Below are 144,179 nucleotides of genomic sequence, written 5' to 3' on the forward strand. Positions count from 1 at the left end.
TTTAAATTGCTATTGAAGGTATGAACACGTGTAAAGTCAGTTTGCAGTGCATGCACTAGAAGAGCAACTGAGTGACAAGTCCCTCAGGAAACCGAAACAGAAATACAAACCAATAGAGAGTGAAGGTGTTAATTTAATTGCAAGTATACAGTGAATGAAAATAGCTTAAAAAAATTAAAGGAGATTTGAGCATTTTCTTACATATGGGGGAAAGGACTAGAAAGAAGAAGTCACCAGAGAAAGGTTTACAGTGTGAAGGCCATTCAAGGAGACAGTGGTGGAGAGCTTGGAATCCAGAGCTGGGTTAAGAACAAACACCATTTCCATTTAAATTGGAAAAGGAGAGAGATGAGTGTGAACATGAAAAATCTGGATGTTGGTTTATAATCTATGCTTGCTGTTTCATTCTGTGAAGAAGAATGGAATCTAAACATTATCTGTGGCTTTGCAGGATTACTTGAAGCTGGGGAGAGTAAACCTGATAACACCAAAACTCTGTGAGTGTGTGTCCTCTATGCAATTGCAGACAATGACACTGAAGTTATCCAAGGTCCCTCCCTTTTTTGTTTCAGGACAGTGAACTGGAAAAATAAATAAGGCATGAGAACTGAGGTTATTTTCTAGACAAGTGCATTTTAGATTAAGCTGTTTAAGGAGGCGAGCAAAAAAGCCTGGGGAGAAAGAGGAGTCAAGGGGCTGGTATTCTTAATAAAGTTGAACCACTGAGGCACATATAACAAGGCGAAAATCCTGAGTAACCACAAAATGTAATATTCAGGCAATTATCAAAGAGTGGGATTGTGGGCGCTGGTACACTTCAGAAGTGGAATGAATGAGAATACTATTAATTGTGTGACATCAGAATGGAAATCTGAAGTAGAAAAGTGATGATATCACTTGATCACAAATGCAAACATACTAAACAGAGCCTGCAGGGTCGTATTTACAACATTGAGAATGCTGGAGGGGCTAGGGAAGAACAGAGTTACTTTATATTAGGTAGAGGGGGGTGAAGGGAGGGACAGGGTAAAGAGGTAGGAAGGATAGTAGAATGAGTCAGACATTATTACCCTATGTACCTATATAACTATACGACCGGTGGGATCCTACATCACGTACAACCAGATGAATGAGAAATTGTACTTCATTATACATGATGAATCAAAGTGCATTCTACTGTCATGTATAACTAATTAAAACAAATTTGAAATTGCATGGAAATGGAGGGAGACCCTCATTGCTATACAAAATTACATATAAGAGGTTGTGAGGGAAAGGGGAAAATAAACAAGGAGAGAAATGAATTACAGTAGATGGGGTAGAGAGAGAAGATGGGAGGGCAGGGGAGGGGGGATAGTAGAGGATAGGAAAGGTAGCAGAATACAACAGTTACTAATAGGGCATTATGTAAAATTGTGGACGTGTAACTGATGTGATTCTGCAATCTGTATTTGGGGTAAAAATGGGAGTTCATAACCCACTTGAATCTAATGTATGAAATATATGTCAAGAGCTTTGTAATGTTTTGAACAACCAATAAAAAAATTAAAATTAAAAACAAAATGAAGGCTGGAGCACTTTTTTTAAAAAAAGGAAAAATAAACTGTAGAAAAGGTGCCAGAATATTCAATGAGTGAGCAAAGCTGATTATAGAATTCATAGATAAAAAATGGGGTGGAGAAAAGCAACTGCTGGTGTCAAAGCTCTGAAAGGCTTGGGTATTGCCTAGAGGATACAGTAGTGAAGGTCTTAAAGAGGCTCCTGGGAGTGAGCTGGGGGAGTTGAAGTACTGCCTCCCCTCAACCACGCAGGGAAGCAAGTTTCTCTCAAGAACGTCATGGCAAATATGTGTGAGGAGAGGCAGGATTGGGGCGAGGCAAGAAGGATATACTCTCCAGATAAACAGAATTGATTCCCAGGGGAAAAAGTGATTCCCAGTGGCCAGAAGAAAGAGGTTGGTGTAGAGTGCATCTGCTGGGACTTCAGCAGAGGTGAATGGAAAATGAAGTGAGAGGTAAGGAGATAGATCTCCTAGAGAAGACTTATTACCTTTGTGTGCAAACAACAAGAATCAAAGTAATGGGAGGCATCTTTATATTATTTCAGAAGAATCCTGCTGACACTGTGCAAGTAAGAGCAGTTGTGAGCTGGGATTTCACAGAAAACTAAATTGGATTAGATTAGGCCCTACTATATTCAACCATGACAGATACAGGGCCTGCATTCTCCTTCCACTCACAGCAGAATCCAGGGCAGGCATGATAATTGATTATGGTGTTCTTTCCTGCTAATACCAGCTTCAGCTCTGGAGACCTCAGTGTATCTGTCCGGGTAGGCATTCCCAGTTGGTCAAACAGAGCACAGTAATTAAATCTACTTTTAAAAATCCTTGTCATATTTTCTATAAATTTTCTTTCTGATTTAACCTTTCTTGAGGAAGACCCAAGCCTTACATTCCAGAGAGGAGGAAAATCATCCATTTATTCTTCAGTGTTCTTATTAGAAAGAAAGGAAGGAAGGAAGGAAGGAAGGAAGGAAGGAAGAAAGAAAGAAAGAAAGAAAGAAAGAAAGAAAGAAAGAAAGAAAGAAAGAAAGAAAGAAAGATGTTCTCTGTTTTCACTTACTTCTCTCACAAATATGGAACCTGTCAGATTTGAAGGTGGCTCTTCAAGTCCCTCCAGAATTCAAAGGGGAATATATTAAGCTTTAAAGAACTATAGGTACTTTGTTCCCAAAATTAATATTCTTGATTGTGTTATAGATAAAGAATAAATTTATATTATTTGTTAATCTCCATTCAACTGTTCAGAACAAAGAAAAGTGCTTTGCTTTGGTGAAAGCATGTCTGTAGTACAGTTTTAATTTAATTACAATCTTCAAGGAGCATTTATAAAATCCAGCCCATCTGCATTATTGCAGTGCCTCATTGTTCAGGGGATGGAGGCCAACTGCCAATTTTCACCTGGTCCTAGCTATGTAATTTAGGCCCAGTTCCTAAACACTCTTTGCTTTGTTTCCATGTCTAAAATACCACGTGAGGGAGATGACAAGGGCAGAGGTTTGTCAAGATCATTAAATGTGAGAATAAGGGCTTAGGGCAGTCACTGGGCTCAGTAGCAGTCACAGAAACCTCAGTGGAAAGAAAATGGAAATTTTTCTCCTTATAAGGGACAAAGAGGCTCTTGAGTGCAGAGAAGAGATGAATTGAGAGAAGGAGTGATTTAGTATTTGTATGAAATGTGGGCTGAATAAAGTTACACAGAGCTCTGCATTGCTCTCTTTGGGTAAAAATGGCAAATAATTAGAACTATCTAACATTGGATCCCTATCTCTGTATTGATGAGTTGCCTCTTGATGAACCATGAGAAGCAAAGGCTTCATCCACAACTATCATAAAAGCTGTGCATTGAGTTTCTGTCTCTCATAAGAGCTTCAACTGGAGGCTATGAGGGTCTTTATTACTCTAATTTTGTGTTTATTTTGCCAATAAGACTTTCTCTCTAATTGTTGAGCTGTAATGAGGCTACTTAGAAAGAAAAAGAACACAGAAGGATTACAGGGTTAATAGGTTATTTGGTTAGGACACAATTGAGGAGTCAAAATTTAAAGATTGTATTAAGTGGAAAGTATGGGTTTTTTTGTTTTTGTTTTTGTTTTTTGTTTTTTGTTTTTTTGTTTGTTTTTTTAACACAGTTTGTTTGTTTGTTTGTTTTTTAGCACAGTTATTTAAAGCACACACTGGAGATCTGAGAAATAGATGAACACTAACTTTTAAGCCTTCAATTTGTGATATGCATTTCATACAATTTGGAATCATCATGAAAATATTATGCAATTGGCATTTTAAATGGTGAAATTGAATTTAAAAAATGTATATTTAAGGATGACAAGAGATAAGTAGGAAACAGACCCAGATCTCTGTCAAAGATCGTGCTTCTTACTGCTATTCCATGCTCCTGTGCATGAACACACAAACCACCATTAATTTGTTATATGTAATATAATAATATAATATAATATATAATATATAAAATAATATATCGGAGAAGTAGTTTACAAAGACTATTATTCGCTCTTTCTGATTATTTAAAAAAAATCACTGACTGTTTGAAGGAGTTTCGTTTTATTTCATGTCTAAGAAAAGTAGAAATTTTGATAGCTGCATGAAAATTATTGAGAAAATATAACTGAAGACATCCACATCTTGGAAGTGAATTGGAAGAAATGTTTTAAAAATAAAACCATTTTTTTTGAACTCAAAGAATATTAATACTTTGTATATGAGAAAATACATAAATGCATAAATTCAATTTTATTTTCTATCACCCTTTTTACTCTCTTCCTGCCAAAACAAACATTTTCTTTAAATCTCTCTCAAATGGATTTGTAGAATGAGAAAAAAAGTGAGCTAGAGATTCAATAAGGAAATCTATTAAAATAGGAGTGAGACTGAAAACTAAGGTGAGGAGAACAACTTCTATATAATATTTTGTCAAATAGGAGCTAAAAAAATTCTAGCTAATTCACCCTTGAATACCTATTTTCTAAGCCATATTAAAAAAGGGTACACTCATACAGCATAATAAGTTCAGTATTTCTATAAATATTTAATCTATTCCTTATGAATTATATTTGAATATGAAATATGAAAAGAGTACAGCCATTTCTATATTTATAGGGTAATAATTTCCAGAAAACACAAATAGCATTGCCTTTGGACCAAAACTTGATAACTTTTAGTTAGAAATACAAATCACAATTTTGGTCATATGTAGCATAAGTTTTGGGCTTCTTTGTCTTTACACACAGCAATATGTAAGTAAGATGTCCCGCTGTCTAGCGATAGAAATATAAGGTGTGCATTTTAATATGTCCGCATATTAATATAATGTGTACATATACCTACATACATATATATTATCTATATTTAATTTAGTGTGACTATATGTGTATGTTTGTTATGTGCTTAATTGGTGTTTATGTATGTGCATATATATGTGGTTATATATTTATACATACCCATATATACATATATACACACACATAGTCATGACCTACATAATGGTGTTTTACTCAACTGATGAACATAAATGTACTGATCCTGTAAGTTTTTAAAGAAAGTAAGAAATTCTTATTGGTTGGCATTTTTACTGTATTTTTTTTATGTTGATATGTGTTCATACATGCAATTAGGACCATGTTACAATTGAATTCAGTACAGAAAGATGCTGTGCGTTTTTGTATCCTAGGAGCAAAAGGCTACATAATAATGCTTAGGTGTGTAGGAGGCTATACCATTAAGGTCTACATAAGCTCAGTCTGTGAGGTTTGCACAATGGTAAAATTGCCTAATGAAACATTTCTCAGTATGCATCCCCACTGGTAAGTGATGTGGGACCTGCACAGCACATAAGCATGAGCATGTGCAAACACACATGCACATGCACACACACACACACACACACACACACACACACACACACACACTAGTGGACAACCAATTTGAATTAAATTAGAAATCTTGAGGAGAAACTAAAAGGATTGTGAGCTTTATAGTCTTGGCTTGAGGATTTAATTTGATGATGGTTTTAGTCAGCTTGGCAAGAGCTTTATAATTGTTAATGGAAAGTCTGCCAATTCATTGAAGAATGAACAATAATTTTATCTTGTGTAGTTCCAACCTAAACATAATTTTTTTTTATCATTTCATGCAGGTATGACTCTGCAAAGCTCAAACTAAGTCTTTTTTCAAATGTATTCACCAAGGTTAACTTTCTGAACAACTTTCAAATAAATTGCCTTATGTGAGTTAACTACTCATCCTCCTACAGAATGCAACAGAAAAAGCCGTGTTTATTAATTCATCACTTCAATATGATCATGTGCAGATAGAACTTTCCTCTGAAGTATATGAAAACAACTAAATGGTTACAAAAGTTCAGAAACATAAAAAACTCTTAATTATCTTTAATTAGCTTATTTATTCTTAACACTGTCCTGGCTTGTTTCTGAGCTGTAGTGGCAGAGATTTCTATATTACACTGTGACTTCTTCATTTCTTGTATCCTTGACTGTCTACCTCACTGAAGATCTTCTTCTACTCTCATCAGGGTAATAATAATAAGGACAATGAGGACACATTTTTTCTTTTGGTGGCCCTTTATATGGTATTTTTTTAATAAATGTTCTCAAAATACAAGTCTTTCAATAGTAGCTGGCAGACATTTGAGAGAGAAGTTTTGTTTCATTTTATGATTCCATAAAATCACCTTTACATATAGAAAGGAGAATCTTGGGGGACTCAGAGTAAATCATTTAAACCTGGAGTCAGCAAATCTTTTTCTGTGACGATCAAATAGTAAACATTTTACCCTTTTCCAGTTACACTTCATCAGAAGCAATCAGTGACTGCTAGGTTTGTTAAAGAGCTACACATAATTCCTCAATGAAGGCATGTGACTGTGTTCCTGTAAAACTTCCATTAAGGACTCCCGAACCTTGAAATGTATATGCTTATTTTTCGTGAAAGTTTTTATTTTATCTTTCTGACCATCTTAAAATATATAAATCGATCTTAACTTGAGGACATTACAAAAATGGGCAGTGGCCGGATTTCACTCATGGACCAGAGTTTAGAGATTTATATTGTAAATCTTGAAGAAGAGAAGAAAAGCTTCTGGACTGTAGTCATCCACATTCTAGCCCTCTCAGAAAATTCAAAGTGCAAAGAGGTGGCAAAATTAATATAATAAAAGTCTCATAAATTTCAGAAGAATTGTGAGAGCAGAAGGGATTATACTTTAGGCTGCTCAGGACATAGAAAGGAAAACCCAAACCTTGGAGAAAACTCCATGTCTTAACTGTTGGTAAAAACTTTATACCACCACAAAAAGTGCACAGAAGTGATTGAGAGAAAGACAACAGACCCAGAATCTACAGGAAAAACAAGGCAAAAAGAACAGTGTACAGACCCTGGGATTGGGGGTCTCTCCATGAATGCCAACTTGCATTAGGGAGGGTCAAGGAGAAGTGAAATCCACCTCTGCAGAGGTTTGAAAAGCAAAAGACTCAGAAGGTTACCCACCCATTTCTAGCTTGAAGCTAGATGAAACAGTGGCCTTTAGAAGGGATAATAGGGAAGTCTGAAAAGATTTACTATGAGTCATCAGTTACCTAAGAGGGACTATGAATCAAAACATGGAAATGAAAGAAATGAATTTAGTGATAATAAAATGAACAAAGCTTCCCAAAATTACATATATGAGGAAGTGAGGGGAAAGGGAAAAAAACAAGAGAGAGAAATGAATTACCGTAGAGGGGGTAGAGAGAGAAGATGGGAAGGGAGGAGAGTGGAGGGGGGATAGTAGAGGATAGGAAAGGCAGCAGAATACAACAGACACTAGTATGGCAGTATGTAAAAACGTGGATGTGTAACTGATGTGATTCTGCAATATGTATACGGGGTAAAAATGCGAGTTCATAACCCACTGGAATCAAATGTATGAAATATGATATGTCAAGAGTTTTGTAATGTTTGAACAACTAATTAAAAATAAAGCTTCCTGTCTTTTTCCAACCATATTTGAGCTTAGCTGAGGCCTGTATAGGGTGAGGCCAAGAACTTTTAAGCTTGTGTTGATTAAGTAAGGCAATACACTGTAATATTTAATGCTGAATATGGGTAATCTTGATTATGCTAATCATTATGTGTATTGACTTAAATGTGAAGCATTAACTTCTCAAAAAACTTTCCTGAAAAGAATATGCCAAAGTTATACTGATAATTTGAACAAATCTAAAAATAGCTATGCTTTCTAAAATGTTGGCTGGAGCAGTTAAAACAGATAGGATCAAATCAACAGTTTCATATTGATGGCACCTGTGCTAGACTAAATTACATTCCCATCCAAACTCTGTCCTCACCCTCTCCCATGGAGTTGGTGAATGCTATTTCTTATTAAAGAAGAACTTTGTGGATGCCATTCATTAAGGATCTTGAGATGCTGATGCTTTTGTGGATTATTCACCCAGGCTCTAAATGCCACAGTAAATGTTTCTATTTGAGAGAGGCAGAAGGACACAGAATAACACCAAGAAAGCAATGAGACTCAGAGGCAGGACTGGAGCCATGTGTCCTTGACCCAGGGAAAGCCAGTAGCCACCACCAGTGTTTCTGGAGGGGCCATTTTAAAACCTCAACTTTAGCCCTGTGGAATTGTTTCCTGATATCTGCCTTCTAAAATTTTGTGAGAATACATATTCCTTCTAAGCCCCCAAGCATGTGGTTTTATGTTATTCAGGACAGTGCCTACAAACTTGAAGAATTCACAGTCTTATGTGAAGAAATGGTATTCTGCTAATTTTTGATATCTTTACTTTTTTTTTATTAGTCCATGTTAAATGAGAAAATAGATTTGGGGTGATTTATGACCCAGGATTAGGTTCTGCATTCAAGATATCCCATCTTTTTGTAATGTTTTAGCCACAAAACATGTTTTTTCATAGAGTAAACCACTGTAAATTTTTTATTCTGGTCTGTTTTGTCTTCATGTGCTCTCCTTCCAGTGGTCCTAGTTTTGCTCTCTTAAGCAGCCCCCAAAAGGTATATGTGTTGAAACATTCCTATTACAAAATAATTTTGTAAAAAGAATAAAAATAAAAAGTCATGTCTGTCTTAAAACTCATCCCTATTTCACAATATTCCACCTTATCCTAGAAATCATTTGTAAGCAAAATGTATCTTTCATGTGACAGTGATCTCTGTAAAACTCATTCTCTGAAATCCAAAAAATAAAAAGAAAGAAAGAAAAAGGAAACAAAGAAAACTATAAAATTGATGTCAATAAACACTTCTTGCCAATAAACACTTCTTGCCACTTCCTGCTCAGTAGGTGTGATGGTGGTATTCCCAATGTCTGTATTCTTATTATATAAAGGAGGAAACAGAGATAAAGACAATTTGTCTGATTATATTTAGTAAATAGTTGAACTCAATGTTGGCTTTCACATGCTTAAGTAATTAAAATTTTCACTGAGATCATGGTACAGGGCTGTGGGGATGGGGGAAGACCCTTACAAAAGAGGAATACTGAAATTCTTCATTTTTACAGAATTCCTTTTTACCTATTACATAACTATGATATATGACTACCTCATGTGGAATTAAGATTCATCTACTGTTGTTCTATGTTATTGGTTACTTTTCCTCTGGAGATGACCCATTGTATAACGATTACCATATATTTAGCTATTCTCCCATTACTGTTTATGTAAACTAAAGATGAGTTTACAATTTTTGTTGTGATTTTTAGGGTGCCTGAAGAACAAAACTTCTTGATTGTAATTAAACCTTCTTCTTTTAAAAACATTTTTCCTATTCAAGTTCCATATGATATTTATCTAATGTTCTCCGATGAGCTTGACCTGTTTTACATGCAATATTCTTGATGTATAGTGACTTCATTTTCTATGACATAGGGATTTGGTTTCCTCTTCTTCCACGTACACCAAATGGTGTTTCCTTTTTCCAGTAGGTAAGAGTTGCCATGGTGGGACATTGGATTTCCAATTTACAGAGAATTTGTTTGGATTCTTTATTCTATATCATTGGCCTATATGCCAATATCATATTATTTTAATTACTACTGCTTCAAAATATACAGTTGAAGATTCAAAGAAATCCCCAAACATAAGAAAACAGGGCGAAAAGTGGTAGATTGTAATGTGTCACATAGGAAATACTATAGATTAATAATAGGTAAGATTTGCACCCTGCACAGATGTTAAGGTATTTCTTTTATCTTTTTTTCTGTATACTAAATCATTTCTGCATACCAAAACATTTGTAAAATCTTTTGTAAAAACTAGAGACTTGAAGGTATATTTTTTGTACTGAAGATCTGGAAAGAATAAAGACAGTCAAACCTTGGGCTGTGCCATATAATAAAAAGAAAATGTGCATGAATGACTTAGTTTAAATGAATCTCTTAGCATCCAAATTGGGACAATGTATGTTTCCACTGTGTATTTTGGCTTTCCAGATTGAAACCTTATGGACTTATGAATAACTATGATGCTATCATTGACAAAATTCACTTTTGTGAGAAAACTATTCTAATTTCATAATAAGAAAAATATTTTGAATGAATTGAAACTTTTCTGCACTCCAGGATTTATGCTATAAAAATCCTGTTGCCATAATATTTGCCTACAGCTAGATATTTAAGTTACCATACTTAACACTGATTTAAATTGAGTATAATTATATGGCTAGACTCTAAAAAATTTTACCCTTACTTAACCCTTAATTTTCAAAAACATAATTATCCACAATAAATTTAGTTGGTGATCTGTATTATTGTCTATAAAAATAAAATTTATATTCTTATTAATCTGATTAAAAGAGAATCACTTGCACAATTATTAACATAGTGAACAATTTCGTGAATTTGAAATAGGATCTCTGAATTTTTAGAGCTGTTAAGGTGTGCTAGAATCACCTACTTTAAGATGTTGCCCGAGTTCTCATATTTACAGTAGCCTGGCACTTTAAAAAATATAAATGGGATTCTCCTTTTTACATATCAGAATGACAAAGGTGAAGTTTGAAAAATCTGAAAATAGAATGCTAGCAAATGTGTAAAAAAAAAAATCCGGTGCTTTCATACATATTGGGACAACAGTAAATGAGGCAATTTTAAGGGCTATTAAATAATACGTTTAAAATTTTTAAATCATCAAAGCATTGACTAGTAATTTCTTTTCCTGAAAATAATCTAACATATTTTCTTCTTTTAGTGTTCATAGGAATGTTCAAGATTTATTCTGGCAGTGTGTAAATAATAAATGTCCTTAAGGGCACAGCGAAATTACAGCGAATCTTACTCTTTAGTCATGGAGGAAAAGAGTCAGACACCCATATGGATTGATATACATGATCTCTACAAAAAATTTAAATAAGTAGGGTGCATAATCTGATTTGATCTGTGTATTTTGAAGAGTTGTTTTGTTATGCATAATATACACACATATTTATATGTTTTGCATATGTAGACCATGTCCAAATATCCAGAAATGATTTGTAACAGTAGTTGCCATTGGTAATGGAGATTCAGAATCCAGAGGAAAAGGACTTAACAGAAAAATTTTAACACTCTATGTGTTGTTTTTCATTTCAAACGTCTTTATGAAATCAAAATAAAAAGAAGGCACTTTTAGGTTTTAGAGCCTGCAGCACTAAAATACAACAATGAATATACAGATTGTCTTACATATTGTTCTGAGTGATACAAAGACCCTCTCCCCATCATACCAGTCCCATCTAGTTTTCAGTGATGTTCACCTACCTCAATTCTAGAATGACGATCAGAGCAAATTCTACTGAAGAAGAGTACCAGTTATCTAAATATAGTCATTTTTTATGGATATAATTTTCTAAGTTATTCTAGGCATCAAATTAATTTTATTTTTCCAAAAATTAGATTAATCTGTATACTTGAGAGATATTCACACCTCCCCCCTCTTCCCAGGTGTCTGATCTTCTATCTTTGATCCGCCATGTTTTATTCCTTTTTTATTCTGAAAAAATATTAAAGACTTTTGCCAAGCAATCTTACAGCCAGGAACCAATGCTGTGAGACTGGAAGCCTGCCCCATGCAGTAAAAATAAGATTGTATCATTAAATTGGGCTCTCAGGTATTTCCCAACCTGGGTAATGATGTCGCTCTGGGACACCTGCCCTTTTGGAAGCCTCCCACCCAGGCACGAGTCAGCAATCACAATTAGTGTGAAGTGGAATAAGAGTGCCAAGTCTGCAAAAGCAAATGCAGAAGAAATACAGGGAGGTCTGAAATACAACTCGGTGAGCAGTCACAATCCTCAAGGCAAAAACTGTTCCAGTCCTAAAAGGGAAAAAACCAATGGAAGATTGACTGCTAAGCTAGATTCTCTGTGTGGGTATGCTTGATGGCTCTGTCATTCTTTCAACCATTTCAGAGTGTGCCTGATGTCATTCTCTCCTCCTGAGAAGTGTCATGAGCCTTTCCCCAGGTGCTCATGGCAGGGAAAAGTGACACAGAGTTAAAGACTCCTGTTGAGGTTAACTAGAATAGGGTTCATCCTTTACTGAAAAGTATGAAGAAATAACATAACATAAAGGAGAAAATAAAATGGCTAAAGCTATTTGACTGAATGTATACCATGAAATTTTCAGGTAACAGATACCTGTAAGTGGAGTTGGAAGGTAGGTCTGCAAAATTTCAAATCAATATATCCCTTCGTTTAATCATACTAACCAAGCAGGCTAGGCATCTTGAAGTTATCTCTCTTGGGTTGCATCCCTTCTTATTCAACTTCCTGTTTGTCATGCTGCATAAGCTTTCCTGGGTCTCTTGTAGCTCCATCTCACTATAGCCTGGACTGTGATAGATGGAGGCTAAGATTTGGATGACCAAGTTTATCATTACTTATTGATAGGAGGACAGTATTTCTACTTAAGTGTTAGTTTAGACCCATTTGGAACTGTAAAAAGATATGGTTGTTTCATGATTTATATCTAGGAATTAGTTGGTCCACATTCCTATTTGGCAATGCCATCTAATCAATGTGTCTACTGCAAAGACAGACACCAAACTGTGGAGTGTCCACCTTGCCTCTTTTCATGGCTCTTTGATAACTTCAGATGGATCATATAGAAGCACCACAGATGCAACAGCCTTGTCTATTAACACTTTGGATTTAAACATTCTCTTCCTCCTTCCTGATTGAAACACATAGAATGCTGCTACCCCAATCATACAAGCTTTTAAGTTGTGGTTAAATTAGTTCCCAATTGAATGTTAACATCTTCTGGTTTTTTTACCACATAAGTGCCATTATTGAAACTCCTTAAAATATAGACACCAAAACTATCAATGAAAAAAAAAAAATCTTGTCAAAATGGGCTTACAGGTGGACATTCTACTTACTCTCTCATGCATTTAATTGAATTCTGTGCAATTTCACGTGCATTATAATAGACTTCTTTTACACCATCAGGAAACAAGTTTTAAAACATGTGCCATGCATTAAACATCACATAAATATTCAGCAAGGGAAAGAAAAACAGTTCTAAAGAAGTATAGTAATTTTACACTCTCTGGTTTTTAATAAAATTTTACAGCAATCCTAAACTGCATTAGCAAGTCCCGTTTATTGTCAGGTTTCTACAAAACATCCCTCAATGACATGTCAAATCTTTACCACAGCAGCTGAACCCTTAAAGCTATCCTCATTGGCATGAATCTTGTCAGATTAAATTGCCAGCTCTTGTCAAAGTAAAGATATAAGATCTGATCATACTCACCTGATGAGGGCATGTGCTGTCCTTACACTATGGCTGCACTGTAAATTCCTGGGACATCCCAGTAACCTCAGTCTTTGAGCATATAAAGGGAATTTATTGACCTTTCAAAAGCATGATCCTCCCCTGAATGAAATATCTAATCATCTTAACAATATGACCCTTATATCTGTGTTCTTATTGTATAACATTTATCAACACCTTTGCCAGGTAACTTAGAGGATTGCACATGCTTTGTTTTCTACCCCTGTGTAGAAAACAAATTAAATGTCATGAATGTGTGTCTCTCAATAAATTATTTTCTATTTCATCTATAGAGAATATTCTATGTATAGAATAATTTCTGTTTTCACTTTGGTGCTTACTATTTTTGTTTTGACAGTAATACACACACACACACACACACACACACACACACACACACACACATGCACAAGGCAAAATGACAACCTATTGTCAGGAATGGCACTCGGAGTGCCAAACTTCCAAAGACCCAACATAAAATGAATTGTGATTTTTCCTGAAGTATGTCGTTTCTTCACTTCAGGAAATATTGGATATGTCATAAGACAGGATGTGATATGGTACTATGCCTTTCCACTTAAATTCGGGGCATCCCATTTTTCTTTAAAACAAATAAATTGAACATTGCCCACAATTGTAATGAATAGCTCCACTCTTAAAAATCCAGGATTCCAACTAGCACATTTTACATGCCTCATTGAATGTTCGAAGATTGGTCCTATTTCAACAGCTGAAACAGTTTTTGCATTATGGCAGCAAACTTTAACTTCCACATTTACCAGTCATCTAGGATTGCACTGTCCATGGTAATTTGAACAGGCAGAAAGAGCATTGCTGTATTAAGAGAGAGTGAGGTTATGTTGGAAAGTACATATTATCTCTCTTAAAATTGTACTGAGTCAAAAATATTTCATTAATACAATGCATTCTGCTCAAATCAAGATAAATTGATGTCACCCATCAATTAAAGTTCAGCATAGTCTTAATTACTAAAATAGTGCCCAAATATTTTCTTCAAAATGAATATGGGAATATTTTGTGTCAATATTTTCCATATTATCAAATATTAAAGGTTTTAATTATAAGCATTCATTTTAAAACTATTTCTATGTAAATTTATTTTATAAGGGAGATTTTGCATGCATCATTAATGAGTCCAAAAGAGTAAAACTCACTTGTTGGAATTTGGATTTATCCATAAACTTAGGGAATTGGGGGCTTGTTTTCATTCTATTCCATTATAGTGTTAGCGTTTAACTCAAATATCTATCAATTTCCTATACAAATGTTATCATGTTTAGATGCCTAAAGGCTTATTGTACATTTGGAAACTGACTCTGTAGTGTATTAACTTTGCCACAATAGAGAATTTATATTCTTTTAGATCTGACATTGTCTTGATTGATCAAACCACAAAAGTAAAATAGCATATATTTCTGCTCCCTAGTTACATGAGTATAAATCTGACCTCTTAACAAAATATACTTTAAACATATTAAAAATCATTATTTTTACTATTTGTAAGTGGGAAAACACTAGAACCAATTTGCTTCCTAAGATTCTTTCTAATCCAGGTCACAAAACAACACAATTTTATTATGGTGGTGAGATATGGGTGATTTTATATTCTCAGTTAAATGTATTTCAAGATTAGATTATAAGATATATAAAATATAGTATAACATTTCAGTTAATCATATAATTTGAAACAAGGTTAAAACTTATTATGTGGATAATTTAATATTCAGTAATATTAATATGTTAAAAAATACCAAAATGGTATCAGCCCATATTCTGTCTCCTTCTATAATGTTAATATAATTCTGAGAAAACTAAAAACATGAATTTCTTCTATTACAGTTCATCTATTAACATGTTAGATATTGTTATTTCTATTCTCAAAAGCTTATTGCTTTGAACACTAAACTGGGACATATTTTTATATTCAGTGCCTAAAAAATAGATAAAATGTTAAAATATAATAATGTAAAATCTTTTTAATAAAAATAGTACTTAAATATTAACTTCTAAAAGTCAAAAAGGTATGTACATTCACTTGTAATAGCATTCTCAAGTTAAGTACAAAAATTGAGGAATTTTTCTCTGATTTTTTTAATCTATTCAATTCATAGCTATTTAACTGAAATTAAACTTAAGCTTTATTTCCTACACTGATATTATGCTATTTCTCATTTGTATTTATTTTTATTTTCCCAAGTTTGAGCAACAGAACAAGATTTAGATAAATCCTTATTTTCTGAGTGGAACTGATATTCTATTTGAACATATGTGTCAAAGATTTAAATAAGTCATTCTTCTTTATTCTTCTTAAAATGACTTTTGAGCAGTTAAAATTACCTATATTAATCTCATCTAAAAAGAGGGTAAAGTGATATATCAGTAAAACCCTTGCAACAACAGATTAATGTTACTGTATTAAAATCCTATTTACATAAAATTAACATAAATATGAGTTAGTGTGCCATATGCTACAGCATCTGCTCCTCACTGTATTAATAACAAGACTGTCCCCTATAGGGATTTTAAAATTAATACATATTTAAATGGTATTTATATATATATTTGAAATTTTGACAATAGGAGGTATATAAAATTTTGTCAATTACAACCAGTCTAGTTCCCACTGAAATAATATTGTCATCAGCAGGACAATGATCATGGCCTTTGAGTTATTTTACATTTCTCCTTGGAAGAGTAATTAATTTTAAGTTAAATAAAACCTTTGCTTCATATAATTACTTCTGCTTCCTGCTGACTTCCTACATCCTCTTCATTGGAGGTCCAGAACAAATCATTAAAGAAAAATAACTTATCACCTGAAAAGATGCATCAAAACAGTCTCATGCTTTCCTTTATGTTGCTGATTTTGTTTTGCTTTCTCAAAACACACATCTAAGTTCTTTTCATAGCTATTTCTCCTAGCTTCTAGGGCAACTAAATAACATAACTTTTTACAGAAAATTTTGTAGGAATATCAACCATATTGAAGTAGAAATGCTGTGTACTTTGTTCAGTACATGAAATTTGATATAGTTTGATTTCTTTTTATTTCCATTTTTATGACTAAATGCAATTTCTTAATGGTATTCTTCTATATTTTCATCATGTATTTTTTTTTCACAAAGGAAATTGAAATATAGTAATTATTGTAAAAAGTTAAATCATTTATACTTATTATGATTATAATTCAAGATCAATGTGAACAAGAGTGTAGACATAGATATTTCCTGTTTTAGATGCACTGAAATCAAGAAATAAATCATTTATTGTTCAAAATGAGCTCAACTACTATTTTACCTATTTCATTTAAAAAACAATAAATGATTTCCTTTAAGAATATCAGTTAACTATAAAATAGTATGTTTTGAATATATATCTATAGATTAATATATAGGTATCTACAAATATATGAAATCTCTGTGTGTAGGTATTTATATAGATAGATATAAAGATATGCAACTTCTTTCTTTCCTGAAGTTGATAACTAAGGAATCAAGATTCAGATTCTTTTCAGACTTCTTTTCTTAAAGCAATTGAAACCTAGAATCTGGAGCCCCCTCTTCTAAAATCACACGTGGTTTAAATGCATTTCTTCAAATATTGCTGAGGGGGTTATAAACACTTTGAAATAGAGTATATTCAGAAGCTAGATTAGCAACAAATCAAATCAAATGCAGATGTTCAATCCTTTACCTTTCAAACACTCTACAAACATTTGTATTCTGTCTTTATTCTATATAAATATTGACTTGCCATTCATGGCATATTGTGTAAGATTTACAGGAATAGCATTTTTTGTCTAGCATATTCTAAGTATTTTGATTCTGATAACAAAATTTGAGTTAAATTTATGAGATTACAAAAATAAAGAATTTTGCTCTCATGTTGTGCTCCAATCCCTTATTGCTCAAAGTGTTTTGAACAACACAGAATCAACAAGAGGTTGCTGGAATCTCAAGCTTCACCCCACACTGTGTTACTGTAACAAAATACCTGAGAAAATGCTCACAGTTTTAGCAGTTCCAGTCCACAATTAATTGATCCAGTTGCTTTTGGCCTGTGATAAGTCTGCACATCATGGAGGGAGCATTGAAACCACTTACCCCAACAGCCAAAAAGAAAAGGAAGTGAAGAGAAGGCTGGTTCTACAATCCCCTTTGAGGGCATGCTTCCATTGCAAAAGACCTCCTGGTAGGCACCACCTCCTAAAGATTTCACTATGTCTCAACACCACCACCCTAGGAACAGAGTCTTCAACATCTGGGTCTTTGGGGAATAATCAAGATCCAAACTACAGCATATATCAATTGAATAAGAATCTTCATCTTAACAAGATACCCAGGGAATTTGAATTTACATTAAATTTTTAAAAGTGCTGAATAAACAAATGCTTTAAAATGACAAATATTAAAATGTGAAAATAAGTGTTCTTGGCTTTATTCATGACTTCTATCTTTTTTATCATTATAATAATTTCCCTCTACATTACCTAATTATTTCCATTGAGTCATATTTTCAATTTCATTTTTGAGACACTTTTTAATAAATATCTACTCTCTTGTCTCACACAGTTTTGATACATTTGAACTAAAATAAAATCAACACTAGTAATGATTATAATTGTGTTTATTTCCCTCTACTGGAAAATGACAAATGTGTCAGAAAAAAGACAATAAATTTCAATTCATGCATTTAAGAGAGAAATCTTATTTGGGAGACAATTCCAATGGAATTTTTTACATGCATTTAAAATATGCATTCAAAAGAAAATATGGTGTGACTATATTCACTGCCAGGCTGTGGCCATATTCTGGCAGTTCATTTGGATATCATCACAAAGGTATATCCAAATTTCCAATGATACTACCGAATAGAATTGGTATTCATTGTTTTTTATACCCCCAAACTTTGACAATCAATGGTTTATATCCTTGCTTTAGATTTAATGCTTGTCTAGAAGATAATCTCGATATATTTGTAGATATATCTACATATATATTATATGTACTAGTGTAAGATACATCTATAACATTTATTTCTTATGACAGCACCATGGTCTAATAAAGAGAAACTATAAATATAGGTGTTAGAAGACACAGAAGCTATTAAAATATTTTAAAATGAAATGTAGAACTGATTGAAGGCTCTCAGTACCACTATATCTAATAACTGTACACACCACTTCTTATTCCAGTTAATAAGCAGATAATATGAAAATCTACATATTTTCAACTTATATTTTATGTTCATATTTTATAAGCAAGAGAGTCAAAATTTGTTTTCTATTTATTTAAACTCTATGATTAAAGATGGAAAAATAAGTACATTACAAAAGGAAAAAAATAATCACACAGAAATTCTTTATAACAGAAAAGAAAGGCTTTATACCTTGTTTGATTTGAGTCAAAATGTTGTCATTGAAATCTTGAAGGTAATTGAAAAAATTAGAGAGTTTCTCTAGGTTCTTCAGCCTCAGGGTAAACTCAGACCTGACCTGACAATGGCAAGAATATATCTGTGTTATCTCTATAACATTCAGGATGAATTTTTAAATGACCAATTGTATTTCCAAAATATTGCCAATATTTTTGTTTGCTATTTTTTTTTCTTTTTAGTAAGGATTATCTTTTACCTTAGGACTGAGGGGCTATAATCTGATTATATTTCTGAAAAAGATTTTCCAAAGGCAAGATCAGATAATATTAAAATTCTGTACTTACTAGCAATATTTGCATAGATAAACAGAATGCAAAAGATGATTTAAAACACATGTACAGATGATAAAATTATTGTTTTCATTTATTTGATTTTTTCCTTTGGAAATGTTGCTGAAAATCAATAAGGGAAATCTGCAATTGTTCCATCAAAAATAATAAAAGGCAAAACAGTATGCCATCTGGAATCCTCTGTCATCATGAATGTCAACATGAGCATCTACAAATTTGACTCTTCTTCATACATAAAGCTAGAGGAATTGCCATCATTTTGGTGAGCAAGTAAATGCCCTAATGACAACAATCCACTCACAATACTAAAAATTATTTTATTTAATTGCAACTTGTTGAATATTCATTATGTGCATAGGAGAAAAGTGTTACTCCGAATCACCATTTCAAACTCTCCTCCTCTACTTCTCCCTTTTCCAAGGGAAAATGTTTCTGAGACTGGGAGGATGTCAGGCCTTTGGGGCTGGCAGTATCTTTGACTTAGGAGGGATTGACAGAGGGTACCGAATAGAATAGAAAGAAGATGGGATAAATAGTAGAAGTGCTACAACATAAGAAGCTGGTATTTCCTAAGAAAATCATGCCATCATGCCTGCTACAAATACACTCTTTTTTTTTTCCTTGCAAAACTCCCCTTCTTATCAATGCCAGACACACATTCACTTTTCAAGGACAACCTACCTCCAAAGAAAACTAGATCTTAATTGATATCAACCATAAGTTCCTTAATTTTCTACCTGTTTATCTCATCAAGTCACCAGTAAACACCTGGCTACTCATGTCTTTCTTCCAAAGAGCTTCTACTATTTAATAGGACACCAAAAATTGCTTGAGTTCAAAGAACATAGATAGAGGTAACTAATTTACCATTCTTTTGGTCTAGCAGGATTTGTCATGAATGAAATTTGTATAAATGTTTCTATGTCTATTTCGGTAACACAGTCAATCCTACTGGAATTCAAAATCTGCAATAATCACACCTGTGGGATGTAGCATTGATGTCATGTTTCACTCAAAGGACCTCATTGAGCTTACCTGGCACAGAAATCTTAGACTCACATTTGTTTAGTCTAAATAGAGATTAATCTCACTCAATAGATGTTAGTTAGAACCCCACCCCCAGTCTCCACAGAGAAGCTGTAGTCTCCTATGCTGATGTCCAATTCCCTGGACAACCATCCCCACCACACTCCACCCCTCTCACCTTTGCCTGGGGGATTTTACTCTTCAGGAGAGATCTCTTTTCCCTTTTCATGCTATGATCCTTTTATGTGATAGTTATTTTTTTAATCTGGAATCTTTAGTAATCAATAAGTCATGTCAATTCATTCTTATTTTTCTGGTTTTATCATTTTTTAAAAAACTTTTATTGTTGCCTGGTTGCTGGCAAACCTTAAAATGATCACAGTTCTCAAAACTGAGCAGGTGCTTCTAATGTGGAATGTTGAAAAGCATATCAAATTCTCCTTATGCACCGACCTCAACTATCTTTATTAGTATTTTTAAAATTAAAGACTCACTTAATAACAAGGATTTATTTCCAGGTCCCAATTTCATATTGGGGATTCACTAGAACTGAAATAGACCAGAGAAACCCACATTTGGCAATTCTAAGAGAGAAGCCAGATTCACATGGTTGTGAACATGATGAATATATAAACTATTCTAAGTGTAGGCATAAGAGAAAGATTTTATAAGCCAAGGTAATTTTCCCCAATTATGCTTCATAAACTACTAGAATATAAGGACATGCTAATGCAGTGAAATAGAAAAAGCCTCTGTAGGCAAATACATTTGGGCTTAGACCACACACTACTTACAATATTACTTGAAGACTTTAACATGGTAATTTCTACTGTGATTCTTCAAGAAGAGCATTGAGTATAGATAATTTGCCAAACAAATTTTATGTAAATACATAACTTTAAAAATTCTAGACTATCTGTATACTTTGAGTACTATAAAATAGAATGAAATATTAAAGAACAACTTACAGCTGACATTAAATTGAACTTCTGAGGATATTTGACAAACTAATACTGATGTTATCATGTATGCTAAACATTGAAGGTAGATGATGATGATGATGATGATGATGATGATGATGATGATGATGATTACCACTAACTGCTGTGGCAGACACCTTAAGGAGAAACGAACCTGATAGGAAACATGGAATATATTTTTGTGGGTTTTTTAATATCTGGTTTTATAAATAGTTATATATTAGACAATAGCTTAAAGAACTTATCCGATTACTATATCTATCCAGAGGAATAAAAAATCCAGTGACAGCAATGTCATCTCACATTCCTCCTTAATATCTCAGAGTCTACAATAGAGAAAAACACACGTGGCCAATTCAGCATTTTTACAGTGCTATTGTGGGAATGATTTCCAATGGACTAATCCTAGAGGGGTCTGTATCCTAAAACTCTAAATGTGTTTTCATTCATTTATTAGGAAGCCAAAAACCATAACCTTTCCAGCCAGGGAAGGTATAAGAACATGTGTATTTTAACAATATCTGTTTTGGCTTAAATCTGCTCCATGTGGATGCTGCTTATGTCCTCTGCATGAAGAAGTAAATTCCTATCTGTGATGGACTTGTAGCAACTATGACCATCTGGTGAAGGTTTCATGGTAACACCAGCCATGCATGCAAAATGTGCTTCTTTCTCATGCAGCACTGTTTGAGCAATTTAATAATTGGATTTGTTTGTTTCATGGCACATGGCTTTGCTGCTTGCCTTGGTAATAATGCCTCTAACCTCTTATACTAAAATGTGTTAAATTAGGATTTCCAATTTATATGCCACTGACCCTTTATTTAAACGTGATCTGGATCCAATTATTATAAACATGGATTAACAAACCATATGCTCACTCATCTGTTTTTTATTGTATTAATGTGTCCCCTAAAGAACACACTAAAATTAATATATAGCAGACATGTGTGTCCTAATAGCTGGTAGATAACCAGTCTTCTTGACTTATTTTTGAGGTAAATACAAGAAAGTAAAAAAATAATAATAATAATGAAAATATAATGACCAAAACTAGTTTCATGATTTTAGCATGTTTAAGAAATAATTGCAAAAATAGACTATAAGCATCCAAGCCTCTTTGAATTGTATACACAATTCTGGTTACTTTTTTTAGCATGGGAAAAAAATATGAAGAACAAAGCAGCAAAAGCATCACCTACTCCAAGTCAGTGTGTAGAAATGGCTATAAAGTGCTGTATGTGCTCTTGAATAGGTTTGCAACTTGACAAGAATCCACCAGCTTGTGAAACACCACAGCAAAAGGCAAAGACTTTAAGTGATCCTTGCCAGAGCCAGATTCAATATAGACTTTGAAAAAAAAAGTGACTTTGAGATGACTGCAAAATGACTCTAAACCCAGAGCACTTTTGTGGAGACTAATTGTAACTTAATTTACTGTTATTATATCACTTAACTACCAGATGGCCTTGATATATTTTATGTATAGGTTTTACATATTTTTCTACTTACCCTTTTGTATTCAAGTCTTTTTATTTCTATTTGATCCATTGGTACTTTCTTTTAACGGTTCTTTCCTGAACTGAAATCCTTGCGTCTTAAGTCACATTTAAGGTACATGTGGGAATAAGACAGGGTCCTCATTAGTAGCTCGTTAAAAAATAAAATAAAACAAACATAATTCCACCTGACTACTGGAAAGTTTTCTGACAGTGATTGACTCAGAAAGAAGACTACATTAATTTGGATGTTTTTAAACAAGCATTTTTATCCAGAAGGTAATAAAAATTACAAAATCTCTGTACTTTTAAAATCTGTATTTTCTTTCATTCTTCAGTCTCAAGTTATTAACCTTAACATGATAGCAGGTGGCCAACATGAAAGAATGAACAAGATTCTTCAATTTCCAATATCCTAACACACTGCCTACTACAGTGGATTACACTTCTAGTAATGTACTGTATCATCCCATGGCTTTGTGATAACCTAATGATACGAAACAGACAAGGACAAAAATAGGAAGCTTTATGTGCTTAACCTCCGCCTGAACATTTTTGTTTGTTTTCAAAAATAATGGAATGAAAAATTTTCAATAGATTCCATTATAAAGAGGTAATTAATTCTATCATACTCCTAATACGATTTTATTCTATCATAATTTTCTTTGCTGTGCATATTCATATAGCACATATGGAGAACAATTTCAAGCCATTCCAAGAAAAAGCAAGGTGACAGCATTAGACAACAGTAGATTTCAGATCACCCAGATTTAATCCACTCAAATCCAACTGAAAACAAAATGTTCCATAGGACACATGAACAATAATCTGGAGAGAACACAGGCAGAACCACCAGTATCCTCGTTACCCAGAGGAATACCTGAAATCATCATGCATCTTGAGCAGCAAGTTAACAGATTTCTGCCTGGTATTGATTTAAGTTGAATCCTGCTCTACCATTTCTATTAGGATAATAATATATAGTGGGAAAAGCATGGTCAATTTTCCCATTAGATTTGTGCTCTATGGTAGATAGCAGAGATGTTAACGCTCAGAATTTACTATCACCTATTTTATATCTTGTCTTTTGCCACCAAGATATGACCTTAAACAATTTCAGCTTCTACTTTTCCTAGAAGTTAGGTGAAGGCATTTGACATGGTTCATAGTCAGTGACATTCAAACTATAATTACTGGGAAGATAGGCTCTTTCCTGAATAAAATGGTGAAGGTTGAACAGAAAAAAAATCCCTTTACAATTTCTCCTCTTGTTTCATTTAAAACATGGTGTCTACAGGTAAAGCAGCGATTTTATGGCCACGGGGCAGCAAGCAAAAGACTATTCGAGGGATGATAGGCCCCACAATATAATAAACCAGGATTCTCTGAGACCTGCACTGGGAAATGCCTGCATATTCCACTTAGATATGTGAGAAAAGCAAACCCCTTTTATTTAAGGCATTGGTAGTCAGATTTTCTGCTTTTTTGCTGCTGAATACATTTCTAGGGAGCATACAAAGACATTGAGGGATGGTTTTGTACTTCAGCTTCTGTTCATATCATTTCTCTTTTCTGACATGGGTAGTGTATACATATGTATTCATATTATGAGAATGTATTCATGTGTACCATGTATGCTTAGTCTTTCAGTGATCTCCTCTACTTCAGGTTGGATCATCTACATCTTATGCTTTTTTTTTCACCAACAGATTCCAAATTACACATAATTTCATCTAGATGTTTCCACAAAATGCACATTATGTATCAGACCATCTATTTTACATCTTCAGTTTGGTTTCCAATACATATCTCAAACTCGACACCTCCAAAACTGAGCTTCTGACTTCAACTCCACCAATATTATCCTTGAAATTAATACTACATCTATTCTTTCAGGCTTAAAATGTAATTGTTATCCTTAACTCTCTCTTTCTCACATATTACATACAATCTATTAAAAAGTACAATTCAAAGGATATGTAACCTATATGTTGAAGAGACACATTGCAGATATTATTTACAATAGCAAACAAATGGAATCTATCTAAGAATACATGAATGGATAAAGAAAGTGCAGTCTATGTGCCAGATGGAATATTATTCAGCCATATAAAAGAAAGCCATTTTATTTGGGATAGTGTGGATAAACGTGGAGGATGTTATGCTAAGGGAATTTAGACAGGCACAGAAAGACAAATACCATATGATCTCACCTACATCTGGAATCTTCAAAAGTTCTACTTGTAGAACTAGAGAGTAGAATGGTGGTTAACAAAGGCTATGGTGGTGGAAGTAGTGGGAGTCAAGAGAGTCAAAACTTAAGTTAGGAGAAATGATATTGAGCGATCTATTGCACAGCGTTGTGACTACAGTTATTAATAACATAGTGTAGTATTCAAACATGCTGAGATTTCACATCCCAGCATTAATCCTGTGAGGTAATAGGTATGTCAATTAGTTCACTTTAGCCATCCCACAAGATAAATACATTTTTGATAATTCTGTTTTCAGTACAATTTCATTTGTAAATTTAAAAAGTAAAATGTAACATCAAAGAAAATACATGTAGAGTAGGAGTGAAGGAGAAATGTGAAAAAATAAGTTGGTGTTTACTAAGTTTTAGTGAGATAGGAGAAATAAGTTCCAGTGTTCTGTTCTGTTGCTACCAGGGTGATTAGATAACAAAATGTATCATATATTAAAAAAAAAAAAACTAGAAGAAAGGCTTTTGACTATTTTAACCACAAGTGATATTTACTCTGATTTGATATATATGCAATGTACACATGTATTGAAACAGCTGATAATACCCCAGTCAGCATTTAACTTTTAATTGTCAATAAACTAACTACATAAGTGAAAGGTCTATTTGACCATTCCTTCTATATAACTTGACCTCTAATTACCACTCATTCCTCCTCTCTGCTGCCCAAGCCACCATGGTCTTTGCCTTAAGGTTTGCTGTAGCTTTCTGTAAATGGCTTTTCTTCTCTTCCCCTTGAACTTCCGTAGTATACACTTAACAGAACAGAGTGGTCCTAGTAAAATATCCATCTGCTGCTCCAGATGCTTTCAATCTCTAGGTGTCGCTTCCAAGACCCTCTCGTCCTCTTCTCTCCCTATTTCCCCTGTGAGTTCAGGTCCTTCTGTTTTTCCTCTAGTTTGTTATGTCCCAGTGACAGGAGGCTCAGTTCTGGTCCTTGACCTGGCATGCCTTCCCCAAGATGTTCCCAAAGCTAGCCCCTTTGGTTCCCTTAGAGGCTTACTCAGAAGTCACATCCCCAGGGTCTGCTCACTCTGCCTGGGTCCACTCATCTCCCATAGGAACACACACACAGTGACATTCTATATAACTCTCCATTACTTTACCTTTTTGTCTGAGCACTTTTTTCTATTTCATGTTAAAAACATCATGGTACAATAATAAATAAATAAATAAATAAATAAATAAATAAATAAATAAAGTAGAAAACAAATGCCAAAACATACGCACGCACACACACCAAAAAAACAAACAAACAAACAAAAAAACATAATGGTGTGTATTTTATTCATTGTCTCCATGCTAAAGAGAAAGTTCTGTGAGGACAGAGATGTTGTTCAGTCGGATCATTATTATTGTTCCAAGGCCTTGAATAATGACTTCCATGCATATCTGTTAAATGAAAGTTGAACAGGTTAAAAGAAAGGAGTTCATGCTATCTATACCTGTCAATATGTCAATGAGTGGCTCAAACAATGTGCATGTGTTAATTAAAGCAAAACAACCTAAATAACAACTATCTCAAAACATGTTTATCAGAATATTCCTTTAGTTCTTTTGTTAGACAATCTGATATGGTAAAGGCAAGTTATATTAAAAATAATGTATTTTGTAATTAACTAAGTCATGACTGGCTTTTATTTTAAGTAGCCCAGAGATTTAAAATATGGTATATAAACAGAAATTTTGACATGCTCTAAGGCTGACAGATCAGCAGACCATTATCATTGCAAAGTCAGCATTTTACTCATAATTCTTGAAAGGGGAGGGCATGGCACCCCTTTGGGGACACACGGGGAAGCAGCAAGGTTAAAAAATGAGGCACAGAGAAAGAGAAGAACTCTGGACCAGAAATTTAATTGAGATTCCTGTGGGAATGATGGAAAGTTTTGCGCGGTAGGCAGGATTAGCATCAGCTGGTTTGAATAATTTCAGCAAGTTCTGCAGCAAGAGGCTCAGGCACCAGTGAACCTACTTGCAGTGAGCAGAGCATGTTGGAACACTGGCCTGAGTGTGAGGGCTTATAAGTGGGGTTATTGGGATGTGAACACTGGACTGGTTGATTTTTATTTTAAAAATGCACATGGGGGGGAGCACATCTGGAAAAGACAAAGCAAAGCAGATAGGTGGCTGGTATAAGGTGACTGAGACATTGACTCTATGGTTTGACAAGAGAAGGTCTGCTACTACATGAAGGGCTGATGAAAACACATCATGTTTATAGAACTAAAAGTAAGGTAAGTATACCCAAGTGAATTACTCACTTAGTGTGATATTATAAATGAGTTACAAATTCTCTATGGTTTAGCCCAAACTGTCAACTAATTCCATTTCCTGGAATCATCCAGGTGGTTGACAAAATTTATATATGCTGATCATAAGATACTGATAAAAATGTTAGACACTAAATTAAGACTTTAGATCACTTCCATATACTGCATATCTTTTAACCAATTGTCTGGACCTGAAGCACAACTTTTTAAAAAAAATCTCCATTTTCATGAAAGAGTAAAGTAAGGCACAGAAAACTTTTCTGTTAGCTGAATGCACCAGAGCACACCTATAATCCCAGTGACTGGGAGGCTGAGACAGGAGGATTGCAAGCATGAGGCCAGCCTCAGAAACTTGGTAAGAACCTCAACAACTTAGTGGGAACCTATCTGAAAATTTTAAAAACATTAAAAAGTTAAAAAAAGTGGGTCTGGAATGTGGCTTAATACACGATCCCCAATATCGTAAAAACAAACAAAGAAAAAAAAGTTTTCTCTGTTGGACAGGTTTAAAGACTAAATATTGTCTTTGTGAGCTGTGTCATAGAACCCCTTTACTAGTAAATTCTCAGAAGTTTGTCCTTAAAAAGTAAAAATAAACATGGTACTGTTTCCTACTTGCAAACTTGGCTAAATTTGAATTAACTATTGATGTCATCAATTATCAAAAATCATGTTTCAGTCTTTCTTTTTCTTGCTACTTAAACATGAAAAGCTCCTAAGGAGCAGTTATAAGGATAGAGAATTTTCAATAATTAAAAGTTAGAAACTAACCCATGATCTCAATTTTCTGATATTTTTCAATGCAGAATCAGAGACATTATTTAAGCTCCCTGAAAATTTCCAAAAGAGAAGCTGATAGAAGCTTTGCCCATCCTTTTACATGACATCTTCTTGTGTGCTTATTTCCACAGTACAAATTCATTCATAATTGCCTGTACTTTGTTGTCATTCTTGTTAAAATTAACTGAACATTAAGAGGGACATGTCATTCTTATACCTCATTTTGTGAACTGCTACATAGTTCTCTGATCTGTTTTTTCTACACCATTTTCATGCTCATCAGTGGGAACAATATGGAAATTTGGGTTTGGGACTGTGCCAATGTAATTTTGGGATTAAAAAATGCCCATACACTATATCTGTGTTAAGTATTACCAAAAACATAATGTTCCCCTAATCAAATAATGCTGACTACCTGGTAAGTGTCATCTTAAGCATGAATTCAAGTTCCTTTTCTTTACCCATAACAAACGTTTTAAATTCCAAGAGAGACACACCAGAACTTAAATATTCTGATCTGTTGACTTCCAGCAAGTTAAATATCTGCACTAGGCTGAGCTCACTGATGGAAACGTCTTTTCTCTATTGCTGGTCCCTCTGTTATACTTCCTTCCAGATGACAGAAGGAAACTTCTCTTCCTGACAAGAGACAGAGCATTCCTGCCAGCTGAGGTGACATTGTATTCACTCAATAATGATACAAGGCCCTGAGGTCCTTCAGCACGGAAGATAACAAAGAAATCCTAATTAGCTAACTGAAGAATGAAGGTCATCCCACAGAGAGAATGTCATGCTTCCACGTCACCTAGAACATTTGTTCTTCATTAATTCTGCAAACCCAAGCTGGGTTATCATCGAGGAGCATTTTAATATTCTGTCCTCTGTCAGAAATAATGGTTAGGGTGTTTGTTTCCTCGATATTGTACTTAAGAGGACATTTTCTGATCATTTGCCTTCACATCAATGAATTCAAATAATGTATTAGGACATAATATGATTAGATTTAATATTGGTAATAACAGCTTAGATTTCTCAGATGAAATAAATGAGGACCATAGTCATGTATTCTAAAGAGCTCATTATACAAATTCATAATAACACTATCATTCTTAGTGATGAAATTGTGCAAAGCCCTAGTTTAGTTATGGTCTTGGATTTAAAAAGTGCTTATTTACAGGAAGAGACTTTGAAGTCATTTCATCTACAAAAGATTCCCTCATGGTGAAATTGAATGCAATCAGTGCATCAGTTATATGGAAAACATCTTTTCTACTTGCTACTACTTACATCTATAATTTTCTTATTATGGTCAGAAAACAGCAAAAGTAAACTTATAATCTAGAATGTTGCAAAAATAACCTTTGGAAAGACAGATGTTTTTGTTTCTTATGTCAGGGTTGTTTGGTAGTTTGATTATGCACCCATCATTTTATAAATTGATACAGTGTTGTCTTTCACAATGATAAAGCACCCTGAAGTCTTTAGTACAAAATAAAGGACCGTTTTTTAAATAAAAATTTTAAAAAATTTAATAGGTATTTCTCTTCATTGGAACTTATGCTTTCATCAATTTCAACATGATTTTGATTATTAAATATGCTAAATAGGCCTAGAGTATTGTCATGTTTCTGTGCAATTATATACTCTAAAGATTAATACTGTAAAAGTCACAAACAAGTGCAAAATAACTGTTATGATTTGGATATGAGAAGTCATACAAAAAGATCACGTTAAGCCATGACATAATATTTAGGAGTGAAATGATTAGATGATGAGAGCTTTAACCTCATCAGTGGATTAATCCATTTGATGAAATAATAAGAGTAATGGTCCACCAAATTGTACCTGTACGCTGGTGAAGCATGACTGGAAGAAGTAGGTCCCTGCAGGCGTACTGTTCACCGTTCAAGATTATACTTTTTATCTTGTTCTTCCCATTCTTTCTGGCTCTATGCTTCTGTGCTACCATGAGCTTTCCTCTCTCACACCCTTTCACCATGACATTCTGCCTCACCTCTTCCCCAGAGCAATGGAATCAGTCAACTATAAACCCAATCTTTGAAACGCTGAGCCCCCAATAAACTCTTCCTTTTATAAGTTGTTCTTGTCAGATATTTTAATCACAGGGATACAAAGCTGACTAAAATAATAACTATGGTAACATCATGTATGGTCAAACCGTGCATGACTATTCAAATAACATAAAATTTTAAAGCCATTCATCTAACTTTTAATGATACAAGATAGAAGATAAGCAACATTTCTAATAAAATTGTATATGCAAGGACAGTTTTGAGGTCAGTATTCTATGATCATCTCACATAAGCACTTCATTAACTTCTTTGAGAATCTCAAGAGGGTCAACAAATAGAAAAGAACATAGCTGAATCAGTTGAGGTATTGGATTAGGCAAAGATGTGGAAATAAAGTATTTAACAATATAATTTCCAACTGTGTTTTTAAAATTTCTGTGTGCATTAATTTGAATTATGTTAAACTAAAATCATGTAAAATAAAAATAAAATAGCATAATATAAAATTTATATGAAATAGATTTTAGGTATGAAATCTGAAATAATGTGAAGTATACAAGGAATTGAATCATTTCAAGTTGAAAATGATGTGGATATTAATAATGATAACCAGAGATCCACTGGCAAGTGTCTGTTGTCAATGTTTTTGGAGTTTTCTGGAAGATTTGAATTATAACAGTCCTCCAAGAACATATCTTCTAATAAAATATCAGTGTCCTGCCAGGCATGGTGGCACATGCCTGTAATCCCAGTGGCTGAGGAGGCCAAGACAGGAGGATTGTGAGTTTAAAGCCAGCCTCAGCAAAAGCAAGGTACTAAGCAAATCAGTGAGACCCTGTCTCTAAATAAAATACAAAACAGGGGTTTGGATGTGACTCAATGGCTGAGGGCCCTGAGTGCCCCTAAATTCAATCCCCAATTAAAAAAAAAGTCAGTGTCCAGAATTAAAAGGCAGATAATACATACTATAGAAAAATAACATATATATATATAGTATACATTTACGTGTGCACATGTATAGACATATGTGTGTATAGATATATACCTATTTTATATCTATGTGTACAAATATATATGCTAGTCATTTTCAAAAAGATTGCTTTGAAAAGTTTGTAATCTTCCCTTATTTATTCTACTCATTTTTGAAATGAGTCAGAAAAAATGTTAACCGGATTCACTTTTATGCATTCCACTTAGGTGAAACCACTCAATTCCCCTTTTTCTGCTGCAGAAAGTCAAGGTCAAACCCTGAGGCACAGTCCTTACTCATATATCAAGTTACATGTCTAATGAAAGTCAACAAAAATATCCACCTGCTGTAGTTTTCCATTCAATTTTGCTTGACTCTGATCCTATTTGCAAGTCAATGGCAAAGCCAGATTCATTTCCTTTTTCTATGTCAAATGCTGGAATATATTGGTTGATAGATGAGTAAAGACAAGATAAACCATATATGGTAAAACTGTTGCTTTGCATTTCCACACTTTTTCATGCCTGTTATTGTTATTTGAGAATTCACTTAAAAATTATAAGCCTCCTCAACTTATTATGCAATTGCCTAATCTTTTAATTTTGTGGAGAAAAAATATAGAAGTAATAAGAGAATCCAAAATCAAACCAAACTTTAGTCCACCATTATTATCATCCAGCTTATTATAGAGTATTTTAGACTAAGAAAAGTTTTAATCAAAATTACCATGTTTATATGTGTTTATATATTCCTAATTATTATTTTTTAAATTTTTATTACTTAAAAGTTGAACATAAACTTTCTAATAAAATTTCACTTTGCAATTTGGCTTCTGACCTACATCTCAGAAGAGATTTCATGCCAAAATCTTTGTAATATTGTTAGCAATATTTATCTTTTTTTTTTGCATTCTCTCTCTGAAAATTTAATTTGTATAGATTACAAAGTGTTCATGTCTGAATGTTTTTTTTAATCAAATTATATTTTTAGTCTTATTCTTTTCTCTATTTTGCGTATTTTTGTATTAGCAACCCTCTTCTTCAAAAAGCTTAAAGATAGTGACTCAAATGGCTTTAAGTATGAAAATATCCTTCTCTACTCCTTCTTTAGCCAACAAAGAAAAATCAAAAGTTTCTTCTTCCCCAAGACTGAATTTATATGCATAGTATTCATTTTTTCTCCCCACCTGCCCAACTCCCTTTCCATTTCTCTTCTTACACACACACACACACACACACACACACACACACACACACACACAAACACACACACAGGGTATACTAGTATAATCACACCAATTGTCACCTTGCCTTAGTAATACCTCCAGTCATAGGCCCAAGTAAGTTACATGGCTTGGCTTACCTACATTTTATCTAACTGGAATGTATATTGCCTTAACTAGAATGTTCTTTTTTCTCTGGGTGGGGATGGGAGGAAGCACAGAATGGGACATTTTTCATCCTTTAACAAGAGGTCAAATATCTTCTCTTTGTTACCCTTCCTATCAAAGTTACCAACCAGTTGATTAGATATTTCCTATTTTAATTCCAAAATTCCTGCTTCATAGGTCTTTTTCCAGGGGACAGGAGATTTAACTCAGGGACAATCGACCACTCAGTCACATCCCCACCCCTATTTGTATTTCATTTAGAGACAAGGTCTCACTGAGTTGCTTAGTGCCTCCCCTTAGCTTAGACTGGCTTTAAATTTGCAGTCCTCCTGCCTCAGCCTCCTGAGCCATTGGGAATAAAGGAGTGCAGTGGCGCACCCAGCTCATATGTCTTTTATAGTACAATTTATTGCAATTTTTCATTTACATGGAAGACCATCCAGAGAAAAATATACATTTAATGTATTAGTTAATACTAATATATTACTAAATTGTATTACTTAATGCCATATTCAACTTTGCCATGAACTTAGTAAAACATCTGCCATATCATAATTCCTTAATATAACTTAACAAGTGAATTTAGATATATGAATCCTTTACACATATTCTTTCCCTGATTTTCTTCTGTATATCATTTTACTAAAAAATATTTTTCTTGTTCTTTCAGAGTGCATCAATCTCTCTTATTTTATTATAATTTGGTAGCTTGGAATTACTTTTCTGAGAACCTGTTTTATCTTGCCAGCTTCCTCCACTTGTTTTTAATTATTCATTTCATTCCTACTATTTTGAAGTTTATCATTTGACACAGAGGTTTTCAATTGGATCCAGTGCTCTAAAAGCAGTGCTTCCTTAGATCATCTGGTCACTAAATTATCAATACTTATGAAAAACATTTGTTGGTCTGTGCCATAGAGTACATACTTTGGTAGTTTTGTTCTCAATCTTTTCCTCTTCTAGGTGCAACGATTCTACATAAATATGTCACCAAGCAAAGTTTGCTGCCTTTGCTGGCACGTAATTAGATGTCTCTTTTTCCTCTTCCTCCTCTTCCTTGTCTTCGTTGTTAGACATTTTTATATCTTTATCTTGAGGCAATAACTACAGATGTTAACACAGCAAATGACAGTTTTCTTTAAAATAATCCTCCTCAAAGTGTGGACCATGGAAAATCAGCATTGTAATGACTAGGAACTTGTTAGAGAATTTCAGGGTCCATCCCAAAGCTATAATATCAGTATCTTGAGTTTAAGAGTTTCCCTATCATATTTTCATGCCCATTAAAGGTTAAGTAACACCAAGATTAAATTCATTCATTTTAGAGTACCATATACTTACAATATTGGGAAAATATAATGCTATTTTTAAATGTGTCTATGTTTCAAAAAAACTGATGAACATAAATTTTTCTAAATGCCAAATGAAGGCATATATAGAATGGGTGTCTTTGTTCAGAAGAGATTAATGACATTGCAAAATAAAAAGTGTCAACCATGAAACAAGCATTATCCTAGGTACCAGGTAGAAATTTGCAGCATGTATAGTTTATCCTTGCTGAGCTATGAGCTTTAGTGAGGACAAATGCAATTGACCGACAGTATGGCATTGTACCAGTTGTCCCTGAGAGCAGGGGATAAGACATGATAGGAGGACAGAGGAATGAAAACACATCTGCATTTCCAGGTCCAGGGAAGGCTTCCTGGAGGAGGCGCTGACTAAGCAGAGACCTGAGAATGGAAGAGGAAGTGAGCCTAGTAAGGGGAAATGTTCCTGGCATAGGAAACAGCATATGCTCATAGGTTACAGAACGCATGTCTCAGCTTCCGTGATTGTAGCATGGGTACAGAAGAAAACTGAAACACCAAGTCAGATTAGTTTTACTGAATTAGAGCCAATCTACCTAGTCATACCCATATTTTGCAAATCTTTATATTTAAAACTATATCTCTAAACTTCCTCAAAGGTAGGCACAAGGATAGCATGGGTGCAATGACAAGTCAAAGACATTTGTGTCTGTGCAGGATGACAGATACATCTGGGGAGATTGTATCTCATTAGGGAGGTGGGTTAAGATGCACTATAGGAAGTAAGTTTTATGTAGGTTAAGTTTTAAACCCTTCTTTAAAAATCTCCCTTTTTCGCATAACGACAATGTTGATTATACAAAAAAGGAATGGTGTAGATAAAATTACATCTGTACCTGTAACATACAACAAGTTTGCTCTAAATCAAAGTTACATAATTTTTGGTTGAGAAATGGAGGCATTTCCTTAATCACTACTCTTCAACTCATTAAAATATGACATATACATTCATCGGTAAGTATTTTACAATAAAATAATTAAAAAGAAGCAATGTATTCTTAATCACTGATATATTAAATGTGAAAGATTTAACTCAGTAACAGCAGATTTTTACATGTGGCATATATAAGCATTTCATTATTTTTTTCCCTGAAATTAGCAGCATATTTTGGCACTGAGGAGAGAAAACATAAGGTTGCCAATTCTCTCAGTGTTTTTGTTTTGTTTTATTTTTCTCTATTTCCTTCCTAAAAATCATTGACCTGGCTTGCATTCTAATGCTGTATTTCTTTCCTCACCAGTTTCTTATTCCCTTGATTATACTTTTCTTTGTCAACATAACAGCCAAACAAAATTGATAAAATGGAGAAAGAAAGATTTCCCCTTAGGGATGTAGTTTTAAATTTATTTTCTCCAAAATTTAGAGTTTGTTTAATTCTTGAAGTTTAAACTGAAAAACTGATAAAAACTTTTCACATGAAATCACTTCTTGAAACTTTTTTGAAACTGGAAGACAATTTACATTGGCAGAGCTATTCAAGTTATCCCTTATTATGTGTTATCTTCCTCCATAAATATCTAGTTATTTTTAGTTAATGAATTAATGAGCTGCTCCTTGAAATATGATAATTAACCACCATTTTACTGATAGAAGAAACACATTCTGTGATGGGGAAATGAGAGGCTTTCAGGAATCCTAATCCCTTATGCAAAGCATATTTGAGTCAAATATTACTACCTTGCTGCTGGGAGCCATCAGCCAAGTAGGTATGACAATCTCCTTGCCAGCTTACTCCCATGCTGTCTAGTGGAAGGACTTCTGAAAGGTGACCTTGCTCAAGGACCAGGGCGGATCCGTGTTCCCCTTTACAATAGGGCGGTTTAGCATAATAGGAGAGTAGGGTGTTCCCCCTTTAGAATAGGGCGGTTTAGCATAATAGGAGATTAGGGTGTTCCCCCTTTAGAATAGGGCATATCCTGCTGCCGAGTTCCTCTTGAGTTCTTAGGGTCAGACAGTATATTTTGGGAGACAGAAGCCCAGAGAGTGGATTTTGGGCAGAGAATGTGGATTTCCCCAGAACGTGTTTGTAGATGGCCGGTGTGAGATCGGGAATAAAGAATTGCTGTTTGAATCTACAAGCTGTGTGGAGACTCGTGATTTGTGCCCAGCCAGAGACTGCGGCATTTGGTGGCTCATACGCGGAACGCCTGAAGCTTGGGGGTAAGTGAAATTGCTCGCCCCTGAAGGAAGGCGAGAGAATGGGTGACCATTTCAAAAAACAATGTGTTCTTCTTTTGATTTATTTTGTTTTTCTTTCAAGCTGCCTATCCCTAGAAATTTCTCAGGCAAACTGGAAAAAATGGTTGCCTAAAGGCTTGAAGTTTGTCGGCCCCGAGGAAGAGAAAATTGATACAACAATTTTTTATTCCGTTTTTGTTTCATTCAGTTTCGGTTTTGTTTTGTGTTACCTTATTGGGTTCCGTAATCTTTATAGTAGACTAAAACAAACTGAAAAGATGTTAAGTAAATTGTTAGAGGTTCAGAACATGGAGAAAGACATTTTAGATCAAGCAAAAGAGAAGGTCTCTCGAGCTAGTCAGACAGAGGAAGAAAATTTAAAGGAAAAGGGGTTGTTAGGAAAAAGGCCACAACAGGAGGCTGTTACTAACTCCGTTTTATCACAAGAGGGTGTAATTCAACCAACAGCCCCACCGATAGAGACAGCTCAGTGGCCCTCAAACCCTGTAGTTGATAATTGGGATCCTGAGACAGGACCTCAAAGATTAGCATGCCCTGTACTTGAGCAGGCAGGAGGGCAGCGAATTCACCGTGCTTTAGATTTTAAAACAGTGAAGAAGTTAAAGGAGGCTGTAACAACCTATGGTCCCCAAGCTCCCTTCACGATGAGCATGGTCGAGTCCATTACTAACTTGGACATGACGCCAGCAGATTGGGCTAGCATGTGTAAATCTGTGCTAAATGGAGGACAATATTTGTTATGGAAGGTTGCCAATGAGGAATTTTGTGCAGAGACAGCTAGGCGAAATGCAGCAGCCGGTTACCCTCAAAGAAATCTAGAAATGCTGCTAGGGAAAGGACCTTATGAGGGTCAATGGCAACAAATTGAATATGATCCTGCTATATATGCACAAATTGCTGAAGACGCAGTTAGGGCATGGAAGACTTTACAAGGACATGGAGATTTACAAGGTCAGCTATCTAAGGTAATACAGAGAGCTAATGAACCTTACGCTGACTTTGTAGATAGGCTAATTCAAACGGCTGCCAAAATATTTGGGGATACGGAACAAGCAATGCCATTAATAAAACAACTGGCTTATGACCAAGCAAATCGTTGCTGCAGAGAGGTTATTAGACCATGGAGACATGAAGATTTAAACACATATATTAAATTATGTAGAGATATTAATGAACAAGGGCAAGTCTTGGCAGCTGCAGTACAACAGGCTTTAGATGCCAGGCCAAAAACATGCTATGATTGTGAACAAACAGGACATTTTAAAAGGAGTTGCCCCATAGGAGGAGGATTTAACAAAACTAGGTATCAAAGAAATAGAATACCGGGTATTTGCCCACGATGCCGTAGAGGGAGACATTGGGCTAATGAATGCCGTTCTCAAACTACCATAGAGGGTACTCCCTTATCGAAAAACGGACAAGGACCAGGTATTTACCCACGATATCGTGGAGAAAGGCATCAGGCTCCATTGCCAAAAAATGGACAGCGGGGCCCAATGCTCCGGGGCCCACAACCACAAATATACGGGGCAGTGGAGGAACCCAGCAACACCATCAAGGTAGTGCCCAGGACACATTGTCCATTAAATCCCTCATCAGACAAACCCAAGGGAGCACAGGGTTGGACATCTGTGCCTCTGCCAGAGCAGTACTAACTCCAGAGATGGGAGTTCAAATCATTCCCACAGGAATAAAAGGACCTCTTCCCCAAGGGAAAGTAGGCTTATTATTGGGACGTAGTTCATCTACATTAAAAGGACTTGTGATAAGTCCTGGGGTAATTGATCCCGATTATGTAGGTGAAATACAAATTATAGCTAGTTCTCCAAGAGGTATATCAGTAATTTCACCTGGAGATAGAATAGCACAGTTGTTAATAATACCCAGCCTACATAATAAATTTCCTAGTCATAGTGTAAAAAGAGATTCCAGGGGATTAGGCTCCACAGGTGTAGATTGGGCTATGCTGTCTTTAAATTTAGATTCTTGCCCAATGTTAAAACTAAATATTCAAGGACACGACTTTAATGGGCTACTGGACACAGGTGCAGACCTTAGCATCATATCTAGTCAGGAATGGCCAAAACATTGGCCATTACAACAAGCCACTCAAACGCTTCGAGGCCTAGGAGTGGCTACTAATCCCCATAGAAGTTCAATGGTATTAGATTGGAAGGATCCTGAAGGATGTGAGGGAACTATACAGCCATATGTATTGGATCATCTTCCAATAAATTTATGGGGACGAGATGTCCTAGATCAATTAGGTTTGACGTTAACAAATAACATCAATCCTAATGCGCCCACTACTAGGGCTAGACAAGATTTTAGGAAAGAAAAAAGATTAGAAAAACAAGGACAAGGTATAGCAGCACCAATTCAAATAGATCAAGGAACAGACAGACATGGGTTGGATTTTCAGAAAGGGCCACTGAGACAATAAAAATTACTTGGAAATCAGAAAGACCAGTGTGGGTTCCTCAGTGGCCCCTGACTAAAGAAAAGATACAAGTAGCCCATGATCTGGTCAAACAACAATTAGCGGAAGGACATATACAACGTTCCATATCTCCCCATAATACTCCCATTTTTGTCATTAAAAAGAAATCTGGTAAATGGAGATTATTGCAAGATTTAAGGGCCATTAATAATGAGATGGTTATTATGGGACCTGCTCAATCAGGGATTCCTCAATTGTCTGCTTTGCCAAAAACCTGGCATGTTTTAGCCATAGATATTAAAGATTGTTTCTTTTCAATTCCAATTCATCCCGAGGATAGTCCACGTTTTGCATTTACTATCCCTGCATTAAATCATGAAGGTCCTTATCAGAGATATGAATGGAAAGTGCTCCCTCAAGGGATGGCTAACAGTCCAACTATGTGTCAAACATATGTTAATAAAGCAATCCAGCCACTTAGAAATCAAAATCCTGAACTACAAATATTTCACTATATGGATGATGTATTATTGGCACATAAAGATAAAAACATATTGCTGGAATGTTATGCCACACTTACAAACTTATTAAAAAATTATAATCTAGAGATAGCAATAGATAAAGTACAATTAAATTTTCCAATTAATTATTTAGGAGTTCTATTATCCTCAACCATGGTCCGTCCACCAAAAATTCAAATACGAGTAGATCAACTCAAGTCACTTAACGACTTTCAAAAGTTATTGGGAGACATAAATTGGATAAGGCCTTATCTAGGCATACCAACAGGAGAGTTGGGACCTTTATTTGATATTCTAAAAGGTCCATCAGATCCAAACTCACCTCGCATGTTAACTCCTAAAGCAAGAAAGGCATTAAAAATTATTGAAACATATATGGAAAATATACATTTGGATAGAATTGATATAAGTTTGCCTTTATTATTTATTGTACTACCAACAAAAAATATTCCTACAGGAGTATTTTGGCAAGAAGGTCCATTATTGTGGATACATTTATCTTATTCTCCTAACACTATTCTTACTAGGTATCCTGAGGCTGTAGGACAATTAATACTCAAAGGAATAAAAGCAGCGAAGGGAGTGTTTGGAATTTCTCCCAATAAAATTATTACTCCATATACTATGGATCAAATTGATGAGTTAGCTAATGAGTTAAATACTTGGGCAATAATCATGTGTAAATCTAATGTTTCATTTGATAATCACTTACCATCTAATCGTTTGTTGTCTTTTTGGTCTAAGCATCCTGTAGTTTTTCCAAAAATGACAAGAAAAACCGCTATCATAAATGCTCCAAATATATTCACTGATGGGTCAAATAATGGTACAGCAGCAGTAGTTACCCCTGATCAAACTTTTACATTTTTAGTACCCAAACAATCAGCTCAAAAGGTAGAGCTTAATGCAGTATTACAAGTCTTTTTAATGTTTAAAGATTCTGTATTTAATTTATTTTCTGATAGTCAGTATGTAGTTAATGCTATAGTATCTCTTGAAGATGCTGGTAGGATTTCCCCTTCTTCTACTGTTTTCTCTTTGTTTTCCACTATACAAAGTCTAATCTGGGACAGAAAAGATCCATTCTTTATAGGACATATTAGGGCACATACAGGATTGCCTGGAGCCCTTAGTTTGGGCAATGATTTAGCAGATAAAACTACACATGACATACATATTTTCTCTACATTAGAAGAAGCTACGAGTTTTCATAAAAAAATTCCATGTTAATGCTAATACTTTACAAAAGCGTTTTAAAATAACTAAGGAACAAGCCAGACATATAATAAAACAATGTCAAAATTTTGTGACCTTTTTACCACAAGTTAATCTTGGAGTCAATCCTAGAGGACTGATACCTAACCATATTTGGCAGATGGACGTCACACACTTCCCAGAATTTGGAAAATTAAAATATTTACATGTTACAGTTGATACTTCTTCCGGATTTTTGATGGGCTCCCTTCATGCCAGAGAAAAAACTAAAGATGTTATAGCTCATTGCTTACAAAATTTTGCCACTGTGGGTGTTCCTAAACAGTTAAAAACTGATAACGGTCCTGGTATACCTCTACCTCTTTTAAACAATTTTGCTCATCATTTGGTATTACTCATATAACAGGAATCCCATACAATCCACAGGGACAAGGCATAGTTGAAAGAGCTCATCAAACTATTAAAACGTACTTATTAAAGCAAAAAGAGGGAATTGGAAAGGGGTATATATTCCCCAAAGATAAACTTAAAATAACGCTTTTTACTCTAAACTTTTTTAAATTTGGATTCATCAGGACTTAGTGCTGCAGAAAGGCATATGTATCCAAAAAATGTACATAAGCCTAAGGTACTTTGGAAAGATATTCTAACATGACAATGGAAAGGTACTGACCCAGTGATTGTCTGGAGTCGGGGCTCTGTCTGTGTGTTTCCACAGGGAGAACAGCAACCGATTTGGATTCCAGAAAGACTAACTAAAACGATTTCTACAGATCAAAAAGAAGATGATTTGACTGAAATCCATAACAGCTGATATCCAGAACTCCACCTTGGCCATTCTTACATCTGTGACTGTGATTAACCAGGATGCTTTTTTCAATATCTATTTTATTATTGCATTTTTCCACATCATAAGGTTCTATTTTTATTTTTTGAGCTCATACAAACCTAGGTTAATGTTTTTCTGATCAGTTTTATTTTTTGACTATGGAGTTTTTAAACATTGCAATGGAGATTTCACCTAGGTAAAGCTACAAGGCCTTTATTACTATCTTATGTGTTGTACGTTTGTTTGCACATTTGTGTTTTGTGTTGTATGTCTGTGTGTGCATATGTCCATATTTCATATATGAGGAGCGCTCATGAGAAAATGGATCCGAATTATTTTTTTTATTCACGTGATTTAAATGGCTTAATTTAAATTAGGTAAACAGCTGTTAAGGATTGTTTTTTAAAGGTGGTTAACAGATCTGCTTTTTTACTAATTTAAATCAGGTAAACAGCTGTTAAGGATTGTTTTTTAAGGAGGTTAACAGATCTGTTTGTTTACTTTCACCTTTCCTTTTCATTATATTTAATAATTCTTTTCAGGATAATGTCTTTTTAGCATCATTGCCAGAATTCCTATCTTCATCCCAATGAACATAACTCAACAAGTATGCTCAATCAAGGAGTCAACTTACTTTGGGAGGAAACGGACTTTGGGAGGAGACGGACAGATTGATAGATTCCTCCACTTTGAACTGCTTACAGAACTTGCCTGGACTATGTAACTATCGTTTAGTGCAGCAAATTGTGGTAATGCTGGCATATATTTGCTGATGGTGTCACCAGTGATGCAATTTTTATTTCCTTGCCAGCGCACCACATGTTAATTGTGGTAATGCTGGCATATCTTTGCTGAAGGTGTCACCAGTGATGCAATTTTTCCAAAGGAACTGTCAATTGGCTTGGTGTCGTGGCATTTCTGTATCCTCCTCCCTTCTGCTAGTGATGGTCTAAATTTGGGGGCCAATGGCTATATGCTGGACCGGTAGTCAGTGACGGGTATGATCCAGTTGCAGTGGTATCAACCTAAGACAGGAGGCTGACGCCTAAAGGTCAGTTTTCCAATGACGGGTAAGAACCATATGTTGAACTGGACAACCTACCAGGCACGGTCCTTAAGCCACATTACTTGTTGCTTAATTAATCAGAAGGGGGGAGATGCTGGGAGCCATCAGCCAAGTAGGTATGACAATCTCCTTGCCAGCTTACTCCCATGCTGTCTAGTGGAAGGACTTCTGAAAGGTGACCTTGCTCAAGGACCAGGGCGGATCCGTGTTCCCCTTTACAATAGGGCGGTTTAGCATAATAGGAGAGTAGGGTGTTCCCCCTTTAGAATAGGGCGGTTTAGCATAATAAGAGATTAGGGTGTTCCCCCTTTAGAATAGGGCGTATCCTGCTGCCGAGTTCCTCTTGAGTTCTTAGGGTCAGACAGTATATTTTGGGAGACAGAAGCCCAGAGAGTGGATTTTGGGCAGAGAACGTGGATTTCCCCAGAACGTGTTTGTAGACGGCCGGTGTGAGATCGGGAATAAAGAATTGCTGTTTGAATCTACAAGCTGTGTGGAGACTCGTGATTTGTGCCCAGCCAGAGACTGCGGCACCCTGCATGCTTTCCCTTGTTAGAGAAAAGTGTTTTCAGTTCCATCAATCTCAACCTATTTATTTAGAAATTATTGAGTTATTAGAGCTGCTGTCTGGTCTCTTGTGTTTAATTTTCACTGCGCATCACATTCAGAAATCCTGGCTGCTGACAAAGTGCTGTGTGGTTCCATTTCTGCATCTTCCAGTTCTATAAAATGAATCTTGCTGTGAAAAATGAAGATTAATGGGCTCCATAATGACTCTCCCCAGCTAAAGGCAATCTGAATAAAGAGGAGAGGGAGGGTGAGTGTGTGTGTGTGTGTGTGTGTGTGTGTGTGTGTGTGTGTGTGTGTGTAGAGAAAGTAGAAAGGAAAAGAAAAGCAAAAAAAAAGACTATAGATTATTTTGGGTAAAATAAACCACAATGGTTTGGTGGATTCTTAAAAAATTAAACATGGTAACACCATATGACTCAGCAACTCCAATTCTATACACACTGTCGGGAGGAATTTTAATAGGCTTTTGCACATCTATGTTTATAGCAGCATTATTCACAATAACCAAGAATTAGAGGCAAACCAAGTGTGGATTCACGAATGAATGGATAAAATGTGTTCTATATACATATCATGGAATATATTTGAGACTTTTTTTAAAAAGGAAATTTTGATACTTATTACAACCTGGATGAACCTTGAAGACATATGCCAAGGAAAATAAGCCAGCCACAAAAGGACAAATATTTCATGCTTTCAGTTATATAAGGTGACCTAGAGTAATCCAATTCATACTGAAAGACAACAGAATGGTGACTATGAGTAAAGTAATTGACAATAGTTACAGTTTCAGTTTTGCAAGCTGTTTAGTGGTGATAGTTGCTCAATGTGAATGCACTTTATCCCAATGAATTGTACATGTAAAAAATGGTTAAAATGATGAATTTTAATCTATGCATATTTTACTACAAAATTTAAAAAAACAAGAAATAAGTAACTATTTATTGCAACATTATATTTCAAATATAAGAAAAAAAAAACTTTCTAGATATTTGTTTCTTTTCAAAACTGCTAATAGTTTATCAAAAGTATCCAAAACAGATACTAGTCCCCAGAGAATTTGACAGACTTCCTCAGTGAATAAGAATTCTGGATATCCCATACATATAAACTCTCTTGAGAAGAGACAACCTTGTCCTTTATTTTAAGGCAAATATCATAGAGTCCTGATTTCTCTAAAGCCAGGCTATGACAATGTTAGGCTTTGGATAGCAATGCACTGACATGAGTTGCATTTGTATGTTAAATGACAGGCATAGTTCATACAGCAAGTTGATAATACAGTGTGATGTCATTATAACAAATGTCAACACCCCGATTTTCTTTCAAATATCAACTTTAAATGCCCACTCTAGAGTGTTCTGGCAGCATCTTTTGTAGGGATGGTGATAATTAACCAAACCAAGGTTATATATTCATCTCTTTAGGTACATACTGGGGTAGTTTTAATGAATCCACTAATTATTGTGCTTAATTTTATCCTTGTGTGGGCATGGGATTTCCATAAATTAGCATATCTATAGGGACTCTGATACTTCTTACTTTTCAGTTTTAAAAGATCATTTGATCAAGTGTAAAAGTTGTAATGGCTCTATCACTATTAAGTAAGTAGTAATTTTATTTTTCATCCATATTAAGAAGGGATTCACAGAATTGAGAGAACTGACATTGTTAATGAACATATTCCTAGTAAATAGTAAATGTGGGGGGAATTAAAATTTCTTGGCATCACCTGTTGGATCAAGAAATAAACTTTTAATTACTATTCCTTTATGAGCATCAAGAACATCCACTTTGTGAACAACAGTGCAAGTTGCCAAAAGCCCAATTTCCTTTCCCTCCTTTCAGTTTCTAGACATTGTTACATACCATTGCTCTTTGCTTAATAGTGTGACATCCTGAGACAAGCTTAACTCTGACTTTGCTGAAGGTGGTCATTGATCCAGTAGCTTCTGTCTTCTCATTGAGACAAACTCAATGCGGCTCTCCTCTTCATACTTTTTTTTTTTTTCAATTTAAACACTTTCCAGAAATTTCTAGTGCTTTCTTTCTGGCAGAAATGTAAATATTATATATTATAAATGTTAAGTTTCATGCTGGTGGGTCTGGCAATCTCAATGAACTATGACTCTATGGACAAGGATCTCACTTGATCCTGTTCCATAAGAGCAAGATACTTTTATTAATAGCTATTTCTTCAAAAGTATGAGATATACAAAATTGATCTTTTTTGAATGCAGGAAATGTGCCTGGCACAGAATAAGCATTTTATGAGACCCATCTGGTATAGGACCTAGAATAATTTTAGGAGATACAAAAGCAGGTCATTAAGCTAAACAGAATCAAGTAGAGATAATGATGGGTCCATTTTCAGTACTTTTTCAATACTGACTAAATCTAGGCAAAATTAATAATTTGGTGCTAGTTTGCTCTTAAAACTGGTCTAACCATTGGCAGTATGCCTCTTTAACAAAGAGAGGAGGTACCTCAGGCATAGCTGACGGTGATGTTTAACTGGATTTAAACAGTTGGGGAGGGCATGTACTTCTACTGCATTTATATTTAGTCATGCAAGCGTTCCACCTGCACTGACAAAGAAAGAGGCTCCTATATAAATAACTGGCATAGACCGAAATAGTCAATATAAAGAGAAATATAAAGAATAATTCTGGAGTACTTACAAATGACAAAAGAGGCACAAAGTTGTCTCAAGTAAGTAAAGCATTTTATTAGAGAATGATGTGTCTAATGATCCACAGCCATCATGGTTGGTTAAAAACTTCTAAAATAGGGTAGGACCTTTTCTGATTCAATCTGTAGTGCTATACAAAGGCTGAATGTGTGACCAAAATCCTCATGATACCTGTCTCACTGAAGCATGTAACTTGTCAGAGAAGACAGGCATCTGCAGGTAATTATAATGAAGTATAACAACTTTTCCTATTGGAAACAACAGCAGCAACTGAAAATAGTTCAAAGATGATTTAAAAAAAATGCTTTTGAGAGATGGTATTTCCAAAGAAATGCAAAGTTAAAAACAGATGAAATGCATTGAATACAATTGGAGTCAAGAATATATGTGGTTGTTCATTCATTCATTCATTCATTCATTCATTCAACAAGGCTCATTTCTTATTTGACTTTAGTAAGTTTTCAGACCCCACTGAGACCCAGCTCTATCCTCAGGATGGTATTGTGATAATCAAAGTAGCTGGGAATATAACATGTGCCTGACACCTCATGAATTCAACAGAAACATTTTTTGTTAATTAACTTTTCTAATTAATGGGAATCTACAATGTGAAAATGACTCTGTTGGATGATTGGCACACAAGATAACATACAATATCTGTTTAGTAAAAAGAAGGTAGAAAATGATTCCAGGCAAAAAAATCCATGAGACCAGTGGCACTACAATGAAAGTCAATCAGCTGGAGCAAGAGATGTAAATGGTGAGGCATGATAATATGAAAGTAAAATGATGACTACATGTAGTTACATAGCACAAGAGTTAATAACTAGAATCAACAAATGGGACTTACTCAAACTAAAAAGTTTTTTCTCAGCAAAAGAAACAATAAGAAAGGTAAATAGGGAGCCTACATCCTGGGAACAAATCTTTACTCCTCACACTTCAGATAGAGCCCTAATATCCAGAGTATACAAAGAACTCAAAAAATTAGACAATAAGATAACAAATAACCCAATCAACAAATGGGCCAAGGACCTGAACAGACACTTCTCAGAGGAGGACATACAATCAATCAACAAGTACATGAAAAAGTGCTCACCAACTCTAGCAGTCAGATAAATGCAAATCAAAACCACCCTAAGATACCATCTCACTCCAGTAAGATTGGCAGCCATTATGAAGTCAAACAACAACAAGTGCTGGCGAGGATGTGGGGAAAAGGGTTCACTTGTTCATTGTTGGTGGGACTGCAAATTGGTGCAGCCAATCTGGAAAGCAGTATGGAGATTTCTTGGAAAGCTGGGAATGGAACCACCATTTGACCCAGCTATTCCCCTTCTCGGTCTATTCCCTAAAGACCTAAAAAGAGCATGCTACAGGGACACTGCTACATCGCTGTTCATAGCAGCACAATTCACAATAGCAAGACTGTGGAACCAACCTAGATGCCCTTCAATAGACGAATAGATAAAAAAAAAATGTGGCATTTATACACAATGGAGTATTACTCTGCATTAAAAAATGACAAAATCATAGAATTTGGAGGGAAATGGATGGCATTAGAGCAGATTATGCTAAGTGAAGCCAGCCAATTTCTAAAAAACAAATGCCAAATGTCTTCTTTGATATAAGAAGAGTAACTAAGTACAGAGTAGGGACGAAGAGCATGAGAAGAAGATTAACATTAAACAGGGATGAGAGGTGGGAGGGAAGGGGAGAGAGAAGGGAAATTGCATGGAAATGGAAGGAGACCCTCAGGGGTATACAAAATTACATACAAGAGGAAACGTGGGTAAAGGGGAAAATAATACAAGGGGGAGAAATGAATTACAGTAGAGGGGGTAGAGAGAGAAGAGGGGAGGGGAGGGAAGGGGAGGGGGGATAGTAAAGGATAGGAAAGGCAGCAGAATACAACAGACATTAGTATGACAATATATAAATCAATGGAAGTGTAACTGATGTGATTCTGCAATCTGTATACGGGGTAAAATTGGAAGTTCATAACCCACTTGAATCAAAGTGTGAAATATGATATATCAAGAACTATGTAATGTTTTGAACAACCAACAATAATAAATAAATAAATAAATAAATAAATAAATAAATAAATAAATAAATAAAGAGAAAGGCTTTTAAATTCAGATGTCACAGTTTTTATTTTTCCTGGGATTGACTTGTTTCACTTAGCATGACAAAGGGCAATAAAGAGAAGGAGAGGGGAAAGAAATAGGAGGAGCAGAAGGATTAAGTGGAAATAACTTTTCTTTCTTTTTTTTCTGATATCTATTTTTTTATTATTAGTTGTTCAAAACATTACAAAGCTCTTGACTTATCATATTTCATACATTTTATTCAAGCAGATTATGAACTCCCATTTTTACCCTGTATACATATTGCAGAATCACATCGGTTACATATCCACTTTTTTACATACTGCCATACTAGTATCTGTTGTATTCTACTACCTTTCCTATCATCTACTATCCCCCCTCTCCTCCCCTCCCCTCCCCTCCCATCTTCTCTCTCTACCCCATCTACTGTACTTCATTTCTCTGTCTTGTTTTTTCCCCTTTCCCCTCACTTCCTCTTATATGTAATTTTATATAACAATGAGGTCCTCCTTCCTTTACCATGCAATTTCCCTTCTATCTCTCTTTCCCTCCCCACTCTTGTCCCTGTTTAATGGTGATCTTTTTCTCATGCTCTTCCCCCCATCCTGTTCTTAGTTGGTCTCCTTATATCAAAGATGACATTTGGCATTTGTTTTTTAGGGATTGGCTAGCTAAAATGAATTGAACTCACATTTCCCCTATTTCTATCCACTGTGTTAACATTTAAACTGAGTTTAACAGTTCAAATCTCAGCTATTACTATGTAAATGTTAGATAGGATTTATATTTCTATGCATGTACAACAATCTATATTCATGATATCTATCTTCTACATCATATTTTTAGAAGATATGCTATGATACTTGTGCTTATGTGATAAAATGGGTTAAAAATTCAAAGATGATATAAAATAGAATCATTAAATGGACTCTACAAAAGTAAAAAATTCTCACTTATTTTTATAACCACTGCCATTTTCAAGTCCATTGCTGATCACAGCTGAATGTCCACAGGGCCAATTCTATTTTATATCCCCACATCCTGCCCCACTTTCACCCTCTGCATATCTGATCACCTTTTGTCCTATGAATTTTCTTTCCAAGGCACTGAAAAATAATTTATTTTATACTATGTTCATTGTTTATGTCTATCTTATTCTCCTCATCAGGTTATAAATTCTTCAGTTCTGATCATCAAAGAAGTACCTAGTACTTCTTCGACAATGTGCTCATATATTTATAATGAAAGAGTAAGTGAATCTAGTGATATTTCAAGAAAAATATGTTCTACTTATTTATATACTGCATGACATATAAAATCACAGGATCTGAGAATATAGATTTTTAAAACCACATTTCTTGCTTGGAGAAACAAACTATATATGTTTAACATAGGATATTTAGTTAAGAATGCAGCATTTAAAATCAAATTAGAATGTGAATCTTAACCCTTGTTCCTATTAATGATGAACTTGGGCAAGTTAATAAAACTAGGAAAGTTTTAGTCTTGCTAATTATTACTTTGGCATAATAACATCTGTCTCATTGATTTTATGTTTAAAACTGGATGAGATAAAGTCTATCACTTGGTGGGTATGGCATACGTGCTAAATAAATTTCATCCAACAATAATATTATTGTTATTGTTGTAGAATTTGGTTATTTGAGATTCAGTGTTTGCAATCGATCATTCTTGTTTGTTTTAATTTTGTTCTGTCATATATTTTCCTACCTATTTGGTCTATCTCTCAGTTGCTTCCATAAAATATGGGCTTGTGATCTCCCATAAAGAATCAAACAGTCTCCTTTCCATTTAAAGCATTTATTTTTTTTCTCCTGAGTATGATTGTTTCAAGTGATCGTGAAATACACAAAGTTTGCACCTACCTAGATTTCTTTTGGATAATTGTTCTTTTCTCACTTGTAGCTCTGATTGAGACACTGCTCTGATCCCAAACACATTCAAAAAGAGAACATTTAACTTATTCTTCCTAATTGTGGTTTAATGTTCTTTGGACCATAATGATTTCTTCAGCTAGAGATGTATAAACTCTGCCAAGATAATGAAAGTCTTTTCCCATTCTATTGTGTTACAACAAATTAAGACAGATAGTGCTTTTGAGGGCCCATTAAAAGAAATGTGAAGTGATTTCACCCATAATGGCTTCAAGTGACTATCACTTCTAACTCACTGGAGGAAGAAATTTACAACAAAAAAGCATGAAATCACAGTGCAAAGAAAAGAAGAACCAAGATATGATAAGAAGCTGATGGAAGAATATCCTGATCATACTGTTTGTTATTTTCTATGGAACAAAGCCTGAGACCATCCTGAGACTTTCTCCTTGTGTGAGGCAATCTTGTGGATTTCTGCTACAGAGATTTCTGTAACAATACTAGAATTGCCCTGAAATTTCCTAAAGAATGTCCTCTGTCTAATGTCTTGCTTTGCAGTTGATGACTCTAATGTCCACTCTCTGCTTCTTCTGCTTGAATGGCATAACAAAATGCAGGTGGGCTGAAATTATTCTCAGCTTAGTAGTTTCTTACTCAGGGGCTACTTTATGGTGGTGTCCACCTACTACTTAGACCTTCCTGATAGAGCTCAAATGTTATCATTAGGATTTTTCACCTCAATAACTGAGATACTTTAAAATGCTAAGTTTTTATGAATTATTCTAGTATTGTCCTGGAATAATAACAAAAGTATAGCTAACTACCTATAGATGATCATTCATCAAATGGATATTTTCCAAATTCATTATTTGGCAAATAAATATTGAGAGAATCTCAAACTTTTTTCCTCTCCCTTTGGGATGATTGTCTATTTGAAATTTGTTATTGAGCTAGATACTTGAATATTTGTTCAGAAAATAATAACAAATAAAGCTATTTGTATTAGACAAATACAGAGAAAGAGCCTTATATTTTTCTCAACTTTTTCAGGAAGAATGTTGAAATTATTCTTAAATATTATAATATTGATAAACAGGTATGCAGTTGTGCTGAAATTACTGTATTTACAGCCTGGAGGTGAATCATGTGGTTCAGGATCATTTAATCTTCACAAAATTATATCAGATTTTTGTTGTATTGTATATTAGTGTTTTCATGTTTTGTTGTCATCAATGATTACTTTCTAATTGTATAGTTTGTTTTCTATCTACAGTTTTCCTCTCTCTTTTAATTTTTCTTGGAATCAAATTACTAAGCTTATTGAAAATAACTACAAATTGGAAATAAAATCTTTTACTGAAGGTTTGAAAGAAAATATGATAAAATTATGGTCTAGTAAATGAATTTTAAAGCATTTTTTTGCCTTTGCAGAATCAATTTTTAAGCTGAGTTCATTAGGGTGATGTGTTGCTGCATTTCATTTCATGTATAACTATGCACATTCAAACATATCTGTAGGTATTATTCTCTACTATGCCAGGAACCCTTTCAATTGTATTATAATTTGTTGGTTGACTTTTAGTTTAATATGCCTTTAAAATGTAAAGAAATAAAGGGATATTTAAATTTCATCATTCTTTTATTTTGACACTAGAAAGAGTCCATTATGACTACTATAAGTTCATTGGTTTATTTTTCAATGCAAGACAAAACCTGCAATAATGGTAAAACTGTTCTTAGATCACCAAACACAGACAGTCAAAAGCCACAGGTTCAGAGCAAGAACTTTTATTTACTGTAATTATTCTTTTAAAGGACTTCTCACCACCCGGGCTTTCACTGTCCCATCAAACTGCTAACAATTATTAAGGGATAATGTTTTCATCTTAATTCTTAATGATTAATTATATGCTTGAGGAAGGACAAAGGAAGTAAAGAAATGTTGCTATAGAGTCACGGATGCCATGGTATTGGTATATTACCCTTTCTGTGACAGTCCGGATTCTGTCACTCATGTGTAATATTAAAAATAGAAAACAAGCATCAGTAAATATCAAAAGCTAATGCTGCTACAGGCATATAGCAACTTGAGCTAGATACTGCTGAGTCACTGTGTTAAGGTCTGTAAACAAGTCAGATTGGCACCTGTTATTTTGCCAGAGAAATGTTAAAGTCTGTAAACAAGTCTGGATGGCCCCTGGCCAAATTCCAGAGGGAGTGGCTTGTGAAGTAACAAAAGCGAGCCATTAAGTATGGAGATTCCTGATTGGTTGACTGCTGTATCTAGTTTATGCTAATTAAGATAAGCTGTGCAAAATGTATAAATACCTCTGTTATCCTACAATAAATGGCTCCTATTCCTGCTGCATCAATCTACACAAGTAGTTCGTCACCCCCCGGCAGATGGTGGCCCGTACGGGGGGCCCTGGGACACTCGGGGGTAAGTGATGAAAAAAGCTGCCCGTCCATTGATAGGACGGGAGCAATCTGCTCGTCCCTAGGCAGATAGGGCGAGAGGAAAAATGGCCATTTTGAGAAAATGGAGAAGATTGATACAGTATGTTTGTGTCTTGTTTTGTCTTGAAATGTTGTATTGTCTTTGTGATGAAAATATGGAAGGGGTGAGAAGTAAATTGATAAGGGAAAAAGGCACCCCAGTGGAACCAAGAATAGTTAGGGCATGTGTTGATAAAAGCCCAGAAACTCTAGTCAGAAAGAAAAAGAAGTTCAGAAGAAGAAAGATTATCAGGAAAAAAGTTGCATCAAAAGGCTATTACTAAATACTTTTCGATACCGGAGGGTGTGTGAATCGGTGCAATGGCGGCTGCCACGTGCAGGAGCCGGTCACAGCGAGGCAAGGAATTTCCAAGCGGCGGCAGCTGTGGGCTCTTCCCCGCCCCGCTGCCCGGGGGAGTGGATCGCCACTGGGAGCCCAAATGTAGACCTGACCTGGAGGCACAGTCTCGAAGGCTTTTGCTCCCTGTGCCCTGAAGCAGTTTGAGTCTGGGACTCTCCCCAGGGCCATCTGGGGCTGACCGGAATGCTAAAAAACCTTGAAATAATGTACTAAATTGTTCAGAAGGTTGTTTTCTTAGTGAAATGCTACAGGATCTTCTTTAGCCATCCGGAGTTCCTGCCTTCGTCCAAGTGCCGGTGAAAACAAAGGTGAAAGAATTTACAGTGTTGCTGAGAACCTGAGGACACTTCGGCTGAGAACTGAAAGAAACTTCGGCTGAGAACCCGAGGAGACTTCGGAACTGTTGCTGTTTCTGCTGCTACAACTTAAGCTAGCTGCCTGCAGAACTTACCTGGACTGTGATTTACCTGGACTGTGAGTTAATCTATTGAGACACTGCTTTATCTGGACTGAGACAACAAACTGTAATCTACAACAAGTTGTAACCCGGTATCTTTGCTAATGGTGTCATTGCTGGTATAATTTTTCCAAGGGCTTCTTGCATGGAGCCATCAATTGGATTAGTATTGTAACATTTTGTTTCCTCCCTTTCTGTTTCTAACAGGTTATTTATGGTGTTTCTGTAAAAAACACTATGGTCGTTATTTAAATTAAACAAAAGGGGGATATGTTAGAGTCTGTAAACAAGTCTGGATGGCGCCTGGCAAAATGCCAGAGGGAGTGGTTTGTGAAGTAACAAAAGCGAGCCATTAAGTGTGGAGATTCCTTATTGGTTGACTGCTGTATCTAGTTTATGCTAATTAAGATAAGCTGTGCAAAATGTATAAATACCTCTGTTATCCTACAATAAACGGCTCTCATTCCTGCTGCATCAACGTACACAAGTTATTCATCACCCCCCGGTTATTTTGCCCAGCCAGCCGGGCTGCGGCATCACTGGTCTCTGAGGTTTTGAGTGACTGTAGTATATGGCATTGCTTGAAGGAAAGTACATCTAGCATACATCTTACTCTCCACTGAGTTACTTAGAACTGGAGATATTGAAATTCAGCACAGGATTATTGTCAGTCACTGATACATAGGGAATTCTCTAGCTGTGAAAGCTCTGAGAGATATAATACGACACTAGAGCACTAGTAATGTTAGGAAAGAATCATTATAAATGCAGAAAATCATGTTCTACAAATAGGGACTATTTTTTAATGTGTAATAATTACCAATTATGTAGTAATTAACAATTATATTTCCTGAACTAATTTTAGAAATGTACTTATATCTATGTCTGCATTACTTAAAAATAAGTTAAACATTTGAAATGAGACTGCAGTTTACAATGAAAATGGCAAATTAGGAAGTTTTGTTTAACACAAGAAGTAGTGTTTGTAAAACCATTGTAAATTTAGTTACATTGTTAACCTATGTCTTAGTAATTCACTTTCAATTTTCTATACTCTTAGTATTGTCTTTAGACTCTGAAGTACATTTTAAAATGTTCAAATCCCAAACTATATACATTTGAAAACAGAACAATGATTTTGCTTAATGGCCATGTATTTTTTTTCATTTAAAAGTACTATATATCAGATCTTTTAATTTTTACTATATATCATAATATGCATTAAAATAATTATTCAAGAAACAGTGTCTTTAAATATGCTTGAAATCAAATAAATATCTTGTTCACAGACTACCCTGTCCCCCTTTGCTTGGCATTCCACCATGGGCCTCATACATGCTAGCTAAGAGCTCTGCCAAGACAGGGTTTTAAAAAGTTGTCCATTTTGGCCTGCACTTTCAATCCTCCTGCATCAGTCTCATAAGTAGCTTCATAAGCCCTGCTGAGCCTCACAGAAGTTTTTAAGTTCATGCATTTTCCACTTGATAAGTGTCATATATGGGCAATTTCTTCTCTGTCATTTTTTTATCTTAACCTCTTAAAAGGGCAAGCAATCTCTCACTGAGGGTATATTCTCCTTTTAGTGAACTGAATTTATTTATAAAACATAAAAATTAACAAGTTACTATCACTGTTTCATTTCTCTTTTGTCATTTCAATAACATGACATTAACTTTACCTGAAGGTAGCCTTATCAGTCCGACTGAACTCTCACTGGTGTTTTTCATAATTGATAGTAACATGCAATAAAAATATTATGTTTATATCAAACTTAATTGCAGATTAAATTTAAGAGCAGTGAACTCACTACTACATTTAGTCAACTACTTGTTCATTGTGCAAATATTTTTCTCTTATTCTGAAAAATTAAAAATATAATACCTTTATAAATAGTTAACACTTGAAAGCATTGCTATACAATATTGTCTAAAACTTCCTAATTAGCCAGCTTTTCTTATTCTCTCATAGAGCACAGAGTAGGCATGATAATAACGTGCCCCTCCACTACCAAAATAGAATCCATTCATTAATATTTGTATCACATATTCTTTATGTTCATAACCAATATTGTTAAGGGGATTTCCCTGGGAGAACATATTTGAGCAAAACAAATCAAGTTCTGCTCTTAAAAAAAATCATCATGAATCATCCAATAACAGCTTTGCAAACATTATGTGAGCTATATAATTAGCTGTTCTTTTTTCACTAGCAAGTTGGAATAAGATTCACAGAAACTTCATAGTAATAGCCTAAGTGACAAGAAGTCATTAATATTTGAGGACATGAAAACTAAGTGTTCAATCTTACTCTTCCAATATAGCATTGTATCTTTTTAAAAAAATCATGCTATCATAATTATGAAAATTATTTCAATGATATCTGCAGAGATCTGACTTAGATCTTATTATTCCCCCTTGACTATCTATAAATCACATTTCTTCCAGAGGTATAACTGCCCTTGGACAGAGCTGAAGGCAAGAGAAGCCCAAGAGTGACTATGTTGACTTCAGCCAACTGTGAGCCACAGGCCAGTGAGTTTGGGACTTGTGTTTTATCCTCGCTGTACTGAGCTTTGAGGATTAAATTCTTGCCATCTTCTCAGTGGTTGCAACAGATTAAAAGAGCTCCTATGAGATTTGGCTGCAGTACAATAGTTGAGTTACATGAGCTGGAAAATTTGTAAAATAGCATCAAATGTAAATTTGGAACAGTATTCATTGGTTTTAAGGTCTTATTTTTTTATAATTCAGAAGAGAAAAATGAATGGTTTCTGTAATTTTATTTTTTATTGGTTCTTGCAAAATTTAGCTGACATATTTATGACAAATATTGTCTAGAATATTTGATATTCTATGCAATATTTTACAATTTGGTGCTTTGAGCATTTATTAATAATAGTCTCTAAATTATAGAAACAATTTAAAAAAAAAATACATGAGAAGAGGGTAAAGCAGGCCAGTGTTTATTCTCTGATTTGAAACAAACTAAAACTTTCATTTTACCAATTTTTTCATGAAATTGCAAAGACTAAATGTTATCACTATGAAAAGTTATTATTGCTAAATTTAAAGAAATATGCTCCAGTTTTTGAATGTGACAAATTTTCTAAAGTGGCATAAATTCAAAGAATATATTAATAAAATAGATGGAGTAAAATCTAGTCATGATATTGCAATCACTTTCCTTCCATAACAATTCTATTTGGAAGTGAACTTATTCTAAGCAATAGGGGACTTTCTTGATAGGATTAAGCAACAAACTCAATTAGATTTAATCTGTAATGTATGTGAAACAGATTTTAAATTAATTAAAGCTAGCAGAAGTAAAATGCTTTGTAAGATAATGGTAGATAATGGAATTTGAATTCCCTATCTTAGCAATCATATCACTAAGATTTTCTTTTTGGATGAAGACCAATAAGAATGCTTTAAGTTCTTGGACTGATTTTAATAATTAAAAATTAATGGGTACCTTGAACATGTTAAAGAAAGAGATAGATGCCTCCTACTTACTTCTTTAAAAATCATCAAATGAGTATTATTGCTCTTGTCACATTTTTACTAATGGAAGACATAGCTTTTGTGTAATCAAAATGTAAAATTTACCAATACATACCATGTTTACTTGTAGATGTGATTAAGTGAAACTATAAGATTTGAATATGGTGTCACTTTCTGTAATGAATGTTATAATCATATAATAGTATTTATGCTAGTAAATTAATGATATAAAATGAGTTAAGGCAGTGGTAATATTTTATTTTAACAATATTAATTGTGGAAATTATCTTCATTTTACCTATAAGAAGAAGAGAGTGTGGCTTTTTTTGTTTGTTTGTTTTCTTAAACAACAGAAAAACTACATGTAGGAAATGAAATCCAAACTTATTTTAACTTCAATTTTGTTAATTACTTTGTCATTTCTCATTTTGCTCTGACCCCCAAATAACTAAAGGTATTACCTCTGTACTGAAGAAAAGATAAAATAATATTAGCCACATATTTCATTATTTTGGTGTGAGAATGTGATGGGATATATAAAAAATGCTTTACTTATTTGAGAAATAAATTGAAATAGATTTTTAAAAGTAATCTTGATAAATAATAGTCATCTTAAAAATTAAGTTTAAAAACAGAAAACAAGCTTTTGTGGGTTAATAAAAGCCAATACTACAAATACAGGTAGGGGGGCATTTTTCTTAGAAAAGGTAACTTATAGTACTTTAAGAAAAATGGAATAAACTCTCTCTACAATTCAATATAATATGCTTCACAGAAATAGAAATCAAAGTAAATTAATCCAAGTAGAATTTAACTTTGGCCATAACCTCATGTAAGTCTTTGTTTCATTATACCAGATAATCTATAAATAGTATTGCCGAGGGTGAATTGGTCAGGGCCATTTTCTGGGACAATTTTATTCTTTATGCATGTTGAAGTATAACAAATTTGCTCAAAAACAGAAGTAGAAAAACCGACCTATGTCATGTTGCCCCAGACAGTTGGAATCTTTTACAAGTAAAAGATTACACTGAAGCAAGTACCATGACAGATTAAAAAAAAAATCAAATACAAAACCAACACAAACCAGTTACTTTTTTTCCTTTCTGTAATTTTTCTTTTTACCCTATATTATAGGTTTTTATCTATCCAATTCTTGGTAAAAGAATTTTGTGTAAACTTACTGTTTGTTTTGCCATTGGGTTTAGATTCTGTATGATACCCACATAATTTCCAATAAGACCTTGTTTATCATCTTACCTGTGTTAGTTAGATTTAAATAAGTTTCAATTCCTTGCTTCAGACTGATGGTATTGTCTATGTAATACACAAACCAACAATGTAAGTGAAGTCTGAAATGGCTTCAGTTTTAATCTCTTTCATGAAAAAAAATTCCATAGTGTCACATACTATGCAAATACAACTGTATGACACATTGCAAGTATATTTATATTTATATGCATATGTACATATGTTTATTTGAATATAAACATATTTTATACATAAATAGTATTTACTCAGATTTATGTATGTTTACTGAAGCATTTCTTTAAAAACATGCCACTTATTTGTTATATTTAATCATCCCACAAAACTAGACTATGTATTTGTATTATTTCATATATATTTTTTCTGTCCAATTAAATCAACTCTGTTTCAGGATGTTTTTATTCACACACACACAAAAAAAAATGGTAAAATAATTTATTAATGGACTGAACATGAAAAAGATTTTTAACTTAAGAGATTAGGGATCCAGAACTGATTTTGATCATAACATAACAACTCTCTCAAAGAACATCATAATAGTGGAACCAATAGGTTTACATGATCATATTGGAAAGCACAATTTTAACAGTAACAATGTTATAAGAACCATAACTTATGTTCATAAGTGCTATGCTTATTAATTACCTAAAAATATTTAGGAATTAAAAATCTATATAAGAAAAGAATACCTCAAGTGCATACTGGTGGGGAATACACAGAATTTTTTTTCCTATAGAGAAATAGGAAAGTAGATTATAGTATTAGCAAACATTTTTGCCACAGACACTTTGTGAATTGAAACTAATGTTGATGACTGAATTCATACTGAATCGAGCTTCCTATTTACTTATGTATATGGACACTATATAAGAGAGAAATTTACAATTCACTGTATTAGCCAAAGTCCCAGGTGACAGCCAGCATCCAATATTAAACACATGCGTAAACAACTCTTCAAATGATTCCAAATCCCCATCTTAAACTATGCCACCTGAAGCCCCAGATATCATAGCTCAAAGATAATCTGTCCCCACAGCTACCTTCCAGAATTCCAGACCCCAGGAATCCATGACATAATAAATGATTATTTTCACATGAGTAGATTTTAGGGTGATTTTCTATTCAGCCCTAGTAAAGGAACCATATGTTTTTGTTAATTTGTGAACACTAAGAAGTAACTGCCTGTTCATATTTCTCTTTCTTTATTTTCCTATTAGAAAACTGACAAAAATAGATACATGGCACCATCTAGATTTTCCACCATCTAGATTTTCTCAATTTATCTGCTTATGTTATACAGCCTTTATTGAAGTCCCTGAAAGGAGAATTGTAGTGGGAAGAACTGAAAAGATGAAGACAACAATCCTCAGAATCTATGAATATGATGAGATATTACTATCACAACTGTTACATTACCTGATGCAGGTAAGCTTAAATAGCAGGTTAGCCGAATGAGCACTATCTATGGAAATGGAATTGTTTTTCAGAGCTAGTGAATAGAGAAAGATAGAAGGCAGAGAGACTCAAAACATGAGAAGGCCTTAACAATTCTGCTGGCTTCAAGATGGAGAAGACAACATGAGAAAGAATGCAGGTGATGTCCAGCAACACAATGGGAAATTCATGCTGACATCAGCAAGAAAATGGATCCATTCATCTCAACTGAAACTGAAACTGGATTCATATCCAGAGTGTCAACACAGAGTTTATGAAACCAAAACCTTGGTTTTAGTCTTAGAAGTAGTAAGCAGGTATTTTTCTACTCAAAAATATGTTTTTTGAGTAGTAAGCAGGTAGTAAGCAGGTAGTAAACAGGTATTTTTCTACTCAAAAATATGTTTCTCAAACTGGTTTACTCAGTTTTAGAAAGTTTTTTCTTCCTTTGTTCCTCCCATATCTTGGAAGCATTGAAATTTTCTAAATTGTTAGTTTCATTAAGGCTTTAGAAAGGAGAAATAGGTTTGTAGATTATTCCTTGTTCAAAATCTTCTGATATATCTGTCTTTATTGTCTTCAATATGCACAGAAATGGCTTCTGGAAATAATTTCTATAATTAAAAAGAGAATTACCATTCAACGCATGGTTTCCTATCTTGTCCCCCAAGAGTCTTAAGGTGCATAGTTTAATAAAGATATTGTGAAAAGTTAGGGGAACAGAAAGTTTTAAGTTTGTTGAAAGAGGTTTTCCCAAGATTTTGGCCATGGAACAATCCTTGCCCCCATTTTTTGCATGACATGTGTTAAATTTCTGAAAAATTTGTGTTCTTCAGAAAATACCTTGGGGATTATTGACCTAACCCCAATTCTGAATTTTACTGATGGAGAAACAGACACCTGAGAGGGGCTGAAGTTCTTAGAGAATGTTAGAGGGGACGTTGAAACTAGAACCCCATCTTCTAACTATTTGGCCTAAATGGTCATCTGTACCCTAAGATGGGTCCTAGGATGCCAGGCATCATGAGTAGTGCTGTGAACCTCTTACTCCCTTATGAGTTCTTCTTGGGTTGATTTGCTAAAACAGAGTTTTTTGGATGTTCTTTTAAAAATGGTATCTATATCCTATTCTTATATAATAAATCTTAGGATATCTGCCCAACACAGCATGGCTATGACTCTGGTACTTAGTAAATATGCTAAATGAGGATGGAAGTGAAAACTCCTAGAAGGGTTTAAGAGGAGGTTGATCACAGGAAGGAAGAAGGAAAGGGTCAAGAAATGAAATCAAGTGAGAAGGAAAAATATGAAAAAAATAGAGGATTGGGGAAAAAAAGAGCCTCTGGATGGAAATGAGACTGAGAGAAGAAAGAATGGTTGCAGATGATGAAATAAAATCATAAAACTTAGTGGAAAGCTGTGATCTTAACATGTAAACATGACCCATGAGGCTAATTCCGATGCCTTTGTCTAAATGATGGGGAAGACTACCAACTGCTGAGAACATTTAAGATCTCTTATCAAGATGTATTCATTGCATGGGTGCATTAAGTTGATGAGGCAATTTCTTAGGCACCACAATAATAATGAGTGAGACAAATCTTGTCCTCTTCAAGGTTACATTCTTGTTAGAGAGAAGAGTTCAGACAGGGACTCATATAAAATAACACTAGGTAAAATTTGATTAGGGCCTCTGGTACTGGGAGAAATCAGGGAACAGGAAAACAGATCATGAAAATTATGAGGCAAAATAAGACTAAGTGGGTGTGGCATGAGGCATGAATAGGATTGCACCAGGTAGAGATGGAGTAGGGCAGACCCATTTCAAGGTGATATGATGAAGAAAATGGGGAAGTATATGTAGCTGTGTTTGATGCAAGTGGGTTGGAGTCAAGGTGGGTATGTACTGGAAAGAGCATAGAGAAATGGCCAGAAAGCCTTCAACCTCACTGCAGTTCTTGAAAGTTTAGCTGAGGTTCTGACACTCCAGAAATTGATGAGAAACTAGTGAAGAGTATTTTATTTTGTGCCGAGAAATAGTAGCACTAGAGGTGATATGTAGGCATGGTGAGATTTAAAGACAGGAGAAAGAGCCAGCTGGTAGGGGAGGAGGCAGTTAGTTTTGGAGAGACCAACACACCACTCAAACATTGCCCATCAGACATCTTGTGAGGAAAAGTCACAGAGACCAGCCACAGGAGACTGTTTCAATACAAAAACCGCCTGCATGGTTGAGAACCACAGCCTTGAAATTCCGTATGGGTGCATTTGAATTCCAGCAACCTGCCTAATTTGTTAAGGGACTTCAAAGCTTGTTTTAGTCTCTTTATCTGTGAAAGGGAAACTATTTCTATATCAAACAGTTGTGGATATTCACAACGAGAAACTTCTTAGCATGGGAACTTCACACAGCCAAGGAGTGAGCATGGGCCACTGAAAGAAGGAACTGGAGAGTTGGGGTTATGCCCCTGAGGCTGTCCGGAATGAAATTAGGGCCCTCAGAAAGCCCAAAACCCTGTCTTCAGCCGAGTCTGATGACCGCCTTCTGGAAAGAATGGGTGAGCTGGTGCAAGGCAGTCTTGTCCTAGCTCCCATCCCAGGTTCTGTAAATTACTGGAAGAACTAATATCCAGAATTTATGACTTAAACAGTATACAACACTTATGTATTTTAAACTACTTTTTAAAAAAAATATCCAGAGATTTTGAAATCTTACCTCAGTTTTGAAATCTGGCAAAATATTTTAAAATATATTACCAAGAAACAAAATTGTAAAGTCTTTCTTTAAAATAATGAGCAGTTCACATAAGTAATTGGTAGAGAGCTTGCCCATATTTATGTATGTGTGTGTATGTAAACATCAGATTTGGGGATTTGGTATTCTTAAAAATTTGGGATATGTGTATATCTTTAACTTGAAATATATACATACAGAAAATGTATGTTTTAATTCCAAGTTTAAAGGGTGCACTGCCACATACTGAAATCTTGTGGTATTTCATATATTTACACTTTTCAAAAAAATTTGAATCAAATGTTAATTAATTTATTCCTATTTTTTTGGAATATAAATTGAACTCTTAAAAATAGAACTGAGCTTGTCACAGTGGTGTATGCCTGTAATCCCAGTGGCTCAGGAAGCTGAGGCAGGAAGATCACAAGCTCAAAACCAGCCTCAGGCAAAGAAAGGCACTAAGCAACTCAGTGAGGCCCTGTCTCTAAAAATAACAATACAAAATATGGCTGAGGGTGTGGTTCAGTGGTTAAGTACCCCTGAATTCCATCATCAGTGACCCCCCAAAATAGATTTATGTAATTTTTTACCATGTTCTTAAATATGTTGGATTTACATTAGTTTTATCAGTTTAGAAAATGTTAAAATTTGTGTTTTAAAAATAGATACTAAAGGAACTCTTCTATTTGGAAATTTGTTTAATTAGTGCAAGTGAAATTAAAAAACAGTATAAAAATGAATGTAGAAAATGAGCAGATACTGAGTGTAAATCCCATAGATGAGTAGAGATTTATGACAAGTGCAGGCCATTCAACAGTAAAAGTGTCTTTAAATACTATCGTTTTATGCCATCAGGAAACAATTGATGCTATTTTGATTTTTAATTTTTTTAAATTTCTTACATACATGACAATAGTGGAATGCATTACTAGTATAATTATCCATTCACAACACCATTTTTCGTAACTCTGCCCCCATCATTATACAAAATACATGTATGAAGACATGAATTTGGTGTCAACATACCTTATATACAGAGATATGATGATATTTTTAAAATCAAGTTTTTGATTCTTATTTTCCTAGGAATTTATCCTGCCCTCAGTTTTGTCTTCTGCCTGTCCTTACACATTGCATATATTCTTACATGCCACTATTTATAATAAAGTATATAGTACAGAATGGAGAAGAATAGTGAATCTACTTAGTAATATTTCACATGAACTTGTTAGTGATCTCTTCAACATAGGCTATAATAGGCATCTTTGATATCTTTCCTAACTATTTGTTATAAATTACATATGGTATTTTCCCATGGTACTTCAAGCACATAAACAACATAAAAACAAACATGGTTTTGTGGAATAGATGACCATGTCCTAAAGAAAATGTGTTCATTGTGTACCTTTCAGAACATTCTTTCAAAAAGAGTTAAATTAGGATTTTGCAATATGTTAATAGTGATATTGGTATATTATTGATAATTGCTTGTTAATAATTTTATTAAACTGAAAACCTGTGTTTTCTGTACTTGTAGATTATTTAACAGTTAAATACTATAATTTCATTTCTCCAGTTACTTTTATTCACTATTGTATACAACTTTAGTTTTCTTTATCTAAACCTTTTGATTTAAAGTAGGCTAGAAAATTATAGTTGAAAATTTGTTCCAAAAATTAGTGATTATTATGTGCTGCTATATACAATGACTAAGTGAGTACTGGGAAAGGTGGTAGAGTATGAAGGCTAAGGCAGGAGGTCCACAAGTTTAAGACCATCCTCAGGAATTTAGTGAGGCCCTGTCTCAAAATTAAAATTTACAATTATTGGTGATATGGCTCATTGGTTAAGAATTCCTGGGTTCAACCCACAGTACCAAAATAGGTTTTTCATGTATAGGTAACTGTTTCTTTTCTGCATTGTCCCTTACAATATCCACTAGGCATTTGTGGCTATTCTGAATTTAGATGCAGGTGAAATCTCAAATTTCATATTGATTGCATGTTCAAATAATATTATTGTTAGATTGGGCAAAATATTTTAAAATTAATTTTACCCATTTTAATTATTTTAATGTGGCTACTAGAAAATTTTAAATGATGTGGCCTAGATGTCACTTCTATGAGAAAGCATACCTTTAAACTTTATAAGTTTGTATTCTTACTACAATAAGACCTCATTAAAACTCATCCCCCCAGTACTTTCTTGAAATAAGGGATTTAGTCTTTAATATTTGGATAGCCAAGAGGCAATCTTTGCAGTAAATTCTTCCTAGAGCATATAGTCCAAGTCAGAGACAATAGTATTTTTAATCTAACTTCTACCTTTAACAGTTTTTTTTTTACTATGAGGAAGTAGTTTATTTATGTAACCTTCAGTTTCTTTGTATATACAATGGGAGTATACAGTTTTATAAATTTATTTTTAGAATTATTGATATATTATATATCAAGCATAAAACCTTTTAGTTATGTAAAATACTCCTAATATTGTTACTCTAAGTTGCCACTCATTGGAACTCCAGAATTGGAAATGTGATTTCTGATACTTTGGTCATATAAGTGGAAGTGGTAAATACTGAAATGTCAGAGAATTCAGAGAAGGAAATAGTTCACAGTAGAATACAATTCTGAAGATACCACCTTCTCTGTTTTCAGGTTTTGTTTCCTTTTTAATTTTATTCAGTCAGATTAACAGTTACTTGACTTGCCCCAAATTTAGGTAAGTCTATATAGCAGGATTTTAAAAAAAGAATTGATTTAGGCATGGGTAAAAAAATTATAAGATTATTAGAGAAAATATTGGTGCAGACACAGAAACACATATTGCAGAAGGTGCTAAAATAGTTGGAGAAAAGAAATTCAAGTATGGGAATAGATATGTATAAATTAGATACTTTGATATTTCAATAGAGTTTTAACACCTTTTACTATACTTGTAAGCCCTTTATCTTGTGGACCCTCTACAGTTTAATATTAACAGAATTAAAGCAATATATTTCAATGATATTTTAATGATTTTCTTAACCACCTATTCTTACTTGAAAACTCAATCTAATATGTCTTTCTCCGGTTTTTCTCCTTTCGTTTATCTTTCTCTACTTTCACTCCTTTGTTTATCCTGTCTCTTTAGCTATCAACACTGCTGTATTCTAGTTTTATATTTTCTGTAGTTTTATGAAATTTAAAATGTGAGTTTAATTCCTGGTCACAATTCTTTCTAGATAGGGCAAAATTTCAGTAAAGTACTTTTTTTCTGTAAAGTGAGTATAAGCTTCCATAACTTCTTTATAGAGGCTTGTGTGGCTTATAGACCATATATAGAAGTGAATTGCATGCAATCTGGTATACAGTGTGTACCAGGTATTATAGAACCTGATATCTAGTAGGTTAATAATAGTAATTGTGATGAAAAAAGAAGTAATTATAGAAGTGCTACTAAATACGATAAGCTATTCTTGTTAGTTTAGTTATGATGATGTCTCATACATGTCCTTGTAACACCAGCTTCCCATGTCAAAATATTGTAAAGCATTATTTTACTATTCCTATATGCTAAATCTGTTCCATGTGAAATGATATTTTTCACAGTGAACCATTATTATTATCTCCAGTTACTACACTTAAACTTTTCCAATTAGCTTTAAATTACAAGGTAGAATCTTTGCATTTTAAGATAATGGGAAAAGCTTTCAAAGGGTTTTCTGTGTTGGCATATTTTGGACAAAGAATCTCTTCTGTTTGGAGGATAGTTAAAATATTAAAGACAGTAAGACTACTTGTGAGAATAATGGAAAATTTTTATTTCAATTAATGTTTTTATTTTTTTTTAATTTTTTTTTGTTTAGTTGGACACAGTACCTTTATTTTATTTTCATGTTGTTCTGAGGATAAAACCCAGTGCTCCACTCTACCACTGAGCTACATCCCCAGCCCTATTTTGTATTTTATTTATAGACATAGTTTCACTGAATTGCTTAGAACATTTCCCTTGCTGATGCTGGCTTTGAACTCATGATCCTCATGTCTCAGCCTCCCAAGACACTGGAATTACAGGCATATGCCACAATGCCTGGCATGCTTTTTTTATTACAATGATATTTGTTATTAACTTTTATACTTTAAGTCAGGAATTTTAAGTGTTAACCTTTTTGGAGCTTGATTTATTATTTTTTTTTTTTTGTTTCTACAACTTAAAATATATTAAAGCCCATGCACATAGATCTGATGCATGGTAGTTTTAAGTAGGCATATTTAAAAACATTTAAGATCTGGATAGAGTGGTGCACATCTGTAATCCCAGCTACTATGGGAGGCCAGAGTAAGAGGATTGTAATTTCAGGGCCAGCCTGGGCAACTGAATGGGACCCACTCACAAAATGAAATAAAATAAAATGGGTGGTGGATGTAGTTCAATGGCAGAGTGCTTGCCTCACATACATGTGTTTCTGGGTTCAGTCCCTACTACTGCATGAGAAAAAACTTTTTGAGCTCTAACTTGAGATAACCATTGATGAATAAAACCAGCATAGTGATAAAATAGCTTTTCTGATTTAAAAAGTTTTCAGAGCAAAAATCAAATGTCTCCATGTGATCTCCATGAACTTTTGTGTTGCCAGAATGAAGAATGATTTGCCAGGTGTTGGTATACAGTAATCACAGTCATAGCCATTTGGAAAAGCAAGGCTGCTTCAAAAAGAAATAACCAACTGATTTCCAAGATGTGTTAGATGAATGGTATACGACTCTTAGTGTAGCTGTGACTATAGAGTTGTTAAAAAAAAAGTCTTCATTAAGGGAGTCGGATTGAGGTATATCCTAAAAGATTTGGATAATTGAAAGAGCAAAGATGATATTAATAGGGGGACCATAAAAAACTCCAAATATGTTGTTCTCTTTTAGGTTATATTGTCCTTAGGCTGGAAAGTTTCTTGAGTCTGGAAAGTACAATAGCATGTGTCAAATTTGGGGAGATTATTAGAGTTTTTTGATGATGGACTTGAAGTAAGCCTTATCTTGAAGGCAGTGGACCATCAACAGTTCAGCTCATTAATCACATCTGATCATCTGTTGGCCAAATGTGTTTCACTCTCTTTTGAGTTACTTATATTTCCTAACCCAAACAGGGTAACTGTACTTCAACATGTTTGGCAAGTCATTTAAACACTCTGAAACTTAGTTTACTTATTTGTATAAATGGTAAAATAATTACCTGCCAGTCTTGTGCGTAAACGACACGGTATAGAGTGCAATGCTTGATAAATAATAGACTTTCTGGAAACATGAATTTATCTCCTTTTTTATCAAGATTCTTCATTTTAATATTTTGAATTACTTAATTATTTTTGCTCCCAAATGTATAATGATTTTATGATGTTGATATTAACATAGATGTTGTGATCTAAACATGAGATAACATATTTTAAGGAAACTTTGTTCATTAAAATCAGTGTTTTAGTTTACCTTTCTTGATAATGGGAAATTTAATCTGATTCAGTTTTCAATTATTAGATTGAGACATTTCCAGTTTGTAGCTGCTATATTAACAGTTTGAAATGGTAATTTCATGAGATTCACCCTAATTAAACTTGGGACATCACCTGTTAGACCAGTGGATACTTAAAATACTTAGTTTTCATAATTTTCTTTTTGCTCTTAAAGGTCCTGATAAATTCAGTGCCTTTCTATTTTCTATTGATGAAGAAAATGCTGTTACTGAGGAAATAAATGATAAAAGGTGGTTTAAGTACTAATATTTTCTCAATACATACTTCTACTGCAATGTTCATCAGATATTGTAAAGGAAATCTCTCTTCAATTTTGAAATAAATTCTGCTTAGTATTATTCCTGGGAAACCAGTACCATTTTTATCTATTTTCCGTGTGTGTGCTGTGTGTGTGTGTGTGTGTGTGTGTGTGTGTGTGTGTGTGTGAGTGTGTGTGTGTAAATAGAAATACAGGCTAATCATGATCATGACTTAATTGGAAAAGAAATAACAAACTCATTTTCATGATATGTTAGATGAAAAAATTGAAGACCAGAAATATATTGTTTTGCTCAAATCATATTGCAATTCATCAAAAGATTTACAACCAAAACCGCAGTTCCAGATCTTTTGTTGTCTTTTTTTAATGAATTTTCATTTATGTATTATTCTTTTGAGGACATTCCTTCTGAGATGGAAATTAGTTAAATGATATCTCCATTTAACCAGAGAACTGAGGAAAAAGGTTGTTTGTATAATATGAGGTGAGTCGTATTTAATGAGAAACTAAGTAAGCCACTAGACACACAGTTCTCTCCTCAATAATCTAAATTATTTTTCTCTTCTCTTTATCTCATCCACCTTTTGTTGCCACCCCAACATAAGATTACTAGTTTGAAAATAAGCATGTATCCTTACTGGTTATAATACTAAGCAAATTATCATGGCTAGGTATTAAGAAAAGGGAAATGGGCCAAGGATAAGTGAGTTCAATTCTTTTCTGAATTGAGCTGCATCAGCACTTCCTAGTGGTTGGTTATGGAAAGATTTATCTATATCATCTAATATTATTAGACAAGTGCACTTAAATGACTCGAGTTAATATCTACATTTTGAATTTAAATTTATTTTTAAAAAACTATTTTTGCATACTTTTTGCATAGAGATACTTAGTAAAATTGGACTTTATGAATTATGCATTTGATATAAGTGTATTATTGAAAGATATTTTTTAAGTTACAGAATGATCAGTAAACTACTAATGTGGTCATAGGATCAGGACTGAATTGAGTGGTGCAATAATTTCTAAAAAAATAGATATTTGAGTTTTTTGTATTCAGTTGGCAATTTTTCTCTTAAACCATAGAAAGCAATCCTACCTTTAGAAATCATTTTCTGTCAAATATTTTTTCTTGGTTCATATGTCCATTTCAAATTATTTACATGATTATTTATATTTACTTATTATATTCTGAAATTCAAGAGGCATATTTTATTATATGTGATAGTCTCATGACTGTCAAAAATATCTTCTTGGATAGGTCATTTAATTTCTTTAACCAGCATTTCCTTATCTATAAATGGGCCTTAATCTGCCTCAGAATTATTTTAGCAACTTAATGAACTGACTAATAAAAGCACTTAGCACAGTTCTTGGCACATACAAAATGCTCAATAATTATTTTTTGCTGCTGCAAATACTGTTGTCAGATTCAAGTCATACTATTTAGCAAATCATTTCACTAGACCTTGGTTATCTGTTAAATGGGGATGCTGCTACCTGGGATACTTGGTTTTTTAAGAATTGTTTTGGAAATCAAATATAATAGTTGGTAAACTCTCCTGTCTAAGCTGTAGTAGCAAATTTTATACTATTAGAACCAAGTGGGGTGGGATGGGGGGTAAAAACATAGAGTGGAGATCTGCTTTTAGGGAAAGAGTTTAACTAAAGGCTCTAAAACAGATTTGCCTTTGCTGAGTTCTGCCAGACATAGACACATGGGGATATACAGCTTCCTTCTAGGCCAGCCAGACAAATACAGACTCCTTTGTTAATTGTCATTTAGAGATACATCATCCCTCACAAATTGAAAATTATCAATCAAGATATTAGTTTCATTGGTGTTATTGATATATAGTACCCATGAAATCCTAGAAGAGAAATCTGTGGCAGGGTATAGACTCTTTTAACGGAGTATCCATAGCCTTTAAGAATTTGGCCTCAAATTTTTTATCTTGTTCAACTTTATGCCCTCACTATGCCATTATATATATATATATATATAGTTTAACCCATGTAAATCAAAAGTGTGTGTTTCATAACTCCATCCAAGTACTCTGTAGTTTTTTCAGTATTATTTTTGTATACCAGGCCCTTCAAATTTTTTGAAAACTAAAATAACAAAATTTTCTATTCAGTGATGTTAATGAAAATCGAATCAATTTTGAACTTTCTGTAATAGAATGTACAGTCAATACAATATAATGAAGTCTAAATTAATTTTTCACATGATTTTTATAGAAGTATTTGTAATTTTGTTAACATTTACATTGAGTTAACTATTTTACTAGTAGTATATCAAAATTTGTTTTTAGCCAACATCTAATATTTATTTCTGAATTTAAAAACCCAAATGTACTAAAATATAAAACAGGAATTTAAAAACCTCAACATGATAAAATAAGCAGAAGAATGAATTACTTTGGACAAATTAGAGTTTTATTAACACGATTATAACCATTTATTCTTAAAATTATGAAAAACATGGTGAAGACAGTAAACAGTATCTAATAATGAAACACTAAAAGTTGATAATCTTCCTATAAAAATTAGTCCTGAGGGAAGCTTCAAAAGTAACCATGAGTATCTCTCTGAGGGAGAAGAGTTAAAGGGGGAAGAAAGTTTAAAATTGGATTCAGAAAACAAAAACAAGCAAACAAACAACATGGCTATTTCATTAGCTCACTAAATCATTTTAGGGTCAGACTGTGACCACAATAAAAGGAGGGAAATTGGTGGAAAAGTGGATTTCAGTAGGAACAAAAATAAAGAAGGATAGCACTGGATCATCATCCTATTTGATCACTCAAATAAACAAGGTGAAATACAAATAAGGTTGTACAGTAGGCTGGGAATACCTAGAGACTAATCTTTTTTTTTTTTTTAAATAGAAAACTACTTCACTATATAATCAATTCTAACATTGCACTGCAAATAACCTATTCTCAAAAAAATAAAGTAGGAATAAAAGACAGCATTACACATCTAACCTATAAATCAAATAGCAAGAAGAAAGGCAGAGTTTTCTCTGGATCCCACCTCTGAAGCCAAACTTAATTCCAGGATCACAAGTTACATAAATGTTTAGATATATTATTATGTTCTTTTAAAATCCTATATAGTGCTCAGGTAGGAAAACAAAAAACTTTGAGGAGGAAATGAATATCAAATACAAATGCACCATTTAAAGCACTCTAAGAAATAACCTATTATTACATAGTAACTCAAGACTTTAAAAGAAAATATTCTAATATTAATAAATAGCATATTGTCAATTCCCCACCAATAAAGCTGTTATTTCCAAAATCTAAATATAATAATATTATTCAAAGTATCATAAACTTTTAAAGGTGAAAAGAAATGTGTATATCCATCTGGTTAACAATCCCCAATAATAATAATGTGTCCAAGATTAAATTTTCGTTAGTTAATAGTGATGTCAACAGTAAAATCCAAGTCTTCAGATAGGCAGCACAGGACTCTTTACATTGCAGTGTAGATTTCTCAGCCACTGATTCCCAAAGGAAAAACTTAAAATCCTATGTTTTGCAGTCTCTAAGATTCCACATAACTAATCCAGTTCTTCACAAAGTATTTAAATAAAACATACTATGACCAAATACAGCAGCAAAACCTCATTATTTTAAGAAGTACTTTAACAGAGCATTTTCAATGCAAAAGGCTATAATCCATTCTGAGACTATGAACTCCAATCACACATTCAGTTTTACTTCTATTTAAACCAATTCACTTCAAGGGCTAAGAACTGATAAATTTTATGCCTGTTTATCTTCTCTTGGTTAATTCTGAGAGAAGTAAGAAATAGTTCATTATTCATTTAAATATGGCCTTTTGGGAAATTATCTCTTAAACTCACCAGTTTACAAGTGAGTCTGGGAACATAGTGCATAATTTCATTGCAATTCTTTGATCTAATTTTTCATTTTCCTTTTTTTTTTGAGATTTCTGTTTGTTTCTGTAAAAAAGGTTCTAATCTTTGAACTTTCTGTATGTAGAACAGTATTAGCTTGGTCTTATTTTCTCTTAATTGTCAACCAAAAAATGTTGTCTCTGTTTTGATATCTTTCTAAGAAATGGGGCTGTATAGTTCCTCACAGAAATAGCTGGTGGCAAGTGGAATAAGACTAAAAGAGGAGAGGCTGAAAGCCTGTGCTCTGAAAGCTAATGCCATTTCTCAAATCAAATTAGCACAAAGAAACATGACTATATAAATACAATGAGGCACTCTGAGCTCCTCTAGATTTCATGAGGAGTACTGCAGGCAAGTTCAAATACAGAAATAACACAAAATACAATAAATCCCCAAAGTATGACAGTTTTTAATAAGGTTTGATGCCTTAGTGCAGGGATGGAAGAAATATAGCCCATGGTTCATTGTCTATTTTCATAAATAAAACTTATTGAACACTGCCACTCGTACTTGTTTACATATTGTCTATGGTTGGTTTTGTGGTATAGTAGTAGAATTGAGGAGTTGGTATGGAGAGCAATTGGATTCTGATTGCTTAAAATATTTTTTCTCTGGTCCTTTACAGCAAAAGTTTGCTGACCTCTGCTATAGAAACGTAAGAAATGAAGAACAAGAGCATAGCCTTTATTATATATATATATATATATATATATATATATATATATATATATATATATATATATATTTATTATATATTTATTATATATTTATTATATATATATATATAGAGAGAGGATGCTTTTGGTAACCAGAAATATTTCAGTTTTATCCTGTGGACAAATATCCACTGAGAACCTGCTTTGTGTCTGACACTGGGTTTTCCTGGTATAATCTAGGAAGAGGCTGGGTAGCAGGAAATTAATTAACCAGTTTGTAAATGGTCAAAAATGGAAATGGTGAATGTAGAATTTTATTTTATGAATCCAGAAATAAATTATTAGTAATTCAAAGTGTATATAAGGAAGAAATTTTTTTAATATAGGAAAAATATGAAAGGAATATTTTTACAGATTTCCTCTGGAGAGGCAGAGTGTGTTGCCATTATAGGAATTAATGGTCTAAGACTTGAACACAGGGAGTACATGGGCCTCATTACGGGAAATGAATAGAATTGTTTGTGGAATTAAGTTAAGAATAGTAATTGCTCACACAGCTGTTTTTAAATAGCAAATTGTGTTAGGTAATCAGCAAAAGTTCACTAAAATGTACTTGATAGTTATACAGAAACTGGTACTGACTTATGGTCGTAATGGGTATTATAAAAACAAACAAACAAACAAAAACCCTTTGTATGCAGTTTTCACACTGGTATAGCATTGTATCTTTTTTTGTTTAATGTGTAAGTGCAATTGTAATATTTTCACCTTTTTTCTAACCACCAAACCCAAATATAATTGCCTTGTTCAAGAAGAGCAGCAGCAAGAACTTTATGAGCTCACAGAGCAATGAGGTGTACTCTTACTGAAAGGAGGAATATGTTTGATTGCTTTTCTGTCTTCCTTCTAGATAAAAATGGAATATTTTATTTGTGTGACTGGATTTAGGTCTTTCTAATTTATTTGTTTTTTGTTTGTTTCATGTAAGTGTATTTTGTTTGACTATATTTCCATCCTTTTTCTGACATTTGGATTTTCTTTGGACTCCATTTTAGATTTTTTACTGACTTTTTAACAATGCCTCTGTCTTTTGTTTTGGTTAGCTTCTCTAGATTTTAAAATACATCATTAACTTTTCACAGACTATTGAGAGTTAATATTGTGCAACTTCACATAAAATGCAGAAATCTTTTGACCTACGTGTCTGTTTACCTTATGGGTCCAGTTGCTCATCTCTATGCTGTTATTGCCTTGTGTATTATATTTAAAAGCACTGTGACTCCTATGAGATAATGTAATTTTCCCTTTAAACAGCTGTGTTTTAAAGACATTAAAAGGAGAAAGTCTTTTTACTTATTATATTGATGTTTTTTTTTTTTTTCCTTACTCAAGATCCAGGTTTCCCTCCGATAACATTTTCTGTCAGCCTGAAGAACTTCTTTTAGTGTTTTTTGTACTGAAGTTACTTGGGAATTAATTCTTAAATATTCTTTTACTTGAAATTGTCATTATTTCACCTTTATTCTTGAAGGATACTTTTGCTCTCCCTGTTCTTCTGTCCATGCCCAACCCGATCTCCAAGCACTTTAAGGATGGTTTTGCCACATCTGTTAGCATCCATAGTTTCTGAAGACAAGTCTACAGTAATTTGAATTGTTCCTCTCTATGAAATATATCCCTTCCTAGTAATTTTTGAGGTTTTCTCTTTAATTTTGGTTATCAGCAATATGGTTATGATATGCCTGTGTTTGGTTTTTTTTGTATTTGACCTGTATGAGTTGGACTGAGTAGAGTCTTTAATGGGCAAGTTTGTCACATTTGTAAATTTTCTGGGGGGTCATTGTAAAAATATTTTTCCTACTCTGTTTTCTCTGTTCTGTCATTATTATCTATGGCTAGCCTTTTAATATCTTCCCCTTAGGTCTATGAAGCCCTGGTTATTTTAATCTTTTCTTCACTTGAATAATTTCTGTTCATCTGTCATCAAATTCACTTATTCTTTTCCCTGTTGTGTCTCTTCTAGGAAATTTTATTTTAGATATTTAATTTGCTGTTTAAAAAAATGTTTTTGTTTTCTTTTAGATTACTGTTCTTTTCATTCATTACCTTCATGTGTCCTTTCCTCATTGAGCACATTTATAGTATCTGTTTTTATGTCCTTGTTTAAAAATCTTAACCTATCATTTTGAACTTACCCTCTGCTGACTATCTTTTCCCTTGAGATTGAATCACATTTTTTACCAAGGAATTTAAAATATTATCAATGTTATTTGTGGAAATTTTGGTTTCTTTCAAAGGTTTTTTTCAAGGTTTTTTTTTTTATTTCTTTGTTTTAGTGAGCCTTTATTTTTGTTAAACTCAAATTCTAACTTGGCTGAGGAAAGCAGCTGCTCAGATCTCTGTTTGTCTGTCCTCAGCTGCAAACTGGCTTGGGCCTGTCCTTTAATGTGGGCTTAAAGACTGGGGCAAATATATGCCAGAAATTTGGCTTTTTTTGTTGGGGGGTGTCTTTTTCCTTTTGGAATTCTGTCCTGACTTTTTGGTGATTGTGGCTGTCCTGGCTGGGTCCTCTTTTTCTTCAGGCCAGGAAGACAATGGGTTTTCTGTTGTAACTGTAATAGCTTGAGGTTATGGATGCTTGCCTGCAGGACAAAGTTTTTGGAATGGGAAACTCACCTGTTCTGGTCTCTAAGACCTATTAAAAAGAGCAACCCACTCATCCTGGTACCCCATATATACTGAGGATTAACTGTGTTCCTCCCTCCCTCCCTCCTTCCCTCCTTCCCTTCCTCTCCCCCTTCCCTGCCCTCCAGGATTTATTGAAGCTATTTGTAGGAGCTTTCTGTACCATATTGAAAGCAGAGTTCTTCTCATCACTTTTAGGATTTCCCCTACATCTTTGTAGTCTGCCTTTAAAGATAATACTCCTTTTAAAAATAATAATAATTATTTCACTCATTCTTAAAAATTTACTTAGATTGCTTGCCATCATTGTTTTATTTTAGATATTTTGGGGGGTGGGTAACAGGGATTGAATTTAGGGGCACCACTGAGCCACATCCCCTGAACGATTTTGCATTTTATTTAAAGACAGGATCTCACTAAGTTGCTTAGCGCCTTTCTGTTGCTGAGGCTGGCTTTGAACTCCCAATCCTTTTGTCTTCGCTGCCCCAGCCTTTGGGATTACAGGTGTGCGCCACTGTGCCTGGCTGATTTCTTTTTTTTAAGCTTCCTTTTTTGTTTCTAAATTTTTATGACAGATTGTCATGTGAATGCACTAATTTTACATTTCCTTTATTATGCAGTAGTCATCTGAATGCAGAGTTGCACATTTCTACTAGGTACCAGAAGAATGTAGAGATGAATAAGTATGTTACATGCTATAAAGTTTTGTTGATGTGATATACATGAAAAGAGTCATTTGTGTTTAAGACAAAATAAATGCAAATTATTTTCTGATTTAGAATTGATTAATATAGAACGCTTTAGGGTAAGGGTATTTAATTTTAGCTTGAATTACAGAAATTCAATAGGTAGGAGAAAGATTAGGGTGGATTTCTAGGGCAAGGAATTAGTGGAGAATATAAATATATGATCAGTCTTCACATGTTTAGGGAATATTTGGTTAATGTCTTGAGGATGGAGCATTGAGTTTGTGAAGGGGTATAATAAGTACTAAAGCTGAAAAGGTAGATTGAGACCATGCTCTGGAGTGTGGATATCATTCCTGGAGTAGCAGAGGATCACAAATGAGGAATGAATGGATTTGACCCAGTGTTCTACTTGCTTCTCAGGTGCTGTGGGAAAGCCCTTCGTTTTTACCAGAAACTCGACTGCTATTTCAAGAAGAGATTCAGAGATAGTTCAGTAATTTTATATCTCTCTGGACAGAGCAAATCTCTACCAGATCACTAGATGGTTTTCATTAAAAAATCCCCAAATTGGGGGATGGGGTTGTGGCTCAGTGGTAGAGTGCTCCCCAAAGCATGAAGCACTGGGTTTGATCCTCAACACCACATCGATGTAAAAATAAAGGTATTGTGTCCATCTAAAAACAACTAAAAAAATAAATATTAAAAAAAATCCTCAAGTTGTCTTCTGGGAACTTGTTAATTTCAATTGTTGTCCATCAGATGGTTTCTATTTTTTTCTTAGAGACTCAACATTTGCTTACTGCCCTGCATCTTACCTCTTTTTTTATTATTAATTAAATCACTAGATTTTCATGTTTAGTTAAATCTTTATGTGGCCTTTATGTCAGAATATTGTGGTTATTAACAATAGCATATCTTTGGAGATTATTTTCAAAATTGGCCATGATGTTGATGAGACATTTGGTATGATATTCCACTGTATATTGTCACTAAAGACTTTACGATGAATCTGTATTTGTAAATCTTTGTTTTCAACAATGCCAAACAAAAAATGTGCTTGAATTTTAAAAGGTGACCTGAAAGGATGATTCCTTCTAATCTTTTTACAGACTTAATTTCTCACATGTGTTTTGTTTTTAAATTAGATTGTTTTATTTGACAGTATATTGCACAGAATCTCTTGTAAATAAAAACAAAAACTTTATAACCCATTTTATACCTTAGATGAGGCAGCATATCTTTAAATTCCTCTATGACATTAATATTTCCCTAGCCTTTTCCCCTTTTTTTTTAATAATTGTAGCATAATAACAAAGAACCTGCTCTTCTAATTTATCCTGTGTTGCAGTGAAATTCAGGAAGAACAAATTGATAGATTATTTCACGTGTATTTAAAATCTGAAAACTACAATGAAAAATATTGGTGGTAGGTTTTTAAATGCATATTACATAAGTTGATTGTAACCTTTGAATCTTATGTAAAGGAATATCTTACTAAATGAACAATTGAATAAAGAATCTGTCAAAGACAGACACTTTCATAGCTTTGGTTATCAGATACAGTTATCTCCAATCAGTTTTCTTTCATTAAATCATTTATTGAATCTCCCTATAGCAGATGATAATCCTGCAATGTATATTACTTTTCACTTATTTGTGACAGTCCTGGAGTTTGCAATTTTTCAAATATGTTTTACTTGCTAGAATAAAAAACTCAATTCTATTGCTGGAAAAGACAGTGTTTGAGGGGATTGAGTTGTATAGGCACCCCTATGCTCTTCCTTCCAACTCCATATGTATCTCTTCCACAGGGCTGGAGTCTAATGCATGGTGCCTAAGCATTGTGGCCATATTGGCTTGCTATTCTCACTGCCTTTGCTGTAGGGATGTACCACTTTCCTTTCTTTGTTCTTTTTTATCTCCCTCTTTCTTCCTTTCATTGTTCCTCAGCTTGGTAAACTCTCCCAATTCCAGTCTTCCTTCTCTGTTTTCCCTAGTGTTTGGTTTTCTAGGGAAAAGTAGTAGAAGAAAATGGGTTGTTGTGTCAAGAGCTTTGCACCTTTTTTCAAACCATTTTACCTCTAGGTGGGTCTTGTCTGAACCTGTTTGCATCTTGAGTGATGTCTCCCTGAAGTGCTTTAAATTCTGTAGTGTTGATAATCTTTGTTTGTAGGGCCTCTGGGGAAAAAGCAGTTGTTTAGGGCATACAAAAATCATTTCCCTGAAAAGGAATCTGTTTCCAGTTTTTGGTGATGGATGAAAACCTAGAAAAGCCTTTAGGAAGGACTCTGTTTTAGCACCATGAGGGGGAAAAAATGGTTTTGAAGCTGAGAGATGATTTTATGATTGACTGTAGATAGAGTCCTCATTCAAAAACAAATGGTGGTAGTGATGGTGATGGCAGTGAAAGAGAAGCAGGTAGACTGTATCTGAGTTTTTTTAATTGAAAAGGGAGTAATTTAAAGCTACATAAAGACTATCTGGTCCTCAAAGAATATTACTTTCTGACATCTTTTTAATATTTTTAGTTATAGGTGGGCAAATACCTTTATTTTGTTTATTTATTTATATGTGGTGCTGAAGATTGAATCCAGTGCCTCACACATGATAGGCTAGCACTCTACTGTTGAGCTAGAGTTCTAGCCCACTTTCTGACATCTAGAAAATGCAGTTTCGACTTTTTGTTCCTTCTCCCAACCTCTGAGAGAAATATTGGTATGTTTATAGTTTCTGGTTTGCTTTTAATTACTAAAGGAGGCAGATTGCTTTCATTAAATTCACAAATCATTGTTTTAAAAAATGAAGCCTCAAATCCCATGTTTGTTCTTTATTGGAAAATACAAAATAAAAGTAAGCATGTTTTTTTAAAAAATGAAGCATGTGAAATTGGTTTTATTCAGAAAGGCAGGTACTAAGAGATTCTGTATGTAAAAGATTTTAAAAGGAAAGGAATATTTAAATTTGTATATAAATTCTTGATTATCCTTTAGAAAAGAAACAGGACAGATTAACTTACCAGAAAGTTCTAACAATACTCTAGTTATGTCTATCATTCAGTTATTTCTAAGCCTTAGCCTTCTCTTAAATCTGTTATTTAAGTCTGTAAAGGAGCTAACTTCTCCAAAATTATTTAATTCACATGTCTGTACTAGACATGACAATGAAATAAAATACATAGGAATGATATATTTTCAGATATATCTTAACAGAAATGTTGCCCCTCCTCATCACTGTTTTGTAATTGTGGCGTATTTACTTGTTTATTAGATTTTGACTGATTTGTATAATATCTGTGTTAAGAAGTTCATCTTCTATGTTCAGTTTCTTTCTTCTACTTACCTTGGTCTTAGGCTAAAGCTTTCAACGCTTTATCATTCATGTCATATTTCTGTGTTTATAAATCTATTGTCTTCAGTAAAAAAGAGTCATTGATACAAAAAGATGACTCGCGTCTTTGTCAGTGCCAGCCACGACCATTTACTTGGAGTCTGAATGTTAACAATAAAAGTACAGAGTTCTGACTTTAAAACCTAGCCAGATCTTTGTTATTTTATAGCATCCTTTAAGCCCTTTGCCACATCCAAGAGCAGTGATATGTAGTGTTCTTTAGCTGTTGGCTCAATTACCTAATTAATAACTATTTTATTTAATTAATGTTCATGTTTCTCTGTGGAAGGAATTAGCACCACTTAATAAACAGAGTATATGATTTCAGAGAATTTCATATCTTTTAAATTTTGCCTGAGATTTATCTGTCGCTAGCACCCATCTTTTCTGTATTTTCTTTTACAAAATGTATTTAACATAACGTGGAAGTCTCATATATTAATCATGCTATGAGAAAATTCAGTCATACAAAGAATCAATTGTGTCTGATTGTTTTCATTAGAATGAGACTGATCGAAATAAGTTTTCATTATACAATCAATGAAAGTGTGGTATTTTTGCATATAATTTTCATGAAATTAGTCGCAGTTTCATGTACCATTATAATGTAGGTGAATAGTTTTGTAGGTAAATAGAAGCTTTTGTTTTTTGATTGGGTCTTATAGGAATTCTGTCTGCCACTCTGTAGTGTTGGTTGCACAGAAAATGTTTGGTACATAGTTCATAGGTAATCAGTGATACTGGAAAGATGATCACTGACACTGACACTTTCCAAGTTAGCAGATGCTTTCTTAAAATTTGAAACTTTAATAAGAAATTTTCTCCCAGAATGAACAGAACATTCTAAATTTTTATACATAATTTCTGTTTTCAAATATTCTGGTTCACTTAAAATTGTACCAGGAATATTATCTATACACAAATCACCTTTATCTACAGAGTATACATTATTCCAAGGCCAAATTCTGTACACACTTATTTTCCATATACATAAAACCTGTGAGAGGGTTGAATTTTTAAGTTGAGCACAGTGAGAGATTACAGTAACCAATAATAAAATAGAGCAATTATAATAGATATACTTGTAATAAAAGTTATTAAAAGTTAATTAATTGTTTATTGTAGAATTTTCCATTTACTATTTTGAAATTGTAGTTTGCCAGGGTAAGTGAAACCTTGGACATAGAGAACTACTGTATGCAACACTATGTTTTCTCTTTAACTCTTTAACATGTTCTAACAGTTCTTGTTTTTTTTTTTTTGTTTTTTTTTTTTTTTTAATCACTTGCTACAAGAAGTATAGACATAAAAAAGAATAGAGTTCTAAGAACTGAATTCTTATTAATTAGGATGCTCTGCTTTGGAAACTCTCACCCCCTTTCCCTGTTATATTTATTTTATTTCATTTTTTAATGTTGTAGTTGGACGCAATATCTTTATTTCTATTCATTCATTCATTCATTCATTTATTTTTATGTGGTGCTGAGGATTGAACCCAGCGCCTCACATGTGTTAGATGCGCGCTCTACAGCTGAGGCACAACTTTGTTACCCATCCCTTTGTTTGATAATTCTGTCCTATTAAAGAACTTTGGGAACCATGGCAAGTTACCAGAGAGATTGTGGCATTTTATTTACCATACACCACAATTTCACCTAAATTGCAGAGACTTTCCAGGAATGTTCTGAAAGAGAAAGAGGGCCTAAATAAATTTACTAGAGTATTGTCATTGTAACACCTTGATTTTCACATGCACAAATGAAGCAAAGCCAGTGTTTTATATTTATCTTAGTAAAAAGCTCAATTTGGGATTAGGGAATATACCCTCCTAGGAATCAAAGATATGAAAGACTGGATATGAAAGACTAGAATTATCAAAAAAGAAAAGGCAGAAGTGTCAAGTTAGGAGATCTTCACTTCCTCCATCTTTATCTGGGGACTGATGGGGAGGTAAAATAATGGAACCCAAGCTTCAGAAGGTGCATTAAGAAACAAAGAATTGTTTTTTTAGTGATGGTCACTGATCCTTTCTCACAAAGTGGTTCTGCTTATTTGGAATTAGATTTTGTGTAATTTTAGAGAACATTAAAGTGTTATTTTAGAGAATATTAAACTGTAATGCATTTCACTATTGTCATGTATGTAAGAAATGAAAAAAAAAAGGTTTCAAGTTCAGGGTATTCCCATTAATATTAATGTACCAAGGTGGAAAAAAGCATGTTGTGTTAATAGGAGAGTCAAGTCCAGTGGGGTGGTGCATGCCTGTAATTCAGCAACTGGAGAGTCTGAGGCAGGGGATCTCAAATCTGAGGCCAGCCTCAGTAACTTAGCAAGACCCTATCATTAAAAAGGGGGTGGAGAAATGGGGGTATAGATCAGTGGTAGATGATCCCAGGCTCATCTCGCTAGCACCACAAAAATAAAACGAGAGTGTTCTTTACTCCCAAAGAAGTGAGAATTACACCAATTATCTTTGTTGTACTTGCTTTGGCAGCACATCTACTAAAATCAAACAGCAGTTGTATAGTTTACTAAGCTAAAATGGGTCAGTGAACACAAATGTAGGATTTTACTGAGTAAAGAACAGGATATTTATTTAGATCCTGTCCCAGATGCATTGTCTGGTGTTAGTCTTGCTACAAGATTTTGAGAGTACTATAAATACTCAGGTAATCAAGATAGTATATTATTGCTTGAAATATAGATATATACATCAATGGAATCAACAGTACAAAAAAAAGTCCTTGGATAACACAGTCCACTTATTTTCAATAATAATAGAAAAGCAATTCAACAGACAAAAGAGTCATCATTTTTTCAACAAATAATGTGGAAAAGCTGCAGATACATTTCAAAATCAAAACAAAATCTCAACCTATACTTCACACCATAAACAAAAATATTAGGTCAAAATGGATAATAAATACATATGAAAAATCTAAATCTATAAAGATACTGTTTTGTGACTTTAGTTTATGCAAGTATCTCATACTCAGATATCTTCATCAATAATTTCATGTACCATTAGAGAAAAAATTGACAAAAAGTTCCAATCAAATTAAAAAAAATTAAACTTCAACATTTCAAAAGACTAAGGTGAGAACATTAAAAAACAACAACAAAAAAGCAATAGACTGGGAGAAAGTATTTGAAAGTTATATATTATTAAAAAGATCTCATGTTCTGCATATATAAAGAATTCTAAAAACTCAATAAGAAGAAACAAACAACCCAAAAAAAAAGTTTTGTGAAAGATGTGAATATTTGTTTTACATATAAAAAAGGACACATGGATAATAAATAGGCACATAAAAAGATGTTCTACATCAGTAGTGCTAAGATAAATTCAAATTAAAACATAACATGATTCTACTACACAACTATTAGAATGACCAAAAAAGAAACCCCCTCAAAACAAACAAAACTAGTTAATAACAATGCCTGTGAAGATATGAAGCAAAGTGGAATCCTTATGCATTATTGGTAAGAATTTTAAAATGGTATGCATTTTGAAAATGAATTCTCAATTTTTAATTCAAATTCAAATTTAAATAAACATATTATATGGCACAGCAATTTAATTTCTAGATATTTACCCAAGAAAAAGAAAAATATGTTTTCACCTAAAAACCTGACCATGCATATAGGGTGATAATGTTCATCTCATTGCACTATCCTTCCCTATATACATGTATCATTACACTACTGGTATGACTCTGCACCATATTCATCCAGAGGAAGAAGTTGTGCTCCATTAGTGTACAATGTGTGAAAATGCATTCTACTCTCATGTATAACTAATTAAAACAATGTTTTAAAAATCTCACCATGATTATTTTTACAGCCCCTCTATTCAAAATCACCAAAAACTCGTAGTAAGTCAAATGTATTATCATGGTAGCAAAAAGTGGATCCAATTCATATGGCTTTCAACTGGTGAATGAATAAGTAACTCATAATTCATGTGATGATTCAATACTCAGCAGTAAAAAAGCACAAATGAATGATAAGTGACTAAAATGCATAATGCTAAATAAAAGAATCTAAGCACACGACTCTGTATACTATGTAATTTCACTGACATTATATGACATTTTTTAAAAGGCAAAACTAGAGGGACAGAAAAAAAGATCTGTAGTTGCCAGGGTCTGAGGGGATGGAAAAGGGTGGATCACTCAGGGGGATATACAAATTTGGAGGAATAATAGAACTGCTCTATATCTTGATCATAGTGGTAGTATGTAATTTTATGAAGTTGCCAAAACTCATAGAACTATATAGTTAAAATGGCAAATCTTCAACTGTAGAGATTATTTATTGAGATCATATCTCAATAAACCTGGATTTAAAAAAAAAAACTAATGGAAGAATTAATATGGAATAATTAAACAATCTCCCCAAAATAGGAAAAAAAGGGGGGGGGCAGATAAGATAAATCAAAAATAAAATAAGCATGATGGTGAAGTCAATTACATGAGTAATTACATGAGTAATTACGTGAAATGCAAATATACTGAATACCCCATCTAAAAGGCCATGATTACTAGACCAATTTTTTTAAAAAAACAACCCAAGTGTATTCTCTTATGCTTTAAAAATAAATACATAAAGTGATTGAAATCCTAAGAATGAAAAAAAAATATTATCATGAAAACACTAACTTAAAGTAATTCTATGTTACCATATTAATATCAAAGAAAGTAAACTTAAAGGCAGGAAACATACTAGAGATAAATAGTGGCATTTCATAAAGATAAAGAGGCCAATTCACCAGGAAATTACACTAGTCCTAAATTTTTATATCTGTAATAACAGTTTCGAATAATATGAGCAAACATTGATAGAAGTAAATCAGAAATTGACAAATCTCCAATGATAGTTTAATACACCTAAGTCTGATACTAGACACAAGAGAAAAAACTCGATAACAAACATGAAAAATTGTACAGAATATTTGAGCAAAATGACTAACCAACTGTATTTACTTGAGATATTTGTAGAACACTGCATCCAATAACTTCAGAATAAATTTTTTTTCAAGTGCACATGAAATGTTTTCAAAATACTTTAACTTGTAAAAATAATATAACAAAGCTATTATTCTAAAGCAAATACTTCCTCTTCAGAGCTTTGATACTAAAGAAAAGAAAATACTATTTAATTATTCTGTTACAATATGCAAGATAACCACTGAGCCACATCCCCAGCCCTATTTTCTATTTTACTTAGAGACAGGGTCTCACTGAGTTACTTATGCCTCACTTATGCTGAGGCTGGCTTTGAATTCTTAATCCTCCTAAGCCTCTGGGATTACAGGTGTGCACTACCACACTCAGCCAAGATATTCTTAATAACCAAGATATTTTTCAACTTTTTTGTTTGTTTTTGACGTACTGGAGATTGAACCCAGGGGTGCTCTACCAATGAGCTATATTTCCAGTCCTTTTTATTTTTTAAAACTTATTTAGTTGTAGATGGACACAATACCTTTATTTTATTTATTCATTTCATGTAGTGCTAAGGATTGAACCCAGTGCCACATGTGCAAGGCAAGCACTCTACCACTGAACTACAACCCCAGCCCTTTTATTGTTTTATTTTTATTTTGAGACAGGGTCTCCCTACGTTTCTTAGGCAGATGAACTTCTAGTCCTCCTGACTCAGGCTTTTGGTACCTAGGATTACAGACACATGCCACCATAACAGGATCAACTTTTAAAAATTATTGTTATATACATTTTTAATGGTTGATTTTTTTTGCCCATTTCATTAAACTCTTATTACAATATGATCATTTCTGTGTTTTTGTTTCTGATATGAGTGAGACATGATCTTTTTGTTACCTGCTCCCCATTCTTGGTTATCTATTCCATTGTTGTGTAAGTGATCAATATTTATTAATAGTACTTATTATTATTGAGTTGATTTAATAGTTTAGTAACAATGATCATGCAGAAGTATAGAAAAGATGTTCTTGTATTAAAAAATAAACAGTACTTCTTAGTAAGATAAGAAATATTAGGATTCTAGTCAACTAGATCAAAAAGGTCATGGAGAGAGTGAATGTCCATTTTAGATTTTCCCTTGCCATTTTGTATACATTTATTTAGGCTGTAATTCTCTCAATAGCCTGTAAAGGAAGTAGCATTCTCATTTTAGAACTGGGGAGATTAGAGTATTTATGTAAATGTTCAAGTTATTGTTGTAATTGTAGGGCTAGGTTTTGATTTAAACCTTCTACTTTGATCTCCTGCTGCTTCCCCTTTGCTTGTTAGACTTAAGTTCTCACAGTCCTTTCTATGCCTTGAATAAGGCAAACTGTTTCCTACTTGGAACCTTTGTTGTTGCTCCAGCCTGCTCTCTAATACCTGGGAAGCCCTTATGCTAGAGCCACTTGTGGATGATTCCTCTCATCTCAGGTCTTGGCTCAAATGTCTTCTTACAGTTTAGTTTCGAAAGGCACCCTGTCTACCTTAGCTACTCTACCAAGTTCTCTCTGCTTTTACACAGCATCCTGTTTGTATCCTTCATACCACTAATCACATCTTACATTATCTTGTTTATTTATTGGCATATTTATTGTCTACTTTTCCTTAGTAAAGTCTAAGGTCCAAATATGAGTTCTTGATTACTGTGTATCTTTAACACCTAAAGCAGTGATTGGAACATTGTGAGTACTCGGTATGCATTGGTTGAGAAGAAGAAAGAGATAAAGGATGAGGAAGAGCTAAAGGGAGAGAGAATTAAGAGTGAGTAATGAGAATCTAGGTACAAGTTTCCAACTTCTTTCTCACTGGATGATTGACTCCTATTGGAATAAGTTATGTAATTACAACCTGTTCTTTTTGAATTTCCTTATTTAGGAATCCAATATGCCATACTCCTTTTACCTCAAATCTGCAAGACTCCAAAATTAAAGTCTGAGTAATTAGAGTAAAAATCATGGGTTGCCCAATTAATAATGCTAAATATTCACCTTGAAACAATTGCAGGTAGTCACTAGGAACCCATAAATTGGGAAATGAAACAATAAATTTCATAAAATACTTTTCCAGATACAGATAGAATTGTATAACATCTGTCTGTAGGTTTACATGCCAGAAAGTAATCAACCAGGACACAAGAGGTGATAGCATTATGTTGTTTGATGACTTCCCTGAGGAGAGAGTCTGCTGTGTGTGTGTGTGTGTGTGTGTGTATGTGTGTGTACACATGTGTATGTATATATATATATATATATATATATATATATATATATATATATATGTGTGTGTGTGTGTGTGTGTGTGTGTACACATATATAATAAATTTTATCATAAAAGGAATACTAGAATTATAACCTTGCTACTACAAACCTTACCAGTGTGATAAGTATTGAGGAAAATCTACTTAGGATAAAGAATAAGATGTGATTATCTATTTCTCTTTAATTAGTCATCTTCAGTATCAATCTTTTAATTAAAATACTTCAGGAGAAGAGGTATTCTCTTTCACCCCATATCACCTAGGACCTTGTACATTGGAGAACTATTTTATGGTTCATTTTCTATGAGGGCTCTGAGATTTTCCTTGGAGATCTTACAGTACTCTGAAAATACTGGTACCTGCAGTCCACTATGGACATTTTTATTTTGCTAAGACACTCAGTAGTCAATTGCATAGTCTTGAAATGATAGTGAAGCTCGGAATTTAAAATACATATATTAATGTGTGGTTAATACACTATAAAATATGATTCAAAGTATCAATTTAAGATATAACATATAAGACTAACTAATATATAAGACTTACATAACATGTAAGACTAAGATATAAGATATAAGACTAATGTTTGTCTATGTCTTTATTCTAGTCCTAAAGAATATTCTCACATATAATAAAGAATTTCAATTTGATGTTCAGCCTGTCCCATTAAGGTAAATAAATAAGCATCCATATTTTGTCTTCTGATTTTATTATCTATTTTATGCCTGTTTTTTAAATATTTCTGGATTTTTTTCCCTATCAAATTTGGTATAGACCAGGCTTTAAAATTAAGCACGTCACATACATTATCTCATTTAATCCTCCCAACATCTCTATGAGGTAACTTTTATTATTATTATTATTATTATTATTATTATTATTATTATTAGCATCAACAGAGTAACTTTATTAATGTGGAAATTTCATATGACCTAGAGTATAATTGTCATTGAAGATGACAATTTGTTCCTCTACATCTCACCAATGGACTATAATTAGATGAGGCCATGAAGCACAGTTCTTCTGAATCAAGGTAGTGAAAAGCCCAGGTGTAAGTCTCTCTCTCTCTCTCTCTCTCTCTCTCTCACCTCCAGTAATAAAGGATGATAAGGGTGCCATAGAAACTACCAGATAGCACAACCTCCTTCAGGCTGGGTCCCTGAGTGACTGCCAGGAGCAGGCCTGGGGTAGCTACACCAGCACCAAGAGATTGTGTACTGTCCACTGTGTTAAGCCCTAAGATTTCAGTGTGAATTTTTATGACTTCTGTGTTACCTACCCTAGCCTGAAAACATATAGAAGCCGTGAGAAGTTTAATAATTTGCCCTAAGTTATAGATTCAGTTAAGTGACCTGGACCAAGAACAAAATTCTCCAGTTCCTAGGCAAGCCTTCTTTATGCTACACAAATTCAATTCTGGGACAAAGACCATAGTCTCTACTGCACCATCTACAATGGTGAATCCATGAAAGATCAATCCAAGAGGGGATGACTCTTAAGATAGCTGATGGATTAGCTCTAACAAGGCAGGCTGGTTATAGGCAGATGTACAGACTGTAATCCCACTCAGACTCTGCATGTGACAAAGCCTAAATGTCACTAAAACCAGAGCACAGAGTAGTCGCCAAACAGCTTCACGAGGTGACATGAATTAACTTTGGTCCAGGTGCTCAAGCTTGGCCAATTTGGTCAGCAAGCCCAAAGCACATTCATTTCTCTGGGTCTAGCCCACAGAAGACTTACATTACAAATCTTATTTATTAATTTATAATAATAACTATGATTGTCACATGACCCATAATGATTTTACTGTCCTAATTAGCATATTTTTGGTTAATACAACTGACCTCTTATTCATCTTTGAAACCAATTTTTAATGTGGCGTCTGGCAGCAGATCTTGGTCTTACTCTCTGATGTTTCTTTTTCCTACCTTACTAGAAACTCATTCCCAAGATACCCTCTGTGAATCCTCTTCCTCTCCCACTAGTTAATATTAGTATGCCTCTGAGGCTTGTCCATGAACTTTTCCTTTTCTATTTCTACATTCCATGATAAGGTCTTCTGGTCTCATGACTTTGAATACCATCTACATGTTGACGACTCTCAACATTATGTCTCCCTCCAGCTGTGGTTTTCTCTTGAACCCCTGGCTGCCAGTTTGTCTGTTAGACTGGGATGTCTAATAGCTTTGACTAGAGCTCACCCACAAATGGGTCCTTCAGCTTCACTGTCAGAGTGAGACTCCATCCTACTAGTTGCTCAGACTCACAAACACCAAATCATTCTTGACTCAATTTCTCTCACACAGAGCGTTTCATACTTTTGAACATATCCTGGTGCTTGCCGCCAAAATATAGTCAGAATTCAGCCACTTTTACCACCTTTATTTGCTACTATCCAAGTTCAAGTCCCCATCTCTCCATCTCTTTCTTTAGATCACTGCAATAATTCCCAACTGGTCTCCCTTTCCACCAGCCCACTCCTCCCCATTTAACTTGTCCCAATATGGAAGCCAGAGTGATCAAGTTAAAACCTTCATCAGATCACATCACTCCTCTGTTCAAAATCTTCTAGTTGCTTCCCACCTCACTCACAGTAAGCCACATCATGACCAAGGCCTGTAAAGTCCCAGGCTACACATTATACCCTTACCCACCATTACACCTTTGAACACATTTCCTCCTTCCCTCCCTCTTGCTTACTCCACTCACTCTGGCCTCTTTGTCATGCTTGGAATGAACCAAGGCCATTCTACTTCCAATATATTCTATGAGCTACTTCCTTTGCCTGCAATGGACTTCTCTCAGATAATCATAAATTTCACTCTTTACCTGCTTCAAATCTTCACTTACACCAACTTTCTCAAAGATGCTTTGCCTGACCACCATAAGAAAAAATCAAAAGGGTCTCAGCATTTCCTCCCTCCCTCTTCTGCTTTATTTTTCTCCATAGCCATAACTAAAGTAACCATAGAGGACTGGGGATTGTTTCATTAATTCATGTCTGTATCTCTAAGACCTAAACAAACAAACAAACAATAAAACCTAAACCAAAGTAAATAATTGGTTTTTATCCTGAATGGATGAATTGAATGAATGTTCTACAACTACTATATATTTTGTGTGTGTGTGTGTATATACACACACACACACACACACACACACACACACATATATATATATATATATATATATATATATATACACACACACAATATATATACTTACATATACAAACTGTGTTCAGAAAGGTGTTGAGTGTTCATGGATTTGAGCAAGGGAAAAATGAATATTTGATTAAATGTTGTAATGACGTCATTTGTAATGAGGATGTACCTGTCATAGAGTCTAGACTGTGGCTACTGATTCTCCACTGCCAATGTTAGTTTTCCCCACTTCTGTGGCTTATGGTGTAATTCTCCTGACAACTTGATCTTCTTTTTCTTCAAATACATTATCATCATCAACTGGTGATAGCTAAAGCTTGCTTTGGTTTAGGAAACCATTCCACCCCACCTCTGTAGAGTTATCCATTTGTAATTGTATAATTTGACTGTCAAAGAACAACTCCATTTGAAATCCCCTCTATCAAGTTCTTGAGAGGGCAGGCACTCTGTGCCAAGGTATGCTCAAGGCTTTCACCTAGGTTAAATGCAGTTGGACTAACCTCTTCCTTATCACATCTGGCAAGCATTCTTTTGTACCATCTTCATATCTTCAGGTCAAATAGCTATTTGTCCAAATATCAACCAACAGTGTGTCCTACAGTTTCATTCTCTCCTCTTCCTCTTCACTTTCTTGAGAGAGGAGATAAACGTTTATGATCAGTGACGATGAGAAACATACCCCCTCATTGCCACACACAGAGAATTGGTTTCTACCTTCAGCACTAGTCCAAACCACTATTGGTCAATCCCTTGACTAGTCCTTGTACTTTCTATGCCTAACGTTAAATACTTTCCCTAGATCCTCCAATCACACCACACTCCGAGGCTCCTTGAACTTAGCAACAATGTGCCACCCGTGTTTATATAAAAACAGTTAAGCCCTCACTTGTGTTTGTGGTCAGCTGTCAGCTGCTGGCCTCACTAACATGCCTGGTTTGGGGTGACTATTGTCAAGGACAATGGATATAACCAGACAACGAGCCACTTAAAATCTAGCAGTCTAACACAGGTGTTCCCAGGTTGTCAAGAGCAGCAGGAGAGAACAAGATCCAATGCACAAGCATGTTTCACAACTGTTTTGCATCATATTTGTCCCAATGGCCAAAGCAAATTCAATTTTCAAGCCCAGAGAAAATATGAAAGGCAACTACTTAAGCAGTAGTTATAATGGACTCATGGAAGGGGATAATAGTGGACATTTAAAAAAGAATCTGATACAATGTTATGGTTTTAAAAAGATATTTGGGAACCCCCTATATTATAATTTTCCTCAAAGTAATTTTTCACTATAATTCAGTGTAACACCTGAGAAAGAGACTTCTTCCTGTGTACTTTTGGGGAAAAAAATATATTTTTAAAAAATTCTGCAGTACTTACACATTGTTTTTGTCTCTCTAGCATCCTTTCCTAGGGAAAGCCACTCTAATCAATGGCTCCAGTGGGATTGTCAGACATGGTGCCATGTCTTAATCCTTTCCATTCCAATTCATGATTCAGGTCTGGCTAAGACACAAAAGAGAACATATGACCATGACTGGCAAAACCAATCAGATGCCCTTCCTTGGAGTAATCTACAGAGTGGGATGTGGGAAGGCCTTTGCCTTCTAGAGGCTCTGAATCTGGAGCTGAAAGTCCATGGCCATAAGCTTGAAAAGAATCAGGAAGAAACTTGGAGAAAAGTGAGGCAGTGACCTGGTAGCACTGAATCTTGGTTCAGTTTCTGAGGTCCTATTTTCTACCTTCAGTTCTGCTTTATCCCAATGTCCTTTTCTGGTGAGGAACCAATGTGTTCTCCTTTCCTTAAGCTCACTTGAGTCCCCACCATTGGCAACCAAGAGCACTGACAGATTTGAAACCCTGGAATAGTTAAGTCAGCTCACTTTTGCTTTCTTGTCTAATTACCACCTTCAGGTATCAACTTTTGAATGCTTTAAAACTTTACAAGAGAAATTGCTGTCATAAGGGGGTATAGAGGAAGAAGGAAAAGGAGGTCGAAGGAAATGAATGGACCATTGGGATAAGGAAAGAGACAAGATGAAAAATTACCTCTCAGAATGGTCTGACAGAAGAGGAAAGAGACAGATAAATGGGAGACTTTGGGCAGCCAAGAAAGTAAATGAAAGCATAAGAAAGATGATATAGAATACTAAGGATGGCATCACCTAAAACACTTGCAGAGTAAGAGATCAGCTCAGTGGCTTTGGAGTTGCCATCGACTGTTTTTATGTTTTTAAGTTTTGTTTGTTTGTTTGTTTGTTTGTTTGTTGTTCTTTGGGGGGTTTGTTTTTGGAAAAATGCACTTAAGATGAACATGAAAAAGAAAAGAGTGATAAGCAAGCCACCATATTGCACATTAAAATGAAAAATGGATTGGAAAGAGAATTACTTCTTCTAGAAGCGCAGCCATGACACTTCTAAGCTTGGTATTCTATCAAAAATCCATTAAAATGATTCAGGTTTATCCACATCTACAGAAGCTATATTACATGAAGTTTTCCCAAAGGATCATATTGTGAAATATAATCTGGGTGATTATTTCCAATAACCTTTTCCTTTGGCATTTAAATAAATCCCTTTTCAACTATTTTCTTTCCAACATCACTGAAAATTTTTGCTCCAACTATTTTTTACATTTGTTTAGCAATGTCTCCCATGATTTCAGTGCCTTTCCATTCTTACACCAACTAGTGACAGCCCAAATTTGTATTTTTAAGTTCAGCACTCCTTTTTTATTGGTGCATTATGGTTGTACATAATGGTGGGATTTGTTGTTACATATTTGTATATGCAAACTTATAACAGTACAATTTGGCCAATATCATCCCCCAGTATTTCTCATTCCTGCCCCTTCCTCCCTCTCCCTGGTCCCTTTATTTTTTTTACTCTACTGATCTCCCTTCAATTTTCATGAGAGAGATCACTCCCTTTCTTTTCCTTTTTTTTCTCTCTATCTTCCACATGAGAGAAAACATATGACCCTTGACCTTCTGAGTTTGGTTCATTTCACTGAACACAACGGTGTCAAGTTCCTTCTATTTTCCTGCAATGACATAATTTCATTTTTCTTTATAGCTGAATAAAACTTTATTGTGTAAGCCAATCTCAAAAAAAAAAAAAAAAACAGGGGCCAAAATTTTTCTCTGATTAGTGGATACTAATCCATATGGGGGGGTGCATGGGATAAATGAAGAAACTTTGGATGAGGCAAAGGGGAAGAGTGAGGGAAAGCAGGTCGAAAAGACAGTGGAATGAGATGGACATCATTACTCTAGGTACATGTATGGTTGCAGGAATGGTGTGACTCTACTTCATGTACAACCAGAGAAGTAAAAATATTTGCTCCATTTGTATGCAATAGATTGAACAACTTTCTACTGTCATGTATAACTGATTAGAACTAATTAATTAATTCAAAATTCAAAATAGAAGAAAAGAAAAACTTAATTGTGTATATATGACTTTTTAAATCCATTCATCTATTGGTGAACAACGAGGCTGGTTCCATAATTTGTCTATTGTCAAATACAACACTCTTGTTCCCACCCAGAAACCATTTCTACTATGATGAATACATAATTTAAGTATTCTACTCAACTGGTTTTAGGAATTGTGCTAGTATGGACATGGTTTATTTGTCTTGCTTACTCAGAGATAACACAATTCTTGGGTAATAAGGGGAACATAGCTTTGGTAGTTACCAATGTGATGTGACTGACTTTGTAAGTACAGACTCTGCTTATGCTACTGGATTTATCTGAGCATGCAATAAAATCACATATGTGAAAATGCTTCGAAAAGTAACTCCAAAATATAATGAAAATACTAATTATAGATTAATATTTACCTTTATTTTTTCACTCATTATAGTTTGTTTCCAAGTAATGGAAGTATTTCTTGTCTAGTGACCTGCTAGATTTATAGCATCATGGTCCCACCTAACTGTTCTCAAGAGGTAAATCTAGGTAGTGTGAAGACATCTCGGGGGCACTGGCTCCAGCACAGCAGCCTCCCTTTGACTGTTCCTGGCAAGTGTTCTCAGGTCACATCCTCTTCCAATTCACCTCACCACACACACTGGTTCCAAGCTCAGGAGACCTGACCTAGATGGAATATATACAGTATTGAATCAGAGAAATTAATATGAAGAAAATAAATGTTATGAGAACCAAAATTGAAATAAAGAACAATTTGGGGCTCAATGAAAAGATGGGAAAATGCCCTGAAAAACAAAGTTTTCATGGGTTTGCAAATCAGAATATGAGATTCAAACCCTAGCTCTTACGACGAGGTGGCTATGGCATGATAGCTGCCCAATGAATAGTAATAAATAGCAAACAAACTGACTTTATTTTCAGAGCTTCCATTCTAACTTCTCATAAGTAAATTATGGGAATAAAGACTTACTGCAGAAGGCATTATAAATATTAAATAAGGTAATAACTAGAAAGTGAATAAGAGTACCTGATACAAAATTAATGCTCAATAAAGCAAATCCACAGCTACTAACAACAATTTTATTTCCCTAAAATAAGCTGAAAGAAAGAATATTTCTGATTCCCTTGAACAGTTGGCCCAGATAACAAAATATTTAACATTATAGCAAATTCATCTTTAACATAAAAAAGTGGTAGCAAGTAAATTACAAGAAAGAACCAGTTTTTATTTTTTGCTTTGAGGAGAATCACACAGAAACACACACACACACACACACCTCTAAGCCATGATCTTGTTTAAAAAAATCTCAGAGAAAAAAGGTCAGTTCTATGAGATTAAATCCATATTGGAAGAATAATGTCTAGGGCTTAGGAAAACACTGTTCAAGTCCTGACTTTGTTTAACTGTTTCTATCTCTTCCTACACTTCAGTTTTTCAGATGAAGAAGCTAAAGGCAGTAAGTAGAAGTAATATTTCAAAGTTCAGAATGCTTTTTTAGGTCCCTGTCTTAATCCACTGTGGGATGCTACAACAGAATACTGCATAGATTGGGCAATTCACAAAGAATAGAAATTTAATTTTCCCATTTCTGATTGCTGGGATGTCTAAGATTAAGATACTGGCAAGTTTGGTCTCTGGCTCCAAGATGGTGCCTTGTACGTTTGTCTTCTGAATGGGAGGAAGTCTGTGCCCTCAGACGGCAGAAGGCAGGAGGGGCAAACCTACTCCTGCAAGCCCTCACCACGCCTGGCCTGAAAAACCCTTTTTACAGTAGCTTTAATCCTTGCTGAGGGCGTGACCTAAACACCTCTCTTTATGCCCCACCTCCCTTTATGCTGCATCATGGGTTAATTTTCCACCTTTTTGAATTTTGGAGGGCACCATCAAGCCATAGCCCTTTCTCCATGCTTCTGTAAGTAAGCATGTTCCTTAAAGAGATTCAGAACTGATATGATCTCCTGATGCCTTTTTTCTTAGTGACCTAAGAGGCAAATCAGTGAAGTAACTGAGGTTCTACCCATTACAAACTCCAGATGGGCTGTTTCCACAAGACCATCTCCATCCGTCAGTCAATTTCTGCTTACTTGGGTTTTCTACCCCAGAGTTGTTGAAGGAGGTTCAGGGGAAGTTAAATCTGCTTTACATAAGAGATATCCCAAAGAAGAAGCCAAGAAAGTTAAATCAATGGTTGTCTGATCAGAATAAATTGGGAAGTTTTTCAAATTACAGATTACTAGGGCCCACTTCTGAAAAGTATCACTCAATGGGTCTGTGTAACAACCCAGAGACTTGTATTTTTCCAAGTTTCCCAAATGGTAACAGTGAACATCCAGATTAGAGAACAATTGCTTCTGTAAGAAAGGACAAATTCAGATTGCTACAGGTCTCTGGCAAATCAGGCTAAAAATAATAAACACAAAGTTCTCTAGGTCTGAATTAGTCATAGGGTTCTCCAGGGAGATAGAACCAATCAAATATGTATCCAGATGTAGGAGGGAGACATTGGTTTATAGAATTATGGCATCTGAGAAGTCCATAACAGATCATCTGCAGGTTGGAGACCCTCGGATGCCAGTAGCATGGCTCAGTCCCAGTCTAAATAGGCTACAAAACCAGGAAAACTAATGCCATAACTCAATTTGAGGCCAAAACTCCAAGCACCTGGGAGAGTAGGATGGTGCTGGTATAAAACCCAGAGTATAAAGACCAGTAAGCCTGGAGTTCTCCTTTCCAAGGCAAGGCATGAAAATGCCGTGCTCTCAGGGGGAGGTACTGATTTACTTTCTGTATTTATTCTGTTGCCTGGCCAACTGGATGGTGCCCACCCACTTTGAGGGAGAATATTTCTCTCCTACTTCACTGAGACTCGTGTTCTAATCTCCTCTGGCAACACCTTCACAGACACACCCAAAGTAATGCTTTTCCAGGTTTCTAAAGATTTCTCAATCAAGTCAAGTAGACACCTAAGATTAACCATCATAAGGTTTAGATATTTTCCCACTTTGAAGATGGAAATATGTTCCATGTTTTTATTTTTTCCTCTTTTAACTTTGCTACAAGAAAAACAACAGAACAGAGACAATAACAAATGATAACTAACACTCAGCCTCCACATGGGGAGCAATAAAGAATGGTGGGGACTACAGAGTCAGAAAATCATACTCCATCTAAAAGGAGAACCAACCCTCAGCACGAGCGAATGGCTGCTTTGTGGTCATGGATGCCTGCTTCATTTGAAGGGGGAGAAAGACCAGACATCTAGATTTTGCAAAAACTTTCAAATATTTAAACCCTGAGAACTTATACAAATTATTTAAAAACACTGTTTGAAAGAAACAAAACTTACATGCAGAACACAAAAAGCATATAAGCCACCAGACTGAGAGCTCTCCTATGTGTTGACCTATTTACCTCTTCCTATAGAGAAAGTAGAACTAACACAGGGCAGTAGAACTAATATTGCTCCTGGAGGCAGGGGTCCCAGGTTAACTCCGAGTTCTAGAACATTTACGGAATTAGCCTTGAACCTTTCTGGGCCTAGATAGACATCCTATTTTTCAAACAAGAAAACTTGAGATACACAATTGCTCTGATTATTAAATGAATTCATAACTAAAAAAAAGCACTTCACAAACTGTGAAACGTTAGTTCTCCTAACTATGGTTAAACAGAAAACAGAGATGCATGTGATAAAATGTTTTCAGATAACAGAGAAAAAAAAAAAGTTTTGTCTTTGGTTAGTCTTAGAAAAAGAGCATTCTGGGTCAGAGAATTTTGTGCTCAAAGAATGACAAGATCAGAGACTCCAACTCTGCATGCCCTTTGCTTTGGGCTTCATTTTGTTACCATTCTCTTTTTGTCAAAGAGTGGAAGCTGACAGCTTGTCTCAGCAGGGTCTTGCAGGGCTGGGATGCTGGAAGCCTCCAGTCTCCTGGCATCATCATCTGCCACAGCTGGAAAGAATATGGACTGAGGAGGAGGAGGAGGACCTCGAGGGCAGAGGTGGAGATGGAGACCAGGGAGATGATACAAGCCCTGTGTCCTGAGTGTGATGGATTCCAAGACTGGAGATGGAATTGGTGCTGATTAAATGGAAAAGAGGCCCCAGGCAAGAATTTCAGATTTAAAGCTATTTTATTCATGTGGAAAGTCATCTAGACAGTAGCTCATCAGGAGAGACGGGAGGCAATTCTGTCATCAGCTAAACCTTGCAGAGAAGTCTCAGCCTCCAGACCCAGAGAGCCCTGCTCCTGATGGAAAAAATCACATCAGATAAGCAAACTGCTGAGCTCCTGCAGTTCACTGGGCCTGAAATGAGTGCGGAAGGTCAAATTCTCTCAGAGTCAGGTTATATCCTCAAATCGTCCAGCTGAGGAGGAGCTGCAAATGAAAAGCTAGGGACTGCCTTATTGCTACCTCTTCTCTTCTTGAGGTGACTCCAGCCAGGAATTTTATTATATGTAACTAAAACATGGACTCCTCATCTATTTTACCCTCAGCCCATCTATAAAAGTCTACGGGCTTCTAGTCAGAATGATGTTTAAACACAAAATAAAACACATAATTGCAAAGAAAATGAATTATATTAAAATAGTTACCCAAATATTTTAAAACATATTCATAAGGTAATAATAGTGCTTCATTTTAAATAACAAGATATAGCACCAAATCTAAAACTACATAATTTTGAATTAGTGATGAATAGTAATGAACATTAACGATGACTATAACATAATGTATGAAGTAAATAACCCTTCATATATTTATAATAACTACATTATTATACAAAAAGTTGTTGACAAATTTACAGTTTTTAATATTTTTGTGGTTTGTGGCCTGTGTCTCTTATGGAAGGAAATGGTACATTTCAATTGGAAGTTAGTAAAGATTCAATCTTTTTTTGCCTTCAAGTACAGATATCCCTTGGAAGCCTGTGGACTTCAAATTAAAAATTCCTATGATGGGACAAAAGAAACGAATTTGGTTGACTTCATTTCTACCATCCCCATCCCATTCCCTCAGCATGGAGACAAATTATATAATACTTCAAAGCCCTCACTTTAGGAAACTAAAATCTTTGTTAACCATTGATCAAAATATTTTAAAGCAAGTGGATTTTATCTCAATTTATATCTTTATTTTTTATAAATGATTTAATTTTAAATTCAAAATTCCATACAACCAAGCTAGTAAGAAACCTCATATGAGTCATTCTTGTTGTTTCTCCCTATCAGCTTGGGAATTTGTCATAATCTTAAGCAAAGTAAAAACACAAATTAGAGACAAAGATTTCCCCCAAAATACACTAACCTCCATAATTCATGAATAAGTCCTAGAAATGAAAAAGACCATTTTATCCCAACAACCCCAATGGGATGAAAGGACTTTTATTAAAATAAATTAAAATGGCTTGTAAACATAGTTCAAAATTTTTTGTGGGGGGTTGTTGTTGTTGTTTTTGAGACAGGGTCTTGCTAAGTTTCTTAGGGCTTCGCTAAATTGCTGAGGCTGGTTTTAAACTTGTGGTCCTCCTGCCTTAGCTTTCTGAGCTGCTGGGAGTACAAGCGTGTGTTATCGTGCCCTGTCAAAATTCTTAATCTCACACATAACAGACAATTACAAATTAAAACATCTTTAAGAGAGATGCTCCTTTCCAGACAATATTCATCATAGGAGTTAGAGTCACCCTCCTACATTAAACTAAAAACAAGAGAGAAAATACATTATGCAGTGGTCTTCAGATGTTGATCATCAGGCAGTTCTGGACAGTGATTCTCAAGAGAAAGGAAACAAAACGATATGGCCTCTGCTTGTCCAAACTTGGCTTATCAACTAGAAAAAGTTTCCCAGTTTCAGTGCAGAGAAGAGAAACAAAAGTGAAACCTCAAAGTCTCCCTGAATCAGAAATGGACCTGGGAGTCCAACAAAGTCAAGGTGACTAAGGTTCACAGGACCACCTTCAGAAAGAAAAATGTACAAAGAAAGAACTCAGCCCACCTCAACTTACAGCAGCATACTAATCAGTGCCCACCTGGAAGCAAACTGCCCAACCCCAGGCAAGGAACCTTGCCAAGAGGGCAGCAGGTCAAACCAAGGGTCACAGGAAATGGGGGCACTCTGTGGTCTCTCACCCACAGTGAAAATCTTAACAAGCAACGGAGACTGTGTAGAGTCCCGAAAAGGTTGTTGCCTCAATAGTGGAAAAAAGTTAGCCTTAGACTAAAGATTGTTTTGCATTTGCCTAATAAAGCTTCAAAGCAAGTCTTGAAACTGGCAAATTATATTCTAAGGAATATAATGGATCCTGTAAAAAAAAAAAAAAAGATCAAGAATATGGGGATTTGGGGCTGGGGTTGTAGCTCAGGAATAGAGCACTTGACTCACATATGTGAGGCCCTGGGTTCAATCTCCAGAATCACATAAAAATAAATGAGCAAATAAAATAAAGATTTTTTTTTAAAAAAAGAATATGGGGATTTGAATATATTCAGTCCCAATAGGGTAAAATTCATATGTTCTAAGAGTTGATCCAAAAATTCCAGACATGCCTAGAGTAAAGAAATTCAATGTATAATGAGCCAAAAAATGACACTGATTATAGAATTAGTTTAAAACGACAATAAAAGTTATTATAAGTATATTCCATCCAGGCCTGATATCTCATGCCTATAATCCCAACAGCTCAGGAGCCTGAGACAGGAGGATCACAAGTTCAAAGCTAGCCTCAGCAACCTAGCAAGAGACTCTCAGCAATTTATTGAGATCCTGTCTCAACATAAAGACATTGAAAAGGGCTAGGAATGTGGCTCAATGGTTAAGCACCCCTGAAGCTTAATGCCGGGTACAAAAAAAAAAGCATATTATGTATGTTGAAGAAAATAAAGATTGAACATGTTAAATAAAAACAAATAAGACATTCTTTAAAAGACCAAAATGGACTATATATATATAAAACTAAAATGAAAAAATCAGTGAACAGGATTAATAAACTATTAAGCACTATAGAAGAAAAAATTAACAAATTCAAAACAACAATTGGAATATCCAAAATAAAATACATGGAGAAAAAGACTGAAAACAATTGAACAGAGATTCAGTGAGCTCTGGAGCAAATTCAGGCAGTTTAATATATAAACAGAGTCCCTGAAGAAGAGAGAGCATAGTGTATGTGAGAAAACAGTGATCCAAAATTTCCCAAATGTAATGAAAACCATAAAGAAGCAATAAGCTCCCAATACAACAAACATGATGAATTGTACACAAAGATACATCATAGCCAATCATTTAAAACCACTGATAAAGGAGCAACCAAAAATAAAGATACATTATACCCAAGGGAATGGGGATAAAAATGGCAGTAGAATTCTCATCAAAAATATAGCAAGTCAAATTTATTGGAGCCTACAGAAGTCTATTTTCACTATGAGGATACAAATAAGTTAAAGATACAGAGATGGAGAGAAATAAAAGCTGCAGACACCAAACAAACAAAAACTAGAGTAACGGTATTAATATCAGACAATGTTGACTTCAGAGCAAAAAATATTATCAGGGTTATTTCATAATAACAAATTGGTCAGTTCATTCAGAAGATAGAGAATTCTACATATTTATACACCTAATAACACAACTTCAACGTCAAAAAAGTAAATCTGATAGAGTTCAAAGAGAAATAAGCAAATCCATAATTAGAATTGAAGATTTCATTATCCCTTTTGTGAAAACTTTGAGGAAAAAGTAGACAGATGATCAATAAGGATATGAACAGTTTGAATAAGGCTATCAATCAACTAGACCTAAATGACAGTTATAGAACTCTACTACCCACAATAGCAGAATACACATGCTTTAAAAATACACAAAACATTTATCAGGATACACCATGTCTGGGCCACAAAACAAAATTCAAAATTTTTAAAGGATTAAAAGCGATTGAATTATATTCACTGATCAAAATGGAACTAAATCAGAAATCAACAAAAAATGTGCAGAAGCCTCTAAAACCTAAATAACAGACTTCATAATACTCCATGGGTCAACAAAGAAAGCAAAAGAGAAATTGTAAATGACATTAAATGAGTAGAAATCAAACACAAACACCTAAAATGTATGAAATTCAGTTAAAGAAGTACATAAAAAGAAGTTTATATCATTGAAGAATAAATGTCTGATTGATGACTGAAGCTTTTACCCTAAGAAACTGGGACAAGAAGAGCACATTAAACTTAGGACAAACATAGGAAAGAAAATAATAAAAATAAAATCAAAGAGAAATTAAGTAGAAGAGAGAAAAATTAACCAGAAAAGGAAACTATATGCCAATAATACTAAAATTATAAAAAGTATATGATTTTCCCAATAGATGCATAAAAGCATTTATTAGATAAAATCTAAAAATATTTCTTGATAAAATTCTCAGCAAACCAAGAAGGAAACTTCCTCAACCTAATAAATGGCATCTATCAAACCCTACAGTTATTTTCAGAGAGAACATGATTGTCTATGTAAAACTCCTGGGAAATACATTTTTAAATACTTTAGCAAGGTTGCAGGACACTCGGAGAACTTCTCATAGTAAATATGTCAGTTATCCCCAATTTGATTTATAAATTCATTATAAACCCAATCAAAAGCCCAGCAAGGTATGGAAATGCAAAGAAAAAAAAAGTATGGCTAAAATAACTTGAAAAAGAATAACAAAGTTAAAGAATTTTGATGTCAAGTATTACTATGAAGTCAAGATGATCAATACCATGTCATTTTGGTATCAGAATAGACAAATAAGTCAAGGGAATGGAATAGAGAGCACAGAAATAGACTAATACATACATGGTCAATTAATTTTTTTTTGAAAAGATGCTAGAGTAATTCAGTGGGGAAAGAATAATCTTTTTCGTAAAAGGTGTTGGAATAATTAGACATTTGCAAAAAAAATTAACCTTTACATTTACCTAATATCATACACAAAAAATTAAAATGGATCATAGATCAAAGTGCGTAATCTAAAACTATAAAATTTCAAAAGGAAGAAGAGAAAAAAATTAATGATCTTGAGTTTAGCAAAGTTTTCTTAAGTACAAAAAGCATAAACTATTAAAGACAAAAATCAACGCATTGGACTTCATCAACATTATAAACTTTTGGTCTTTAAGAGTCACTTTTTAAATGAAAAGGCAAACAATAGGCTAGGGGAAAAGATTTTACATACACACACTCATAATTGTATGTAGAATATATAAAGAACACTTACATCACAATAAGAAAACAAACAACCTAATAAAAATTGAATAAAAGATTGAAATAGATACATTATCAAAGAAAAGATGTAGAGAATAAATTTTGCATATGAAAAATTGTTCAACATGCTTAGTCATTAGAGAAGCACCAATTAAAACCATCATAATATGCCACAATAGGTACCATCTGAAATGGCTAAAATCAAAATGTTGCCTGTACACGGTGTTGGGAAAGATGTGGAGGAAATGAACTTTTTATTCACTGTTGATGGGGATGCAAATTGGTACAACCACACTTCAGAAAACGAGTTAACCATTTCTTTAAAAAAAAAAAAACTTACTTTATGTCTAAGTCTTTCTACTTCTAAGTATCTCCCAAAGAGAAAAGAAATCATACGGTCATAGGTAAACTTATATAGAAATATTCACAGAAGGTTACTGAACAATGGATTTAGACTGAAAAAAAAAATCCCCAATGTCATGATCAAGTGGGGTTCATCACAGGGATGCAAGGTTTGCTCAACATATGGAAATCAATAAATGTAATTCATCACATCAATAGACTTAAAGATAAGAATCATATAATCATCTCAATTGATGCAGAAAAAGCATTCAACAAAATACAGCACCCGTGCATGTTTAAAACACTAGAAAAACCAGGGATAAAAGGAACATATCTCAACATCATAAAAGCTATCTAGGCTAAGTCCCAGGCCAACATCATTTTAAATGGAGGAAAATTGAAAGTATTCCCTCTAAAAACTGGAACAAGACAGGGATGCCCTCTTTCACCACTTCTATTTAACATAGTTCTTGAAACACTGGCCAGAGAAATTAGACAGACAGAAGAAATTAAAGGTATTTGGATAGGAAAAAAAAGAACTCAAATTAGCACTATTTGCCAATGATATAATTCTATACTGAGAAGACCCAAAATATCCCACCCCAAAATTTCTAGAACTAGTAAATAAATTCAGCAAAGTAGCAGGATACAGAATCAACATCCATAAACCAAAGGCATTCTGTATATCAGTGACAAATCCTCAGAAAGGGAAATGAGGAAAACTACCCCATTTAAAATAATCTCAAAAAATAAAATAAAATACTTGGGAATCAACTTAATGAAAGAGGTGGGAAAACATCTACAACAAAAAACTACAGAACACTAAAGAAATAAATTCAAGAAGATCTTAGAAGATGGAAAGATCTCCCTTGTTCTTGGATAGACAGAATTAATATTGCCAAATGATCATACTACCAAAAGCCTATACAGATTTAATTCAATTTCATCAAAATCCCAATGACATTTCTTATAGAAATAGAAAAAGCAGTCATGTAATTCATCTGGAAAAATAAGAGACCCAGAGTAGCTAAAGCAATCCTTAGCAAGAAGAGTGAAGAAGGGGGCATCACTATACCAGACCTCAAACTATACTATAGAGCAATAGTAACAAAAACAGCATAGTTTTGGCACCAAAATAGACTGGTAGGCCAATGGTATAGAATAGAGGACACAGAGACTAACCCACATAGTTACAGCTATCTTATATTATACAAAGGCACCAAAAACATACATTGGAGAAAAGATAGCCTCTTCAACAAATGGTGCTGGGAAAACTGGAAATTCAAATGCAACAAAATGAAATTAAACCCCTATCTCTCACTACGCACAAAACTCAACTCAAAGTGAATCAAAGACCCAGGAATTACCCAGAGACACTGTGCCTATTAGAAGAAAAAGTAGGTCCAAATTTCTATCATGTCAGATTAGGCCCCAACTTCCTTAATAAGATTTCTATAGCACAAGAATTAAAATCAAGAATCAATAAATGGGATGAATTCAAACTAGAAATCTTCTTGGCAAAAGAAACAATCAGAGAGTTGAATAGAGAGTCTACATCTTGGGAGCAAATTTTTACCACCCGCACATCAGATAGAGCACTAATCTCTAGGATATATAAAGAACTCAAAAAGCTAAGCACTAAAATTGTATAGTCCAACCAATAAATAGGCCAAGTAACTGAACAGAAACCTCTCAGAAGATGATATACAATCAATCAACAAATATTTGAAAAAATGTCCAACAGCTGTATTAATTAGAGAAATGCAAATCAAAACTACTCTAAGATTTCATCTCTCTCCAGTCAGAATGGCAGCTATTAAGAACACAAACAATAATAAGTGTTGGCAAGGATGCGGAGGGAAAAGGCACACTCATATATTGCTGGTAGGACTGCACATTGGTGCAGCCAATATGGAAAGCAGTATGGAGATTCCTTGGAAAGCTGGGAATGAAACCACCTTTTGACCCAGATATCCTCTCCCCCATCTATACCCAAAAGACTTAAAAACAGCATACTACAGTGAGGCCGCAACATTAATGTTTATAGCAGGCAATTAATAATAGCTAAACTGTGGAACCTTCAGTAGATGAATGGATAAAGAAAATGTGGCATATAGACACAATGGAATATTACTCAGCATTAAAAGACATTTAAACCATGGCATTTGCAGGTAAATGGATGGAGTTGGAGAATATAATGCTAAATGAAGTTAGCCCATCTCAAATAAACCAAATACTGAGTGTTTTCTCTGATATAAGGAGGCTGCTTCATAGTAAAGTTGGGAAGGGGAACATGGGAGGATTAGATGAACTCTAGATAGGGCAAAGGAGTGGGAGGGAAAGGGAAGGATCATAGGGGTAAAGAAGATGGTGGAATGAGATGGATATCACTACCCTAAGTACATGTATGAAGACATGAATGGTATGAATATACTTTATATACAACCAGAGAAATAAAAAATTGTGTTCTATGTGTGTAATATGAATTGTAATGCATTCTACTGTCACATAAAACAAATTAGAAAAAAAAATTTAAAAAAGAACTGCACCTGACACAAAGGAGGTGCTCAAATGTTTGTTGAATAAATTAATACTAAAAAAATCACATGATTGAAATCAAAATTGTGGACTTTTAACATTTTACAAAAATACAGGTATTTCAAAAATTTCAAGATATTCTAATTCACAGGAAATACCAGAAGACAGAGAAATAAGTTACATAACACCATGAGAAAGTAAGTGCCTATCTATAGGCTATGTGGCATTTCTACAAGAAAACTGACCTGATTTCTTCAACCAGGGGAAAAAATAAGATTGTTCTACACTAAAAACTTATGGGATAAAACAAAAAAATGCTGCTGCTCTGAATAAAACAAATATAAATACAAAAAGACACTGAGGGCTGGGATTGTGGCTCAGTGGTAGAGTGCTTGCCTAGCACGTGTGAAGCACTGGGTTCAATTCTCAGCACCACAAAATAAAGGTCCCTCAACAACTAAAAAATATTTAAAAAAAAAACATGAGACAAATGGGTGAATCTAAATGTGAACTGAGTCTAAATGGCATTGAATAATTATGCTATTGATAACTTATATTTGTTAGGTAAAACTTTCTCTTTACTTTTTAAAGATACATATGGAAATATTTAAAGTGAAATAAAAATGATTAGAGTTTTTTAAAAAAAAGTCCCCAATGTCCCCCAAGAGCTGAGTGGATCAACAAATTTTGGTATATCCATGCAATGCGATACCATTCAGCAAGAGAGAGAAACTAATGACTGAGACACAAGACAACACTGATGAATCTTGAAATCATTATGTTACATGAAGAATGACACATGAGTATACACTGCATGATTCCATTTACATAAAATTTTACAGAATGTTAACCATCCTTCAGTGACAAAAAGCAGACAAGTTGTTACCTGGGTCTGGTGACAAAGGAAGTGATAAACTGCAACAGGACACAGGGAACCTTTTAACAGAAATCCTCTGTATCTTTATTTGGGCAGTGATTTAATAAGTGCATAACTTGTCATAACTCTTCAAAGTGTATACTTTCAATAGACCTCACTGTATGTATATTTCTCAATAAAGCTTATTTTTTATAAAGGAATAGATTCTTAGCAGACTATTGTTTCTAAAAAGTAGCCTTAAAATAAAAAAAAAAATAGAAGTTGTATACTTATGTTGCTTTTATAAAAATGCAAATTTCTGAGGGGAATTGACCAAATGCTAAATTATTTACAATGGAAAAACCCTAACATTGTCACCTGCAAGGGTGTAGAGAAAAATTCTTGAGGATATCTATTTTGAAGACACAAGTACTCAAAGGTTTGGGTATGTATATAGAAATATCAGGCACACTTTTAAAAAATGTACATATCTTTACATACATAAAGGCGTACAACATGTTTTGAAATATGTAGACATTGCAGAATGGCTAAATCAAGCTATTAACATCTGCATTACCTCATATACTTATGCTTTACTAGTAATGAGAACACTTAACATCTACTCTCTTAATAATTTCCAAGAATGTAATACTTAATTATTAACTATAATCACTATACTGCACAACAGATGTCTTTTAACTTATTATTTCTGTCTGAAACTTTGTATTCTTTGACCATCTCCAAATATCCCAGTCCATAGTAACCACCACTCTACCCTTTGCTTTGATAAATTCAACTCCTTTAGATTCCACATGTAAGTGAGGTCATCCACATTTTTTCATAGTACCTCCTTACTGAGGATGTAAAGCCCTTTTGGGGTATATGTATCCACATATGGATAAGTACCTCACTCATCAGATCCACTGAAGAATCAGGTTTGAGAATGTCAACACCCAACCTTATCCACCAAATTCCAAGTTCAATCATGTAATTAAGACTTTGACTCCACTTTTGATGTTTGACTGCGGACAGTTTTCACATCCCATCACTTCCCTTTCACCTTCTGCTCCACATCGGAAAAATCAGTTAGGAAAACCTACATAAGCCGGAGATGTAGCTCCGTGGTAGAGTACTCACCTGGCATGTGAGAGCCCTGGGCTTGGTCCTTGGCACCACAAGAAAAATAATTGTAAAAAAGGAAAGTCTGCATATGTCCTCCAGTGTCCCCAGCAGCAATTAAACCACACAAGCTCTGCTCTACACACCTATCCCAGCCCCATCCCCAGCCCCTAACCACCACAATACCCCTAAACTGTTCTTTTTCCCTTGTTCTCTCTCAAGTCATTTTGGATCAGCTCAGGAGCCAGCCCTGCTCTCCCCAGACCTCATTGTTTGAACAATAAACATTTTCATGTCCTCTTGGTGCATTGTAGTAGTGTCACTGGTTTCAAATATGTGAACAAAATTTATGGGAGAGAAGAGTCCATGCCATCTAGGCACAGTGATTACAATTAGACACAAGGAGGTATCTGGGCATGTTTATCCTTTACTTATTATTTTTAGGAAAGTTAGGAGGATGGAATAGGGGAAGCAGCCAATGTGAGCATGGAAGGTGGTTTCTAACCTTGTCCTCACATCCTCACCTCCTGATAGTCGGCCTTTCTCTCTACTTGAGTGTGGCCTGGACCTTGTAACTTACTTCTAATGAATAGAATCTGGCAAAAGTGACAGGATTTCACTTCTGAGATTATGTTACAAAGACACCCTGACTTTCATTTTGCCTGACTTCTCTTGCTGACTCTAAGGGCAGCAGCCTTCATAGTGTGAGCTTTCCCAGGATGAGGTCCAACTTGGAAGTTGGTCTGCCTCCAGGAGAGCCTTCTGCTGAGACTGCAGCCCAAGACAAACCGCTGCTGCAGTCTGGTGAGCAACCCCCAGGCAGAAACACCAGCTAGTCTGTTCCCAAACTCCTGACACAGAAACTGTGAGGTAGTAAATGTTTTCTGTTTTAAGTCACCAAATTGGGGATGATTTTGTTGCTCAGCAATAGACAATGAATGGAAGGACTGTTTCTGAGTGGAAGGATTTCTGGAGAATGAAAATAGTTATCAGTAAGAGAAAAAGAGGAAAGATTAATACCCTGGAGAGCACTGGGAAGACAGTAAGATCATGGCCAAGTTCTAGGCAGCAGACCAGATGCGGGTCTCATGTTGACTGAACCAGTGCCACCTGAGATCTAAATGAAACAGAATGATTTTCATGGTGGCCAGAACCCCTGGGGGTTCTGCCATCTAAGAAAGCAAGGGACCATGTCACTTGGGCAGGGAGGCTCTCCCTTTTTGCTACTGATATAAATCTTTGCTAGACCTCATGAGAATATCACGACATGAAGTAATTGCTTCCTTCCTGTAAAAGTAGAGTCCATGAAACAGCTCAAGCCAGGGCTCCTCCATCACCACGGTCTCTTTTACTAACCGTTTTACAGAGAGCAATTTCACACTAATTACAGCCCCGTCTTGATTTCCTGTCATTGTTACTGATTGCCTACAAGAAATTTATGTCTTTGATGAGGTGAAGTTCAGGCCGTTCCTTATTTCAGGAATGGCAAACCATCATTTTATCTGACATCATTAAAAAAAATAAAAAACAGAATTTTCTGCAATGTGATCTGTGGAAAGCTTTACCCTGCTATTATGCTAGGGTGATAAAGGGCATTAATAGGCACTCTCCCAGTTTCTCTTCACATCAAGTTTCTCCTCATAATTAGCAGCCATCCCTTCCCTTTGCTCTGCTTCAGAAGCTTGCCCCCCAGCCCTGCTAGAGTGCTTAACCCAATTCCTGTCTCCCTTGCTGAGCTATCAATCACCTCCACTCAGTTCTTCCTTTCTCTTGCTCTTTCCTCTTAGTTTTCAAGCCTTTTCTCGCACAGATATACACTCCCACCAGCAACCATCCCACATCCCCCATCTTCCCTTCCTTCATCTGAATTACTTCTTGACTTCTGATTCACTCCTTGGCCCAGAGTAATTGGTCTGATATACCTACCATTATACTCAATTGGATTCAAAATCACCACTGCAAGCAGAATGAGAACAGGGCAGACCTTGAGTAGCTGCCAGTTCTGAGGAGCTTACCCATATGCCCATGATTCATTCATTCTCATTGAGCTGGTTGTCGCTTACTATGTGCCCTGTACTGGTCCACATTTATCAGTTCATGGCTGAACCAGGAAATGGAACTACACCAGGATACAGCTGTGAAGTAGGAAGCCAGACATCTCTGCTCTCTTGAAGCTACATTTTCTTTCTTTCTTTCTTTCTTTCTTTCTTTCTTTCTTTCTTTCTTTTCTTTACTTTTCTTTTCTTTCTTTCTAACCAGTTATACATGACAGTAGAAAGCTCTTTGATTCATTGTACACAAATGGAGCTAATTTTTCACTTCTTTGGTTGTACATTTGTGCAATCATGCATGTACATAGGATAATGATGTTTGTCCTGGAGCTACATTTTTGTGTGAGGAGATGATCCCAAAAGAAAAGCCAAGAAACACACTCAAGCAAACATGAAGTATTTCAACTATAAGAAGTGTAACAGTAAAAAAAGTAGGAAGGGGGTTCAGCAGTGTAGTTGAGGTGAAAGAAATGGGGAGCCAGGGTTTTATAGAGAACCCCAAAGGCACAATGGTCAGGGGAGAAATTTTGGAGCCAGAAGACCTAGGTTCTTAGTTTATCTCTCCAATTGTCTAATTGAATGCTCTTAGGCAAGTAATCTTCACCTCTTGAGACCTTCATTTCTTCCAGCACAGAGCTTGGTAAAGATTAAATGGGTTAAATGTAAAGTATTTAGAATAGTGGCTGAGTTCATAGTAAAAGTTCAATAAATGTTAGCCCTGTACTTCAATCAAAAACTACTGGTTAATTGTATGACTCTGGACAAGTGACTTCATCTCCCAGAACCTCAGTTTTCCCATGGGCAAGGTGAAGATAATTAATTTTAGCCATTTAAATTTGATGCGAAAATTAAATGAGATGATGTATAGTAAGTATTTTGTAAATCATTTGGTCCATGAGAAATACCCAACTGGTAAATTTTAAATAAAGAATACAATGGTAGTTTTAACCAAGTCTTCTTTCATTTCTCTCAGTAATATTTTAAGGTTTCACTGTATAGGTTTTAGCCTCCTAGTCACTTTCCAAATCACCATTCTCGCATCAGTGTATTCAGAGATGAAATACGGAAGCCACACCTGAGTCACTGAGAATGCATCCTTACCAAACCAATAATTTAGTGAACTTCTCATTTACTTCTAATCTTTGTAGTAATTAAAGGCCATATTTTTGAAATATAGATAAGAATTGGGTTTTGTAGATCATCTTAGTGGTTCAAGGGAAGCTCTCAACATAAAGAATATCAGGAATGAATCTTTAATAAAAGCAATGGATTGTTACTAGATTCATACAGCTTATTTATTTTATCTGCTTTTAGCATATAGATTCTCAAATATTCAGCTGAGCTAAAACAGCACACCTAAAAAAGATAAAATAAAATAAAATAGCACATCTGACTTGCATGAAAGCAAGAGATTTCTTTCTCCAGCAGAGAATGACATGAGAGACTGCAGAGGGTGGTGGGGAAAGGGAAGATGTGTTTATTTTAAGAATCAGATTCAAAGATTTCCACAGCCTTGTCAAAGCTGTCTGTGGAAGACATTTTAGGCTGAAATGGACCCTAAGAAATAGAAGCCTGAATTAAGATTAAAATATGTGACCTGGGATATGGGACAAAGTTCCCATGTTTCAGAACCAGGGAAAGAACCTACCTCAATAGCTTATTCCTAAATTCCCAAGAGTGTCCCAGCTTGAAATTGAAAAAGACAGGGGAGTTATTCATATTTCACATTGTATCAAATGGCCTGTGCCATTTGTGCACCAGGGCTAGCTTCAGGAAAGATGGCAACTCACATCAACAGCCTGTGCAAGAAAGGAATCTAATTGAAAGGCAAAATGAAAGATGTGGACTGATGTTTACCAAGTTCCAACAAGATGAAGGTGTTGGTATGGAAATGGATAAACGGATCACTCAGGCCATTGTATATTCAAAGAATATTCTCTTCCAAGTGGCTCTTCCCATTCAGACAACCCAGTTGAGTTGGTTGGCATTTAAAATAATCTTTTTCATATCACATTGTTACAATGTTTTGCCACTTGCATTTATATCTTTTGTTTCAAAGATTCTATAAATAGTCTAAATCTCAGAAAGAGTAACAGGAGAGGGGCACTTGATTGTGGCAGGCTGGATGGCTGGGAGCCAGATAAAGGAAGAAACACCATCTGTCATTTAAATGATGGAAGACCTCCCAGGTAGCACTTCATCATTGTGTGTGGCACAGCTTCAGCTCTTCAACTCAGAGAAGCAATGTGGCTCTGAGGTTGGAATAATGAGGCCCTTCCTACCAGTGTCCTGCTGGAAATAGCAGGTGCTCTGGTCCCTGGTTACCCTCACAGCAGCCTGGATTATGACTATGTGCATTAGTCAGGTGGTCCACTTTTGTTCTTGCTTCCTCTACCTGCCAGCTGTGTAATTATTTGGGACAAGTTGCATAATATCTCCAATTACTGCATCCATAACACCGGGATATGATCTACAGGCAGGTGCACATAACTCTGCTGTGACACTGAAGGAGGTAATATATGCATAGCCATGATACAGAGTCTGGCATGGAGCTAGGGTCCTGTGTGTCAGCAACAGAGACACGCTTCAAGCAATAGGGACCCTTAGAGGATTTGTTCTCATGGAGATGTTTTTGGCAAAAAGAGATAATAGGAAATGATAAGAGATAACCATCAGAGAGCACTTGCCATGTACCAGGTAGCCTGAATTCTAAATGAATTGCCATGAATCAACTAATTTAATCCCCCAAACATTCCTGTGTGGCAGGTGCAATTGTAATGGTGGTTTTATAGAGATCAGACACACAGAGAAGATATGGTTACTTTATGCACACGAGGTCTCTTTGCAAGTGAGAGATGGAGCCAGGGCTTGTGCCCAGGTAGTCTGCCTTTAGAACCCATGAACATGACTTCAGTACTGTCCTATTACAATAACATGTCATTAAAAAAATAAAAAAATAAAAGAAAGTGATGTCCGTAAACACATGGGTGATCACTTAGCCAAGTGGAGGTCAGTGTTTATGTCAAACTTACTTGTGTATCTATATACACACCCTAAATATGCATATATATATACACACACATATATACTAAAACTGTATTCCTAACCTGAAGGGACTTGCACAAGTCAGCAAGCCATCTCTCTGTACCATGGACAGTGGTGCCTTCTTTACATGGCAACCTAAAAATTAATGAAGGAACATGCAGGATAATTTTGTATGGTCCCATTGCATCGCAACACATCAATCACTTAAGTCCCTAAAACCAAAACCTAGCCATCCCTGAATCCAACCCCTTCAGTAGTTCTCATCCAATGTTCCAATTTATATTTTATAGATCTATAGATCCTGTCTCCTGAGTTTCTATTCCATCCATCCCTTTGCCTCTTTAATCACTACTGCTGCTTTTAATTCAAGCACTTATCATTTTAATTTAATTTTATGTTATGTTATTGTGATGGTGGGTGTTGAACCCAGGGGCACACTATCACTGAGCTACATTCCTAGACTTTTTAATTTAATTTAATTTAATTTAATTTAACTTTTGAGAAAGGGTCTCACTAAGTTTCCCAAACTGGTCTCACACTTGCAATCCTCCTGCCTCAGCCTCCAGAGTTACTGGGATTATAGGTGTGCCAGGCTCATTTTTCTCTTAGATAACTGGATAAGACTCCTAACCTTTCTCCCTGAAAATGTTCATGCCCACTCCCCTCACCAAGAAATCCATTTTCCTCATTGCCATTGAAAACTTATTCAAAACACAAACATAAAGTTCAATGCCTTCATCTCAGCATTCAGGACAGCAAAATTGTAACTTTCTTCCAACCAGTGCATTATCTTTGGGGAGCCAAGTGCTGTTCATGCACAATTATATCTCAGCCTCAGAAAACTCTCTGGCACAGAGAAGGAGCTCAAGAATATTTAGCAAATTACTACAACTCTATCAGATTGCAACATAATTTCTTGACAGGTCTTCCAGTTTCATGGGAATGTGAGTTTCTGAGGGTCAAAGATGGTCCCTTTCACCTCTGTATCCAACATTTATTGCAGCATATACAAAGTGAATGTTCAGTGTTTGTTGAATGACTTAATACACAGACAAATAAATGAATAAGCCACATGGGCCTCCAGTATTTCCTTTCCTGTCAACATAACCTAAACCTGATGTTTGCATAGTGTTTAGAGTGAGTGCTCATCAAAAGCAAATCAAGCACAGCTGGAAGATGACGTTATTAAACAAACCAGATTCCAAGAGACCAAAAGGTGCACTGGTTACATATGTCATGAAAATAAATAGAAACACTTACATGTAAAACCCCAGTTTGAAACTGGAAAAACAAGAGCTTTTTCAGGATACCTATTCAGTCATATTTCTTCATCAGAGGGAATTAGAAATAACCATGATTTGACATATGATCTAAAAAGGGCAGAAATACTACTCAATTGAGGGTCCATGGAGAGCTCATTTTCACAACCCTTCCCAAGAACTCTCACGACCTTTACGTCACCTCCCTGTGAGGTAAGTGTCAGGATCACCATTATTGTGGATGAAGAAATAAAGACCCAGAGAGTTGAAGGTCTTAAGAACAGACCTTTTGATTCTATATAGATCAGGAGTCAGTGGATCATGTATATCTGTTATGTCCCTCAAACTCCAGGGTGACAGGCTGTCTCATGAAAGGATGCCTGAGATGAACTTTAGCTTCTACAAGATTCTTTGATATAACCTTCAAACACACACCTAATTGTGGATATACCTGAGTTGCTCAATCCCATTCACATAACTGAACACCTCCTGAGTTCATCAAGCACTAACTGTGCTTAGAACATAGTTTGATTTCTATAAACAGAGAAAGAGATTTAACCCAGAATGACCTGAATGTCCTTCCACAGATGCACCAGCAATCATAAGTAATTCCTGGTACCAGATTGTTAGACTAGGTAAAGACTGTACTTCTCAAGGTCTATTTAAGAGAAATTTCAGTAGCTAAAAAAGCAGAGATAAACAGTTTAGAAGCACAGATATTTATTTATTTATTTGCAGTAGTGGGAATTGAACCTAGAACTTTATGCATGCTAGGCAGGTACTTTACCATTGAACTATACTCCTAACCCTTATAGTGTATTTTATGTGAAAAGCTTGGTTATGAAGTTAAAATATAATATAACAATATTATATTTTATTATATATAAAATATAATATTGTTATATACAAACACAAATATAAACACACACCTAATAAAAAGAGAGCAAATGTACATGCAAAAATACCACCAATGTTTCCTCTGTAGAATGAGATTATGATTAGTTTTTAGTGTCTTCCAAAGAATTAATATTTTTGATATTTGCTACATGTACATATAAGCCTTATGTTCAGATTAGAAGTAAATAATCTATGGTGTATAAAAATGTTCTGAACCAGGCACAGTGGCACATGCCTGTGATCCCAGCTACTTGGGAGGCTGAGGTAGGAGGATCTCAAGTTCAAAGTCAGCTTCAGCAAAAGTGAGGTGTTAAGCAACTCAGTGAGGCCCTGTCTCTAAATAAAATACAAAATAGGGCTGGGGATGTGACTCGTTGGCTGAGTGCCTCTGAGTCCAATCCCTAATACCTCCCCCATCCCCCTCCCCCACAAAAAAATGTTCTGAGAAGGGTGACAGATCAAACACAGGCATTTCATGTTTGTAACTTATGATCTCCTTTACTTCCCTGCAAGGACCAGGATCACTCAGACTCATCTATTCCTTCCAAGAAAAATTAACCAGCTTTCTTGGTTGATTTGAAAAAAAATTTACTTTTTGAACTGCTTCTTCACCAGTCTGATGTATTAGATCTTGATCATTGCCAATGGCCAGAAGTCCAGGCCCTGGGCTAAGGAACTCCAGCCCCAGCTAGGAGGGTAGCATGCACTTGAAAACCTTTACTTCTCAGGAGATTTAATTTCTCTGCTGTATCATACTGGCTTCAAAAACAGGAGACAACTGGCCACATTACTAGGGCTCCTAGTGCTCATAAACCAGAAATCCATCACAGAGTTTGAGATCCCTGGCACAGCGCTTTCCAATTTATGGATTTTTAATTGTGAGCAAATGACACCAGGTTTTGACTTGCTTCTCTTTGATATTACAATAAAGAAAACCCCATTTCCAGTAAAAGGATTGGAGTGATCCAAAGAACAGGTCAAGAGAAGCTGTAATGCCAAACTCTGCCCCAGCCTCCCAGACAGGCACACACTTCTCTGAATACTAAAGTTATTCATTTATTTATTCAAGAAAATGTTCTGAACCCCTGCAAAAACTCAGGCCCTGTGCTAGGTGGGGAAAACATAAAGGCATCCAAAACACAGAGTATGATCTAAAGACTCACGGCCTATGAGGGATGAAAGCTTAGAAAAAGATGGAGTATAACATAATCTGCAGGGCATCACAGCAGGGGAGTGGACCAAGGTGATGGGAACAAAGAGGAAGAAGATACTTATTATAACTTGCGATAGATAGCAGGCTTGAGGCAGCTGGACAGTCTCTATGCTCCTGAGGTGGCCCAGGAAGATAGAATGACAAACAGACCCCATAATTTACACCAACCCAGACACTAGCTGGTTGGAATTAGCAAGAAATCTGCATTGAGAATATGTGCAAGGAAATTTCACTTTAAAACTGGTAAATGCATATCATGATTCAAACAAATTGCCAGAACTTGTCTTCCAGCAGAGATAATATTTGATGGGATTAGGGTGTTAGAGTAGTGGTGAAAAGTTCTCACTATGTTATATCTACTTTTCTTTATCCTACTGGTGTCTTAGTCTCAGCACTGTAAAACTCAGCAGCTCTTAACCCTGACTGCACGTTGGGTTAACCTGAGGCCATGTTGGAAAATCCTAATGTTCAGGCTCTATGCAGACTATTAGAAGAATGTCATTGGCCATATTTTAAAAGTTCTCCAAATTGTCCTAATCTGAAGCCTGAGTTGAAAACACAAGTATTATCCCTAACAATCCATGTATAGCAATTTTGAAAAGCTTATTTCTTGGATTGTTGATAACTTTTGTTGTAATCTAAATATAACCCAGGATCACATAAATCCTTTCTGAATAGTCAAGGTGTCTAACAGCTTATCATCAGCCACATCAACTCAGAACTGATATGCGAAACCTAACATCTTTAATTTACTGTATTAGATGTATTACGACAACTCCATAAACATTATACATAAACAAATTGTAGTGAATGTTGAGTCTGATAGGTCAAGAAGGAAGAAAAACAGAAATTTATATATATTGACCAAGTATTGTGAATTAAGCACTTTATGTAAATGCATTTTTTTAGTATGCAGATTAATCTTCCACAGTATTTTTGAAACATTAAGTTATGAAATCACATTAGTGGGTAACAACCAGTATTTCTTAAATAAAATGAAAAGGAAAAAGAGTGAACCAAATATAATAATGGGACACATCATTTAATAAAAACTCTGTTTTAATTATACCTGTGTGGATATATGTTTGTGTCTAGCATATTGTATTGTGATATTAAATTGTCTTTCTTATTCCAAGAAATATTTGAAAACCACATCTATAGAGACGATTATTATTAAACCTGGTTTACCCATGCATAGTCTGAGGTTCAGAGATCTTAACGAGCCCACCCATGATCACATGGCTGGCAGTGGCAGAAACCATTTCATGAGCCAATACACTACACTCCTGGAGAATACAGGCTTTCCTATGAATAAGTAAGACATATCTGCAGAGGGAAGACACCCACACATGTTAACAATTACTATTTTTAAAATAATACGAGTTTAATGACAGTATTGCAACTTCTCAATTTTATTGTTGGGACTTAACATTTTCCAGACCCACTGATGTATGAACTGTCACAACCGTTGCCACAGTTCCAACCCCAGCTAAGTTTTCTTTTCACTTTCATCACTTCTAAGCTTGTTTGGAACTCCTCTACTGTGAGCTCCTTTGGTTTAGAGTTCTTTCCTTTGTTATGGCAGGCACATCATTTCACCATGAGGTGCCACTGACGCCCTTCCTGGCTCCCCCAGCTTCAGGCGAGGTGCAACCTTCCCAACACTAAACCTGCTAGCCCAGGGCAACACCTGGCCATCTTGGCAGGGCCTACAGGCTGAGGGCTGAGTGGACACATTTGCACATGAGCACTGCACCTGGATAAATAGGACTCTACTCACCTTTGTCAGCTCCAAAGACAATATTGCTCTGCTGGATCATTTTACTAGTTACATCCTCAGCCATCTGACAGAGTAATTCCTTCCCCACACTGTCTGTAAAACCCCAGGAATGCCTCTCATGAGCAAGACAGCCTTCAGAGTGGTTTTGGCAATTTGGAAATATTACTAAAGTGATAATTTAGTGATTTTCTGTGTTTTTCTTCTTGAGCCTCCTCTGTTTCTTCAAGACCCATAGACTGTTATTTTCACTGTGGCTAAGCAAAGCCCCGATCTTGTCCACAAAATTCTTTAACCTAATGAAAAATGATCAGGCAAAAGTACTCAAACCCACAAAATTGGAGGGAAATCCCACACAAGGCCACCGCTTGCCATACACTCACAAAGCCAGTGAGGTTTCCACCTGCAGATAAATGTTATTTTGGTAGGATCTGAAGAACATCACGGAATGAGGAGCTGTCACAAAGGGACTGAGTTATGTAGAACAGCTTTGAGAGCAGAACTACCTCTCAGGGTGAACCAACAGCCCTGGCTGCTGAATAAAGAGAGACAGGGTTGAGCTGGGTGCTGTGGTGTGTGACTCTAATCTCAGTAACTCTGAAGGCTGAGGCAGGAGAATCATAAGTTCAAGGGCAGCCTGGGCAAATTAATGAGACCCTGTCTCAAAGAGAAAAAGAATTGGGAGTGTAGATCAAAGAGAAGAGCACTTGCCTAGCATGTGCTACATTTTGGGGACCCACACTGGCCCTTTCACTTGTCATTAAACAAAATGAACTCTTCTTCTAACCCAAGCCCTATAATCATGTGTGCCCATTTTTACACACTCTGGTTGCCATGTTCTGATATAATTATATAACTAACTAGTTATTTTAAATGTGGTATCATTTAATCCTGACAAAACCCCCCCAAATAAGAACTGCTGTCATTCCCATTTTGCATATGATATGAAGACACCGAAACTTAGGGAGGATATCTTATTTGGCTAAGATAATTTACTAGAAAGTGGCACTCAGCCTAAGTGAGAGGAGACACCTGTCACAGGAAAAAAAAAGCGGGTACAAAAAAACAAAACAACTCAGAGATGAAGAAAAATACTGATTTAATACAATGTTTTAAACTTTTTATGTTGAGTTGACTGTGAGTTTGCTTGCAATTGAAAGAAATGATAACCACCTTTTTACTTTTTTTATTTGTTCTTTTTAGTTATACGTGACAGTAGAATGTATTTTGGCATATTATGCAGAGTATAACTTATTCTAATCAGGATCCTGATCTTGGCCTCCTGGCCTCGCATAGCAGTTCTTTTGGCAGTTTGTTGGTGAGGTAAAGAAATGATCAGGAAGAAAAAAACCCTTCTGGGTATGGCCACACCCAATCAGCACTGTCACCCAGAGAACTGCTGGTGAAGACTGCAGTTCTGAGGACCCTCCTGATGAGCTTGGGCTCTCTCTTGCTGAACAAACCTTAAAGCTAAAAGCTGTTAAACAGGAGAAGGAAGTCCAGGATTTAACACTGAGATACCAGACAGCTGTAGCTGATTGTGAAAACATAAGAAGAACCCGGAGATGTGTGGAAGACGCCACAATATTTGGAATCCAGAGTTTCTGTAAGGACTTGGTGGGAGTAGCAGACATTATAGAAAAAACAACTGAGTGCATTTCTGAAGAAACAAAACCTGGGGACCCGAAGTTCACTCTGGAGAAAGTTTTTGGACGACTGTTACTTTGAGAAGCAAAGCTGAGAAGTGGGTTTTCCAGCTTGGCCTGGAGAAGATGACTCCATTGGTGATACACACAATCCTCATGAGCATGAACTCATCATGTGCCAGCTGGTGTCTGGGTACAGCCTGGCACAGTGGCATCAGCAAGGCAAGATGGTGACAATCTTCATGGCCGTACTTAGACTTACTCAAGTGGCAGTAGAGTCTCAGACAAGATTATGAACCCGCCATGAAGAACTGAAGGTTCTCCCAGAGAACAGTCACCTGTGTTTCCTTTATTTATTAAACTAGGTTTGTATTGTACATGAGGCACTTCATGTGACTTGGTTTGGATTTAGTCATACTGGCTTTATTTCTTTGATATTCTTTTGATATCATGAGACCTATTTGGTCTCATCAGAAGTCTTGCCATGGAGCATTTGAATAATGTGACAAGTGTTTCTATGGCCCTTATCAAAATATGTTTATAAAAGTTATTTTTAAATTGGTACTTTGATGACTTTGAATCCAAAATCCTCTTCTTAACCATGTATTTTCAACTAGTGGTTGAAATTAGTACAGTATCTTGTATTTTGTGGGAAGAGGACAGCATGAATTGGTCCATCATTTGGGTATTTAAATGATAAAGCTTTACACTTGTGTATGTTTAGATTGTTTGGATTGGTTTTCATATACATAGATTTTTCAGGAATTTCCCTTTTTGTTTTATTCTTTTCTGTTTAGCCATCTTTTGTCCTTATAGTCCCTGCTAGGCTTCATTCTTGCTTTGTTTTGGGAAACCTACCCCTTTCCAATTCCATTTGGAAGGCAGGGCACATCAGAAAATTCAAGATACCTACATTCCTTTAAAGCAAGCAATTAATTTTTAGTTTCACTAGGTAAACAATAATTTCAGGTAAACTGAGGCAGCACCAACAGCTAATGACAGACATTTTGGAAAAGACTGTATTGGTAATTGAGTCTATATTGGTAACTACCTATAACCGCTTATTTCACCAGCCCCAACTCCTATGTCCTATTGGTTAAATTTGCCTTAGGATCCTAGATTAGATTATGAGGAAAGGTAATCAGGACAAAAATGTTACATTTCCACAATTTCTCATTTCACTTGTTTATGCTGATATTTTTTTTTTTGCTTTAATTGGTGCTAACAAATCACTGCCTCTCTTACATTGACAAACTTTTTTTTTAATTGGTTGTTCAAAACATTACAAAGCTCATGACATATCATCTTTCATACATTTGACTCAAGTGGGTTATGAACTCCCATTTTTACACATTCACATTTTTCCATAATGGCATATTAGTGACTGTTGTATTCTGCTACCTTTCCTATCCCCTACTATCCCCCCTCCCCTCCCCTCCCATCTTCCCTCTCTACCTCATCTGCTGTTGTTCAATTCTCTCCCTTGTTTCCCCCCACCTTTCCCCTCACAACCTCTTATATGTAATTTTATGTAACATTGAGGGTCTCCTACCATTTCCATATGATTTCCCTTCTCTCTCCCTTTCTCTCCCCCAACTCGTCTCTGTTTAATGTTAATCTTTTCCTCATGCTCTTCCTCCCTGTTCTGTTCTTAGTTGCTCTCGTTATATCAAGAAAGACATTTGGCATTTGTTTTTTAAGGATTGGCTAGCTTCGCTTAGCATAATCTGCTCTAATGCCATCCATTTCCCTGCAAATTCCATGATTTTGTTATTTTTAGTGCTGCGTAATACTCCATTGTGTATAAATGCCACATTTTTTTATCCATTCATCTATTGAAGGGCATCTAGGTTGGTTCCACAGTCTAGCTATTGTGAATTGTGCCTCTATGATCATTGATGTGGCAGTATCCCTATAGTACGCTCTTTTAAGATCCTCAGGGAATAGAGCGAGAAGGGCGATAGCTGGGTCAAATGGTGGATCCATTCCCAGCTTTCCCAGGAATCTCCATACTGCTTTCCAAATTGGCCTCATCAATTTGCAGTCCCACCAGCAATGTACAAGTGTACCCTTTTCCCCACATCCTCGCCAGCACTTATTGTTGTTTGATTTCATAATGGCTTCCAATCTTACTGGAGTAAGATGGTATCTTAGGGTGGTTTTGATTTGCATTTCTCTGACTGCTAGAGATGGTGAGCATTTTTTCATGTACTCGTTGATTGATTGCAAAATTTTATTTTATTTTTTTGCAGTGCTGGGGATTGAATGCAGGGCCTTGTGCATGCAAAGCCAGCACTCTTACCAACTGAGCTATATCCCCAGCCCCTGACAAACTTTTTTTGTTTTGTTTTTGCAGTGTTGGAGATGGAACCCAAGATCTCATGCATGCTAGACAAGTGTTCTGCCACTGTGCTATATCCCCAAGCCAGAAATGCTTAAATCCCTAGTTTTTGTATCCATCTTTAGTCATATTTGTATAAAACATCTAGCTTCCCTCTTATGTATTAACCTCCTAAAGTTAATGGGTCTCTATGGGGTTTTTTAAGTCTTACAACTGGTATTATATAAAAGATATGACTAATAAATGACTTAATGAATAATAATAATAATAAAAGGATACTATTCTTGTGGTCGTACACAATGTGTACACAATGTCACCTGTGTTTCCTTTATTTATTAAACTAGGTTGTATACCTAGTGTGTGTATTCAAATACAAGGCTAGGAAAGCTATGAGCAATTAATTCTACTGTATTTCCTATTTTCATCCCCCCTCCCTTCCCTTCATTCCCCTTCAACTAATCCAATGAACTTCTCTTCCCCACCCCATGTATTGTGTTTTAGCATCCACATATCAGAGAGAACATTCAACTTTTGGTTCTTTGAGATTGGCTTAATTCACTTAGCATGATAGTCTCCTGTTCCATTTACATGGAAATATCATAATTTCATTCTTCTTTATGACTGAGGAATATTCCATTGTGTATATATACCATATATTCTTTATCCATTCATGTGTTGAAGGGCACTAGGTTGGTTCCATAGCTTGGCTATTGTGAATTGAGCTTCTATATACATTCATGTGGCCACATCACTGTAGTATGCTGATTTTAATTCTTTGGGGTATATTCCAATGAGTGGAATAACTGAGTCAAATGGTGGTTTCATTCTAAGTTTTCTGAGGAATCTCATACTGCTTTCCATAGTGGTTGCACCAATTTGTGAACTTACCAGCAATGTATGAATGTTATCTCCACATCCTCACCAACATTTATTGTTAATCGTATTTTTAATAATTGCTATTCTGACTGGAATGAGATGGAATCTCAGTGTAATTTTAATTTGCATTTCTCTAATATTGAACATTTTTCATATATTTTTTGACCATTTGTATTTCTCTGAAGTGACTGTTCAGTTCCTTTGCCCATTTATTGATTGGGTTGTTTTTCTTTTGTTGTTGTTTTTTTTTGAGTTTTTTTCTGTTTGGTTTGGTGTTATAGTTTTTTGAGTTTTTGTATAACCTGAAGATTAATGCTCTGTCTGAGGTGCAAGTGGTAAAGGTTTTCTCCATTCTTCAGGCTCTATGTTCACATTCTTGATTTTTTCCTTTGCTGTGAAGAAGGTTTTTAGTTTGATACTGTATCATTTATTGGTTCTTTATTGTACTTCTTGTGTTTTCTGAGTTCCTAAGGAAGTCAGTTCCTAAGCTGACGTGATATAGGGTTGGACCTACTTTTTCTTCTAATACTAGCTTCCTTTTTCTTAGTTTATTCCAACAATGACACTTTGTAAAACCATAGTCTAATATCACAATGAGGATATAGATATTAATAAATCAAGATACAAAAGATTTTCATGATCACAAACATTTCTCATGTTCTTCTTTTATAAATACTTCTGAACCTCTAAATTCACTCCTGTAATCCCCACCTGCTCTGGTATCATCCATCCATCCCACCTTTAGTCTGAAAGATCCCCAGAGTGCTACCTCCCTCTTAAGAATTAGAAGGAAAATGTGGTGAGATCCATTCCTTGAAATACCTTGTTGTGTCTCTGTTATAACTTTCACTCTGGTAATATTTGTATTTGTTGTACAAGAAAATCCATTGCAGAACATTTTTGCTAATGTGGAGAATGTTGTCAGGGTGACTGTTCCTTCTTAAATCCTCTCTAGAGCTACATAATACTGTCACTTCCCAAATTCTAGGCTATAGATGCTGCTCTTACATCTTGTAGCACTGTTGTTTGCCTAACACTAACCCTATACTCCATACCCCCATGTCCTCTTTCCTAATAGAATTGTATTTTTATTTTTATTCCTCCTTCTGTGAGCATCCTATTTTCCTAGGGAAGCTAGCTTTATCTTTGAAACAGAAAGTATATCTTTATTTGTCTAAGCCAATTAGGTGTACCTATTTACTTCTGGTGCACACATGGGCATGTGATCTAATTCGGGCCCAGGAAATATGAGAACTGATGACCTGGGACACCTGTGGCCATCTTGCTGTCCCTCAAAACCAACACATATAGAGGGAGGTAGAATCAAAACAAATTTTAGGAAGATGGACATGGAGCCCAGACATCCAATGGCTACAGTAGCCTTCCCTCTGAACAGGTGTTATTTGAGAGAATCAGTGCCCTCCTTATTTAATCTGGTTGCATTGTGAGTTTTACTACTTGCAGTTGAAGCCATCTTACCTGGCTACCTAAGATTTGAACCCAGGTACAGAGGAGTCTATGCCCTTTCTCACTGTATCACAGTATAGGAATATCTGATCTCAAAGGCCCTATTATCTCTCTATTTACCTGTATTTATATTAATTGTATCTGCAGCTTATTTTAAATTGATTCTTTCCTTCTGCAAATTCTTAGTTTTTCCTTCCAGGTGATACTCGACGTTGGACATTTCCCTGGCTCGAAACAATAATGAAAACCATATGCTGCTTAATAGGACGGGTATCACAGCAGGCCCAGATGCAAGTCCCCACAGGTGATCAACAAAATGACATCACAGTATGTTGTCTTCACCCTTTTCTGCCCATTGTGTTACCAAAATCACAAACATATGGGAGGACAAATGAGCTGATTGTCTGAGGTGGGCCAGGCAGGGACAGAGCCCAACACCAGATTTGCTTGGCCAGGCCATATTTTCCTGAGGTGCTTTAGACAGCATATGGATGATGCATCTGCAGATCTTCACTCTTCTGATTTGACTACTCCATGATGCAAGGAAACTGCCACACAATGATGGTTGGTATGAGTGTGGTGCTCAATGCTCCCGGAGCTGCTGGTTTTGCTGTCTCACTGAGCCATGCTCACCTGTTCCCCCTACTGCTACAACAGTTGATTGCTGTTCAGTCAACACAGGCTTTGTCACCCACAAAAATCAAAGGACAGAAAAAGGCTGATACTACATTAGTGCTTCTATGGGCATGCAAGCCCCTGGTTATTGTTACATTGCAGACGATTCCTGATGATCAGGTCCTGCACTTCTAACAAGCTCCTAAGTATAACTGATGCTGTTGGCCTGTGGGCCACACTCTGAGTAAGGTCCCTAATCAGTAAGACCTGATTTTGAATTCCCTGAGATTAAATCCATGCCTTGATGAGAAGTACTTACTTGTAAGTTGGCTTAGTTTGACCTGGTTAAACAGAGTCTGGCCAGCTAGTCCCTCTCCAGTGGCTGAAATCATGACATTGTGGGGGTGGGGAGAGAGGTGAAAACTTCAGTGAGAGAACATAAAAAAGATATGAAGAGGGGTATTACCTGGTACTATTGAAATTCTGGGTTTCAGTGGTTCCTGAAGCCCTGTAGAATCCTGTGGAGACTTCTTTAACGTTTCATCAAGTTGTTGAAGACAGTAATTTACTTCATTTGCTTACCTGGCTAGAATTGGATTTCTATTACTTATAAGCAAGATTCCTAACACATACAAATTATAATGCAATGGCTAAATAAATTATGACATAACCCTATAGAAGAATTATGCAGCCGTCAAGAAGCATTTGAAAAAATACATTGGGATAGATAAATAATGCAAGGTTAAAGGAAAAAGGCATAAATACTAATGCAGGTACATAGAATCATTTGAATTATATAAATTCTTGAAGAGTATTGAGTCAATCCCAAAACAAAAATCATTGTGGGGAACTGTATAATGGGTCCCCAAATATACAAATGTCCTAATCCCCAGAACCTGTAAATGTTACTTTACATAGCAAAAAACACTTGGCCAATAAAATTAAGTTAAGGATATTTGAATAGAAAGGTTATCTTGGATTATGTGGGTCGGCCCAAAATGATCACACCAGTCTTTTTAACAAGAATGCTGGAGGAGTCAGAGAAAAAAGGGATATAATGACAGAAGCAATTGGAGTGATGTGCTTTGAAGATGAAGGAAGGCGTTTACAAGTCAAGAAACATGGATAGCAATGAGACACTAAAGAGGCAAGGAAACAGTTTTTCTCCTAGAGCCTCCAGAAGGAACCAGCCCTGTCCACACCTTGACATTAGCCCAGAGAAGTCAGTTTCAGACCTCTGACTTCTAGAACTGTAAAGAGAATAAATCTGTGTTACTGTAAACCTGCTAAATGTGTGTTAATTTGTTACAGCAGCAATAGTAAACTAATACAGTAGTTGTCTCTATACTTCCCATATGTTACTTTTATAAGACAAAAATTAAAGAAGGAATTAGCATAGCTTGCTATAAGATATATTATTAATAATACTTTAAATTTGTATTATTATTTTTATTTTATTATTTTTCCAATAATACTTTACATTTTAGCATAGCTTGGTTATTGTTGTTTTCTAGATCACAATGTAATCCAATTTCAACACATTTCAGGAAAAGGTTACCCTTTACTAATAGAATTCTGACCATATCATTCTTTTAGTAAAACTCTTGGTTTCTGCTATTAATATTCAACAGATGACTGAACAAAGTATAGTTACAAGATCAATCCCTGATGAAAACCAAAAGCCCCAATGATAGACCCAAATCACAGAACACATGGGAGGCAAACTCAAGGCTCAACTTGGAATTCCCCCACTTTCCTCTGTGTATTCCCAGGACTGAGTCGCTGGGATTACATTTGAAATCATCAGGAACAAGGGGGGAAAAAAGTGACAGCAGTGTAGTGTAATATTAAAAGGCTTGAAACTCTAAACACTGTTCATGAAGCAACCAAACAATGCTGAAGAGTCCTGATGGGACATCCATCCCCAGCCTCAGGATCACTGGCTCCTCCCCGAGCCCTCATAGCCCTCTGTGTGCTTTTGTTCTATCATATTTATCCCAGGCTACAATAATTATCTGTTTATGCATCCATCTCCCCAGCTAGACTGATTTCTTCTAGGGTAGGAATAGTGTCTTTTCCTCTTTGACTTCCTAGCCTGAAACAGCACCTGGATAGACAGGCATTTACTTAATAAATGTTTGTTGAATTAGATTAAATTGAATCCTGGCCTTAGTGGCAGAACCTTAGAACTCTTACCCAAGATAATAAAAATTCAACTTTCATGATTCTATCTTCAAAGAACTTACTAAAGTGGAACAACATGACATCTTGACCAAATCTCTCCTGAGTTTTGGGCAAACATTAGATTTCTTCTAGAGGAAACCTGTCAATCTCTGTTTAACTTGAGTTAGATTTCAAAGGGCAACGTTCAGGCAGGACCCTGGACATCCAAATGAATTCATTATGTGTGGGATCCCTATTCAAGTCCCCTGGTTGTTCTTCCCCTGGATTGATTGAAGCCAGGCCAAGGCTGGTTGATGAGAGCTCAATACTTTACTCCTCAAGATGCTTTGCTGAATGTGGTTGGTGGTACAAAAATCACTTCTCAAATTCTTGAATTTTCTCAAAAGGTCACTAAACTAGATGTCTAGAGTTCTTTTAGCGTGTCATAGGATATAAGGATTTGGGCTTTGGAATCTTGTTAATCTGGTTTTAAATCCCTTCTGTAGCTTTCAATAGCTGAGAGATATAGTATGTGTTATTTTGTCTATTTGAGCTTCAGTTCTATCATTTAGAAAGTAAAGATAAATTATCTACAAATTGGGATTGTTCTGTATTTACATAAACCATGTAACATAGCAGACTCAAAAAGTCACAGTTGTTATTATCATGAATTATTATCCACACAAGTGGCTCCAGACATGGTAAGATCTGATGCTGCAGACACTCAGCTATCCTAGATTCGGAATTTTTTCTTCCATATAGTCCCATCTAGAATGAGGTCATAAAGACAGATGGTCCCTTGTAGATCCATACATCTTCCACCATCAGGCAGAAAATTCATTTCTGTTAACCAAATAACTCCGGCATTCATTTGGACTGATCTTATGCATATCCATGCAATCCTCTTCTTTCTTCTAAAACTAAACCTTTTAAACCTCTAACCTGCAGCCATTCCTTACCAAAAGTCACCAATGTTTTAATCTTAAAATCTCAAAGTACCACAGCTGAGAAATTTCTTTTTCTAACCAGGATAAACTAACAGGAGCCAGAGTTAGTAATTTATTAGTAATCACACCTGCAATTACTAATAAATAAGACAAGTATGTAAAGCAAAGGTTTTCAAGATATTGGACTTCAGCAACACTGGAGTATGTTACCTGAGAGGTAGAAACAAATGAGATGATTCCCTATGATTGCTGTGGCTTTCTGCCTCAGGAGAATTCCAAGCTGCAGAGCATGGAAGGGTCCATGGAGAGCCCATCAGACTCCTTGAGATGAATAGATTAAGTTGGGAGCCCAGAGAGGATAAGGTAACTACAGTTCCCAAAACAGTACCAGAGATGTATTAGCCATAGAGAGGGACCCTGGGAGATCTGCAGAGGTCATCCCTTGAGTCTTCAGCTGAGAAGTATTGAGCACCAGTAAAGAAGGAAATAACCAGAGATTGAAAAAGAACCACTGAAAGCATAATAAAGAATAATACTTGGATTTAAAACAAGGCTAAGAAATAGCTCCTGTTCTGACCAGCCAGAATTCAGAGTATCGGGTGCAGGAGGTTGGATATACTCTTAAAGGAGTTCTGCTTAAAAGCAGCTCAGAATTGCCCTGGTCACACTTAACAAAGTTTAAGGAAACCTCAGATTGTTGAATTGTTTCCAAGTAATTCAACTGCGTTTAAAAAAAAAAAAATTAGCAACAAGGTGCAATTTCCAATGTCTAGCATTGAAATATAACTTTCAGGCTTTCAAAGAAGCAGAAAATATATTGTATGATAATAGGAAAACCATTGAATGAAAGCAGACACATTAATGACACAGAAACAGAATTAGTAAAGAGAGACAATAAAACAGTTACAGGAAAGAAATATGAAGCACATTCAGCAGAAATATGCAAAAAATTTAAAGACCTTATGCATCTAGAAATGAAAATTACAACACCTAAAATGAAAATCCAAACAAACAATTTAATGAAATTAACAGCAGATTAGACCTTGCAAAAAATAAAATGAATGAGTCTGGGCCTAGTAGCATATGCCTGCAATCCCAGTGCTTGGGAAGCTGAGAAAGGAGGATCACAAGTTCAAAGTCAGCTTTTTAGGAAGACCCTAAGCAACTCAATGACACCCTGTCTCAAAATATAACATAAAAAACGGCTGGGGAAAAAATAGATAATATGAATAGTATCTTCTTAAAATATTGAATTTGTAGTTTAAAACATTTCCACAACAAAAACATTAGCCACAAATAGAGCAAAGGGTAAATTCCACAAAATCCTTTCAAAAAGTTATCACAAATTCTTTCAAAAATTCAAAGAGGAAGTAACCTTTCCAAAATACTTCTGTGATATCATAATTACACTCATATTAAAACCAGACAATGATAATGCATGGAAAAAAATTCATAGTAATATCTCTCATGCACCTAGAGGCAAAAATTCTTAACAAATTATGGCCAATAGAATCAAACAATATATAAGAATGAATATATCATATATATCATAATGAAGTGGGATTTATCCCAAGTTTTAAAAAGAGAAATTTTACCATCAAAACCAAGAGATGTAGTACAAGTTTTTGACCAAAATCTAACCACAATTCTTTTTGTTGTTGTTCCCATTTTATTTTTTCCACATTTTTATTGGTGTATTATAGTTATACATAATGGTGGAATTTGCTGTAACATATCCATACAAGCACACAATATAACAACATGATTTGGGACCATATCACTCCCCAGCCCTTCCTCCATTCCCCCTACTTGGTCCCTTTCTTCTACTGATCTCCCTTTGATTTTCACAAGATCCTTCACCACCTTTCTTTTCCTTTTTCCTCTTTAGTTTCTGCATATGAGAGAAAGCATGTGATCCCTGACCTTCTGAGTTTGACTTATTTTGCTTAACATAATGTTCTCAAGTTCTATCCACTTCCTGAAAATGACATAATTTTATTTTTTATGACTGAATAAAACTCCATTGTGTATGAACACCATAACCCAAATTACTGATTGACTGAATTATGTGTGTGTATATACAAATATGGCACAATGAATACTACTATTGTGTAAAATTATAATTCCTTAATTAAATTTTTTTAATAAAAATTTTCAGCAAGTAATAAATAAAAGAGGATTTGCTTAAATGGATAAATGTTATGTATAAAGGATAAGTTGATAAATAAATCACCACTTCTATATTAGAAATTCTAGTCAAAGAAATTAGATAAAAGAATGAATTAAAAGGCATAAAAATAGGAACAGAAGAAGTCAAATTATCACTATTTTCAGATGATATGTCCTATACTCAGAAGATCTGAAAAACTCCACCAGAAGACTGCTAGAGCTAATAAATTCAGCAAAGTAGAAGGTTACAAAATCAACATACAAAACTCAATAGCTTTTTATGCATCAATAATGAATATGCTGAGAAAGAAATTAGGAAAACAATCCCATTCATAATAGCCTCAAAAACAAAAACAAAACAAAACCCTAGAAATAAATCTACAAAAAACAACCTGATAAGGATTGTTTCAATTAAATGATTTAACACCTATAACTTATATGTTATATATATAGTGAAAATTATATATTTGAAAATTATAGAACTTTGAAGAAAGAAATTGAAGAAGACACAAGAAGATGGAAAAACTCCCCGTGTTCATGGATAGGCAGAATTAATATGGCTAAAATGGTAATACTACCAAAAGAAATACACAGATTCAATGCAATTTCCACCAAAATGCCATAACGTTCTTCATAGAACTAGGAAAAAAAATGGTTTCAAAATTCATTTAGAAGAATAAAAGGCTCAGAATAGCCAAATCAATTCTTTTTTAAACAAAAATATTTTTTGGTTGTTGATAGATCTTTATTTTTATTTATTTATACATGGTGCTGAGAATCAAACCCAGGGCCTCACACATGCCAAGCAAGTAGCCAGAGTCACAGCCCCTATCCAATCAATTCTAAGACAAAAAAAAAAATCCTGGAGCATTACAATATCTGACTTCAAATTATACTACAGAATTACAATAACCAAAACTGTATGATTCTTGCATAAAAATAGACATATAGACCAGTTGAGCAGAATAGAAGACACAGAGAAAAATCCACATATCTACAGTCATTTGATCTTTGACAGGTGCCAAAAACATACATCGAAGAAAATACATTTTTGATAAATGGTGCTAGGAAAACTGGCTGTCCATATGTCAAAGGATGAGAATGAGATTAGATCCTTATCTCCTACAATGCACAACAGTCAACTAAAAATGGGTCAAAGACCTAGAAATTGAACCAGAATTTCACACAACTCCTAGAAGAAAATGTAATGTTAACACTCCAAACAGATAGGCACAGGTAATGACTTTCTCAAGAGAATTCTTAAAGCTCAGAAAATAATGCCAAGAGTTAATAAATGGGATAGCATCAAATTTAAAAATTTCTGCACAGCAAAAGAAGCAGTTAAGAATATGAAGAGAAAACCTACAGAATGGGAGAAAATCTTTGCTAGCTACTCTTCTGAGATAGGATTAATATTAGAATATATAAAAAACTCAAAAAAATTAACAACAAAATAATAATTCAATAAATGGACAAATGAACTAAACATCCACTTTTCAAAAGTATTATAAATGGCCAATGACTGCATGAAAAAATGCTCACCATCATTAGCAATTAGAGAACTGCAAATCAAAACTACACTGAGATTTTATCTCACACCAGTTACAAAGGCAGCCACCAAGAACACAAATAATAACAAATGCTAGACAGGATGTGAAGAAAAAGAACAATTTGACACTGTTGATAGAATTGTAAATTAGTAGATGCACCATGAGGAGTTTCCTCAAAAGAGTTGGAATGGAACCACCAATTGACCCAACTATACCACTCCTCAATATTTATTCCACAGAATTAAAGTAATCATACTATAGAATTACCTGAATACCCATGTTTATTCACAATAGCCAAACTATAGAAGCAGACTATGTGTTCATCAATGACTGAATGGATAAAAAAAAATCTGGTATATATACATAATAAAGTTTTTATTCAGAAGAATAAAATTGCCAGGTGTGGTGGCACACATTTGGAATCCCAGTGGCTCATGAGGCCACCAGCAACTTAGTGAGATAGTGTCTCAAAAAAATAAATAAAAAGGTTGGGAATGTGGCTCAGTAGTTAAGGGTCCCTGGGACCAATACCCTCCCTGTACAGAAGAAGGAGGAGGAAGAGGAGAAGGAATGAAATTATGTCATTTGCAAGAAAATAGATGGAACTTGAGAACATTATGTTAAGCAAAATAAGCCACAGAAAGTCAAGGTCATGTATTTTCTCTCATATGTGGAAACTAGAAAGGAAAAAGGAGGGGAAGATGGTGAAGGATCTCATGAAAATCAAAGGGAGATTAGTAGAGGAAAGGAACAAAAGGATGGGACAGGGCAAGTGAAGGGGAGTGGTATTGACCAAATTATGTTGTTACATTGTATGCATATAAGATTATGTAACAAATTCCACCATTATGTACAATTATAATGCACCAAAAAAAATTGTGGAAAAAGAAAGGAGGAGAGTGAGGTAGGAAGAAAACTTATAGCTAATATAATGCTTAATAATGAAAAACAGAATCGTTCCCCCTGTGGAAAAGAATCCACTCTCATCACTTCCATTCAAAATTGTAGTGGAGATTCTAACCAATATAATAAGGCAGAAAACAAACAACATCAATCTAGATGTTGTTTGAAAAATGCAAAGTAAAGTTACAAAATCAACATACAAAACTCAATCTAGAAAATTAAATGAAACTGTCTTAATTGCAGACAACATGATCATCTATGTAGAAAATCCAATGGAACTGGAATGAGGCCACTAGAACTAATAAGTGAGTCCAATAAGATTACAGGATACCAAATAAATATGCATAAATCAATTGTATTTATATGCACAAGCCATAAACAAGTCAAAATTGAAATTTCTAAAATTTACACTATTCATAATAGTATCAAAAATATGAAATATTTTAGGGATAAATCTAACCAACACAACTCCTGCACTCTAAAAGCAAAAACATTGCTGAAAGAAAAATTAATGGACACCTAAATAAATGGAGAGAAAAACTGTGTTTATGGGGTAGATAACTCAATATTGTTAGTATCAAGTCTCCTGACTCTGCTATAATTTCAACACAATATCAATGAAAACCCCAGTAGTTTTTGTTTGTTTGTTTGTTTGTTTTTTGCAGAAATTGATCAGTTTTTATAATTTAATTAGAAAGCAGAGGAATAAGAATGGTCAAAACAACTTAAAAAAAAAAAAAAACAAAGTTGAGGACTTACACTACTTGATTTCCAGATTTACTATAAAGCTGAAATAAGCAAGAAAGTATGGTATTGTTGGGTAGGTTAGTCAGTCATGGACAGATGGGGAGAGGAAGGACAACGAAGGGCAGTAATGTACAGGGAAGACATCAGACATAAACATTAACAAAAATCCAAAACTAAGACCACAGGGAGCCCTTGTTGGGCAGGCAAGTATCCGGAGAATGCGAGCCAGAATTTCCAACCTTCCCCAAGCCATAGATAATTATAATCCTTTAAGGCAAACATAACTTAAACTCTTGGGAAACCTTATCAAAGCAAACAAACTTCTGGAAAATGGTAACCTATCCCAACCTAGTTAATGATAATCCCTGAAGAGAACTACCATTTCTAGATCATGTCACCACTCTCTCTTGAGACCAGGTAGCCACAACCCTTCCTTATCACTGAAATTTTGTCAAAACTACTCCAACCACCCCTGAGACCAGAACATCAATACCCTCACAGATAAAGTTTGCCAAGGCCTATTCAGAGTGTAATAAACTTATAAAGTGACCGTGCAAAATTGAGGCAAGAATAAGGAGACTCAAAACCCTTAACAACCCTGCCTTTTATCAGGGCCATGTTAACCTCCCTGAGTCGACCTGTTCAGTCTGTCCTGAGCATCTATGACCAACACCTTCTAACAAACTCTGCTTATTACTCTGCACAAATCAATTGAAATTCTTCGTGCAAGATAGCAAGAACTGTGGATACAGAGTCCCAAGGTCATTCTGCTTCACAGGAATCCTCCTCTGCACCATTATTAGCATTAGGATAGACAAATACATTGATAGAACAGAACAAACAGTCCAGAAATTGACCAACACATTGATTTTCAATTGATTTTTTTTGAATGTGCAAAGGGAATTTGGTAGAGAAAAGAGTCTATTAACCAAATGGTGCTGGGAAACTTGTATATCAATGTGCATTGTTTGAATGTACTGTCTTTGAATTCTCAGTGACAGTTCTATGACTGCTTTCCCAATAGTAAGACTGCTGTCTATAACTCTATTCAGGTATTCACAACCATTATGATGCCATAGAAGCTTCTTCTACTTCTCTCCTAAGTGCAGTCATACAGTCAGTCTTCCTTGGGATTTCTGAAGGGAACAGAGGGAAGATCTAAGCATATAGAAGAGGTCACAACTCAAGTATCTGTAGGAGTCAGGCAAGGGACAAGTGAATGAGACAAATTGTGAAGGGTTCTTGCCCCTTCTAAAGGGCCACTGTGGCCAGATCATCAAGTATTTTTTATTTTTCTTGGTACTGGAGATTGAATCCAGGGGTGCTTAGTCACTGAGCAACATCCTCAGCAACACCCCTTTTAATGTTTTCTTATTGTTTTTATTTTTGAAACAGGGTCTTGCTAAGTTGTTGAGGCTGGCTTTGAACTCGTGATCCTCTTGTCTCAGCCTCCTGAGTTGCTGGGATTAGAGGAATGTACCACCATGCCTGGCTCACAAATGTTTTGCTTTTCAGTTATAAATTTATATTTGTTTGAAAAATTCCACAATGTTTAAAACATGTATGGAACTAGGTCAGCATGTGTTCAATGCCATTCAGAATCAGAAGAGCACCTCCTTCAGGGCTTAGTGCATGTCACTTCTTTTGGAAATGTTCCCAGATTTCCCAAATCCAACTTTCTGAATAAAGAAATAGTTTGGCACCTACCAAACTATTTCAAGTGTTTTATTTTGTTGGTTTTCTGGTGTCAGGATCAAACCCGTGGCCTTACTCAGGGTAGGCAAGTGCTCTATTATGGAACTATAATAGAGTTATTATTATTTTTTATTCTTCTGTCACCCCCAAGATCCTGTAACATGGGTCCACTTTGTGCTTTGAATATAGCCCTTGCTGTTCTGCCACTGCAACTTATTTTTAAAATGGACATGTTTCTTTTTCTTCCTCTCTCCCGACTCCTACCTAATCTCTCCCCATTCCTAATCTCCATGACTAGGCAGATTTTAGGCAGGTTTATCTGTCCTTGAATACACACCCACCATAGGAACAAAGTAATCCAGACTTTGGGGATGGCACTACATGATCTCAGAAATGACTATCTCCCAAATAAACAAATGAATTTTAACTCCAACAAACATGTGGAATGTAACCTTTGAATCACCTCTTTAAAAACCTCTGGGACAGGAGTCCCCTGTTTTCCTCCTTTGCTAGCAAAGCAATAAACCTTCTTTTTCCTTTTTTCTCAAAACCACATCCTCATTATTCGATTGGCATTAGGGACAAGGACTGAGCTTTCAGTAACACTGATAGGGTAGAGGTGATGACTTGGATACCACAAAACTCCAGTGCCTAATCCAACATCTGGCAAATTGATATTTATGGGTGAATAGATGAGCACACACATCCCAAGCTCTTCATTTTCACCTTAGCTAGGCTTTCCCTTCAAAGGTAGAAATTTATGAGGTCCCCCACATGGTCCCTCTAGAAAATGTTGTAGTAGTTTTCTAAATTATAGACATATTTTTTTAAACAGCCATTTCCACAGAAAAATAATTTGGTGGAAAGTACTGTGAAATGAATTTAGGGTCACTCAACCACTGAGTCACGTCCCCAGGCCTATTTTGTATGTTGTTTAGAATAGAGTCTCACTGAGTTGCTTAGTGCCTCGCTTTTGCTGAGGCTGGCTTTGAGCTTGAGAACTTCCTGTCTCAGCTTTCCAAGCCCCTGGGATTACAGGTGTGCATCACTGTGCCTGTTGAAAAATAATTTTTAAAAAAGGAGTAAACAGAAACACAAAAATCGTATTTTCTTTCTCTCAGACCTACTCTATTGCCAACAGTTTTTTGAGTAAGTGTTGCTTTTGCTCTCTATGAATTTATATATCATGTATATCTAAGTGATGTGTGTGTTGTATATACATATATACACATGCATCTTTTGTTGTTTTAAAGATATATGTGACCGATTGGATAGAGAGAAAGGATGGGAGAGGAGGGGAGGAGTAGGGAGGATAGGAAGGGCAGCAGAATAGATTAGATAATAAGATTGATGTATGTACATTCCATGTATGTATTATATATCAAAATGCATTCTACTGTCATGTATGACTAAAAAAAATAAATAAAAATTAAAATAAAAAATAAAGATATATGTGACCATACTATAATATGTTCTGATACTTGCTTTTTACCTCACATGCCTTAAACTTCTTTCTGTTGCAATGTACATATTCTTGCCTCAGTTATCCTAATGGCTACATAGAATTCAATAGAATAAATATCTGCCATGTTTTATTTCACCTTTCCCCTATTGAGGACATTTAAGATATCAATTTTCATTTTTCAAGTCACATTTTTTGTGTTTTATAATGTGTAATGCATCTCTGGATTTCAGTCATGCTTTCCTATGCCCTCTCCTCTGCAGATCAGTCATTGAGAGCAATCACTAAACAACCCTCAACTTAGGCCCCCAAGTTCCAAAGGCCAGAAGCTACATGTAAACTTAAGAGCACTCTGCATTTTCAGTTCCTTGGCCCACTATTGATGGGGTTATTTGTTTATTTGGTGTTAAGTTTTTTGATTTCTTTATGTATCCTAGAGATTAGTGCTCTACCTGATGTGCGTGAGGTAAAAATTTGCTCTCATTCTGTAGGCTCTCTCTTCACCTCACTGATTGTTTCTTTTGCTGAGAAGCTTTTCAGTTTGAATCCATCCCACTTATTGATTCTTGATTTTATTTCTTGCACTATAGGAGTCGTGTTAAGGAAGCCGGGGCCTAATCCGATATGATGAAGATTTGGATCAACAAATATACGAAAAAATGTGCAACATCTCTAGCAATTAGAGAAATGCAAATCAAAACTACTCTAAGATTTCATCTCACTCTAGTCAGAATAGCAGCTATTAAGAATATAAACAATAAGTTTTGGCGAGGATGTGGGGAAAAGGGCACACTCATACACTGCTGGTGAGTGCAACCAATCTGGAAAACAGTATGGAGATTCCTTAGAAAACTTGAAATGGAACAACCATTTAACCCAACTATCCCACTCCTCGGTTTATACCAAAGGACTTAAAAACAGCATACTACAGTGAGGCAGCCACATCAATGTTATAGCAGCATAATTCACAATAGCTAAATTATGGAACCAACCTAGATGCCCTTCAATAGATGAATAGGCAAAGAAACTATGGTATATATACACAATGGAATATTACTCAGCATTAAAGAGAATAAAATCATGGCATTTACAGATGGATGGATGGAATTGGAGGATATAATGCTAAGTTATAAGTTATAATATAAGTCATAAGTTATAACATAACTTATAATGCTAAGTTATAAGTTAGCCAATTCCAAAAAACCAAAGGCCAAATGTTTTCTCTGATATGTTGATGCTGATCCATAATGGGGGCGGGGAGCATGGGAAGAATGGAAGAATTTTGGATAGGGTCAAGGGGACAGAGGGGAAGGGAGGAAGCATGGAGGTAGGAAAGATGGTGGAATGAGATGAACATCATTACCATCAGTACATGTATGAGAAGACATGAACAGTGTGACTCTATGTACAACCAAAGGCATGAAAAATTGTGCTCTCTATGTATATGATGAATTGAAATGCATTCTGCTGTCTTGTATAACAAATTATAATAAATATATTTTTTTAAAAAAGAGCACTCAACCTTTGTAACCAACCTTGTTGTTTGTAAAATAAAGATATAAACATCACAGTGTTATTACGTGAGGAGAGGGTGAAAGTGAAGGGCAACCATTAGGAGAGGGGATGCCATATTTTGGGCCATCTCCTAAGAAATATAGAAACTACAGAAGGAAGGAGTAAGAATGTAATTTCTTAACAGATTTTAAATTTCAGGGTACATGAGAATAATAATCACCCGAGTACTTATTAAAAACGCACAAAGCATCTCTACAAAAATGTGCATTGGTAGTGCTAAGTGGGGTCCAGGAATCTGTGTTTAATCAAGTGCTGCTCCTGGTGATGCTGATGTAGGGGATCCATGGCCCACACTGGAGAAGCACTGGCCAAAGCCAGAAGCAACTTTGCCTGTGCTTAACAGTGTGAGAATGAGGGAGAGAGCGGTCTAGCTCCTATTTCGCTCCTGTCTTCATGACTTCACAAGGAATGGCCTGAAATTACTTAGAAAAGTAACACTAAAGGGCAGTTAATCCTATGCAATTACAGAGTCCATAACCTAGGAAGGTGTTAAGCTCCTTAAACTGTGAACTAATGCTACCAAGTCCTTAGGGGGATGGCAGAACGGAACAGCAGGAGGCATGAAACCAAGGCTGCTGGGCCCTGGTCCCCCCCCCCACCCCAAAGCCTTCTTACTGTTGATGACCATAAAATTATTTGGCCTATATCTGGTAGTTTATGCTGTATTCATTTATTCATTCAGTAAAACTATTATATAAGGATTTTTTGATCAGAATGAACATAATTTAAGTAGGATAATCAGTTCTTATAAAAGCATAATGCTACAGATACAGGCTACAGCTACAGGCTTCCTATGTCATTTGTTCACTAAAGAAACTCTCATTGAACACCTCTTTGTCTCTGGTTCATATCTTTATTAGAGTACTTCAAGTCCTAGTTCAAATGTCACCTCCCTGTTCTGTTTTTCCTAAAGCTCCCAGGCAGAAGAATTCTTTAAAAAAAACTATTTATAAATAAATGTATTCATTTACTCATTTATAATTTCTCTTGCTTTGTGCCAAAAAATAAATTAAAATTGATGTTATATGTCATGCAATAGAAGGATTTTGTGGCTGGAAGGAGTTTTATTATAACACTGTCTCAGTGTAATAAAGCTTTTTATTAAACTATCTGCCTTCCAAAGAGAACCACAAACTTCATGAAGAGACACTGTAGCTTATTCATCATCAAATCCAAACACATGTAAGTGTTCAGAAAATGAACACTTGTGGCCATGTACAACTAAAAAAAAATTCTAAATTTGAAATTTTATCTTCAGAACATGTTTCAAAAGTACACAAGAGAACAAAAAATATTAATGTCTCTTACCCATTCATTTTTCCCCCAAACACTTTATTCTCCCAGACTGATTATAAATTTCTTAAGGCTATTTCCAAAAGTCAAATTCCTCCTCAAAGGATAAAGAACCACCACAGTGAAGGTATAAATCTTGCAGATGGCTGCTAAATATTTTAATCCCACCCCGCTACAAAGATTCTACTTTGTCCCTCGCCCCATCCATGTATGAAACCACTTTGATTTCAAGATGTGAGTTCAGACTGCAGCCTGCCACTTATGTTTATATGTAGTCAAAGTATTTGAGCTCTCTGAGCTTCCATTTCTTCACATGAAACAAGAAAATGAAGAGTTAATATATATGAACACTTTGATAAGCGTTTTTAAATTAATTTTAATCAACAACTAAAATTTTAATTAGTAGTAATATTATTTTTGATTGACAATTCATAATTGTGCACACTTATAGGATACAAGGTGATGATATATGAATACAATGTCAAATGATTAATCAAGTTAATACATCAGAGTTCCCTTCTCTCTGCATCCCACCAATGTGTATCTTTCATCTTTTTTCTTTTATTATAAAACCCATTCTAAAGGATGTAGGGTGAGAGTTACCCTTTTTCCCTACCCTAGGCTGAGTTACCTGTCCTTGAGCACACACACACCACAGTAATGAAGTATTCAGACTTCAGAGATGGCACTGGAATATCTAAGAAATTTTACAAATTGCCAGGTGCAGTGGTGCAGGCCTGTAATCCCAGTGGCTCCAGAGGCCGAGGCAGGAGGATTTTGAGTTCAAAGCCAGCCTCAGCAAAAGCAAAACACTAAGCAATTCAGTGAGACCCTGTCTCTAAACAAAATACACAATAGGGCTGGGGATGTGGCTCAGTGGTTGAGTGACCCTGAGGTCAATTCCCAGTACAGAAGAAAAAGAAGAAGAGGAAGAGGAAGAGGAAGAGGAAGAGGAAGAAGAAGAAGAAGAAGAAGAAGAAGAAGAAGAAGAAGAAGAAGAAGAAGAAGAAGAAGAAGAAGAAGAAGAAAGCTCCCAAATTAACAAGTTCATTACAACTTCATCAGAGCACACCTGGGATGTAGCCTTCAAATTACATCTAAAAAAACTCCTGCTCCCTGTAATAGGTAGAATCACAGCCCCAGGAGTCCCTTGAGTTTCTCCTTTGCTAGCAAAACAATAAAACTTAATTTTCCTTTTTCTCAAAAAAAATTTTTTTAATTGTGTGGGGTGACATTATATTGTGGTTTAATTTGCATTTACCAAAGGGTGCTTCTAAGCATTTTTGCATGTTCTGTTAGTCATTAATTTGTTTCCTTTTTATCAATGCCCAGGTTCCCTGTCCTTTTTAAATTAGGTTATTTGTTTTCTTATTATTGACTCATTCCATTCCTCCTATATTTTGTTCCTTGTATCTGATTATGGTTTGTAAATATTTTCTCCCCTTCTGTGAGTTGTTTCCTTTGTTGTACAAAAGCTTTTTTAGTTTGATGCCATCCACATCTGCCTATGTTTTGCCTTTGCTACCTGTGTTTTGGGGTCATATCTACAAAAATACTGGCCCAGACAAACACACTAGCATTTTATTTATAATAACTCAATTAATGCTTTTAATACCTGTTTTATGTAAGTACTGTTGATATGCTCATCACCTCTGTGTTTCTGTCTACTCAAAGGTCTTGCTTCTTCATGACATTGACTTTGTATGGGATAATGTCTACTTTTCCTCCCATCACTAACTAACCCATTCTCTTTTCACCTGCTATGGGCTGATTTGGGTCTCCCCAAAATTCACATGTTGAGATCCTGACCCCTATACCTCAGAATGTGACTGTTTTTTGGAGATAAGATGCTTAAAATGGTAATTCAATTAAAATATACAAAATTAGGGAGAAAAGTGCTAATCCGACCGGTGTCTTTCTAAGAGGAAATTAAGATACAGATCCACAAAGAAGGAGACCACATGAAAACAGAGATAAGATAGTCAGCTATAAGCCAGAGAAAGAGAGAGAGGGAGGGGGAGAGAGAAGGAGAGAGAGAGAGAGAGAGAGAGAGAGAGAGAGAGAGAGAGACCCCTCAGAAGTCCACATATCTCACATCTTGATCTTGGACTTCTAGCTTCCAAAACTGTGAGAGAATAGATATCTATTGTTTAAACCATTTAGTCTCAGGTATTTGTATTGCAGCTCTCACAAACTAATACAGCATCTCATACTCAAAAAATTCCAATGAGACAGAATCTGATGGGTCCAAGTTTATGAACATGGTTTCCGATGAATGAAGCTCTCAGACCAGGCTACCCTGTCATCTGACCTAGAGGTGGACTTTTTATCAGATGCCCTCCCCTTGGCCAATCAGCTTTGTTCCTCACAAGAAGGAATGGGGAAGGACTCATGTTATCACAATGGCAATTAATATTTAAGAAACTACCCTTGCCAGAATGTAGAGACCTAGAACACTTTAGATTCCTAGGAGGCTGAGAACTTGGCAAGCCTACTGATGTTGTATCTGTATTTAGAGTTTCTAAGGACTAAGGCAGAGCTATTAAAAATACACCAGGGTACAGACTCCAAGAAATGTCATCTCCCAACACTTGAACTACTGCTCTATGCCCCTAGACTGTGCCTGGTAGGCATTCAAATAACATATGTTAAATCCATTTAACATGGATGTTGAAATCCAACAACTGGAGACCTTCCTAAGAGAGACAGTCCCAAACAGCAGTAGCCCTGGACTAGAGATATCAACACACCAAGAAACATGCCTGAGGAATGTTTTTACCCTTAACAGATTCTTCTCAATTCTCTTTGCACATGGAATGAGAAAACCTTGGAGGGGATTTCTGGTAAGGCTTACAGAGACTGGAGCTCCCCCTAGAGGTCAAGAAGAAGTAGTCTCCAAAATGTAGCACTGGCTCTTAAGGCAAACACCCTTTTTAAGGGAAAAACAAAAACAAAAACAAAACTTTTTAATGTTTTTAAGATACAAGATCACCAGAAAAATCTCACAAAATGATAGATTTAACAACTCTCCTTGGATTACACAGTCATACAGCAAATATTATGTTTCTACTACATACCAGGCACAGTGTGAGTTATAGAGTATTCTGATATTGAAGCTGCTTTAAAAAAAAAAGTCAGTCTTATGATATACACAATGTATTTCAGTGATTTTATGTATATTTTGCATTATTACATTTTTATGCGATTTTAGAATTCAATTTAAATTCAAAAGGCTGCTAGTTCTGCACCAAGAATTCCTAAATAAAGTCAACGTCTCTAATAATCAAGACCATATAAAAGATTTTTGGGTTTTGTTTTTTAAATCTTTAATACATACATGTTTAAGTTCTTTACAATCTACTTTTCAAAGTATCTTGAGAAGAAAGTGAATTTTTGTGTGTTTTCTGGAACACAATCCCTACAAGAAAAGCAAATGCATTTAACATATTACTCCTCAAAATTATCCCAATTTCCTATTAATTTTATCTGAAAACTAAAACCAGGTGAAGAAAATGAAAAAGATGGACAGTGACAGATGAAGTTACATTGTAAAGTTCTGCATTTGGGTTTTGGATATTGTCTTAGTCCATTCCTGCTGCCATATTGAAATGTCACAAACACTGGGTGGCTTATAAACAATATACATTGGTGGGAAGCAGGTACTGGAGATTGAATCCTGAGCCATGTTTATGTTAAGACAAGGTCTCATTAAGTTGCTGAGGCTAGCCTCGAACTTGCAATCCTCCTATCTCAATCTCTCAAATTATTAGGACTATGGGCGTGGGCCACCATGTCTGATTTAGATGCCTAACAGTTCTGGAGGCTGGAAGCCCACAATCAAGATACCGGAAACTTTAATGTCTAATGAGTGCTCATTTCCTGATATCTAGGTGGAACTTCTAGCTGTGTCCTCACATAGGGGAAGAAGCTTTCTGGGCCTTGTAAAAAGACTCTGCCCTCATAATCCAACTGGCTCCCAATGAACCAGCCTCTGAATACCATCACTTTATGGTTAGGATTCAACATAAGAGTTTAGGGGATGGGAGTGGGACAGAAATATGCAGTCCTTAATAGCACTGTATTCATATGACAATGACAATAAAAGCCTAGATGATCACACTGAGAACTGGCAGTGAGTCCTACCACAGTTTATAGAAATGCTGGTGGGAGTGATAAGGGCATTTGATAAAATATAAAGAGACAGTGAATCCCTTTACTGCAATTGCAATCAAAAGAATCAAAGTATAGCTTATCCCAGACAAATGCAGCATCTCTAAATTGGGCAGACTCCAGAAAGTGATATTCCTTTAGGATGCCTGTCTGTCCTTCTCAAACACCAGCCCACTGTGTACACACATACACAGGATGGGACTTTTCCACAGGATCCTGTGTATGTGTGTACACAGTGGATTTTACGCTGCATTGAGAGTGAGGACTCTACTCCCTGAAGTCTCTTCAGGACCTACAAAAGCCCATAAGTAAGCTCTCAGTAAACGCTTGCTTAATGAGTGAATATGGACATCTTCCTCAGACAATTTCAGATCCTGGCCCAGATTCTGTCCTTCAAATACTTCAATTTGGATTCTGGAGAAAACAGATTTAGGAGCCATCAGCCCTGGCTTGGTACAGTAACTCTGAGGTTAGGAGCACCATTGGAGGCAGGAAGAAGGGGCCTGGGCAAGCCGAGAAGAGGCACCTGGCCGTCTGGACAGGGGAGAAATGTAGTAAATACCAGAGAACGCTTGGGGAGAAAGACTTGGAGCAGGAATGAGTAACTGCCTTGGATCTGTACTTCCAATTCCCAATTCCTGGTTTTCATGAGGCCCAGCTTCTCTATCCTCCTTGGGATTCGGGGAGACACTTGAGTGTACTTCTAGTAGAATCTTCTCTTTGTCTATGTCACTTTGAACTGATTTCAGTCTACACAATAATCCCTAAGACAGGAATATGCCAAGATGTTCAAAGAAAGATGAAACTGTTTGAAGGTGATTCAAAGCTTGGAATATTTAAGAACATTCAACTGAAATGTCACCATGACGTGGATGCCCATGACTAATTTACATAATGAGGTAAGAGTTTACTTAGACTCATCCCCTAAGAATCATTTCTGTCTTTCTAAAGACTTCAGAAAGCTTTCAGAGATTTTTGAAGAGCTCTTCCTCCTCCATGCTTTAACCCTCTGTATACTAAAGGTGAATTTTGGGGGAAAAAAAACAGTTTCTCACAAAAGTGAAGGGCAATGTTTAGAAACTTTCCATTAATTAAAACAATTTAAGTTTTTATTCAGGAAACTGAATAACTGTTTATAGAATATATATGGTTTTCTAATGAGAGCAGTTATTCTCAGAGTTATTTTGCTAGAATCCTCATAAATTCACAACAATTTAATCTCTCTCTTCTTTATAGGCATGGGACAATAAGCTGATGGTCTCTGTGACTGTAATTTGGCATACTTTGGAAATCTTGGTCTTTCCCCCCAAATTTGCTTCATATGCAGCCCTTCCCATTTTGGCTGATGGCCAACAATATCCTTCCAAATGTTCATGTCAAAAACCTGAGTCATCCTTAGTTCTTTTATTTTTACCCAGTTGTAGACTGCATTGTGCTTCCAAAAATGATTGTAGAAGTCCTAGCTCTGAGAACCTCGGAATGTGACATCATGAGTGCTCCTTGATTTATTATGGGGTCATGTCTTGATAAACCCGCTGTAAGCTGAGAATGTTTTAAGTGGAAAGTCCATTGAACACACCAACCTGTGGGGACAGCACAACTTAGCAGTGTGGCTCACCATAGGGTGTGGGCCATTCACCCTCATGACTGCCTGGCTGACTTGGGAGCTCCAGCTGGGGGCTGTGGCCCAGTATCACAAGCAGAGTCGTACCACATATCACCATCCCAGGAAAAGGTCAAAATTCAAACTACAGTATCTACTGGATGCTTATCACTTCACACCA

The 144,179-nt window shown here is 35.3% G+C and overlaps 1 pseudogene; it reads left to right on the plus strand.

Moving 5' to 3' along the window:
• Positions 1-52,048: 52,048 nt before the first annotated feature.
• Positions 52,049-118,718, plus strand: LOC143640150 (grpE protein homolog 2, mitochondrial-like; annotated as a pseudogene).
• The last annotated feature ends 25,461 nt before the right edge of the window (positions 118,719-144,179 follow it).

This window comes from Callospermophilus lateralis, unplaced genomic scaffold (assembly GCF_048772815.1).
Source record: "Callospermophilus lateralis isolate mCalLat2 unplaced genomic scaffold, mCalLat2.hap1 Scaffold_124, whole genome shotgun sequence".
Taxonomy (NCBI): domain Eukaryota; kingdom Metazoa; phylum Chordata; class Mammalia; order Rodentia; family Sciuridae; genus Callospermophilus; species Callospermophilus lateralis.